This window comes from Oncorhynchus gorbuscha, linkage group LG03 (genome assembly GCF_021184085.1).
Source record: "Oncorhynchus gorbuscha isolate QuinsamMale2020 ecotype Even-year linkage group LG03, OgorEven_v1.0, whole genome shotgun sequence".
Lineage (NCBI taxonomy): Eukaryota > Metazoa > Chordata > Actinopteri > Salmoniformes > Salmonidae > Oncorhynchus > Oncorhynchus gorbuscha.
The window spans coordinates 63,910,073-64,054,251 of NC_060175.1; the positions used below are offsets into that span (position 1 = coordinate 63,910,073).

Below are 144,179 nucleotides of genomic sequence, written 5' to 3' on the forward strand. Positions count from 1 at the left end.
AAACGGAGAGTAAATGGGAGATAAAAAAGATCTAGAGAGTTAAAGAGATATAAAGGGGTGAGATGTGGAGAACAGAAAAAGAAAATGGAATATAACAGGAAGAATAGAGAAGACAAAGGATGAGGGCAGGGAGAGAGGAAAAAGAGGGGGAGCCAGACAGGAGGTGGGGGTGGAAGAGTTTTGTGCATTGTGTGAAATTTGATCATGTCATGGAGTCTTTACAGACAGCTGGGAAGTCCCCCCTCATTCTGTTTCCCAGCTGGGGATCTTCTGAGGGGGAGCCTGCAGCATCAGACTGGCTCCAAAGTTAACTGTTCATTTACTTACAGTGGGAGAGTTTGGGATGAAAATACACACGGGACACTTTGTCTTTTTAGTCACATTTATTGATTTTAACCAGTATGACTACCTTTACACAGCATAACACCTCTCTATGGGAAAACAAAACAACACTTTCATAGGATTAGCTCAGCAGTAATACATTAGACTAAACTCATTTTTTCATCATTTTATTTTTTCACTTTTTCAGCATCTCCAAAGTTATAGGTTTGTTTTCGATTCTGTGTAAAGGTTCCCATGACTGAAAAACATGCATATGACAATAAGTTGTAATCAATATGCCACTAATTATAATGCACATTATTGATAAGAATACAGTACTGCATGACAATCCAAATAAATACCAACATACAGATTAAGTCGTTATTTCATATAAAGGTATCAAACTCAATATGGATCAATACTGAAACACAATATGACAATATAAAGTTTGCACGGCTAGTGTATTATCACAATGCTATCGCTTCCAGCAAACAGAAAACTTTTATTTTCCTTGTAAAACAGCATTTCAATTGCACTTTATTTTCTCCGTATTTTTCGCTTCTCAACCGTATTGATAACTTTTTACGCCTCAACAAACAAGCATTGGCTAGGATGGCACTATTCAAGTTTGTTGATGCAAAATCTGTTTTCTATTTCCTGAAATCACAACACTTTAATATATGATGTAAAAAAAAATATTTAAAAAAAAAAATTAAAAATCAAAGACAAAATGCGCTCTCTGCACATTTGCCAACAATACTGTAGATATTACATTACCTTCACCATACAAAGCTAGAGATCATGTTGATGTTTCCAATAGTACACTGATCTGCCCAAACACATAGTGGTGCATGGAACATTTTGTTCAAAATGAGGCCAAAGGGATTTCTTTTGGTTCCCAAAGTTTGATTTAAAAAAAAACTACATTTTCTCAATACCCCTGAATTTGCTGTTGGGATCACTGACCTGCAGAATTCAATACAATATCAGTTGAATTGAGCTCATTTCAAAACGATCATCTCACTCCTGCAAAAAGGGCTACTCCTCTTTGCATTTATTGCTGCTCACAAAGTCATTCAACCCAAACTCTTCCCCTAAAAAACAAACACAAAGTACTAGTCTACAATTCTCCCTTGAAACAATGAAAGGCACTACTGGTCAGAATGAAGAACAAAACAAACCCAAAGCAAAACCCGGGTAGCACTTCAGCAGAAAGCCACAGCCCCAAACTACACCTTTCTCACTGATGTACGGCTTGTCTTTCTGATTCTTGAATCTTTTCAAACCTAAACGGTGTACCAGGATTTGGCACGATAAACAAAGAGAGAATTAAACAATTCCAATTTGGAATTTAATCGTTGCACTTGCAGAGAATTCTGTGAGCCAGTGATCCCTTATCAGTGTGACACCCCTGGTAAGAAGATGGAAAAAAACAAAATCATTTTGCCACTCCATTTTTCCCCCCAAGAACTTCTTACCATTTTTTTTTGAGTCAGAGCGTCGTCAAGTTTCTGCGCGTTAGCTTTGAACTATTCCTAGGAATAATAAATACATGAAAACCCCAGAATTAGCTCACCCTGGATTTTGTTTAGAACATGGCAGTAGAACATACATATAAAACCAAACACCATAATAAAGCAATATGATGAGACATAACAATAAAAGGATGGTTATTCAGATGGATCAATTCTCAGAAGCACAATAACAATAGATGGACTCTGGTTTGTGGTGAGACTTTAGGAGAGTAAATGGTCTCTGTAGATGGTACAAAGAGACCATAAACAGGAGGAAATATATTCCTATTAATATATGTGTATACTTGACTAAATAAGTCACAAACCATAGCACTACAAACCTTTCCTAGGTTAATAATATAAAGTTATATAATCCTATAATAAAAGTGCACAGGTTAAAGAAAACAAATAAACTAAAACAAAAAAAGATCAAACCAAGACAAAACAGTTGGTTGATTTACATTGAGAAAAGACCATGGTTCCCCTGGCTTCTCATTGGAGGGATAACTCCGCCAATCACAAACTCTGATCATCATTTCACGAGGAGGGCAGAGTTCACTGTACTTGTAAGCATCGGCAGCAGCGAGGGGAAACGTGAAATAGCTTGTTCATTCCCATGCATATGACATAGAGGTCGCGCTATATTGCGAGTTAAAGGGCAACCTGGAGGGATATTGGATTTTCATATCAGAGATTTCATTTGATCTTTTTAGTCTTGAAGTGGGTTTCATAATCTTGGCCTATAGGGCTATCTGTTTTCTGCACAATGAATGTGACATCGGCATTGGGAGAGGATCCTGTGTTGGAGGATCCTCCTCCGGGCAGAATTAAATGACTGAACGGAGAACGGAGAAACAAAGAAAACATAAAAATGTGCATTACTGGTACATTTAGAGAGATGTTAACTTCCTCAGAAATGATTCCAATCCAATCAAAAACATGAAATAAGGAAGAGTAAAAAGATGTACACCGAAGGCCCAGTTAGTTACAGTAGCTACTAACTAGCGGTTGGTGCAAACTGGGTTAGTAGTGCTGAAGCGGACTGTCATATCAACATTGTGTCAATATGTTTCAGAGGAGCTGATATAAAAGCACCACTGCACGAGGAAGACCAGTGAGTGCAAGAAGCTGATGACCTCACAAGTACCATGACCTTTGACACCTCCAAAACACATGATGAGCCCCAAGAGTTTAATCCACACCCCAGAACCAGGTCAGTCATAGGAGGGGCTTTCCTTACTGGCATGCAGGTTAATGAGAACGGGTGTGTTTTTTAGCGTGCAGGCGTTCAACCAATCAGGAATCAGATGAAGAGCGTGTGAGAGAACTCAAAGGTGAAGTGGGCGGAGCCTAAAGGCAGAGGTAGGAGGGAGCTTATTCTGGTGGCATTCTATTGATGACACCAGATAAACAGACATTGATTTCAAACTATACCAAGAGAACTAGGGAGGGTCTCTCTAGCCACAATCACATCCTGGATTATGAAATATATAGATTATTCAGTGAATCTATACTGCCTACACAAGGGAACAGGGATAGAGGGTCAACTCATCTGAATCAATGTCCACTGGTAAAATACCACATTTAGAGACAAAGTAGTCAAACAAAAACCTCATGTAAATACATTTGTCATCTTTGAGCATCTCCCTCAGAAAACCCTGGAACTCATTTCTCCAAACACAGTTTCAAAATCATGTTCAGAATTGGCTGAGAGAGCTCGTCTTTCGGGTGCAGGTGCTTTTAAACACCAGTATTACTTCTCTCTCCTCTCCCACTCTCTACACCCAGAGCAAACTGACACAAACAAAGTGTGATTCTATCACTGTCGCTTAAGTGGAACAAGAACAGAACAGTGATTTCCCCTCCCGTGGAGGTTCTTCTCTGATGTGAGCGATAGCCTCGTCTCCATACTGTGTGGCGTGACTAAAGGCCTCGTAGGGCAGCGCAGCACATACTCAACTCAAGCAGGGTTGAGGACGTCCCTCGTTCGGAGGAACCAAAGCTCTCCCTCTCCATACCCGAGAGGTGGCCTAGGAGTATCCTAGAAGATTAGAACCTGATTACGATCGTATTATTAAGAATATATAGTTTTAAAAAGCATAATTGAATTAATCTTCCAAGAATCTCTTGGCATCAACCCTGCTTTTAGCGCCACAAAGCTAATACCGTGTATGCATTACATGGATCTATCTAACACAAGCCCCACATCAGTTTTTTAAATCTGCCTGGCACTAGATTGCAAGGGTTAAAGCTTTTTGGGGGGGGTGTAATAAAGACAGTACATTGGTTGTCCTCTCACATCCACACAGCATCTCAGAAATGAATCTATTTGCAATATTTGGAGAAAACGACATACACACAAGGGTTTTTCACCTCAGTGTCGGAGCTGAGATGACACACACACACACACACACACAGGCAGGGTTCCAGAACACACGTGCGCAAGGACGTTACCTGACAATATCCAGGGGTTTCCCCCACAATCCCCCTCTCTACTTAAAGGGAGAGTGGTGTTGTAGAGCGAGCAAGGTGCTGACAAAAAAAGAGAGAGGGGTTGTCATGACAACAAAGCGACGAACCACACGTTTGAGACGTGAGGAGGAAAGGGTTTTCAGCCACATAGCCACACATAGTTCATTTGAGAGCTCAAAAGGGCCTCCCAAAAGAGAAAGAGAGAAGCGACAGGGAGAGAGAGAGGAAGAGAGATCAGCATTAGGCTGACAGACACAAAGACAGGGCTTTACATCGATATATAGATGTAGTTGATTTCAAGTGTTTGGGTCGACAGGCACTTTGCCGAGGGATATTGGTCGGTTTTGTTTGTAGAATTACGATCCGGATCTGGGTGCCATTGATTTTTGTGCTCTTATAGGATCTTTTCTGTTATTACAAAAATCACCATCAATCAAAACTATATTGTATCTGTTCACAGTTATTTGATCATTTTCTTTCGTTCTTAAGTAATATGGCTGAGAGAATCCACCAATATGACATATACTGGGTCACATGGAATAGCCCTCTGTTTATTTCTGCAGATGTTAAATAACTCCTCTGGTTCAAATGTAGAGCCCTGTAGCACATCTGCATGTGCTGTGACACACCTGTTTACAGAGAAAAACTGTTATAAAGCTCAGTAGCATTTTCAGCTGCAAAGCCATGCGATTGGACTGCCTGACTCTACCGCGTTGGTGTACAGCTTAAAGGATCTTGAAATGAAACACCTGTGGTCTTCGGTGCTCCTTTACCGCCCACCTCTGACATCATTAATTATCAGCCAACCCGCTTTGAGAATTTTGAATTTCAGTTAGAAAATCCAGCAAATCACACTGGGCTCCCTAGCAACAGCAGGGGGAGTTTGCATATTGTTTTGTTTCATTTGTTTATGTAAACATTAATGAGCAACCTGATTGGTCAGTGGGTTGCTGGGGCTGGCTCAGTCCTGGGGGGCCAGGAGAGAGAGGGGAAGAGGAGCGGGGGCTTTATCGAAGGAGCACCAACGCCAACAGGCAAGCAAAACGAGGAGAGGACGTCAACTTCTGTCACATGATCCTAAAAGTGACACCCTCTTCACAAGTCCCCACCCCCCCAAATGCATTATGGTTACCAGGCAACACACTCAGGGGGGGTCAGAACACACTAAGCACAAAAGCTGCCACCCTTTACATCATCATAAGTACAGCACCATGACGGCGGAAAGAAGTGACACCCCATAATATCCACAGAAGCCCAACGGCGGCCGGTTGAGGCCATATCCACATGCCATACATTATGTCTACTACAATCCCAAACTTCTAGGGCACACTGTACTGTACGGTACAGTACATACACAGCTGCATTCCCCTAAGCGTTTACACTAGCAGGCGTGAGTGGCCATACGTGGCCATAGGCATAAGTATGTACTATAGGTTAGAAACACACCAGGCTCTATGAGGCTGCAGGCTGAGCAGGCAGGGAGCTAAGCGAGCATAGTAGGGCTCTTTAACACTAAGTCAGGGGAGGACCTCGGGCTCCTCCCCTCTGTACACAGCAGTCCCGTGCTGACAATGCAGCCGCTTCAGTCGCAGTAGATCTTGTACTTCTCGCTGCAGAAGACCACTGGGCCTCCCAGGATGCCGTTGGGCATGATGTTGTGCTCACTGGGGCGACCGATGCCGGCGCAGGTGAGCCCGTGACTTACGTGGGGGTTGTTGGCGGTGTTGGTCTGGCCGTTGGTGGTTCTGCCATTGATGGTCCTGCCTTTAGGTTTGCCCCCGCGGCGGGTCTGCTCGGTGTCAAACTCCAGGTCCTCCAAACGCTGGGTCAGGGCTAGCTTCTGCTGGATGGCCATACGGAGGAGGGAGTTCAGGGTCTTCTTCTCATCCTCTGCCGCAGACAGCTGTCTCTGCATCTCATCCAGCTGAGTCACATACTCGTCACAGCTACAGTAGAAGGAGGAGGAGAGAGAGAGAGAGAGAGAGAGAGAGAGAGAGAGAGAGAGAGAGAGAGAGAGAGAGATCACATTAGAATAAGGCATTTGTCACCAACGTTGGTGAGATTTCAGTCCTTAAACATTTACTGCATTTTCACTAGCCATCCAATAGGTGGCAGTAGAAACCTCCAGTGTTAACAGCCAAAGGCACAGTGATCTGACAGTGACTGTGGTCTGTATGGTTCACTACCATTGGTAATGGTCTGGATCTCCAATCTGACTGTTCATATTGTCTGTGGCTATTTCAGATGGATTTCACTGACCTTCAAGCCCACAGAAAGCTTAACCTACATTCGTCTTGACCTTTGACCTACTTCCCCAGTGCCCGTCTCCTCCACCAGATAAAGCCCTTGAGGTGTCTACCAGAGCCTTGCCATCCGGCAGTCTACCATTTCATCAGACTATCTCTCCATCTCCCCCAGCACCACTCTCTTCTCCCTGGAAACCTCTCTGTCCTAAACTTCTTGTGCTGAGCGATAAGTGCTTTTTGAGGTCAGTTCGGTTTCGGTTCGATTATGAAAAAATAATCATGGTTTTCGATTTCGGTTTTGATACTTTTTTTAAACATGAAATGCACTATGTGGGTTGAATGCTGTAACATCACAGAATAAAACAATTAATACAAGTCACATGATGGTTGTGAATGCCCATTATTAACCATCATTTATTCACATTACGTTACATTAATAAAATATTTCAGCTGTTGTGTATATTAAATTTGTTTTATTTTATTTCCAGTCATCACCTCATCTCTATAGGGCTGCTTCCTATGCTGTCTGACAAAATCACTACATTTTTTTGTAGTATTTCAATGAAAATATGGCATACTATTATGACTGCTGAACACTATCAATCACTTAAACCAGTGGTTCCCAAACTGGAAAGGAACTGAGTCCGGCTTTAAATGCACTCTTTGTTGTAATAGTAGAATGCACAAGGTGACATTACTAAATTGGGTAGTGCATCATCAGTTCCTCATCATGAGTCATGTTAGTCATTGCATACCTTAGAGAGCTATTTATAACTTGTCAGAAATGTCCAGATCAACTAGCCCATGTCAGCTAATGTTTTTTAGCAATTTTTTGGGGGCCCATAGACTTTGCCGTAATGTTCGAGTCACTTAAATATGAATAAACATTAGACATGGCAAAATGTATTGAATTGCAAGAACATTTGCTTTAAAACTGCAACATTTCTCTGCACCTTACAACAAAATGTGTAGAATTGCAGGAATTATGTTTTAAATACAAATAATTGAAAAGTGTAGGTGAAAAATAACTGAAAAAAATACTTAATGCTCAGCACTATAGACTTTAAACATCCTATTCAAGTAAGAACAATAGGAACTCATTTCACCCCCACAAGACTCACTTAAGACCTCATCTGTATTGCCCTGGGCCAGTAGAAAATGTAGAGATGTGTTTACTATTCACTAAAAGCCCAGCTACGCATGATTCACTTTGTACTGCTAATATCCAAACACAGTATGCATTATATATGAAGAGTTTAAATGTCTGAACATACATCCCATTTGAATGTATCCCGGGTTGGGGTTCATGTGGGCTGTGTTGATGTTGACTATAACCCCTATTGGTGTAATTAACATTCATGAACAGCGAGGCTGAGGGCTGAGGTTGAAAGCAGCTCTACCCGGACGTCTGTCTGCATGACAATATGAGGAGTCTGAGCACGGAGTAAGTTAATCGTAGATCACACACAAAGGAGGAAAGCTTTAACCCAACTCCAAGATCCCCCTGTGTCCCTTTAGGAGTGGGCTAAGGGAGAGAGAAAACAACAGAGGTGTTGGAAAGTATGGAAGAAATACTTCTAAACTCACCAAACTGAGATGTTCCTTCCTCTCGCTCTCACTCAAACAACTCTCTCCACTCTTTCTCTAGCACCAGTGTAATATAACATCAAATATCAATTCTGCCTCCCATGTTAGTGTGAAATAGCACCAGTGTTAGTGTGAAATAGCACAAGTCTCTCTCTCTCTCTCTCTCTCTCTCTCTCTCTCTCTCTCTCTCTCTCTCTCTCTCTCTCTCTCTCTCTCTCTCTCTCTCTCTCTCTCTCTCTCTCTCTCTCTCTCTCTCTCTCTCTCTCTCTCTCTCTCTCTCTCTCTCTCTCTCTCTCTCTCTCTCTCTCTCTCTCTCTCTCTCTCTCTCTCTCTCTCTCTCTCTCTCTCTCTCTCTCTCTCTCTCTCTCTCTCTCTCTCTCTCTCTCTCTCTCTCTCTCTCTCTCTCTCTCTCTCTCTCTCTCTCTCTCTCTCTCTCTCTCTCTCTCGAGCACTTAAGTGTGTGTTAGGGCCATGCAGGTCCAAAATACTAGGTCATTTGGCCTGGAATGTAGAGGCAGGGGTTCATATCACTTCATCTGCTACACCCTTCCTCTTTCATTATTAATCATTCTGCCCTTCACTCTCTCTACCCCTCTTTCCTTTCTCTGCAACCTCATATTACATCTCTCCTTCATCTCTCTGTCATCCTCCCTCCATCCTTCATATCCTTCATACCTTCATTTATATCTCCATCATCCTTCCTACATCCTCCTCTTAATGTCCTCTTCTCTGTCTGCCTCTGCCTTTCTCTAGCCTTTTTTCAAACTCATCTACTCTCGGTACCTGCAGTCACTCCACCCCCCCAACCTGTCTCCATCCTGCTAACACAACGATCTGAGATAACATTCCCCAGTGATAATGGTAGCCACACCTCTGCAGAGATCTGTGCAGTACACCACCTTCCCTTCCAGCTGTCATTCAGCCTAACCCACATTGGAATGAAATTCCTGGCATCTCAGAACACTCCTTCAGACCTACCTGCAGGACAAGAACAGTCTATATCAGGGGAATTAAAGGTTACTCTGAATCTAAATGTGGGACAAAAACACTCCCTGTTCTATCTGGTGGACTGGAATGTTTCCTCTACACTTCCAAGTGTCAATTACAATCTACAATGAGTGGAAAAGACATTAGGAACACCTTCCTAATATTGAGTCGCACCCCCTTTTGCCCTCAGAACAGCATCAATTCATCAGGGAATGGACTTTACAAGAAGTCGAATGTTGAACTGACGTCTGTGCCCAGTGCGTCTTCTCATTGGTCACATAGGACCTAATGTTGCTATTCAGTCTCTTACTATTGGCTCGTTGAAGTGTTGTGTTATTGCACATGGTCACTCCCCATGATGTATACATCCTCGCCCCCCCACATACACAAACCCAGTCCCCCCTCGTGGGCGTGCAGTCGGACTCCCACTGGGGGACACACCCAGACAAAGGGGATCAGTGCAGCTTCATTTGACCCAGTGTGAGATGGCGAATGGGGGGGGCGAGGGGGTTCCCAGGGGTCACAGTGCCCTTTAAGATGGACCAGCCATGCTGGGTGGAGGGTGTAAGAGGGCGTGGGTTTTCCCGGGAAAAAATACAGGCTTCCATTCTAGGGATGAAGGGATACAATGGGGCCCTTCTTGGTAGAGAGGGACTGGAGGGCCACAATGCCCCTGGGTGGCGGCTGGCCCTTTGTAGAAGAACAGTCTCCACATTCAGAGTAGTGTGGACAGAGGCTCCATGTCTCAGATGATCTACAGTAGCCAGGGGTCACGAACACACACAGGCGTACTGCACACACATGCGCTCAGAGTATAACGTGCACAGCATACACTCATATCCACACCCAAACACATCCACTGCATGAAACACGATGAAACATTCATAGGGAAGGGTATGGACTACACTGACAGGCACATACCACAGGGGGTTGGTGGCATCTTAATTGGGGAGGACGGGCACGTGGTAATGGCTGGAGCGGAAGTGGAAAGGTTATTTTGAGCCGTCCTCCCCTCAGCAGCCTCCACCGGCACATACGCCCTAAATATACTGACAGATGAGTGTAGAAACACAGCACATTTGTTTGTCACATGGAGTGTGAACACAGACACACACTCGCCACAGCTGTTCTCTGGCTATGTTGGAACAGCATTGGTCATTGTGGAGGAGGATGAGTGAGAGGATTTCGGAGGGAGGCGAGGGAAGATAGATAAAGAAGGAATAAAATAACCAACAATGAAAGTAAGAGCAAAATGGGAATCAGAGAAACACAAAGAGATAGAATGAGTGTGTGCCTGTTCGATTTGACTGGGGGAAGGCTGACTGATTATTTGCATGTATAGTGCCTACAGCCTGCTAAGAGCAGGCATGTCCAGGCAGTGCTTCATTGGAGTCCGATCCTGCACCTCTCCAATGGATGGTTTTGGTCCGGAATCTATTTGGCCGGATCCGGTAACTCTCGTGGCATGATTGTTTTTTCCTTCTCACTTTTTTATATGTAAAAACTATCATAAAAGCAATCCAAGTTCATATGAGTTGCATCTTCGATAATTCTTCTGCCCCGGCCATTACCGACGAGTGATCATTGCATTGGGTGAGTCAGTGAAACTGGAAAGCATTTTAAGGACTCCAGCTCAGAACTCCCCCACCCCTTTCTCTCGCTCACCTCCAAATTTTCAAATGAAGCACTGCTCTTAGGAATGTAAGAGACTGGGTCTTACTGTAAACTGATAACACAGTCCACAGCTGGAGTACAACACACATACACAAGTTGGATACATACAAACTGACATAGAATACACATATTAGGATCTTGCATTACACAAAAGAGTCGAACAGAGATTTGCACATTCAATCAGTCCCTCTCCATTCACTCCAACTCTCTCACTCTGAGGCCACACACTCGAAACTAAGGCAGTCCACTGAAAATCTCAGGAATCCCCAAATCTACATTTAAGTCGACAGAGTATGTCAAAGATGGAATAACCATGAGAAAGACTCTCAAATTAGCCCCTGTCGAGAAGCTGAAATGAAAGACTCCCTCTCTCTCTGTAGGGTAGAGGGCCTTGTGTTTTGCTGTGAGGATAAATGAGGGGAGCGAGGGAAGAAACAGGGGGAGTGTGGGAAACGTGGGTCAATCACATCCCTCTGCCTCTTAAAGCCTTTCAAAGAGGCCTCCCCCCTCCTTCCCCACCATCATTCTATAGGCCAAAATTAGCATACCAATACATACAGGCTCCAGAAGGACCTGAATGAGCACTACCACAAATACCCAGGCATGTACACAGCCCAGAACATACTGAGGCCGTGTCCAAAATGGATCCCTATTCCCTATAGTGCAGTATATAGGGTAGGGCTGTCACGATAACAGTATTGCGATACTCAGCGGTATCGTGGCAAGGAAACAAAACAATTTCCAATAGCACAAAATGTTACATACAGTAGGTTATTTTATAGGACCAAAGAGTCTGCTTTGTACTTTTTTTTGCCATCGTAGCATCGCGATACTGGTCTCGTGACAACCTTAATATAGGGGGTAGCAAAAACAGAACATGAATTATATCTAAGGCACATAGAAATCACCATACATGGTAAAGACCGAGGGATTTCCTGCGGACCCCTGAGCAGAGTTGAGTTAGGTTTTGTTTTGTTATGTTGCGTTAGGAGCATCTTCAGTCGCTTACAACAGCCAAAAGGGACAAGGGAAAGACATGCGTGCCTCTCTAGCGCCGCCATTTTCCTCTGTATCATATCTACCACCCTCGTTCTGCTGCTAATAGCCAGTACCTCTTAAAGAACACTTGGTTCGAAACCCTGATTTGGTCAGTGAAAGTCATTCTAAGCAGAATGATAGTTGTTTTCAAAACGGCTTCCTCTGAGGTGCTCAGTGAGAGCTGATTTCCTCTCATGTCTTCAGAGGGATGGCTTAACACCCGCATCAACAGACCATCTGGCCCTGCACTGCAGCAAATCATTATGACAACAGAAACACACCCATATTTGCAGAGGAAGACAGCTTTCTCCGCCATGTTAATCAATAAGCTACTGCAGTTATATAGAATTTCTCAATAAGACCAGCTAATGGACTGGGAGTGCAGATACACCGTGGCATTACTCCACTGTAAATATGAGGGTTGCCGAAGTGCACACTCACTATGGATAGAGCAGCCCTCCCTTCTCGCCTCTCCTTTCTGCACAGCTTGATTTGAGCTTTGCTGTAAGTGGAGGAGTCTTAAAGACAGAGCGAGACTGCCTCAGAGTTGCCATCTGGTTCAGGGAGGGTTTGCAGGAGAAGGGAGGACGCACTGAGCTCCACATCAAAACAACAGAGCAAACAAAGTACCACAAGAATGTGCAGTGGTCTACATGATTGTATACAGCGTACACACATTGCACACACACTCATAAGTCCCCCCCCCCCACAAACACGCACACATTCCTTCAGGAGGAAGACTACAGTACAGTGAGACTATGGTGGAACGAGAGTACATTATATCTGAGGTAGTTATCCAGACCAGGTCGAGGTAGGGATTATAAGGGGAAACCTTTGGCCTGCTTCTTATGGGAATCAGCAGGCTTAGCCAGCGAGGGGTTAACGTAGCCCCTCCATCTGATAAACAGTCACTGGTCATAAAACACTGCTTCTTCAGCATAGTAATCACTACAGATTATAGATGTGTCCGTCGTATGGCCATCCTCCACTGGCCCAGATTCACAAAGAAAAACAACACTCCTATTAAACCCCTGTCGGTTATTAAAAGCAGGCTATGTACACGTCGTTGGCATATGGTGAATATGGCTTACCGTGTGGTATTAAACACAGACTTACCTTGTGGTTGTCGCGAGTGTGGTCTTAGGATGGTGTGTCGGTGGTGTTGCCGCTAGGTTAACATAGCACAAGTGGTCAGATGGACACTGGGACGTCGAGGTGTTTTGGTCAATAAATCTTTCCATTAAAATCTCATGGCGAGACAGCGTTTTAGTAGGCTAAATACGTATGTACGTAAACAATATAACTGTATGTAAAACAGCATATTGTAAATGGTATTGTTTTTGTTCATGCAGTGCTTTCGCTTTCTGGTATGATGGGTTTATTTCTGTAGGTAAGCTAGGAAGGTGTAGTACTTGTCTTGTAGTGTGGCAAACAAAGCATAAAGGAACGAGAGAGCCTAATTTCATATGCCCAGATGAATCTGTTATAGTATATAGACAGAGCACGTGTCAAGGCGTGTTCTTGGATCATGGGTGACTGACTACTCTCTTACTGTGTGGCCAAGGTATGTGATAACATGTTTAAATGTGTGTTCTAAACTAGGAGTGTGTTCCTAATAGGGCTGCGGACCTCACGATACGATACTTAGGTGCCGATGTGGCATGTATTGTGATTCTCGCGAATCTATATGTATTGCGATTCGATACTGCGATTGTGTTGCGATTTGGTGTTCCAAACATATTGCTCACTGTACGGTCTGTTTCAGAGAGACGAGAGGGAGCACGAGGAAATGAGTTTTGATCAGTCAGGGAAATGAAAGTTCTAAAAACATGTTGGCTCACTATTTAAAAAGAAGATGGAGAAGAAGGATGCATTTTGGCGCAGGTACAGTTGATTAGCGCAAGCTTATCCTACTTACAGTGCCAAAAACAACTTATTTTTTAAAATATTTTTTTTAAACAAATCGATTCTTGGGAGTCAAATATTGATATAATATTGCGATGTGTAACTGTTGCGTTTTTTTTATTCTCCCATCACTAGTTCCTAACTTGTTTTAAACGGGGCGCGTGACAATGTACTCCTCTTACCGTGTGGCGAACATCGCTCGGAGTGAGGAGAAGGTAGCGGCATCCTCCTTCAGGGCCTTCAGCTCGTTCCTCAGTTTCATCATGGTCTCCGTCACCATGGCCTTCTCGTTCTCATACTTACTCTTCAGGTTGGCCAGCGCCACCTCAGCTGTCTGTAGGGGGGACACAACAACGGTCAGACCAAATAAAATGGGTCATTTTGAGTCTTTTTCCTGCAGCTTTAATGTCATTAGTCTGTTTTAGTGTGTGACCTTTGAAGGTTTATTTGCACAACAGTTCAGTGGGGAGCTGGCTGGATTGAAAGACTACAGGTGTGTTTCTTTATGAGAGGCTTTTATCTGAGAGTCAGATTCAGGAGCTGAGGAACACACACCCTCTTCAAAGATCTGACAGCAATTGGACACACAAAAATTAGGGTTCTGGGCTGTTAGTTAGTGTCTGCTTTAGTAAGCTTTCATCTTTTTTTTAAACTCTATCACATAGACACACACAGAGACAGACACAGGCACACATACACACATACACACACAAACACTCACTGCCACCAGCTGTCTCTCCCTGTTGTTTTGTTTATGAATCTTGACTGCAGTGCATTTGCTACGACAACTGAAGAGGCTTTAGACAGCCACCTCCCTGATTGATTCTTGGTTGAGGGAAATACAAGCATGGAGGTTCAGTATCTGACCTGCTTGTTGGCTTTGAGCACGGTCCTCAGTGTAGCGATCTGCTCCCTCTTGGTGCTGAGCAGGGACTTGAGTTTGAGGATCTCCTCCATGCAGGCTTCCATGTCCTTGTCAGCCACGGCGCCAAGCTCCAGAGACGCCACCCTCTGACGGGACAGCTCTGTGGTGCGGTCCACCGCCAGCTGCAGGTGCTTGATCTGGTCCCGGATGATGGCCACCAGGTTGTACACGTTCATTGGCTCCCGGGGCGAGGGGGAAGAGGAGACAGGGGACAAGGCGCTGTCGGCAGCATCGGGGACGGGGAACAGGCCCTTGGTGAGCAGGATGGGGGAGCGGCGGCCGCGACCTTCGGGACTCGTGCGCCCGCCCTTGCCCTCCTTGTAGAAGTCGAGCATGACGCGGTTGGGAGTTTCGTTGTTGCACATGCACACGTGGTTGTAGAGGGTGGCCAGCTCCTCGCTGAAGGTGACCAGCTCGTCCTGTGCCACGTTCAGGCTGCCCTGGGACTCGCCCGCCACGTCACTCACCTTTACAGATAGAAAGAGAGAAACTTTGCCAATTAATACAATTTGATTGAAGAGAAAAATCTGGTTTGCAAGTGTGAGGAAAAAGTACAAACAATTCCTACACAGAGAAAAGTGAAAAGAATTGACTACAGATAACCACTCATCAATATCAATATAGCACCTTGCGGAGCTCCTTCGCCAGGACGGCCTTCTCCTCTCTCTCCACGCGGCTGGTCTTCTCCAGGGAGGACAGCTTCTCTCCCAGGGCCGTGACGTCAGTCTCCAGACGGCCTCGCTCCTCCTCGTGGCGTGACTGACAGGACTGGTACTCTGCCTTCAGGGTCTTCAGCTCCTCCTTTAGCTCACCTGCCTCCGACACCGCAACCTGAGACAACCAGAGGCAGAGTTAGGAATATCCAGAGTTTTAGGAATAGCCAGAGTTTTAGGAAGACAGTAGCTTCAACATCTGTGTATATGTGTATACATGTTTCATTACCTTGTACTTGCACTCCAGGATCTCGGGTCCGTTGATGTCCACCTCGTAGTAGTCTCCGTCGTCGTTGCTGTCGCGCTCCTTCTCGTTGTCCAGGGCTGACTGGCGCTCCTTGCTGGCCTGGAGCCTCCGGATGGCATTGAGGTTCTCGCTGAGGCGGCTGACCTTCTCCTGGTGCTCCGCCAGGGCCCCGTGGGCCTGCTCCAGCTGCTTCTGAGAGTCCTGCAGCGTGGACATCAGAGACACCTTCTCACGCTCCATCTAGACAAGGGGAGACGGAGCATAAGACAGATGTATTCATTTGGTAAGTTAAGTAATGTTACAAGTGTCCGGACAGAAAAAAGACTGAGGCAAATTATAGACAGATGACCATTTAGGCATAATTATGCAGGTTTAATTTTCCCATTTCATTGTGTTTGTCTATCCCTCTTCTTCTCTACCTAATGCATATGATTGTCCTAAAGGATGATAAAGGTGGTTGTTTTTCCAAATAACAGATAACATCTCTGGAGGTTTTAGGGGCTAACTCAGGGGGCTGCAGTATAACATCTCTGGAGGTTTTAGGGGCTAACTCAGGGGGCTGCAGTATAACATCTCTGGAGGTTTTAGGGGCTACCTGAAGGGGCTGCAGTATAACATCTCTGGAGGTTTTAGGGGCTAACTGAGGGGGCTGTAGTATAACATCTCTGGAGGTTTTAGGGGCTAACTGAGGGGGCTGCAGTATAACATCTCTGGAGGTTTTAGGGGCTAACTGAGGGGGCTGCAGTATAACATCTCTGGAGGTTTTAGGGGCTAACTCAGGGGCTGCAGTATAACATCTCTGGAGGTTTTAGGGGCTAACTGAGGGGGCTGCAGTATAACATCTCTGGAGGTTTTAGGGGCTAACTGAGGGGCTGCAGTATAACATCTCTGGAGGTTTTAGGGGCTAACTGAGGAGGCTGTAGTATAACATCTCTGGAGGTTTTAGGGGCTAACTGAGGGGCTGCAGTATAACATCTCTGGAGGTTTTAGGGGCTAACTGAGGGGGCTGCAGTATAACATCTCTGGAGGTTTTAGGGGCTAACTGAGGGGGCTGCAGTATAACATCTCTGGAGGTTTTAGGGGCTAACTGAGGGGGCTGCAGTATAACATCTCTGGAGGTTTTAGGGGCTAACTGAGGGGGCTGCAGTATTAACATCTCTGGAGGTTATAGGGGCTAACTGAGGGGGCTGCAGTATTAACATCTCTGGAGGTTATAGAGGCTAACTGAGGGGGCTGCAGTATGTTACCAAAGGCAGTGTTACCAACTACAGCATCAGAGGGCAAGGAGAGCACTGCCAATTCAGAGCCTAGGTGACCTTGGAGAAGTCTGGACTGGTTTCAATTCTTTGTTTGCAGAGGGACCACAGTTCACTTACACAAGTAAGCGCTCACACAGAGCAGTGCAGGCCTCAGCAGCACGGAGCTATTTTCAGAGGCTGGGTGTGTGCCGATAATTAGTATCACATTCCTGTTTACATTAGTCTATTATTCAGCTGTGATGAATACGCCTCAATGACAGGATTTAAAAAATAGAAAATGGTTTAATTAATATCTATTTAGAATACTAGCCAAGAAAAGTATCGGAAGGTACTTTTAGCTCTCAGCACACTGTATCTTTAAGCACAGTATATAAAAACATAATTATGTGATGATATGGACACTAAGAATATCACTTGCCATACCCCCCCCCTTTTCCACCTGATCTGTCCCCCTCCCTAATTCTTGTTGATGACTTGACAAACTTGTTGGTAATGCCAAGCCATTTTGGATCTGATTGCACAGTGGGGACATGGATTCTACTGCAACCGAGGAGTAGGGTGACCTGCTGCGAGCGATTATTCAGTCTGTGATCGAAAGGACGAGGAGAGAGGAGAGCATTGGAGCAGCTGAATTGTTGAGTAAAAAGGTCTGGGTTTCCCTGCTGCGATTCCCGCCAGTAATCTGTGGAATGGACTGCCAGAGGAGAAAAGACCCAGAGGGCTGCTTGACACGATTTTGGCTTAATGCTGTACACTAACACCTACTGCTGCCCATGATATTCAGTACCAAAGGACCAGAACAGGTTAAATGTCATGGTACTTATACTAAAGCAACACTATGGTAACATCTAGGCAACCCTGGGACAACATTAAAACATAATCGTGTTTGGGGTAGGAAGACCAAGGTCCTACAGTCTTCAGTCTTTTCACCCACAGGTATCCAACCAGTACACACACTGTTAACCATGGAGACGGTTGAGGCGTTCTGATGTTCTGACAGATGGCCTAACACTGTGTGTGTGTGTGTGTGTGTGTGTGTGTGTGTGTGTGTGTGTGTGTGTGTGTGTGTGTGTGTGTGTGTGTGTGTGTGTGTGTGTGTGTGTGTGTGTGTGTGTGTGTGTGTGTGTGTGTGTGTGTGTGTGTGTGTGTGTGTGTGTGTGTGTGTGGAGGATTAGCTCCCCCTAACAGGATTCAGAGGCGTGCAGCCTGGCCAAAAGAGCCACTGGATCCACGTGGGTATAAACGTTTGTTTTGAACGTTATCTGACTATCAATGTGTATTGTATAATTAAAACCTTGTTGTCATTCATATCATACACAGTGTAAACAGATTCACTGAGTGAATGACCTACTATGGTTATAGCTGCAGCAGCTGGTTATACCTCACTGTTTACCCTATCATACTCAATGAATTAACGGTTTGTAGAGTGTAGTTACGTACCTGCAGCAGCTGCTGTTTGAGTTTCTGGATCTCAGAGATGTTCAGTTCACTCAGCAGGTCGTCTACCAGGCTGGGGACGGGGCGGAACAGGTCACCTTTCTTGTGCGCAAACGCACGGTTGTCCTCGGCGATGGCGTTGGCCAGCTTGCTGAAGCCGTTCTCGTAACCATGGAGAGCTTCGTCGTTGTTGGGTTCCGCGGCAGCGTCATCGCTGAACTTGAGTCCATCCAGAGAGATGCTGAGGGGGCTGGTGAGAGAGAGAGGACAAGAACATAAAAACACGAAGTTCACTGTTATTCTCATAACAGTTCGTATTATATTATATTGTCTAAGGCTTTGGTGGATGCATGAGGTGTGACTTTGATTGTGTGTGTACCTGTGGTACATAGAGTCTCCTATGCTCATGTAGTGGGAGAGCTCTTTCCTCAGGGCGGCCTTGTGCTCGCGCTCAGTCTTGATGGTCTCCAGCGCTTCCCCTAGCTGTCGCTCTGCAATCTCCTTCAGGCGGATGGCGTCCTCCAATTGGCTGTTCAAGAACTGGGTATCCTCCTCCAGACGACGAATCTCGTGCTTCAGACCCTCAAACTCCACCTGTTAGGGGCGGGACAGACAAGGATGTGTCAAAGCAGAAGGGTGGGGCTTATATGAGAGAAATGTAAATAGGATGCCATACTGGTTTAATCAACACATTTTGTCACCATAAATTGAGGGCTTTTAAAAGTGCAAAATTGTCTTTTCATCTAAATAGGATTTGGTACTGTAATTGGCCAATTAAAACTATATCCTACAGGTCTTTGTTTTAAATTCATGCCTCTAAATTTAGCAAACAAAATCCCTTCATATAGGGCAGATGGAGAGTGTTAGCAGTACCCACATAAAAATCTATTTCAAAAGGAAATCCCCTATTTGTAGATTCTCTTATATTTCGTGGCTGGTTTTACTCTTGCAATCAAAGTGTGAATTAAAATCAGAGTATTTGCTTTGCATCTCTCTCTCTCTCTCTCTCTCTCTCTCTCTCTCTCTCTCTCTCTCTCTCCTCTCTCTCTCTCTCTCTCTCTCTCTCTCTCTCTCTCTCTCTCTCCTCTCTCTCTCTCTCTCTCTCTCCCTCTCTCTCTCTCTCTCTCTCTCTCTCTCTCTCTCTCTCTCTCTCTCTCTCTCTCTCTCTCTCTCTCTCTCTCTCTCTCTCTCTCTCTCTCTCTCTCTCTCTCTCTCTCTCTCTCTCTCTCTCTCTCTCTCTCTCTCTCTCTCTCTCTCTCTCTCTCTCTCTCTCTCTCTCTCTCTGGTTACAATCAGACATGCTCCCCCTCTCTCCGGGCGCAAATAGGTCGCCACATAAAGCCTAATCTCTTTATTACATTTGAGTGTGGTTTCTCTAATCTGAATTAAATCAGTGTATTCCAGGGCTTGTTTGGGCTGTGGTAGCAGAAACTGGATAATACAGGTAGAGGTCTATGGTGTGTGAGCATGGAAAACTGGGGGTTGCACATAGATTGGGAGGTGTAGTAGACAGTAGTGCAATGCCTTGGTTCAGAGAGCCTGCAGCTATTGGGTTAGCTGAGCCTAATGAGCAGATTCAGCTAAATGCAGATAACTGTAGTGAGGAGGGGTTCATTATGAAGTGTGAGTGGAGGAGTAGCCTGCAGAAGCGAGGGAGTACATATAAAAGGTGGGTTGATCTTTTCTCATTTTCCTTCCCATTCCCCATTCCATCTAGTCCCACCCCTAATCCTCTGTTTGAGCAAGGAGACCTGTTTCTGAAGGAATATGTTCCCTTTCCTATTCTCCTACCATCCAGCCATGCTCTACCCCTAGTCCCACTACCTCCCCCCTCTCACAGTGTGGTTGTGTTAATCCTTACCTGGGTCTGTTTGAGCATGGAGACCTGTTTCTGCAGGGAGATGTTCTCCTCCTCCAGCTCTGTGTAGTCCTGCAGTAGACGTGCCTCCCGGAACTTATACTCCTTGATGTCATCACGCAGACTGGTCCGTTGCAGCTCCACCACTTGGCTGTTCTGTAGGAGCGAATTGCAGGGACAGAGGGAGAAGAGGAGAGAGGGATGGAGAGAAAGGGACAAAAAATAACAAATATTGTCAGTGAACCACATTTTTGGCTTTTGTGTGAGTGTTTTAAAACAGCCAATCTACCTGGATAAGTATGTGCACCCATACTTATCCAGGTGCCAGGTTGTGTGTATCCAGGTGCCAGGTTTGGGGTGCCTGTCTGGCCATGGGGTGCCTGTCTGCCAGTTCGGATGGCACCACAGCGAGAGCACCACACTTATCTCCCAGATGGTGACAAAAGCTCTGACACAGGAAGGCACAGTAAACGAGTCAGAGATCTCTCCCTGCCCCCTCCTCCTGCAGTGACAGACTGACAGGCTCAAAGCCAACAGGATCAGATAAGCCCTGCAGAGCGGCAAGCCTGTGTCCTCACCGTCCCTCTCCGTCTCCCTGTCTGTCCTCCTCCATACCCCTTCCTCCCCCTCCGGGAGACTCGATCAACTCCCCAACCACCACCCCTGAACCTCCTCCTGCCGTCCCCCATCATTACCCATCCCAGCCAGTCAGCCCTTATCTGACAAATGCAGGAAACCTGAGACGGTTAGGCTACTTAAAAGCTTTACAGTAAGGAGATACTCAGCAAAGGGGTGTGTGGTGCTTACTCTGAATGTACACTACCTTTCAAAAGTTTGAGGTCACTTAGAAATGTCCTTGTTTTCACACACACACACACACACACACACACACACACACACACACACACACACACACACACACACACACACACACACACACACACACACACACACACACACACACACACACACACACACACACACACACACACACACACACACACACGTCGAGGCCAGTTTTATTTCATCTTTAATCAGAACTCCAGTTTTCAGCTGTGCTAGCATAATTGCAAAAGATAGTCATTTACAACATTAACAATGACTACACTATATTTTTGATCAATTTGATGTTATTTAAATGGACAAAAAATGTGATTTTCTTTCAAAAACAAGGACATTTCTAAGTGACCCCAAACTTTCAAACTGTAGTGTATGCGTGTGTGACTTTGAAAGAGAGCATGTGCAAACTGTTCTCTGTAGTTATCAGTTTTGTGCATGAATGTATTGACTTTGAGAATGAGTGTGAGTTCAGCTGTGCAGTGTGCTCTCTTTGGTTATGTTATTGTGTGTGTGTGTGTGTGTGTGTGTGTGTGTGTGTGTGTGTGTGTGTGTGTGTGTGTGTGTGTGTGTGTGTGTGTGTGTGTGTGTGTGTGTGTGTGTGTGTGTGTGTGTGTGTGTGTGTGTGTGTAGTGTGACACATGGTCTCAAATCCTTTCAGGTGATTGAGATGTGGTGACGAAGGAGAGTCCCTCAACGAACACGTCACTCCAGTCACAGATCAGAGGGTCATTTTGCTTACGAACAGATGCTGTGTGTGTGTGTGTGTGTGTGTGTGTGTGTGTGTGTGTGTGTGTGTGTGTGTGTGTGTGTGTGTGTGTGTGTGTGTGTGTGTGTGTGTGTGTGTGTGTGTGTGTGTGTGTGTGTGTGTGTGTGTGTGTGTGTGTGTGTGTGTGTGAGAGAAGAGTTCGAAATGTAAATTCCGAAAACATCTTAGTAATTTGACTCATCACTTTAACACAATCAATGAATGTTACATTTTCACTCTCTGTTTACCCATGTAATACGACTTCATGCCATTATTAGCTTAGCTTACAGATACCATTACATATTCAGAGCAAATCAAATTCCCTGGTGAAGGAAGAACATGTTCCTCATTAGCGCTGTGTAATAATTAATCACTAAGTGCAGCGCCCGATTGATGCTGATGGTTGGGTGAAGGCTAATGAATATTCATGAGGCAGTGTGCATGTATAATGAGCATGGGTGTAGTGCCTGTGTGAAAACTATGGTGAATTAATGAATAACGCATGATTTACCATACAAGATCAGACCTACTTTACAGCTGTTGCGCCTTCTTCACCACGCTGTCTGTGTGTGTTGACCATTTCGGTTTGTCCAAAGTTAAAACTTTCCACCTTCTCCTCTACTGTCCCATCGATGTGGTTGGGGAGGGGGGGGGGTTACTCACGTTGGCCACGGTGAAGGAGAGCCCACAGGTTTTGGTAGAGGGCCGTGTCAGTGGCACTGTATTGTCCTCAAAGCGATCAATGAAGTTGTTTTATTTGTCGGGGAGCAAGACGTCGGTGTCTGCGACGGGGCTGGTTTTCTTTTTGTAATCCATGATTGACTGTAGACCCTGCCACATACGTCTCGTGTTTTAACCATTGAATTGTGACTCTACTTTGTATCTATACTGACGCTTAGCTTGTTTGATTGCCTTGCGGAGGGAATAGCTACACTGTGTGTGTTCGGTCATGTTTCCGGTCGCCTTGCTTTAATTAAAAGCAGTGGTTCGCGCTTTCAGTTTTGCGCGAATGCTGACATCAATCCACGGTTTCTGGTTAGGGAAGGTTTTAATAGTCACCGTGGGTACAACATCACCGATGCACTTGCTAATAAACTCTCTCACCGAGTCATCGTATACATGAATGTTGTTGCCTAAAGCTATCCGGGACATATCCCAGTAAATATCCCTGTAGCTAAACTATTACCTAGACTCTAGACTTATTGGACAGTGCACTTAAACTTGAGTGTTTTTCGCTTTTCTGGTTTTCAATCCTCCTTTCACTACTCATTAACAAACTTACTGTAGATGGTAGGCTACACTTATAAAGACAGTTTGAGGCTATTAAGTAACTTAAGGGTTAGGCTCTATAATATAATGACCATAATGAGGAAAGTTGAAATGTAGAAGGGCTTTCACCTGCTTATCGGTTAATGTAAATTACATGACCCCTGTGCTCAAATCTGGACTTAAACCCCATCCAAGATATTCGCACATTTAGTTGAACCACATCAACAACATCCAGAAATGTAATTCAGCTTCCCCTATACACCCCCAATTTAGCAGTGACACGTTTCTCAGAAACCTAATTTGGTCAGCCGCAGGAGTGCAGTTTTCTGCACACAGGGTTGAAATAAGGCCATTTTAATGGCAATGGCCTACTTCTGGATTGAAGAGCACTTTCAATGGAGAGTTTTAAGAGTCGAGTCCAGGAGTAGGATACATCTATGTTAACATCATTGAGACTGTGCAACTGCCATGGACTGTTTCAATTTGTCAAGGATAGACAAAATAGCCAGGTGGTCCAGGTCTCTTCAGGCCCCAGGCCCCCTCAAAATGATAGTTTTAACCATGTTTTGAGGCAATATGGTGTTTCTTTACATTCACTTTGTTTACAAATATCTGAGTAAAACAATCTTATATTTTGGGTTCTAATGTACGACAGTTGAAATAAGCTCGCGAGGCATTTAAATACATGTAAACTCAGTTTTTCACAATTCCTGACATTTAATCCCAGTAAAAATTCTTAGGTCAGTTAGGATCACCACTTTATTTTAAGAATGTGAAATGTCAGAATAATAGTAGAGAGAATGATTTATTTCAGCTTTTATTTTTTTTCATAACATTCCCAGTGGGTCAGAGGTTTACATACATACATTCAATTAGTATTTGGTAGCATTGCCTTTAAATTGTTTAACTTGGGTCAAACGTTTCAGGTAGCCTTCCACAAGCTTCCCAAAATAAATTGTGTGAATTTTGGCCCATTCCTCCTGACAGAGCTGGTGTAAGCTCGTCAGGTTTGTAGGCCTCCTTGCTCACACACGCTTTTTCAGTTCTGCCCACAAATGTTCTATGGGGTTGAGGTCAGGGCTTTGTGATGGCCACTCCAATACCTTGACTTTGTTGTCCTTAAGCCATTTTGCCACAACTTTGGAAGTATGCTTGGGGTCATTATCCATTTGGAAGACCCATTTGCGACCAAGCTTTAACTTCCTGACTGATGTCTTGAGATGTTGCTTCAATATATCCACATAATTTTCCTACCTCATGAAGCCATCTATTTTGTTAAGTACACCAGTCCTTCCTGCAGCAAAGCATGCCCACAACATGATGCTGCCACCCCCGTGCTTCACAGTTGGGATGGTGTTCTTCGGCTTACTCCCCCTTTTTCCTCCAAACTTAACGATGGTCATTATGGCCAAATAGTTATATTTTTGTTTCACCAGACCAGGGGGACATTTCTCCAAAAAGTACAATCTTTGTCCCCATGTGCAGATGCAAACCGTAGTCTGGCTTTTTTATGGTGGTTTTGGAGCAGTGGCATCTTCCATGCTGAGCGGCCTTTCAGGTTATGTCGATATAGGACTCGTTTTACTGTGAATATAGATACTTTTGTACCTGTTTCCTCCAGCATCTTCACAAGTTCCTTTACTGTTGTTTTGGGATTGATTTGCACTTTTCGCAACAAAGTACATTCATCTCTAGGAGACAGAACACGTCTCCTTCCTGAGCGGTATGATGGCTGCATGGTCCCATGGTGTTTATACTTGCGTACTATTGTTTGTACAGATGAACATGGTACCTTCAGGCATTTGGAAATTGCTCCCAAGGATGAACCAGACGAGACCAGGTCTACAATGTTTTTTCTGAGGTCTTGACTGATTTATTTTGGATTCTCCCATGATGTCAAGCAAAGAGGCACTGAGTTTGAAGGTAGGAATGAAATACATCCACAGGTACACCTCCAATTTTAATTTGATTTCTTACCTTTATTTTACTCAAATGATGTCAATTAGCCTCTACGAAGCTTCATTTTCTGGAATTTTCCAAGCTGTTTAGAGGCACAGTCAACTTAGTGTATGCAAACTTCTTACCCACTGGAATTGTGATACAGTGAAGTATAAGTGAAATAATCTGTCTGTAAACAATTGGTGGAAAAATGACTTGTGTCATGCACAGAGTAGATGTCCTAACCAACTTGCCAACACTATAGTTTGTTAACAAGACATTTGTGGAGTGTGGAGTAAATTTGGAGTGTGGAGTAAATTTGTGGAGTCGTTTTAATGACTCCAACCTAAGTGTATGTAAACTTCCGACTTAAACTGAATACATTATATTCCTCAAGACTCAATGGGTATATATCATTAATTTATAAGAAAACATGTTCTGTAGCAACTGCTGATTGCTCCTTTAATGAATATCAACCAACATACAAACTGATTAAGAGGCTCCTCAAACTCATTAGGATGCAAACGAGAATTTTGACCTTTGCTTTCCGTAAAAGCCCACTCAACCTCACTGGCCACACAGAGGTCCTCAGAGACTGCCTGACAAAAAAGGTGAGCTGTAGTTGCACAGTGGGGGATAAGGTGGCTGTGTGCATGCATGCCTGCCATAATACGTGAATAACATTTAGTCAGGCGAATGATGGAGCTCTCCCCTGGGGGTGTTAGTGATAGGGGCACAGGGGGTAGGAGATGGGGGGGGTCTGGTTTTATTTATGTTTGACGTGCTACCTTTAAGGACCCTGTCAAGGGGAGGTCTCTGATTAGCATGAACAGATGTATGGTTTATGAAGACCCCCCTGCCTACTGCCACTATAGGGACACACCAGCTGCCTTACTAAACACTCAAACCCACCTGACCAGGGAGTATGTGTGCTTGGCTAATGCTTCAGATCATTAATGTTAATGTGTGTGTAAGTAGGCGCATGTAGCTGTGTGTTAGATTAAGCCTCGTGTGCAGTATACTGTATGTGTGTAGGACATTTGAGTACTATTGAAAAGTCCTTGACTGGTCTAATCCTCTCTCTGTAGGGGATGCAGTGAGTGCCTCTGTAAAAGACATGGAAGCACTAGCTCAGTCGATTCTAGAGGTCAGCTCCTTCCTATGAGCTGATTCAGTCCTACTGGAACTGTACTCAACACTTCACTTTCTCCAGCTCAAATTTCACAACTAAAACTGCCTTTTACAGCATACTGAGTCTTAACCAGCTTAGGGCTCAGCAAAGCTTTAAGTTGACGCCTAAAGTGTTTGAGCTTAACACTGCTGTCGATTAGGTAGGCTTTGAAACTGTGGTTAGACTCTGGGTTGGTCTTAATACTATGGGATATCTGGAGTGTGTTTCTGTGAAATACCACATTTACCTTTTCCCATTTCCCTTCCCCGGAAAGAAAAAAAGGGACGAACCCAGATGGCACGAGACGGGATTACTGATATGACGGCACTGCCTGGCTTAATTTCGCATCCCCCCTCTCCTCTCGGTGTATCGCTTTTAGAGGCTGCGTGTCATATCAAACAGTCACCCTTGAGTTCTCTTTCCAGGTCAAACGTGAACTCTATTAGATCTATCTATCACACGGACAGGAGCAGCCTTGTCCAGCTCCGTTTACAGATAGAGATTGTCTAGCGAGACTGTGTTGCTCAGAGCTGTAGAAAACGTAGAGAAGCCTACAGAGCAAAATAAGGAAAATTGAAATGTCCCTGAGACCTGATTCAGCCCAGTACAGCGGTTCTACCCCCAGGATGAGAGACGAGGACGATGGGAATCAGACATACCATCTCACAACCCCCACCACACACATACTGTACAGAGACAATTCTATGGGAATAGTGTAGGTCTGAAATCTTGCTGTATTGTCAGAATCTGGGTAAAAATAGATATTATTTTATCCCGCTTGTTGCTGGGAGTGATTTTCATTCTATTCAACACCCCAGACACCGTGACTGGGACAAACACACTCAAGGTCACGTTCAAAGCATTGAAAAGAATGCTAAAAGATCAGCTCTCTAGTCTTCCCTTTGTGTGTGGTTGTGTTTGTGTGTAAATCTAGAGGGGTGATATAGTGCATACATGCACATAAATGTGAATGAGTGTTTCTGCGTGTCCAGGGGTCATAAATGTGTGATGTCCAGTATGTGCATTAGTGTGAGTTAGTTTGTGTCTGTCTGTCTGTCTGTCTGTCTGTCTGTCTGTCTGTCTGTCTGTCTGTCTGTCTGTCTGTCTGTCTGTCTGTCTGTCTGTCTGTCTGTCTGTCTGTCTGTCTGTCTGTCTGTCTGTCTGTCTGTCTGTCTGTCTGTCTGTCTGTCTGTCTGTCTGTCTGTCTGTCTGTCTGTCTGTCTGTCTGTCTGTCTGTCTGTCTGTCTGTCTGTCTGCCTGTGCGTGTCTGAGTGTGTGTGAGGGGAGGGGAGGAGGGTCTGTGCGAGTGTGTGTTTGTGTGTGTGCACTGGAGTGTGAACTGTAGTACGTGGGCGCATGCCTGACAGCTGTTGTACAGACTGACTACCAGCCTATCGATCCAACATGAACAACCACTTTGGTGTTACTGGACGTGGGGCCAGTGTGACACTTTCAAAGCCCCCGGCCCTTTAAAACAGATACGAAAAGACAAATATCATTACGAATCAATGGCAGATCTTTTAAAGGTATTTAAGAGAGCCATGCTTTAGTGACTATAAATAGCCATCAATCTGAGAGACATACGGAATCGGGAAGGGTGGGGGATGGGGGCAGGGCGAGGTATCGTTGGGCGGGGTGGGAAGATTACCCAGGGAACATCTGGAGGGCTTATAGTGCCCCTGGTTTCACACCTGCTCTGGGCAGACGGGGTAGGTTGGCTCCCCGTAAACGGATCTAACGCCACAAAGTCAATGTCATCAGATTAGACACACAGCTGTACAGTGTAGAAACTGTACATGTCATTTACCTCAGCCCTCCTTCATTCTAACTCTCTCCCTTCTCCTCCTCCGTCCTTCCCATTCCCCATTTCTCCCCTTCTCTCAAATCTCAATCTCCCCTTCTCTCTCTCGCTCTAATTCTCTATCCCTTCCCACTCTACCCCTATTTTCTTCCCTATTTTTAGTCTCCTTCCCTCCCTCCTGCTGCTCTCCCCATCACAATACAGGAGGAGATCATTCAAGGTAGAATACACCTTTATTATATTGGGCTTATGCCAGCTAATATTTAGAAGAAAGAATCACCGCCCCCATCACCATTCTATAACCATTCACCATCTCCTTCGAAGAGCTACTCCTCTATTATAAAAACCCTACAACCCAACCTCTGACATTCTAGAACATCCATTCTTGCCCTTGAGCATTTTCTAGATCTTTTTTTTTCTCCTTCCCTCGTTCCGTCTGGTCTTTAATCCAGCTAATTCAAGAGTTATAATTGAGCTTGTGAATTTAAAGGGGCAGCTTAACGTCTGAGAAGTCTACCCACAGTGTCAAATGAGGCGGACAAAACTATCATATTTCATGTCTGAATGACCAGCTCATTACTCTGATTGGCTAAGCCAGAGCTCACTAATGTAATGTGTAAGGGGGAGAAAAATGGAATGTTACATGTTACTGGTCAGACAGCTAGACATGGGAGCAGTGCAGGCTACACGACTACACTATCTATCCCTGTCCTCTACTGTGTATCTGCAAGGGGATTTCTGCTACCATGTCTGACTAGACACTAAACAGTGCAGTGATAATGAATCCGTCTTTGTGTGACTGTGAGTGAATTAGTTCATTTCTTGAGCGGCTCACTGTGGGAATTCTGTGAGTGTTGAAAAGAGCACGGGAGGCAGCACAGATTCAGTCTGTGACATGAGCGCTTGAGTCTAATGGAGTCACGGTCATTACCACACCCATTGTATGGCTTTAATCCTGTACTGTAGCTCGCACCGTGGCATAGAAGTGTGGCTTATCACTGCCCAAGGCTCTCAGTCACTGGCTGGGTGTCTATGGGCCTCATAGACGGCAGACACGTTTACATGTGACGTATGAACGCCGTATACAAGTGGTATGTTAAACGGGATCAATTGAAAGAGAGGGGGCGGGAGGAGGCTACAGGATTGAGAATGCATTCATAGGATATCTCAGACAGTCAATCATAGACAGCTGCGATTTTAGATGGTTTATAGGTCTGAGTAGTGTATAGGCTTTTACTAGCAATAGGTCAACTGTGATGGATGATTATTGAGCATGGTAGGTCATTGAGGTGCAGTGGGGTCATTACCTCATGAAAACGAGCTCGCCTTATGAACCTGTCTGGCAATTATTTATCACATAAAAGACCCTCTGCATCCGACGGCAGACGGGTACTGTATCAAGACTTGTTTATGTTGTCGAGACTGACACGTAATAATAATAATAATAATGAATAATTGGCCCATGTAATAATTGGCCCATAGGGAATACAGTTGATTGAAATAAATTGATTTCTGAAAGCTCCCATCGTTCACCTATTTCCAAATCTCTCATAGAGGAAAAAGGTCGACAATCACAAGGTGACCCAACTCTGTCTATGGAGTCACATGACAGACCAACTGACAGAGGTTTGGGAGAAAAACATCCCCTTGACTAAATCAGGGCTGCCAAGCATATGCCAGAAAAAGAAACAAACACATCACATTTCGGAGTCTCTGTTTTCTCCTCCTCCTAACGGATGTTCTTCTCCTCTTTCCACCCGCTCCCTTTCTCCCTCCATCCCTAGCTGCCTAATTTGAAACCCAGCTGACAAAGGGTTCTTTCAGAGTCCTCAGTCCCATCACAATGGCAGCCTCAGTGCCCTCACCCGCTGCCCGCCTTCTGCTGGCTACCTCTGCCCATAAAGTGGCAGTGGATGGGTGTCATTAGCTCCTATACATAGTGAGATATACACTCCAATTTCCTCCATCTAGGTAATTAGCCCTGGCCGCCAACCTTGCCACTGCACCAGTGTGTGTGTGTGTGTGTGTGTGTGTGTCTGCATTCACAATGAGGTTGGCACTTGCAGGCAGACAGAGCCACACACAAGGGAACCAGTCGAGCACCGGTAACTAAACTGAAGACTGGCTCACAGCATTAATATGGTGCTAAAATCCGTATTCACAGAGAAAGAGTTATGTACAGTTGACGTCGGAAGTTTACATACACCTCGGCCAACTACATTTAAACTCAGTTTTTCAGAATTCCTGACATTTAATCACAGTAAAAATTCCCTGTCTTAGGTCAGTTAGGATCACCACTTTATTTTAAGAATGTGAAATGTCAGAATAATAGTAGAGAGAATGATTTATTTCAGCTTTTATTTATTTCATCACATTCCCAGTGGGTCAGAAGTTTACATACACTCAATTAGTATTTGGTAGAATTGCCTTTAAATTGTTTAACTTGGGTCAAACGTTTCAGGTAGCCTTCCACAAGCTTCCCACAATAAGTTGGGTGAATTTTGGCCCATTCCTCCTGACAGACCTGGTGTAACTAGGTCAGGTTTGTAAGGCCTCCTTGCTCACACACGGTTTTTTCAGTTCTACCCACACATTTTCTATAGGATTGAGGTCAGGGCATTGTGATGGCCACTCCAATACCTTTACTTTGTTGTCCTTAAGCCATTTTGCCACAACTTTGGAAGTATGCTTGGGGTCATTGTCCATTTGGAATACCCATTTGCAACCAAGCTTTAACTTCCTGACTGATATCTTGAGATGTTGCTTCAATATATCCACATACTTTTCCTACCTCAAGATGCCATCTATTTTGTGAAGTGCACCAGTCCCTCCTACGGTAAAGCACCCCCACAACATGATTGTAACGGCTGTTGCAAGGGGAGGAAAAGGTGCAGCGTGGTATGTGTCCATATTTATTTAATAAACATAGCAATAACAAAAATAACAAAGAGAACGACCAAAACAGTTCTGGCTGGTGCAGACACACAACAGAAAACAACTACCCACAAATCATAGTGGGAACACAGGCTGCCTAAGTATGGTTCTCAATCAGAGACAAAGATTGCCAGCTGCCTCTGATTTGGAACTGTACCAGGCCAAACACATAGAAATACAAAACCTAGACTACAAAACATAGAATGCCCACCCCAACTCACGCCCTGACCAAACTAAAACAGAGACATAGGCCCCGAATAGGCGGGAGACTCCGGCAGCGCTGGTGTGAAGGGCGACTCTGGCAGCTCCTGACTGACGGGCGGCTCTGGCAGCTCCTGACTGACGGGCAGCTCTGGCAGCTCCTGACTGATGGGCGGCTTTGGATGCGCTGGACAGGAGGGAGACTCTGGAAGCGCTAGACAGGAGCGAGACTCTAGAAGCACTGGACATGAGGGAGCACCTGGAGGGAGGAGACGGAGAGACATCCTGGTGCGTGGGGCTGCCACAGGAGGCCTGGTGCGTGGACGAGGCACCGGATGGACCGGACCGTGGAGGCGCACTGGAGGTCTTAAGCACCAAGCCTGCACAGCCTGTCTTGGCTGGATACTCCCCGTAGCCCGGCAAGTGCGGTGGAACAGACTGCACTGGACTGTGCTGGCGAACCCGGGGACACCGTGCGTAGGGCTGGTGCCATATAACCCGGGCCGAGGAGACGCACTGGAGACCAGATGCGCTGAGCCGGCTTCATTGCTCCTGGCTCGATGCCCACTCTAGCCCTCCCGATATGAGGAGCTGCGATGTAGTGCACTGGGCTATGCCTGCGCACTGGAGACATTGTGCGCCTCACGGCATAACACAGTGCCTGCCCGGTCCACCTCTCGCTACGGTAAGCACGGGGAGTTGGCTCAAGTCTCCTACCTGACTTAGCCACACTCCAAGAAATGTTTGGGGCTGCCTCTCGTCCCTGTTGCGCTGCCGTGCTAACTCCTAATAACGCCGCCGCTCGGCTTTAGCTGCCTACAGCTCTGCCTTGGGGCGGCGATATTCCTCAGCCTGTGCTCAGGGTCCCTTACTGTCCAAAATCTCATCCCATGTCCAGGAGTCCAGAACCCTCTGCTCCTGGTTACCACGCTGCTTGGTCCGGTTTTTCTCTGTAGTTCTGTAACGTCTGTTGGAAGGAGAGGACCAAGGTGCAGCGTGGTATGTGTTCATATTTATTTAATAAACACAGCAATAACAAAAATAACAAAGAGAACGACCAAAACAGTTCTGGCTGGTACAGACACACAACAGAAAACAACTACCAACAAATCATAGTGGGAACACAGGCTGCCTAAGTATGGTTCTCAATCAGAGACAACAATTGCCAGCTGCCTCTGATTGGGAACCATACCAGGCCAAACACATAGAAATACAGAACCTAGACTACAAAACATAGAATGCCCACCCCAACTCACGCCCTGACCAAACTAAAACAGAGACATAAAAAAGGAACTAAGGTCAGGACGTGACAATGATGCTGCCACCACCCGTGCTTCACGGTTGGGATGGTGTTCTTCGGCTTGCAAGCCTCCCCCTTTTTCCTCCAAACATAACGATGGTCATTATGGCCAAATAGTTATAAAAAAGTACAATCTTTGTCCCCATGTGCAGTTGCAAACCGTAGTCTGACTTATTTTTAAAAGAGGTTTTGGAGCAGTGGCTTCTGCTTTGCTGAGCGGCCTTTCAGGTTATGTTAATATAGGACTCGTTTTACTGTGGATATAGATATTTTGTACCTGTTTCCTCCAGCATCTTCACAAGGTCCTTTGCTGTTGTTCTGGAATTGATTTGCACTTTTCGCACCAAAGTACGTTCATCTCTATGAGACAGAACACGTCTCCTTCCTGAGCAGTATGACGGCTGCGTGGTCCGATGGTGTTTATACTTGCGTACTACTGTTTGTATAGATGAATGTGGTCCCTTCAGGAGTTTGGAAATTGCTCCCAAGGATGAACCACACTTGTGGACGTCTACAATTTTTTGGCTGATTTCTTTTGATTTTCCCATGATGTCAAACAAAGAGGCACTGAGTTTGAAGGTTGTGCTTGAAATACATCCACAGGTACACCTCCAATTGACTCAAATGATGTCAATTAGCCTATCAGAAGCTTCTAAAGCCATGACATCATTTTCGGGAATTTTCCAAGCTGTTTAAAGGCACAGTCAACTTATTGTATGTAAACTTCTGACCCACAGGAATTGTGATGCAGTGAATTATAAGTGAAATAATCTGTCTGTAAACAATTGTTGGAAAAAGTGCTTGTGTCATGCACAAAGTAGTTGTCCTAACCGACTTGCCAAAACTCTAGTTTGTTAACAAGAAATTTGTGGAGTGGTTGACAAATTAGTTTTAATGACTCCAAACTAAGTCCATTTAAACTTCCGACGTCAACTGTAAGTGCAAGTATGTAGGTAATAAGTGGATCCATGTGTTCATAAAGAGGGTGCTGATACTCTACTGTTACTCTGCAGACGAGACACAGCCTAAGTCAAACATAAGCTATGTTTGGAGAAAGACATCTGGCTTCCATAAAGCCAATCTTAAGACTTGTTTCCGTCGCCAGAGCCAAGTAGCAACTGGCCTATTTCCTAGAGCCTGACGAAAATTGTTAGTACTTTATTTGTTTTGCCCTAATATCTATAAGAAACGACCAGACTGAAAGCAAAGTGTGAGGATTTGATTACCTTGCCGCAGACGTGTTTCCAAACTGACGGGGTGTCAAACTCCCTTAGAGGAGACCTTCAGACCCTCTCCCCTCCCAGAACCGGAGTAATCACTAACTTGAGCAGCAAAACGCTGTCGCAGAGCTTAACTAAATCTGATGAGTTCCAACATGGAGGGATTTGGGGAGAGGGGTTAAACAAGGAAGGGAGAGAGTAAGGGGGGGAGAGGTTGGGAGAGAAAGAGGGGGAGACAGAGGGAGGGAGAGAGAGAGAGGGCTCACATCATGCTTTAGTGATTTTCTGTTAACAAAGTAAAACCCTGAGAAATTATTTTGTTTTGATTAAATACATTTGACAGGAGAATGAGCCACAGGAACAGTTTTTAGGCTTATGGAGGTGAGGTACCGCTATATATCGTCTTGCCCTTCTTGTAATCTACTGTATATACCTTATCCTCTCCCTGCTCAGCAGCTGGTGTCAGAAATCCCTCCTCATTATTTCACCCTTAATACCTACTACTAAGAGAACACAGCCCTTCAGATCAAACGATCTTAAAGTGAGAGCCCCTCTCTTCCCTCCCTCTCTCTTTCTGTCTCTCCCTCTCCTTCTGTCTCTCCCTCTCTCTTTCTTCCCTCCCTCTCTCTTTCTGTCTCTCCCTCTCTTTCTGTCTCTCCCTCTCTTTCTGTCTCTCCCTCTCTTTCTTCCCTCCCTCTCCTTCTGTCTCTCCCTCTCTTTCTGTCTCTCCCTCTCTTTCTGTCTCTCCCTCTTTCTTTCTTCCCTCCCTCTTTCTTTCTTCCCTCCCTCTTTCTTTCTTCCCTCCCTCTTTCTTTCTTCCCTCCCTCCTTCTTTCTTCCCTCCCTCCTTCTGTCTCTCCCTCTCTTTCTGTCTCTCCCTCTCTTTCTGTCTCCCTCTCTTTCTGTCTCTCTTTCTCCCTCTGTCTCTCCCTCTCCTTCTGTCAGTTCAAAGCTAACCACCTCCCCAAGAGGGGCCTGGCCCCCTTTCAACATGCCGGCCCCTCTCGTTATTTCAATCTCTTCACTGCTGGCTCAGCCCAGACACACACACACAGGCACACATACGCACACACACACACATATACACGCAGTCTCTGCTAATGAGACTAATTAGGCCTGAATGTAAATGACATTTAAAAACAAAAGAGAGCACAGACGATACATGATGCTATTATGATGATTGGGGATGTATGACCTGATGTCTCTGAGACAATGTAGGTGTATGTGTGTTAGTGGGGCAGTGTGTGACGGGATACGAGTGGTGTGTGGCATCTCACCGGCTCTTATCTGGCCCATAGCGGACAAGAGGGCAGGCGGGTGGCACGGCTGGCGCTCTCAAGCCAGGGAAGGATGCCAGATCTGATGGGAGAGGAGAGGCACGCCAGTGTCGCCAGGGCTGGCCGATGGGCACTGCTGATAATCTCAGGACCTAGTGCCTGTACTCTGTGTAATATGCACTAGTGCCACAGCATAAATGCATTACTAATGCAACAATTAACCTGTAACCATAATATATGCATAATGCCTGATATGCCTAGCTTGCCTACAGTAGAAGTTTTACTCAATCAATATGATCTGCCTTTCGCAATAAGCTTTTTTTTTGTGTGTGGGGGGAGGGGTGGTCAGCTTTAATATTACAAATAGATTGTGGCTTCTATCAATGTAATTGTCTGCATCATTTCCAACACCCCATATATTTTTTAAATATTTTTTCCTTGATTATTTTCCCCTAACCCTACCGCCCCTCCCTTAATTGGAGCAAACTGATGGACAACAACACAAGTTTTAATGACTCCAACCTAAGTGTATGTAAACCTCCGACTTCAACTGTTTTTAACATTCAGTTAATTGCAAGAATTCTGTATAATCATTTACATAGAAAAACTCTACGTTTTGAATCGATGTGCCATGGAATCGTTAAAACGAAAATCTCTTCCCACCTATTTTGCCATTTGTATGGCACAGCTGTCAATTCTTTGGTCCTTACATGAAACTGGTATACTTTTAAAAAAATGTATCACAATTTTCTTTAACCAAGCAGTCGTTAACCTTTCCCTTCATCACGCCACAGCAGAGACAGGCCGTTAAGATTCCCCTGCTCTCTCCTTCTGTAATTTTAGCCTCGCCCGGATCCCCAGGGCTGCAGAGACAGGACCACATCAGTACGACAGCCATTATGGTACTCGTTCAATCAGCCTGATCTCTGCCAGTTCACCACAGGGGGTGAAACTATCAGGGTGAGGGTGTGATTAGTCCTGCCTGAACACGCCAAGCAGAGTTCAACCGCTAGCACGGGAGTCGGGCAAGTCTGGAACTGTAGTCTAGTAGCCACGGGCAGGGTATAAATAAACAAGATCTGAATGTACAGCAAATTTGCATGGGTGTGTACATTGCGCAAGTGTCGCCAAGTATAGATATTGGGAAAGCTTCAATGCAAGTGCAGGTACGTGAGCGTACATACGTATCTGTGAAGTCGAAAGTGTGTGTGTGTGGGTGTATCAGCAATTGTGTAGTTGAGCATGTGCAAGTGTCATTTTTTTTACATACATGCACATATAATACTCAACAATAGGATCTGATCTCATTTACCCAGTCTATACCTATTGTCAAATCCAATCACAAATAATCCCAAAATATTTTACATCATTTAGCAGACGCTCTTATCCAGAGCAATTTACAGTAGTGAGTGCATACATTTTCATCATGCTGGTCCCCGTGGGAATTGAACCCACAACCCTGGCAATGCAAGCGCCTTGCCCTACAAATCCAGTAATGGGTAGTCAACTAGAACCTAGATCAAATCAAGATAGGATTACAATGTGTCTTTTGTGAATAGAGTCTACACCTGTCCAGAAAATATAATCTTACATGTTTTAATATCAGGTGGCGTATTAGTCTGTATGCAAACGTGCATCTATAGTAGGATGTGGCAACTGAACCTGTTCTATCTTACCTCTCTCATCTCCTGGGCGATGGAGGCCAGGCGTTCGTTCTCTGACTGGGTGTTGGTGAGGACATTACGGGCCTGGCGGAGCTCCGTCTGCAGCTCCAGGACCCGCTGCTCGTAATAGGCCTCCTTACACACCGCCTCCTGGATCAGAGACTCCTCCCTGCTCTCCCCGTCTGCAGCCACCTTCTTATGGTTGGAGTAGGCTTGTCCGAACGCCTGGAGAGAGAGCGAGACAGGAAGGGAGAGAGGTTAGGGTTTGGTAAATGCAGTGGAAAGGCTACTGTAGGCTTGAGAAGAGCACAAGCATGTGAACACTATTTCAGAGAGTTCCAGCATGTAGGATTTACTCGGCTGATCTCCTGAGCTACTTTTCCCATTTGGAATTTCATCCATTTTGAAATGAGCCCACTTGTTCAGCGGAGGTTCAGCTGGGGACAGAACCAATTAAACAGAACAGAGAGGAGGAGAGTGCTGTCCCAAAAGCTCTCCCTCCTAAAATAGTATATCCTGGAGCAATAACCCCTCAGTCATAACAGTTTCCACCTGGACGCCATCATCCTCCTCTAACACCTCTATTCCTCCCTCCATCATCCTCCTCTAACACCTCTATTCCTCCCTCCATCATCCTCCTCTAAACACCTCTATTCCTCCCTCCATCATCCTCCTCTAACACCTCTATTCCTCCCTCCATCATCCTCCTCTAAACACCTCTATTCCTCCCTCCATCATCCTCCTCTAACACCTCTATTCCTCCCTCCATCATCCTCCTCCTCTAACACCGCTATTCCTCCCTCCATCATCCTCCTCTAACACCTCTATTCCTCCCTCCATCATCCTCCTCTAACACCTCTATTCCTCCCTCCATCATCCTCCTCTAACACCTCTATTCCTCCCTCCATCATCCTCCTCTAACACCTCTATTCCTCCCTCCATCATCCTCCTCTAAACACCTCTATTCCTCCCTCCATCATCCTCCTCTAACACCTCTATTCCTCCCTCCATCATCCTCCTCTAACACCTCTATTCCTCCCTCCATCATCCTCCTCTAAACACCGCTATTCCTCCCTCCATCATCCTCCTCTAACACCTCTATTCCTCCCTCCATCATCCTCCTCTAACACCTCTATTCCTCCCTCCATCATCCTCCTCTAAACACCTCTATTCCTCCCTCCATCATCCTCCTCTCACACCTCTATTCCTCCCTCCATCATCCCCCTCTCTTGTCCATACCGACTCCCTCTTCTCCCCCACCCTCTCCACCCATAGGACGCTAGTCCATACTGCACATGCTCAACCAGAAACCAAGCAGAAGGCAGTTCAAACATTTAGGAACCAATCTGAGTAAAGCAGAAGACAGGCTATAGGAAACCTCCTGGACAAACACTGTCCCTCTCTGATTACAGAATATAGTCCAATGCTCTTAAGATCATTTATGAGTACAGGCAGATAAAATGAGGAAATCATCCAAATTCCCCAGATTGAGAGCAGTTTAGAAAGGGAAGATGTCTCTACTACCACAGGCCAGGGACACACAAGAGTGTGACAGTGAGAGAGGGCTTGTAATTATCTGATCCATTTTTGTCTCTTTGCTGCTATAATGGCCCTTAGTCAATAATGCCGTGTTTCACTTCACTATTAATTGTTCCTCTGTCGGGACTTTGACCCTAATTTCTTAATGGACCATGAGGCAGCCCTATCACTGCCTGTTCAGAAATGTCTGGTCACGCAGAGAGACTCTAGGTTTCTCTCTCTCTCAGAATAATCACCCTCTGATTACAGATTTCATTTACAATCCCCAGTGATCCATTTGATGGAGATTTTAATTTCTCATTTTGTCTCTCAGCTGGACTACAATCCCTACGTCTGGATTTACCTGAGACTATCAGACATCTGACCTTGCTTTTATCTCCTCTCACTCTCTCTCTGATCCTGACACTCTACAGTACACACTATAAAGTACACACTCTACAGTACACGCTCTACAGTACACATGCACGTGACTGTGGCCAGATTAAGTCATTTTTCTGCGTTTCAACAGAATCCCAGTAATTCCTTCCTTTAGAGCAGGGGTATTCAACTCTTACCCTACAAGGTCTGGAGCCCGCTGTCCCTGTTTAGAGGGGAAGAATGAAAAAAAAAGAGTTGAGTTTGAGGGCTTTAGAGAATAAAGGAAATCTGCACTTTAAAATGACATTTGTGAAACTGAACTAGTTACAGACGGAGTTCAAATAAAAAATCCTGTGCAGAACTAGTTCAGTGGGTTACAGCCAGGCATGAAAATGACATGTCTCGTGCATGATGGACATCTCACGTGATGGGGAAAGATATAGAGATTGCAGGAAAGCAGACAGCATAAACATGATCAGATACACATTCCAGCTGAGAACAACAGTTGGCTTTCACTGGAAGACTGGAATGGCTCTAGAATGGTGGAAAGGTTTCTGGCTGTAGCATGGAAAAAGGAGTCAAGGATCTCAGGCCACCTAGAGAACACCAATCTACACACAGGCTAGCACTGTGGAGCATTGGCCTTGGGATACCATAACGGGTGACACATGGCCAAGCCTGTACTACATTGACAAACTGTATCCACCCGCTTTGAGTGCTATCACACACCACATGGGCCTCAAACGAGCCCCCGTCCAACCAAAGCTCAACCCACCAAAACAACCGCATCCCCTCTTTGATTAAATCGTCATTAAGAGCAGGGATTAACCCAATCAGAAAGTAGGGGAATCCTATAAATATAATCTGGATTGTAGGGGGGTTGGACTCTGACCCTATCAATCTAATCTAGGGGGCGCGGGCAGGCAGGCAGGCTTAAAATGGGGGGCACCGAGCCGAAATCCGCTGACCCAAGCCCCTTAATCTCATCCCCTATGCGTGGGGTAACTTTTGGGGGATGGGGAGCGCAAGCAATCCATAAACTTAATGTGGCACCCCTGACACACAGCCCAAAAATTAAATGCAGCACCATATGTTAACTGTAAGAGGATGTGAGTGAGAATTAGCATATTGCGATATGGCTAATATAAGAGGAATTCATGATAACATACATACAGTTGAAGTCGGAAGTTAACATAGACTTAGGTTGGAGTCCTTAAAACTCGTTTTTCAACCACTCCACAAAATTCTTGTCAACAAACTATAATTTTGGTAAATCTACTTTGTTGCATGACACAGATCATTTTTCCAACAATTGTTTACAGACAGATTATTTCACTTATAATTCACTGTATCACAATTCCAGTGGGTCAGAAGTTTACATACACTAAGTTGACTGTGCCTTTAAACAGCTTGTAAAAATCCAGAAAATTATGTCATGGCTTTAGAAGCTTCTGATAGGCTTATTGGCATGGTTTGAGTCAAGTGGAGGTGTACCTGTGGATGTATTTCAATGACTACCTTCAAACTCAGTGCCTCTTTGCTTGACATCATGGGAGAATCCAAAGAAACAAGCGAAGAACTCAGAAAAAGAATTGTAAGACCTCCACAAGTCTGGTTCATCCTTGGGAGCAATTTCCAAACTCCTGAAGGTACCACGTTCATTTGTACAAACAATAGTACGCAAGTATAAACACCATGGGACCACGCAGCCATCATACCGCTCAGGAAGGGGAGGTGTTCTGACTCATAGAGATGAACGTACGTTGGTGCGAAAAGTGCAAATCAGAACAACAGCAAAGGACCGTGTGAAGATGCAGGAGACAGGTACAAAAGTATCTAAATCCACAGTAAAACGAGTCCTATATCAACATAACCTGAAAGGAAAATTATGTACAACATCTCAAGACATCAGGAAGTTAAAGCTTGGTCACAAATGGGTCTTCCAAATGGACAATAACCCCAAGCATACTTCCAAAGTTGTGGCAAAATGGCTTAAGGACAACAAAGTCAAGGTATTGGAGTGGCCATCACAAAGCCCTGACCTCAATTCTATAGAAAATGTGTGGCCAAAACTGAAAAAGCCTGTGCGAGCAAGGAGGCCGTAAAACCTGACTCAATTACACCAGCTCTGTAAGGACATTTCGGACGAAATTCATCCAACTTAAATAATGTGACCCAAGTTAAACAATTTAAAGGCAATGCTACCAAATACTAATTGAGTGTATGTAAACTTCTGACCCACTGGGAAAGTGATGAAAGAAATAAAAGCTGAAATAAATAATTCTCTCTACTATTATTCTGACATTTTCACATTCTTAAAATAAAGTGGTGATTCTAACTGACCTAAGACAGGGATTTCTTCTAGGATTAACTGTCAGGAATTGTGAAAAACTGAGTTTAATGTATTTGGCTAAGGTGTATGTAAACTCCGGACTTCAACTATATGTATGTAAGGAAGGTGACAGCTGACTTTAAGAGAATTAATCAGTCGGATATTTGTGGTAACACAGAAACGAGCTACAAGCTCTAGCATGTTGAAAGGGAATGGGAGAAGACACAACCCACTGGAGATTTGGCCCTATGAAGCCAACAAGGTCTGATTCCAAATGAGCCCATATATTATGGGATGGATCTAACCAGACTTCCTGCTGGGTTCTGATCCCTATAGGCCCCCCAGGCAGACAGCAAAGCACATCATCACAGTTAGCTTCATGATCATGTGATGTTCTGGGGAGGGGGATGATGTGGTGTCATCTCTGATCTTCCTCACTCTCTCTGTCTGTTTCTCTCTCTCGCTCTCTCAATTTTTAAATTCAATTCAATTTAAAGGCTTTATTAGCATGGGAAATGTATGTTTATATTGCCAAAGCAAGTGAAATAAATAATAAACAAAAGTGAAAAACAATAAAATATGAAACATTACACTTCCAAAAATTCCAAAAGAATAAAGATATTTCAAATATCATATTATGTACAGTATATATACAGTGTTGTAATGATGTGCAAATAGTTAAAGTACAAAAGGGAAAATAAATACACATATTTACAATGGTGTTTGTTTTTCACTGGTTGCCATTTTCTTGTGGTAAGAGATCACAAATCTTGCTGCTGTGATGGCACACTGTGGTATTTCACCCAATTGATATGGGAGTTTACCAAAATTCTTTGTGGGTTTGTGTATTTTTTTGTGGTCATTTTAAATTGAACCTATTTAACTAGGCAAGTCAGTTAAGAACAAATTTGTATTTAAAATGACGACAATGACATAATATGGTCATACATTTAGGAGGAGGTTCGGAAGTGCAGTTCAGTTTCCACCTCATTTTGTGTTTTGCCAAATTTAATTACACACTTGTTACTTGTGTACATGGATTTTATAATGTCGTTGCACACTCTTGGCATTCTCTCAACCAGGTACCTCCTGGAATGCTTTTCCAAAAGTCTTGAAGGAGTTCCCACATATGCCAAGAGTTTGCAAAGCTGTCATTAAGGCAAAGGGTGGCTACTTTGAAGAATATCAAATTGAAAATAGATTTTGATTTGTTAAACACTTTTTTGGTTACTACTTGACTCCATATGTGTTATTTCATAGTTGTGATGTCTTCACTATTATTATACAATGTAGAAAATAGTAAAAATTAAGAAAAACCCTTGAATGAGTAGGTGGGTCCACACTTTTGACTGGTACTGTAGTTTTCCCGGTTGCCAAATGCTAAACAAACAACATTTCCTTCACAAAATCATGTGCCCATGAAGTCATTATTGGACAAAAAATGCTCACGTTAGATCCATGTATGATTAACATGAAGCATCAGTTGTGTGTCCCAATTTGTATATTACTTTCGCTCTAGTCTTCCAACAACATGCAGGAGGATGCAGCACAATAGCTGCTCGAACTGCGACGTGAATAGTCTATCCACGGAATAGCCTCAGTCTCCCATAATGTGCATTGGTTGAGCTAATAAATGCTGCTGCTACCCACAGAATGTTTTTTCAGAGATCGCAAGTTATGATGCTGCATGCATTTCATCAAACGTCCAATAATAAGGCATGACTGTGTTTGGTTCGGACTGCGTTCTCACCTGCAGCGGACCGCACCACGGTATGAACTGAACCGGACCAAGACCGCCCGTTCTGAGCGAACCATGGTGCATTGTTTAGTGGGCTTCCAAGTGCAGATAGTGTTCACACCAATCAAAACGAACAGAACTAAGGGACTTAAAAACTTCTTCGGGATCGGTGTCCCTTCCACAGGACGGTTGAGCTAACGTAGGCTAATGTGATTAGCATGAGGTTGTAAGTAACAAGAACATTTCCCAGGACATAGACATATCTGATATTGGCAGAAAGCTTAAATTCACTGTCCAATTTACAGTAGCTATTACAGTGAAATAATACCATGCTATTGTTTGAGGAGAGTGCACAATTTTGAACAAATTAGGCATATTTGGGCAGTCTTGATACAACATTTTGAACAGAAATGCAATGGTTCATTGGATCAGTTTAAAAAGTTGCTCATATACTGCTGCCACCTAGTGGCCCAAATGTATATTGCATCTGGGCTGGAATAATACATAATGGCCTTTCTCTTGCATTTCAAAGAAATTTACAAAAAAATACAAAAGAACGGTTGATTTTTGTCTTTGTATTGTCTTTTACCAGATCTATTGGTATAGATTCCCCTACATGCCTTACACATTTCCATGAACTTCAAAGTGTTTCCTTTCAAATGGTCCCATGAACATGCATATCCTTGCTTCAGGGCCTGAGCCACAGGCAGTTAGATTTGAGTATGTAATTTCAGGCGAAAATATTTAAAAAGGGATGGATCCTGAAGACACCAGAATGTGTATACCCCTCAGTGTCAGTGTTAAGAACGTGTCCTGATAATAGTTATTCCCATGTAATCTGACAATACAGACAGCACAGTGTTAGGGTTCAAAGGTCACTGATTAGAGGACAAGGCCTATCAGGACTGAAAAGGAGCTAGCGTGTGTGTCAGTCAAATCTGTTATATGATCCTAGACAGCTCCTGGTCAAAGACCACCTGCTTACAGCTATACATCAGCTCAGAGAGCAGGTTAGAGTAAGATACAAGGGAGGGTCAGGTCAAAGAGTTCAACCTTGTTCTTCTACTCCAACAACCATCATCCCCCATCCAGCCACACACTCACACACCACATTCCTCCGAACCTGTTATCTTCAACCTTAAGAAGCTGAGCCTGTGATGACAAGCTAAACCCCAGCCGCATGAGATATTCTATATTCCCCCTCATGTTCCAATGCGAGAGAAGCAGGCGTCTTGTTAGAGGGCCAACCCTGTGGGTGAACGAGGGGAGAGATCCTCTAGAGATCTAGCAAGACCTTCCGAAGCAGAAGATCAAACGAGCAGAAGATAAGCCCAACCTTCTCCGTTCTCTGCTTCTTGGTATGTGTGTGTGTGTGTGTGTGTGTGTGTGTGTGTGTGTGTGTGTGTGTGTGTGTGTGTGTGTGTGTGTGTGTGTGTGTGTGTGTGTGTGTGTGTGTGTGTGTGTGTGTGTGTGTGTGTGTGTGTGTACACTACTGCGGTCCACTGAGAAAGGCCTATGGTGAACTAATCGATGCCAGATAGTTTTTTTTAACATACATAGCCTCAGGACCAAACCCTATTAAGAGCCCATTCTATCATCATCAATCCCATTTGGATTTTGATCCGCTTCTTCCAAACTCTGACCTTGTGAAAATCTGACCCCTTAAACTCCATTTTAACCCCACACTGCAATCCCCCCATTTACCATCACAAACAAACACAAAACAAAATGGCCCTGGATGAAAAACAGTGGGAGAGAGAGAGAAGAAAAAGACAGAGAAAATGCCAAAGTCTTTGTTTGGAACCAGACAGTAGAGCGCTAGACTTTTCGTAATGTCATACGACACACAGTGAGGTAGCTAAAGACCAGAGAGAGGAGTTATCTGGACCCTGCATTGCAATCTTGAATTGGAAGGGATGGATGTCAGTAGCATACAGATATAGAGAGTAGCCAGTCAGCACACACAACACAAACACACTGCAGTACTGCAGGAAATAACACAGACATTGCATGGGCGTCACAAGCTCAACAACAAACCAAAGACTGTTCAATGTGATAGTATCTCTGTGCCAGATTCTGATAGCTAAAAGAATGGTACGCACCCTGGCTGTTTCAGATAGGACAGGATTGGGCACGCTCACTGGGCAGTACCACACTGGCAGGGCACACAACACACCCACAAGGGCGCCACCACCACCCGCATTACAGCCCAGAAACGTGAGAGAGAAAGCAGAGACCTTTGGTTCAGCACCACACCATTTTAAAGATCAACATACTATGAACTTAAACTAGGTCTACAATGACTATGGAAACAAAAACACTGACTCACAGTCAAACATTTAACTGAAGGTTAAATACACACACTTTCTTTCAACCACAAGACTCTATGTAGATGATACAGTTACCAACACAGAAACATTCAAACTCACACGACACTCCCAGCTCTGGCATGCAGAAGCAGTCGTGTCATACTATCAGAGAGGCCTGTAATGGTTACTCAGACAGGCAGTCACACAGCTGATGATAACCAGTAACTTAACCCTGCATGCCTCTGCAGTGCCTCAGCTCAGTGACGACTGTTCAGCGTTGAAGGTCGTCCGAGCAGGGGAGGTTAAAAGAACACTCAACGGTTATTCCTGACTTCTGAATCGCACCACACATGGCGCGAGAGAGCCTCCTGCAGTAAACACAACAATTCTCCCTCCCTCTCTCTCCCCCTCTCATTCACGTGCCACTGCACAGACAGTGCAGTTTTATTCTCTACCTCTCACAGTGCAGTTTCTATATTTAGTGGCCATTATCAAATGCTTACAATTATGGATAACTCCCAGTGTGCTCTTCATAACGTGGACACACGGACACGGCCGGACAGACAGACACACACTGACCTAGCACAGGAGGCTCTCTCTCACATCCACTTACTCCCTCTAACCGCATCTGAGGACATTTCGATTTCTAAACAACAAAAACGCTGACCCAGTGTTTTCCCTTATCTACATCTACATAGCCTTGGTGAGGAATGTCAAGCCCTTCACGTGTGTTTGTGTGCCTCTGCTAATAATTTACCTAGAGGACAGTGGCACTGGCGGTTGATGTGCCACAGTGATCTCAAAGCCAATGGCAGAGTGTTAATGAGTGACGGAGAGCTAATTACCATCCCTCACTGAATGAGCCTCTTCACCTCTTCTACACACACACACACACACAGAGAGAGAGAGCGAGAGAGAGAGAGAGATGTGAAAAGTGGATTCCTCACATCAGTTTTCTTTCCCTAGAGTTCAAACCTCATCTCCCTAATCACGGAACACCTACAGTAGGCTCTCATCATGTCACACATGAAAACGTGATCTGGGCTATGTTACCGTGAGAAATGGGTCTTGTTCTACATGCAGAATCATCAGATAGAACCCAAGTAACATACTGTATTTTCCCTCCAACCCTCAGCAGATCCAGGCATGAGTCATCTTACAGGAGATAAAAGGTGACGATCTGATTAACGACTAGGCCCTCCACTACATGGAACTATTTCCGAATGAGAATCATAATTTCAGAGAGCAAGAGGGGAACAGGGTGAGAGAGGGGGGGAAGGAACAGAGAAGCAAAGGGGGATTAAAAAAATAAAGAAAAGAAAGAGGTGGGGCGAGAGGGAAGAGAGGAAGGAAAGAATAAAGTTAGGGAAACGGAGGTAAAGACAGTAGCTTTGGTCTAGCAGAGAGCCATATTGATTCTCTGCACAGAACAGAGCCACTGGACTTTTCTCACACACACACCCCCACACACACCCACACACACCCACACACACACACACACACACACACACACACACACACACACACACACACACACACACACACACACACACACACACACACACACACACACACACACACACACACACACACACACAATTGCGTATTTTCCTTTTTCCTATTTGCCCTCCAGTCAGGTGTACTGCAGCACCTCGTACCCCATGCATCCAGAGAGAGGATAGTGTTCAGACTTCTCACTGCTGCTGAGGTTCAGCACACACACTGAAGGGAAGGAATACTAACACCAAAGAGCCTAGGGAGCAGTGTGTGAGAGGTTAGACAACTCGCAAACACACACAAAATTAAACTCCCAGGCACACAATAGGAAAATAGCTCAGCAGAATAGGTTTTTTTTTCTGGTTGGGGATCAGAGTGTTTTTGTGTTTTCCTCTGCTCAGCATGAGACTAAACTTTTGAAAGCCTTGAGGGCTTGAATCTAAACTTCAACCCCTAAGAAACAACTACTAGGCCCGAGAGAGTGAACAGCTCCAGGGCAGGAGGGTAATGCTAGATGGAGAACGCCAGAGGCAGAGAGAGAGGTTGCAGGAATGAGAACCCCCTAACACACACACCCACACACCTCTCTGCAAAGTCTCCGAGCTAGAATGCCATGCTATTCCGACTTAGGAGGCCCTTTACACGGCTGACAGAAAAACATCAGCCTACAGTGCATATCTATGATGCAAAGGAGGCTGCTGAGGGGAGGACAGCTCATAATAATGGCTGGAACGGAGCGAATGGAATGGTATTAAACACCAGGAAACCATGTGTTGGATGTATTTGATACCATTCCACTCCAACACCATCATTAAGTTTGCCTGATGACACAACAGTGGTAGGCCTGATCACCAACAACGACGAGACAGCCTATAGGGAGGAGGTCAGAGACCTGGCCGTGGGGTGCCAGGACAACAACCTCTCCCTCAACATTCTCAAGACAAAGGAGATGACTGTGGACTACAGGAAAAGGAGGACCGAATGGCGAACGGAGCTGTAGTGGAGCAGGGGCTGTAGTGGAGCAGGTTCAGAGCTTCAAGATCCTTGGTGTCCACATCTCCAACCAACTAACATGTTCCAAGCATACCAAGACAGTCGTGAAGAGGGCACGACAAAAGCTATTCCCCCTCAGAAGACTGAAAGATTTGGCATGGGTCCTCAGATCCTTAAAAAGTTCTACAGCTGCACTATCGAGAGCATCCTAACTGGTTGCATCACTGCCTGGTATGGCAACTGCTCGGCCTCTGACCGCAAGGCATACAGAGGGTAGTGCATACGGCCCAGTACATCACTGGGGCCAAGCTTCTTGCCATCCAGGACCTCTATACCAGGTGGTGTCAGAGGAAGATCCTAAAAATTGCCAAAGACTCCAGCCACCCTAGTCATAGACTGTTCTCTCTGCTACCACACGGCAAGCGGTACCGGAGCGTCTAGGTCCAAGAGGCTTCTAAACAGCTTCTACCCCCAAGCCATAAGACTCCTGAACATCTAATCAAATGGCTACCCAGACTATTTGTTGCTGCTACCCTCTATTTATTATCTATGCATAGTCACTTTAATAACTCTACATACATGTACATATTACCTCAATTACCTCGACTAACCGGTTCCCCTCGCACATTGACTCTGTACCGGTACCCGCTGTATATAGCCTCGCTATTGTTATTTTACTGCTGCTCATTAATTATTTACTTTTATTTCAATTTTTGGGGGGTATTTTTCCTAAAACTGCATTGTTGGTTAATAATGGCTTGTAAGTAAGCATTTCACTGTAAGGTTGTACCTGTACCAGTACCTGTTGTAGAATTTAGGTAGCCTTGTTCTCAAATTTGCTTTGTTAAAATCCCCAGCTACAATAAATTCTGCCTCGGGATATATGGTTTCCAGTTTGCATATAGTCCAGTGATGATTACACCATGAGTCGTTAATCATCAAGCCCTTCCTCTTCGCAGAGTGGTGTTTATCTCGGTCGGTGCGATGCATGGAGAAGCCTGGTGGCTGAACCGATTTCGACAACATATCCCGAGAGAGCCATGTTTCCGTGAAACAGAGAATTTTACAATCTCTGATGTCTCTCTGTAATTTTGTCTACCTTGTTGTCAAGAGACTGGACATTGGCTAGTAGTATACTCGAGATCGGTGGGCAATGTGCACGTCTACCGAGCCTGACCAGGTGGCCGCTTCGTCTGCCCCTTCTGCGGAGCTGTTGTTTTGTGTCGACTACTTGAATTAGATACATTGTCCTGGGTGGTGGTTCGAACAGAGGACCCGCTTTGGGAAAGTCGTATTGGTCGTAATGATGATAAGTTAACGTTGCTCTTATATCCAATAGTTCTTCCCAGCTGTATGTAAAAAGACTTAAGATTTCCTGGAGTAACAATGTAAGAAATAATACATAAAAAAACAGAACTGCATAGTTTCCTAAGAGCTCAAAGCTAGGCAACCCTCTCTGTCGGCGCCATCAAATTACAACCAACTACAACCAACTAAATTGCAGCATTACCGCAAAAAAATGTATAAACACTAATTAGTTGGTTGTAATTTTGGGTAGAGCAAACAATTCCATACATGTTTGTTAGCTGTATGTGTGACATAACTCCACCACTCCTATTTATGATATAATTTACAAATATTATACATTTTTTAAACATTGAATCGAAAAATCATGTTTTTTTATCAATTAGTATATTTGAGTTTAACCACATAAATCTGAAATTGCAACCAACTTTCTATGACTTGTTATAAAAATAGTGATATTTTGGAGATTATTTCAATTTCAAATAACCAAAAGTGAGAGATTAATGTGAATTCATGTGGCATGTAAGGCATTGTTAGTTTGCCGAAGCACATGTGACAAATCAAATTTGATTTGATTTGATTCCACTCCAGCCATTACCACGAGCCAGTCCTCCCAAATTAAGGTGCCATCAACGTGCTGTGATGTCTCCTCTCATCACGGGGAATGGACTACTGTGGCTATCAGACTATCCACTTCAATCTGATTTCTGCCATCGTCAGATGGGTTTGAAGAGAATCATAGGGCTTCATTTTTTATTCCTTGAATATACTCCTAGTAGCTGTGTTAGCTATCACGTCAGCTGTGTTAGCTATCATGTCATCTGTGTTAGCTATCATGTCATCTGTGTTAGCTATCACGTCAGCTGTGTTAGCTATCACGTCAGCTGTGTTAGCTATCATGTCAGCTGTGTTAGCTATCATGTCAGCTGTGTTAGCTATCATGTCAGCTGTGTTAGCTATAATGCAATCTTCATCTTCATTTTGAACCCTTATTTTACCAGGTTAGGAGGCTGAGAACACATTCTATTTTACAAATCTCCAACACAAGAAGAAATGTTGAATGTATCATTTGAAAGTTTACTGAAACACCTGTTGTGGGAGGACCCAAAACCTTGCATAGTTATTAGACTACACAGAAAGAGAGAGACTGTGTCTGTATCTGTCTGGGGCTCAGTGTGTCAGTAGTACTGTGTTATTACAGGGTAAAAGCAGTCATTATCTACCCTTGATGTGGCATTAATCCACCGAGCTCTGCACTGAAACACTTTCTCTTTTTTATATAAAGAGGTGTTATCTGTGGGTGGTTTTTAGCAGTTAGGGCCTATTACATGATATGGAATGTTTTATGTTGGTAGTATAGCCATTTTGATTCCAGGCCAGAGGGAAATGTACACTTGCCCTAAATTAACCAAGTTCCATATTTAACATTTGTACAAAATAACAGAAATATGTGGGGTTACGAGGTAAGGTAGTTTTCTGAACGGTTTGGATCTGAACTGAGTTAGTGGTTTATTTACATAGGAAGAACACTGGAGGTTAAAACTCTGAGGGAGAGAAAAATATTTGTGTTATTTCTTCCTCCCCACAAAAAAAAGCTGTTATTCTGCTCGGGTGCAGTTTCGCAACTGAAAGGAGAGAACCGGATTTCTCAGAGCAATTTTCTTAGTTTATTTCCCCCAGTCTCAACAGACAAATATGGAACGGGCAGGTTAAAATAACAATGCCTTACATGCCACATTCATTCAGATTACAACCAGATTAAAAGTCCCTCGGCCTACACATCACAGACTAACTGAAATGGTCCACCCACACAGACAGTGTGGTGAAGAAGGAGCAACAGCGCCTCTTCAACTTCAGGAGGCTGAAGAAATTTGGCTTGTCACCCAAAACCCTTACAAACTTTTACAGATGCACAATCGAGAGCATCCTATCGGGCTGTATCACCACCTGGTACGGCAACTGCACCGCCCTCAATCGCAAGGCTCTCCAGAGGGTGGTGTGGTCTGCACAACGCATCACCAGTGGAAAACGACCTGCCCTCCATGACACCTACAACACCCGATGTCACAGGAAGGCCAAAAAGATCATCAAGGACATCAACCACCCAAGCCACTGCCTTTTCACACATCTTCCATCCAGAAGGCGAGGTCAGTACAGGTGTATCAAGGCCATCAGACTGCTAAACAGCAATCAATAACACAGAGAGGCTGCTGCCTACATTGAGACCCAATCACTGGCCACTTTAATAAATGGACAAGTCGTCACTTTATACAATGCAACTCTAAATAATGCCACTTTAATAATGTTTACATATCTTACATTTATCATATCGCATGTATATACTGTATTTTATTCATAACGTTTACATATCTTACATTACTCATATCACATGTATATACTGTATTTACACCATCTATTGCACCTTGCCTATGCCGCTCGGCCATCGTTCATCCATATACTTACATGTACATATTCTCATTCACCCCTTTACGTTTTGTGTATTAGGTAGTTGTTGGCGATTGTTAGATTACTTGTTAGATATTACTGCACTGTCGGAACTAGAAGCACAAGCCTTTCGCTACACTCGCATTAACATCTGTTTACCATGTGGATGTGAAAAATTTGATTTGATTTGAAAATGGAAGAGGCAAGTGGAAGGGAGAAAAAGTAAGGTACTTGTCTGTTGGCCCTGCATTAAAAGACCAAAATAGTTTAAAGAAAATTGTGATAAATAAAAAAACAGTTTCCAGGACCAAAAAATGGACAGCTGTGCCATATAGACTGCATAACAGTTGGTAAGAGAATTTGGATGTACTGATTCCATGCACATAGTTCATGAGCTGAAACGCAATATGACGCCAGAACGTTATAAATATGGGGGGGAGTGCAACCTTCCCAGCTCTGCAGATTTTGCTGCGAAGAGACAGAGTCATTATGGTAGTGTTCACATGTAGCTTGTTTTTGGTCACAGGTCGAGGAATGGCTGAAGAATTGCAACATTTACCTGGAGCTAACTCTGCAAATAGGACTACTGGGTGATTTGAAAATTCATAGTCAATCGATCAATAACATAATAATACTTTTAGCAAAAATATTTATCTTTAATTTACAATCTGTAGAAACTATGATAATAGAAAGGTTTAGAACTTTTGTTAAACATCCCAGCACAGTTGAAAAATGTATGGCAAATAGAGATAGATGGGAGGGGTTTAGAGATAGATGGTAGGGGTTTAGAGAAAGATGGGAGGGGTTTAGAGATAGATGGGAGGGGTTTAGAGATAGATGGGAGGGGTTTAGAGATAGATGGGAGGGGTTGAATGGAGCTGACGGGTGGGACTAATAACAACAAGATAACTCATGTAAAATATACTGTGTCCATAAAATGTACATAGGTTCAGCACTTTTGTGAAACAGCACAGTTAAAAAATATATGGCAAATAGAAATCAAACTGAATGGACATCAGAAATAGATGGGAGAGGTTGAGGGTAGAGGAAGGACTAAAAACAATGTTGTAAAATAGATTGTGTCTGTAAAATGTATATAGTATGTATAAGCTGGAAGTAGAAGCCTAAGTGTTGTTAATTAGTTTACTCCAATTAGGGGAGGAGTGGTAGGGTTAGTGGAAAATAATAAAGGAAAATATGTATTTAAAATGTATGTATATATATTTTTATTTGGTCACTACATGTGTTACTTCAGTTTTGATGTCTTCACTATTATTCTACAGTGTAGAAAATGATAAAAATAAAGAAAAACCCTTGAATGAGTAGGTGTGTCCAAACTTTTGACTGGTACTATATATTTACAACAACAAAAAAGATATGGAGGATTGGAAATGATGCAGACAATTACACTGATGGAAGCTACAATCTGCAATATTAAAGCTGATCCACCCCCTAAAATAAAAAATAAATGCCTTACATGCAGTCTATTGAATAGTAAGGGACCATCTGTATATATAGAGGATGTTTATAAGCAGCAGTCTATAGAAAATAAGGAGAGCAGCTGACCTCTAGAGGTTGTTTATGCAGTCTATTGTTTGGCTGCTGAATCTACTATCGACCAAGAGGAAAGGGAAAGGGAACTCTCTAAAGGGAGAGCACTGATTCTAAAGGTCCAATATGGACCATACATCAGGTGCCCCTATCAGTGACTGTGTCTGACGTTGATGTAATTACTCATATCACAGACGCTCAGCGCAGCGCAGGCTTAGTCAGGACTTAGTCTTTCTGTGATTTTCAATGCAGAGACAGCCTTATCTGGTGCCGGGCCGGGCGTCCATAGCTCTAACCGCTCCCCGCTATTCAACAGAGGGAGATTTGTCTGTCTGTCTGGGCCATATTTCGTTGATCCACACGCCCACACCCGAGGGGAACAGCCGTCGTTATGGTTACCATGCCAATTACTGTGACAGAACCGGGGGCGGGAAGAGGAGGTTGGCAGAGGGGACACTCTGGCACAGATGGCTGTTTCAGAGCACTGCTGCCCTATCGTCAGAGAAAGACCGAGTGAGAGAGAGAGAGAGAGAGGAGAGAGACCAATGTGGTGCTCTGATTCCTTACACTCTGTTTCTCCCCAACTCCCCTCACCAAACTGACCAAATCTTCTCACCTCTCCTTGGTGGATTTTAAATGTTTGTTTTGGTCTGTACTGTCTCTGTCACAGTGTCATGATGATTAACAGTTCTACATCCATGAAGTGAATGAACTCTCCTCTGTGTATTAAGTCTTCCGCTCAGACTCATTCTTTCTTATGTCACACACACATACACAAACACAAACAAACGTGATTGCATTCCCTTGCCAAAGCCAAGGTCAGGGAAGGGGGAGTAACTCCCAGACCTTAATCAATTTGTTTTCCTCTTCCATAGTTCCGGTCAGGCTTGTAGAGAAGGGGGTTTAGCTGGTACTTAGCACAGTCTTGGAAAGCAGCATATCACTCATTTTAATATCATTCCAATTCATAAAACCAGCTGTCATTTAATCAGAGTCATTATCTTACACTAGATGAATATTGTATATGAGACCGTAATGCACTCTCCTAAATCAGCACAATCTCATATCACTACTCAGACATGTCTAATCAATCAGGGGGTGAGGGAGGGAGAAGTGATTGTGACCGATATATTGCAGATTTGCCTCCTTCCTGTGGCTCCCCACCTCGTAAAATGACTCCATTCACTCACCCGGTCCATCCCTCATTCCAAACTCCTTCCTAACCTCTCTCTACCCCCTTACACCCCAAAGCCTTTAACTTCCATTCCACACCAATCCACCGCTTACCCCAATTCCCTCTCTGCAAACCCACCCACCCTAACTAACCCAGTCTCTTGGGCTAGCCCCCTACTCCGGATGAAGAATAATGACCCCTTTCCCACTAGCTGTAATTACAGTCTCTCTCTCTGTGCGTGTGTGTGTGTGTGTCTGTCTTTCACTGTGTGTGTGTGTGTCACTGCCCTCTCTCCCAGTGGGGTTAAGTATCAGGTCAGGAGGAACATGGATGCCAAATGAGACCCAATCTGACACAGACAGACAGACAGACAGACAGACAGACAGACAGACAGACAGACAGACAGACAGACAGACAGACAGACAGACAGACAGACAGACAGACAGACAGACAGACAGACAGACAGACAGACAGACAGACAGACAGACAGACAGACAGACAGACAGACAGACAGACAGACAGACAGACAGACAGACAGACAGACAGACAGACAGACAGACAGACAGACAGACAGACAGACAGACAGACAGACAGACAGACAGACAGACAGACAGAGACAGACAGACAGAGACAGACAGACAGACAGACAGACAGAGACAGACAGACAGACAGACAGACAGACAGACAGACAGACAGACAGACAGACAGACAGACAGACAGACAGACAGACAGACAGACAGCATTCTTTTCAAAGCTTTGAATGTGACCTTGTCATATGCATTTCCCATTCTACATTACAATGACAAATGGCTAGGTTCCATATGCACCACACTATTTGGCCTTTCAGACACTTCACTTCCAAGAATTGCATTGACATTTCGACAAACGATCGATATCTCAGCATTAGGCCTCCTCCATTAATATGCTCGAACTCTAACATACACAATGCACTGAAATATTTGGGAGAGACATACAGTGCAAATGCAGGACACATATCCCTTATAACACAGCCTAGCAATGGTTAAGCACTTCCCCTTTGAGTTGTGGCTCTCTAAACTCATTAAGAAGGCTACTGATGGGACCGAGCAGGGTTTTGCTCTCCTCTATTCTCCTCACACCTAAAAGATAGCAGGCTCGTTCCCACAGGAAAGTCTGGCATCGGGCCCTGCCCTCTCTCCATCTCTTAGTCCAATTTCTCAAAGACCCCTGAGAGACTGGCACACAGCCAATTACAATCTCCCCCTACCTTTCATTTCCAAAACACACAACCCTTCCCCCCTCCAACCCCACTGCCATCCCCCTCCACGGTCTACAAGTCCCTTGCTGTGATTGTTCTTTATCTAACCCCCCCAATGCTCCACCCATTTTTTACCACCACCCCACCCTCCTTCTATCCCTCCTGGCCTCCCCCCTCATCCATGTCTGAAATACAATAGCCCATATAGCAGTGGTCCACTGGGGTTCCCTGACTAGGGTCCGCTCTCCCCCACACCCACCCTACTAGTGTGTGAGTCACCAAGGCATGGAAAAGGGGTTACTGTGGGAGAAAGGGGAAGGTATAAGGAGAGTGAGAAGGAGCCCAGACCCACTGGCCTACTTTCACTTAGGGCCTGGGGAGGCAGGGGAGAGGGATGGTGGCGGGGAGTAGGGGACCTCTCATGACGATAATGGTCATGTTAACAGAGGCCCCGGGCGAGAGCCTGGAATGAGAGGGTGGCCCGGAAGAACTGGGTGTGGTAGTGTGGTGTGGACTCCAGAGACAGAGTAGAGAGGGGACCTATTTAATCTAGGCTACTTCATGATGAGAGGCTCTAAATCAACCCATGTGGTAAAATTAATATAGACAAGAGGAGTGGAGAGGAAAGGCCACTTCATGATAATCACAAGTGGAAACGGCTGACAATTATAGCAGAGATGAAGAGGAGGGTGTCAAAACGCATTTTTACAGGGAACAATAATATCTGTTGACTATTTCCTCTAGGCTGTACCATCAGACCTACAAACCAATCCAAAGGCTCCTGAAGGCAGACCTTGGACCTACCTTGATACACTATACTCCCACTGCACCCGATGTCTTCTACATGGCAGAGCAAATAGTCAGCTGCAGACTGCAGTGTAAGATGGATGGATGGGTAGATCACCGAGTCAGACACCTTCCTGTGTCGGAGACCCTCGATTGAAGATAGGGATGAGGCTGGTCATGCCTGTGTGTTCGTGTGTGTGTGTGTGTGTGGGGGGGCATCCACCATCTGTCTACTTATGCCATAAAATCCTTATTCCTGCGCTCTGTATTATGCTAATTTGTGTAGGGTAACTCTACCCCTTCCCGTACCCCAAGGGGTTCTCTCATACACCCTCGGGGCCAATTCTTCCCCAATACGCCCTGGGGGTGTTCTTCTAGGGGAGAGGCTCAGGATGGGAGGCAGATCCCATCTCAAATCAAATCAAATTGTATTTGTCACATGCGCCGAATACAATAGGTAGACCTTACAGTGAAATGCTTACTTGCAAGCCCTTAACCAACAATGCAGTTTTAAGAAAATGTAGCACTGAGCGCAAGTGTAATTGCCAAGTCAGTAGCGTATTCACACGTATTCACTAGAGCGTGCGTACATGTGTGTTAGATTAGAAGAGCTTAGTGAATGCTTATAATGACACTGGTCCACCTCTCAAATCAAATCAAATTTTATTTGTCACATACACATGGTTAGCAGATGTTAATGCGAGTGTAGCGAAATGCTTGTGCTTCTAGTTCCGACAATGCAGTGATAACCAACAAGTAATCTAACTAACAATTCCAAAACTACTGTCTTATACACAGTGTAAGGGGATAAGGAACATGTACATAAGGATATATGAATGAGTGATGGTACAGAGCAGCATACAGTAGATGGTATTGAGTACAGTATATACATATGAGATGAGTGTGTAGACAAAGTAAACAAAGTGGCATAGTTAAAGTGGCTAGTGATACATGTGTTACATAAGGATGCAGTCGATGATGTAGAGTACAGTATATACATATGCATATGAGATTAATAATGTAGGGTAAGTAACATTATAAAAGGTAGCATTGTTTAAAGTGGCTAGTGATATATTTACATCATTTCCCATCAATTCCCATTATTAAAATGGCTGGAGTTGGGTCAGTGTCAATGACAGTGTGTTGGCAGCAGCCACTCAGTGTTAGTGGTGGCTGTTTAACAGTCTGATGGCCTTGAGATAGAAGCTGTTTTTCAGTCTCTCTGTCCCAGCTTTGATGCACCTGTACTGACCTCGCCTTCTGGATGATAGCGGGGTGAACAGGCAGTGGTTCGGGTGGTTGATGTCCTTGATGATCTTTATGGCCTTCCTGTAACAACGGGTGGTGTAGGTGTCCTGGAGGGCAGGTAGTTTGCCCCCGGTGATGCGTTGTGCAGTCCTCACTACCCTCTGGAGAGCCTTACGGTTGAGGGCGGAGCAGTTGCCGTACCAGGCGGTGATACAGCCCGCCAGGATGCTCTCGATTGTGCATCTGTAGAAGTTTGTGAGTGCTTTTGGTGACAAGCCGAATTTCTTCAGCCTCCTGAGGTTGAATAGGCGCTGCTGCGCCTTCTTCACGACGCTGTCAGTGTGAGTGGACCAATTCAGTTTGTCTGTGATGTGTATGCCGAGGAACTTAAAACTAGCTACCCTCTCCACTACTGTTCCATCGATGTGGATAGGGGGTGTTCCCTCTGCTGTTTCCTGAAGTCCACAATCATCTCCTTAGTTTTGTTGACGTTGAGTGTGAGGTTATTTTCCTGACACCACACTCCGAGGGCCCTCACCTCCTCCCTGTAGGCCGTCTCGTCGTTGTTGGTAATCAAGCCTACCACTGTTGTGTCGTCCGCAAACTTGATGATTGAGTTGGAGGCGTGCGTGGCCACGCAGTCGTGGGTGAACAGGGAGTACAGGAGAGGGCTCATAACGCACCCTTGTGGGGCCCCCGTGTTGAGGATCAGCGGGGAGGAGATGTTGTTGCCTACCCTCACCACCTGGGGGCGGCCCGTCAGGAAGTCCAGTACCCAGTTGCACAGGGCGGGGTCGAGACCCAGGGTCTCGAGCTTGATGACGAGCTTGGAGGGTACTATGGTGTTGAATGCCGAGCTGTAGTCGATGAACAGCATTCTCACATAGGTATTCCTCTTGTCCAGGTGGGTTAGGGCAGTGTGCAGTGTGGTTGAGATTGCATCGTCTGTGGACCTATTTGGGCGGTAAGCAAATTGGAGTGGGTCTAGGGTGTCAGGTAGGGTGGAGGTGATATGGTCCTTGACTAGTCTCTCAAAGCACTTCATGATGACGGAAGTGAGTGCTACGGGGCGGTAGTCGTTTAGCTCAGTTACCTTAGCTTTCTTGGGAACAGGAACAATGGTGGCCCTCTTGAAGCATGTGGGAACAGCAGACTGGTATAGGGATTGATTGAATATGTCCGTAAACACACCGGCCAGCTGGTCTGCGCATGCTCTGAGGGCGCGGCTGGGGATGCCGTCTGGGCATGCAGCCTTGCGAGGGTTAACACGTTTAAATGTCTTACTCACCTCGGCTGCAGTGAAGGAGAGACCGCATGTTTCCGTTGCAGGCCGTGTCCATGTCACAGAGTCAGTGTCACAGAGTCAGCTCAGAGGGGTGGGTATCCTCCATTTCCTTGGCAGGACAGGAGACACCCCACTGAGAGGAAACAAACACATTTCTTCCACAAACACCCATCTTCAGTCTTGAAAACACGAAGGTGGTTGGCTTTTAATTGAACTCTTTGCCTCTGCTCCGTCTCTCCTATTCTCTCAAAGACGTCCGGTCCATAGAGTCATATTTCAGCTGCTTCCGGCCTCCTATTAATACCCAGCTGGGGCTGTGAGCGGAAAACAGGATACAATGCTGGACTGTAATTCAATAGAGGGAAGGAGCTGTAGAGAACATTAAGGAGCTTGCTGAGGGAAAGGGGGCGGCCTGGGAGTCAGATTCAAGTTGGCACTGGTTAGGAGTGAGGAGGCCAAGCAGGGGTGAGATGACTATAATACCCTTGTCTAGAGCTGCCCTTGCCGTATGGCCTTACCTTTCTGCCCTTAGCTTCTGAGGAGGGCTGGGGGCAAAAAACATGTCTTGTTGTTTGGCTCTGAAGTAGGGACATGATCCTAAGTCATGTGTTAACCTCTTCAACCTATGGGGGCGCTATGTCATTATTGGATTTTAAAAAAGTGCCCGTTTTAAGCGCAATATTTTGTCACGAAAAGATGCTCGACTATGCATATAATTGCCAGCTTTGGAAAGAAAACACTCTGACGTTTTCAAAACTGCAAAGATATTATCTGTGAGTGCCCCAGAACTGATCTTACAGGCGAAACCAAGATGAAACTTCAAACAGGAAATGAGCAGGATTTTTGACGCTCTGTTTTACTATTGTCTCCTTATATGGCTGTGAATATGCTGTGAATGAGCTTATGCGCTCTGCCATTAGTCCAAGATGTCTGCAGCATTGTGACGTATTTGTAGGCACATCATTGGAAGATTGGCCATAAGAGACTACATTTGCCAGGGGGCCGTCCGGTGTCCTTTGTCTAAATTGGTCCGTAATTCCCAGTGGCAATAATTTTACCATGCGATACAGAAGGAGACGCATACTTCCAGGAACGATACATCATTGAAGAGATATGTGAAAAACACCTTGAGGATTGGTTCTAAACAACGTTTGCCATGTTTCAGTTGATATTATGGAGTTTGGCGTTTGGATAACTGAATTTTCGTTTTCTTTTGGTAGCCAAACGTGACGCACCAAACGGACCGATTTCTCCTGCACAAAAAATCTTTCAGGAAAAACTGAACATTTGCTATCTAACTGAGAGTCTCCTCATTGAAAACATCCAAAGTTCTTCGAAGGTAAATTATTTATTGAATGTTTTTGCTGGTTTTTGTGAAAATGTTGCCTGCTAATGCTAACGCTAAATGCTAATGCTAAATGCTAACGCTAAATGCTAAATGCTAGTTTGCTATGGTAGAGAAGCATATTTTTTTTAAATCTGAGATGACAGTGTTGTTAACAAAAGGCTAAGCATGAGAGCTAGCATATTGATTTCATTTCATTTTGCGATTTTCATGAATAGTTAACGTTGCGTTATGGTAATGGACTTGAGGCTGTAGTCATGATCATGATACCGGATCCGGGTTGGCTCGACGCAAGAACTTTTAAAGGCCTAAAGAAAAATCACAGAACGGGGAGAGGGAAGGTATAGTGTTGCTCACAACAAGAGTGTAGGAGTGTGGTAGGGTGTAAGGCTATCTGTTTCCCTGTATCGGTTAGGGTGTGTGGGTGTAAACTAAACTACTGTATCTCAGGTTGCCTGGAGCACTTGGCAGAGAGCTTAAACAGAGTTTGAGGGGGATCCGATGGTAGAATTAATCCACACACTCTAATAAAAGGAACAATGCAGGCGGGAGTCGGGAAAAGATACACACTTATACAACACACACACACACGTTTATATAACACACGCCTTTGGAGAAACAGTATCACATAACCAGCCTAAGCACTGATAGGCATTTAGTCTTCGCCAGGTGGAGAACAGAATCACTACACTTCTCTCAGTGAGTTAGTACAGTGCAGATCGTATGTATCGGTAAGTGAATCTAAAAGTACCCAGTGGCTCGCCGAACACCAGCGAATGTCATGGGACTAACTCAGTGGAGGCTGTTAAGGTGAGGATGGCTCATAATAATGGCTGGAATGGAGCAAATTGAAAGGCATCAAACACAAGGAAACCCTGTGTTCGATCTATTTGATACCATTCCGCTGATTCCACTCCGGCCTTTACCACGAACCCCTTCTCCCCAATTAAGGGGCCACCAACCTCCTGTGGACTAACTAGCCTTTCTCTCTCAGAATAGGCGTAATAATCATCCTCAGCACAATCATTGTGTTCCAGGACACATTACAGAGAGACAATTAAGAAACACCAGTTGGATACAAAATGTGCTGAAGAATACATTCCGTGGTGAAGACAAAAACGTCTAGCCTAATCAGCTAGTTGAGAAACGGACTGAATGTGATGACAGAGAAATCAAGAATAACAGGATAGGGAGGAGGATAGGAGAGGAGGAGGAGGAGAGGGGAAGGAGTGGACCCAGGAGTCATGTGTGTCTCAGTTGGCAGAGCATGGTGCTTGCAACGCCAGGGTTCCGGTTTCGATTCTGACGGGGAACCAGTACGAAAAAGTATGAAAATGTATGCACTCGCTACTGTATGTCGCTCTGGATAAGAGCGTCTACTAAATCAGGGTTCCCCAAGCTCGGTTCTGGGGTCCCCACCTGGATGCATGTTTTGCTTTTTGCCCCAGCACTAAACAGCTGATTCAAATCAACAACTCACCATCAAGCTTTGATTATTTGAATCAGCCGTATAGTGCTAGCGCAGAAACATCGGGTGATTTGTGTTGAGGAATTAATCAAGGTGATGAGTGGACGAGGCAGGAGAACGTCAGCCGTATACATACGAGACCAGAGCTCTTCTGTTTGGAGTCGTGACAGAGGACCTCAGTCCAACGATGATGACCTCATCCTCTACTTATAGGCTGATCTGGCTATAGTGCTCCACTAGCAGAAGTGGAAAAATGACCCTGCTGGGCCACCGTACTGCTACTCTTAATGCACTGTGACTGGATGAATTAATTCAGAGCTGCCTCAATCTAATGTCCAAACAAGTAATCACTTTTCCACACACAAACACACATTGCCAATAGTAGTAAGATCACACACATTTTGGCAATTTGTGCCCTTCTGAATCCCAATGGTACTCCGGGTGGGTGAGGATGTATTATGTATTTATGTATGTATGTATTATTATGTATTATGTACGATGTACTTTTGTAAATAACAGCTGGTACATGATATCTAAGAAAGTCTCAAGATATTGCTCGTCTGAGGTAGAGTATCTCATGATAAGCTGTCGACCACACTATCTACCTAGAGAGTTTTCATCTGTATTTTTCATAGCTGTTTACATATCACCACAGACTCTGGCTGGCAGTAAGACAGCATTGAATAAACTGTATTCTGCCATAAGCAAACAAGACAACGCTCTCACCCAGAGGCAGCGCTCCTAGTGGCCGGGGACTTCAATGCAGAGCAACTTAAATCCGTATTACCAAATTTCTATCAGCATGTTAAATGTGCAACCAGAGGGAAGAAAAACTCAGGACCACATTTACTTCACACACAGAGACTCATACAAAGCTCTCCCTCGCCCTCCATTTGTCAAATCTGACCATAATTCCATCCTCCTCATTCCTGCTTTCAAGCAAAAACGAAAGCAGGAAGATCATTAAAAAAGTGGTCAGATGAAGCAGATGCTAAGCTACAGGACTGTTTTGCTAGCACAGACTCGAATATGTTCCGGGATTCCTCCGATGGCATTGAGGAGTACACCACATCAGTCATTGACTTCATCAATAAGTGCATCGATGACATCGTCCCCACAGTGACCGTACGTACATACCCAAACCAGAAGCCATGGATTACAGCAAACATCCGCACTGAGCTAAAGGCTAGACCTGCGCTTTCAAGGAGTGGGGCTCTAACCCGGAAGTTTATAAGAAATCCCACTGTGCCCTCCGACAAACCATCAAACAGGCAAAGCATCAATACAGGACTAAGATCGAATCGTACTACATCGAGCTCTGACGCTCATCTGACGTGGCAGGGCTTGAAAACCATAACAGACTATAAAGGGAAGCACGGCTGAGTGACACGTGACGCGAGACTACCAGACGAGCTATACTACTTCTATGCTCGCTTTGAGGCAAATAACACTGAAACATGCATGAGAGCAGCAGCTGTTCCGGAGGACTGTGTGATCACGCTCCCCGCAGCCGATGTGAGTAAGACCATTAAACAGGTTGCAGGGCCAGACGTGTACTCCGAGCATGCGCTGACCAACTGGTAAGTGTCTTCACTGACATTTTCAACCTCTCTCTGTCTGAGTCTGTAATACTAACATGTTTGAAGCAGCCTGTGCTCAAGAACGCTAAGGTAACCTACTTAAATGACTACCGACCCATAGCATGAAGTGCTTTGAAAGGCTGGTCATGGCACACATCAACACCATTATCCCAGAAACCCTAAACCCACTCCAATTTGCATACTGCCCCAACAGATCCACAGATGATGCAATCTCTATTGCACTCCACAGTGCCCTTTCCCACCTGGACAAAAGGAACACCTATGTGAGAACGCTATTTATTCATTGTTTACAGCTCAGCGTTCAACACCATAGTGCCCTCAAAGCTAATCAATAAGCTAAGGACCCTGGGACTAAACACCTCCCTCTGCAACTGGATCCTGGACTTCCTGATGGGCCACCCCTAGGTGGTAAGGGTAGGTAACAACACATCCGCTACACTGATCCTCAACACGGGGGTCCCTCATGGGTGCGTGCTCAGTCCCCTCCTGTACTCCCTGTTCCTTCATGACTGTACGGCCAGGCACGACTCTAACACCATCATTAAGTTAGGCAATGACACAACAGTGGTTGGCCTGATCACCGACAACGACGAGGCAGCCTATTGGGAGGAGGTCAGAGACCTGGCCGTGAGGTGCTAGGACAAAAACCTCTCCCTCAACGTGATCAAGACAAAGGAGGTGATTGTGGACAACAGGAAAAAGAGGACCGAGCACGCCCCCTCAGAACTTATTCCCCCTCAAAAGACTGAAAAGATTTGGCTTGAGTCCTCAGATCCTTAAAAGGTTCTACAGCTGCACCATCGAGAGCATCCTGGCTGGTTGCATCACTGCCTGGTATGGCAACTGCTCGGCCTCCAACTGCAAGGCATACAGAGGGTAGTGTGCGCGGCCCAGTACATCACTGGGGCCAAGCTTCCTGCCATCCAGGACCTCTATACCAGGCGGTGTCAGAGGAAGGCTCTAAAAATTGTCTAAGACTCCAGCCACCCTAGTCATAGACTGTTCTCTCTGCAACCGCACGGCAAGCGGTACCGGAGTGCCAAGTCTAGGTCCAAGAGGCCTCTAGACAGTTTCTACTCCCAAGGCATAAGACTCCTGAACACCTAATCAAATGGCTACCTAGACTATTTGCATTGCCCCCCCCCCTCTCTTTTACACCGCTGCTACTCTCTGTCCTTATCATCTCTGCTTGGTCACTTTAATAGCTCTACCTACATGTACAGTTGAAGTCGGAAGTTTACATACACCTTAGCCAAATACATTTAAACTAATTTTTTCACAATTCCTGACATTTACTCCCACTAAAAATTCCCTGTCTTAGGTCAGTTAGGATCACCACTTTATTTTACTGCTGCTCTTTAATTACTTGTTATTTTTTATTTTTTATTCTTATCCATATTTGTTTTTACTGCATTGTTGGTTAAGGGCTCGTAAGTAAGCATTTCACTGTAAGGTCTACACCTGTTATATTCAGCGCATGTGACTAATAAAATTGTATTTTATTTTATAACTCCAAATTGCTGTTATCCTCAGGCTAATGCCTGAATACAGCTAATATCGCCCAACGCTCTAATCTGCACTAGAGAGGCTAGATGCGGGTCGGGAATTAACCCACTCTAGGGATCCAGAGAAGTAGCAGTCTCAACAAGGCATATGTTTAGAAACAGTGGCTGAAGTGAGTAAAGAAAGAAACAAAACTTCTGCGACACCAAGTCTGACAGGACTGAGGGCAGGGTCAGTGAGAGGATGACTTGCACTTTAGCAGTGATAAATTCATGAACTTCTTTGAGGAAAAGATTATGATTATTAGAAAGCAAATTACGGACTCCTCTTTAAACCTGCGTATTCCTCCAAACCTCAGTTGTCCTGAGTCTGCACAACTCTGCCAGGACCTAGGATCAAGAGAGACGCTCAAGTGTTTTAGTACTATATCTCTTGACACAATGATGAAAATAATCATGGCCTCTAAACCTTCAAGCTGTATACTGGACCCTATTCCAACTAAACTACTGAAAGAGTTGCTTCCTGTGCTTGGCCCTCCTATGTTGAACATAATAAACGGCTCTCTATCCACTGGATGTGTACCAAACTCACTAAAAGTGGCAGTAATAAAGCCTCTCTTGAAAAAGCCAAACCTTGACCCAGAAAATATAAAAAACTATCGGCCTATATCGAATCTTCCATTCCTCTCAAAGATTTTAGAGAAGGCTGTTGCGCAGCAACTCACTGCCTTCCTGAAGACAAACAATGTATACGAAATGCTTCAGTCTGGTTTTAGACCCCATCATAGCACTGAGACGGCACTTGTGAAGGTGGTAAATGACATTTTGATGGCATCGGACCGAGGCTCTGCATCTGTCCTCGTGCTCCTAGACCTTAGTGCTGCTTTTGATACCATCGATCACCACATTCTTTTGGAGAGATTGGAAACCCAAATTGGTCTACACGGACATGTTCTGGCCTGGTTTAGGTCTTATCTGTCGGAAAGATATCAGTTTGTCTCTGTGAATGGTTTGTCCTCTGACAAATCAACTGTACATTTCGGTGTTCCTCAAGGTTCTGTTTTAGGACCACTATTGTTTTCACTATATATTTTACCTCTTGGGGATGTTATTCGAAAACATAATGTAAACTTTCACTGCTATGCGGATGACACACAGCTGTACATTTCAATGAAACATGGTGAAGCACCAAAATTGCCCTCGCTAGAAGCATGTGTTTCAGACATAAGGAAGTGGATGGCTGCAAACTTTCTACTATTAAACTCGGACAAAACAGAGATGCTTGTTCTAGGTCCCAAGAAACAAAGAGATCTTCTGTTGAATCTGACAATTAATCTTAATGGTTGTACAGTCGTCTCAAATAAAACTGTGAAGGACCTCGGCGTTACTCTGGACCCTGATCTCTCTTTTGAAGAACATATCAAGACCATTTCGAGGACAGCTTTTTTCCATCTACGTAACATTGCAAAAATCAGAAACTTTCTGTCCAAAAATGATGCAGAAAAATTAATCCATGCTTTTGTCACTTCTAGGTTAGACTACTGCAATGCTCTATTTTCCGGCTACCCGGATAAAGCACTAAATAAACTTCAGTTAGTGCTAAATACGGCTGCTAGAATCCTGACTAGAACCAAAAAATTTGATCATATTACTCCAGTGCTAGCCTCTCTACACTGGCTTCCTGTCAAAGCAAGGGCTGATTTCAAGGTTTTACTGCTAACCTACAAAGCATTACATGGGCTTGCTCCTACCTACCTCTCTGATTTGGTCCTGCCGTACATACCTATACGTACGCTACGGTCACAAGACGCAGGCCTCCTAATTGTCCCTAGAATTTCTAAGCAAACAGCTGGAGGCAGGGCTTTCTCCTATAGAGCTCCATTTTTATGGAACGGTCTGCCTACCCATGTCAGAGACGCAAACTCGGTCTCAACCTTTAAGTCTTTACTGAAGACTCATCTCTTCAGTGGGTCATATGATTGAGTGTAGTCTGGCCCAGGAGTGGGAAGGTGAACGGAAAGGCTCTGGAGCAACGAACCGCCCTTGCTGTCTCTGCCTGGCCGGTTCCCCTTTTTCCACTGGGATTCTCTGCCTCTAACCCTGTTACGGGGCTGAGTCACTGGCTTGCTGGGGCTCTCTCGTGCCGTCCCTGGGGGGATGCGTCACCTGGGTGGGTTACATTTACATTTAAGTCATTTAGCAGACGCTCTTATCCAGAGCGACTTACAAATTGGTGATTCACTGTTGTGGTCGGCCTGTCTGGGTTCCCCCCCCCACCCCTTGGGTTGTACCGTGTCGGAGATCTTTGTGGGCTATACTCGGCCTTGTCTCAGGATGGTAAGTTGGTGGTTGAAGATTTCCCTCTAGTGGTGTGGGGGCTGTGCTTTGGCAAAGTGGGTGGGGTTATATCCTTCCTGTTTGGCCCTGTCCGGGGGTGTCCTCGGATGGGGCCACAGTGTCTCCTGACCCCTCCTGTCTCAGCCTCCAGTATTTATGCTGTAGTAGTTTATGTGTCGGGGGGCTAGGGTCAGTTTGTTTATCTGGAGTACTTCTCCTGTCCTATTCGGTGTCCTGTGTAAATCTAAGTGTGCGTTCTCTAATTCTCTCCTTCTCTCTTTCTTTCTCTCTCTCGGAGGACCTGCCCTAGAACCATGCCCCAGGACTACCTGACATGATGACTCCTTGCTGTCCCCAGAACCATGCCCCAGGACTGGGCCCTGACCATGTCCCAGGACTACCTGACATGAGGACTCCTTGCTGTCCCCAGTCCACCTGGCCATGCTCCTGCTCCAGTTTCAACTGTTCTGCCTTACTATTATTCAACCATGCTGGTCATTTATGAACATTTGAACATCTTGGCCACGTTCTGTTATAATCTCCATGTCAGCCAGAAGAGGACTACCATATGCTCTCTCTAATTCTCTCTTTCTTTCTCTCTCTCGGAGGACCTGAGCCCTTGCCCCAGGTCCCCATGATGGCTCCTTGCTGTCCCCAGTCCATCTGACTGTCTGCTGCTCCAGTTTCAACTGTTCTGCCTTATTATTATTTGACCATGCTGGTCATTTATGAACATTTGAACATCTTGGTCATGTTCTGTTATAATCTCTACCCGGCACAGCCAGAAGAGGACTGGCCACCCCACATAGCCCGGTTCCTCTCTAGGTTTCTTCCTAGGTTTTGGCCTTTCTAGGGAGTTTTTCCTAGCCACCGTGCTTTTACACCTGCATTGTTTGCTGTTTGGGGTTTTAGGCTGGGTTTCTGTACAGCACTTTGAGATATCAGCTGATGTACGAAGGGCTATATAAATAAATTTGATTTGATTTGATTTGATTTGATTTGAGAGTTGGCCAGTGAGAGGGATCGTGACGAGACACAGGTAAGACGCTTGATCTCTGATCTGAACATGGCGAGAAACCTCCCCATTGCAGTCAATGATGACATCATCCTGCATACAATGGTAAAAGGGCAGTCCATCTCCACATGGTGTCCAGCATGTGTGTTGCACTATTGGCCAGGGAGGTTATCGAACAGACAGCTACCCTGGAAAGCTATGAGAGACATACCAAGCACCCGAAATGCAAAACCTTTGCCCTTGCTGATGTCATGCCTGCTGTCTCCCAAAGTCACAACAGTTCAACAGTTCAACAGCTTCCTTGTCTAACCCTCTCCCAACCAGAGACCCATCCACACCAAACCTCATAACTGAAGGGAAACAAACACAGCTGTTCCCCCATCCTACATCACCTTGGCCCTGTGGACTGCTTCACTAACCCGCAGCTCATTTCAATACAGCCAACAAACAACCCAAAGCCTTCACTGTACAGTACCTCAGACATAAACACCCAAATATATGCGTGATCTGTGATGAATACAGCCTGCTGATCCTTCATCCATCATTGAGGGAAGAAACAAAAGCCCTTAAAGTTATTAAGCTTTAACAGAAGTTGGTCATATTCAAATTTGGGTGAGATGGGGATCATTTTGTTTGTACAAGCCAAGCCACCATATGGTCACTCGGTCCAAATGATTGTAGTTACACCAGATTCACAAGGGCCGCCCTTGACATGAACCTCTGACTCAAGTTACACAAACCTAGAGAATGACTCCTTCCGGAAGTACACTATATATACGAAAGTATGTGGACAGCTCTTCAAATTAGTGGATTCGGCAATTTCAGCCACATCCGTTGCTGAAAGTTGTATAAAATCAAGCACACTGCCATGCAATCTCCATAGACAAACATTAACAGTAGAATGGCCTTACCGAAGAGCTCAGAGACTATCAACATGGCACCGTCATAGGATGCCACATTTCCAACAAGTCAATTCATCAAATGTCTGCCCTGCTAGAGCTGCCCCGGTCAACTGTAAGTGCTGTTATTGTGAAGTGGAATCGTCTAGGAGCAACAATGGCTCAGCCGCGAAGTGGTAGGCCACACAAGCTCACAGAATGGGACCACTGAGTGCTGAAGCATGTAACACTCACTACCGAGTTCCAAAATGGCTCTGGAAGCAACATCAGCACAAGAACTGTTCGTCTGGAGCTTTGGCCATGGGTTTCCATGGCCGAGCAGCCGCACACAAGCCTAAGATCACCATGCGCAATGCCATGATTTGGGGAAGGTCCTTTTCAATGCCATAGTTTGGGGAAGGCCTTTTTCTGTTTCAGCATTACAATGCCTTACGGAGCGAGGTCCATACAGAAATGATTTATAGAGATCATTGTGGAAGAACTTGACTGGTGTGCACATAGCTCTGACCTCAACCCCATCGGACACCTTTGGGATGAATTGGAACGTCGACTGCGAGCCAGGCCTAATCGCTCAAAATCAGTGCCCAACCTCACTAATGCTCTTGTGGCTGAATGGAAGCAAGTCCCCGCAGCAATGTTTCAACATCTAGAGGAAGGCTCTCCCAGAAGAGGGGAGGCTGTAGTAGCAAAAGGGGGCCAACTCCATATCAATGCCCATGATTTTGGAATGAGAGGTTCGATGAGCAGGTGTCCACATTAGAGGTTGACCGATTAATCGGAATGGCCGATTAATTGGGGCCGATTTCAAGTTTCCATTACCAATCGGAAATCGGTATTTTTGGGCGCCGATTATGCCAATTATTATTTTTTTATACCTTGTTTTAACTAGGCAAGTCAGTTAATAACACATTCTTATTTTCAAAGATGACCTAGGAACGGTGGGTTAACTGCCTTGTTCAGGAGAAGAACGATAGATTTTCACCTTGTCAGCTCGAGGGATTCAATCTTGCAACCCTACAGTAAACTAGTCCAACGCTCTAACCACCGACCTCTCATTGCACTCCACCAGGAGCCTGCCTGTTACTCGAATGCAGTAGAAGCCAAGGTAAGTTGCTAGCTAGCATTATACTTATCTTATAAAAAACAATCAATCATAATCACTAGTTAACTACACATGGTTGATGATATTACTAGTTTATCTAGCATGTCCTGCGTTGCACATAATCGATGCAACACTGGGGGATGATTTAACAAAAGCGCATTTGCGTAAAAAGCACAATCGTTGGACGACTGTGCCTAACCATAAACACCAATGCCTTTCTTAAAATCAATAGACAGAAGTATATATTTTTAAACCTGCATATTTAGCTAAAAGAAATCCAGGTTAGCAGGCAATATTAACCAGGTGAAATTGTGTCACTTCTCTTGCGTTCATTGTGCGCAGAGTCAGGGTATATGCAACAGTTTGGGCAGCCTGGCTCATTGCAAAATAATTTGCCAGAATTTTACATAATTATGACATAACATTGAAGGTTCTGCAATGTAACAAGAATATTTAGACTTAGGGTTGCCACCCATTAGATAAAATCCTGAACGGTTTTGGTATTTCACTGAAATAATAAACGTTTTGTTTTCGAAATGATAGTTTCCGGATTCGAACATATTAATGACCAAAGGCTCATATTTCTGTTTGTTATGTTATAATTAAGTCTATGATTTGAGCGATGGTAGGCAGCAACAGGCTCGTAAACATTCATTCAATCTGCACTTTCGTGCGTTTTGCCAGCAGCTCTACACAAGCACAGTGCTGTTTATTACTTCAAGCCTATCAGCCTAATGGCTGGTGTAACCGATGTGAAATGGCTAGCTAGTTAGCGGGGTGCTCGCTAACTTGCTCTGAGACTTGGAGTAATTAGCCGCGGCTTTTGTGGAGTGATGGGTAACGCTGCTTCAAGTGTGGCTGTTGTCGTTGTGATCCTGGTTCGAGCCCAGATAGGGGCGAGGAGAGGGACGGAAGCTATACTGTTACACTGGCAATACTAAAGTGCCTATAAGAACATCCAATAGTCAAAGGTATATGAAATACAAATGGTATAGAGAGAAATAGTCCTATAAACACTATATTAATTACAACCTAAAAACCTCTTACCTTGGAATATTGAAGTCTCATGTTAAAAGGAACCACCAACTTTCATATGTTCTCATGTTCTGAGCAAGGAACTCAAACGTTATCTTTTTTACATGGCACATATTGCACTTTTACTTCTCCAACACTTTGTTTTTGCATTATTTAAACCAAATTGAACAATGTTTCATTAATTATTTGAGGCTAAAGTGATTTTTCTTGATGTATTATATTAAGTTCAAATAAGTGTCCATTCAGTATTGTTGTAATTGTTATTATTACAAATACATTGTTAAAAATCGTCCGATTAATCGGTATCGGGTTTTCTTGGTCCTCCAATAATCGGCATCGAAAAATCATAATCGGTCGACCTCTCGCCCACATACTTTTTTGTCATGTAGTGTATGTATTTTTGAGACATTGCAGAAAATGCCTTCTGCTCTACTGCCTTATGGACCCACACATCGTCTTTCTGCATTTATCCCAGCTGGCCCATTCCATGGGACACCAGAGCAGCAGGACAGACCCAGTGGAGACATACAGACAGTGGAGTAGGCTAGCAGGGAACAAGGGCCGGTAGAGCACCAGTGCGGGGGTGGGCAGGGGAGCGGCAGGGCAGGGCAGCAGCACCCAGACAGGCTCTCTTTTCCCTGGGCTGAGCGTCGCCAGGCCCTGGCCTTGCTCCCAGATATCCATAAGCCCTGAGCACAGCGGCTGGGATTCATCCTCTTAGACCAAGAAGGGGGGGGGGGATTTGGGACTTTATTTAGTGCCATTTAGAAAAGATTACCCCTTAATTGCGGAGCGGGTGTCCGGCACAGGGCCGCCAGAGATGAAAGGAACGGTTAAAATACCCTCTAAAACAATAGGGGGAGGGGGTGTTGGGATCCCAAAGTACATAGTTTAGAGAAGCATCCATATCAACCATGGTCTGGTGGCTCCAGGGAGGGAGGCCCTGCCAATCACTGACCAACCCCACTATCAGAGCTCCATATTGGGGCAAACACTCCAGACAAACACCCCCTTAATAGAGACCAATCCAACCGTGGGACTACAACAATCAAGCTGAGGATGACTTTAGGACATCTTTTCCCTTACAAGGGAGCCAATGGACTGTGTTATCCTATTTTTAAAAGGCATCCAATAGGTAGGGCTGTGGTGTTCACGGAATTCTGTCAGCCTGTGATTGTCAAGCAAATAACTGGCGGTTTCACGGTAATTGACCGGTAATTAACATAAACACATTTAGCATCTCCTGGCTTCCACACAAGCCACTGATGCAGACCTTTGGAACATCTACATTTTAAAAGTCTAATAAATCCATGTAATATAGTCTACACCTTCACAACAAATCCATTACTTATTTTAGACAGGTCTAAAGAAACATGATATGAAGAAAATGTATTCTATTTCAGAAGAACAGAACAGCATACTCTGAGTTGTCCTTATGTTAGGTCCTGATCTGGCTGTTGGGTACACTAATTCATTTAGAAGACAGGATTTGCTTAGAATTCCGTGGCATTATTTTACAGTATGAAGAATTCAATTGAACAAAGCTGAATAAAATAGAAAGGATATTTTCTCCAAATGATTTCTGATGGAGTGTGCACATGCGGCTATTCTGTGTTGAGCGTCCACAAAGAAACAGGTCCTTCTATATTCTTAATTTATAGTTATTTATGTAACTTTAGTTGTTCTACAAACATCGGGTATATGTTTTGATTTTGAATACATTGTAAGGCTGTATGATGTGTTATTTTCTTTTTGCTGACCTGTACACACTTTGTCAGTCTCTCATTCACAATTTGAGAAGTACTTGATTACAATGTGCACGCGGCAGTAGATTATAAGCACAAATGTTCCATTAGTGGGAAATAATACTATCAAAAGTGAACGCAAATGCCATAATGCATGTAATGCTTTTATTATAAAGGTGCATTCTTATGGTGAATAGTATCTTCCCCAAACTTTAAATTCACACGCTGCTTATGTATCCCAGATAGACGCTACACCCCTTGTAAAGCAGAGTAATGTGCTTAATTTTAAGAAGTTATTTGGCCACTTTCGTTGTGATACAAACCTTATCGCAACATAAAGGCCTATGGGCTAGGCTACATGAGGTGTGCAACTATGATTTGAAAAAATCATTTGACTATTCTTGATTTAATCTTGTCCTTAAATATACAGTTGAAGTCAGAAGTTTACATACACCTTAGCCAAATACATTTAAACTCCTGACATTTAATACTAGTAAAAATTCAAAGTCTTACGTCAGTTAGGAGCACCACTTCATTTTAAGAATGTGAAATGTCAGAATAATAGAAGAGAGAATTATTTATTTCAGCTTTTATTTCTTTCATCACATTCCCAGTGGGTCAGAAGTTTACATACACCCAATAAGTATTTGGTAGCATTGCCTTTAAATTGTTTAACTTGGGTCAAACGCTTCGGGTAGTCTACCACAAGCTTCCCACAATAAATTGGGTGAATTTTGGCCCATTCCTCCTAACAGAGCTGGAGTAACTGAGACAGGTTTCTAGGCCTCCTTGATGGCACACGCTTTTTCAGTTCTGCCCACAAATGTTCTATAGGATTGAGGTCAGGGCTTTGTGATGGCCACTCCAATACCTTGACTTTGTTGTCCTTAAGCCATTTTGCCACAACTTTGGAAGCATGCTTGGGGTCATTGTCCATTTGGAAGACCCATTTGCGACCAAGATTTAACTTCCTGACTGATGTCTTGAGATGTTGCTTCAATATATCCACATAATTTTCCTACCTCATGATGCCATCTATTTTGTGAAGTGCACCAGTCCCTCCTGCAGCAAAGCACCCCCACAACATGATGCTGCCACCCCGTGCGTCACGGTTGGGATGGTGTTCTTCGGCTTGCAAGCCTCCCCCTTTTTTCTCCAAAATAACGATGGTCATTATAGCCAAACAGTTCTATTTTTGTTTCATCAGACCAGAGGATAGTTTTCCAAAAAGTACAATCTTTGTCCCCATGTGCAGTTAACTGCCTTGTTCAGGGGCAGAACGACATATTTTTTACTTGTCACCTCAGGGATTCAATCTGGCAACCTTTCGGTTACTGCCCCAACCCTCAAACCACTAGGATACCTGCACTTAAATAGCAAATGGAGGACGCGTTTTCTGTGGTTCATCTTCATGCCAGCCAGGTAGGCTATACTCCTATTGTAAAGATAATCAATGTGCTAAATATATTTTTAATATTATGAAAGTTGAGAAATAAATATAGTAGGCCTAGCCTATAGAAAGCTGATGGGATCCTCCTCTTTTTAATAGAGGCCATCACTCTGTTTTCTTGCGCAATTGCATAGCCTATAGAAATGTTGTGCAACATGAGCTCATGGGATCTCATGAAGTGTTTGATTAGATTTTCGATTACATTTGCATTGATGTCAGAGTGATTCGAGGGATAATAGAGTCCTGAGTACCAGGCAGTTAGCAAGTTGGTAGTCTACTAATGACTCTGCAGCATCAGAGCTTGGAGAAGCCTAATTACCGTGACTAAACGGTCACATGGAATTTGACTGCCTTCACGACTCATGACTGCCGGTGTGGCGGTAATACAGTCACCACAACAGCCCTAATCCTAGGGGTTTGACACAACGAACACAGTGGAGGGGTTTAAAGTCACACCAAACATCTTTGTTAAAGGACATATAGATCGGTGCTTTAGCAATCTGGCATTTAAAAAGGGACAAAAGTGACCCGTCCTTACAAATACTGCCACAATGGGACCACTCTCAATCTCTCCTGAAGTCATTCCTCTGTGTTCTGAGAGCGTTTAACGCTCCCTTCATCTTTGACACCAAAGACCTGTTAACCCTTTCGGGCTTAGGCACTCAAAGGCCAGCGAGCCGAGCACAGAGTGCCCAGTTCTTCTGAGCTTAACTGTGTTTTAGCCTCCGATTGTCAGGGAGAATTCCACAGCCTGATGCACAGCTGCTGGAGAGAGAGGGAGAGAGAAAAAGAGGGAGAGAGGGAGGGGGCGTGACTGAATGGCTATAGTGTGTTCTCTGACACTCTCCACAATGTCACAAGAACTCAGAGAATACTGACCTTTGTCATGACAACAGTAGTGTGTGTGTGTGTTGACTAACAGCATTGGTCCAGCATTGGAGAGAAACAAAGAAAAAGATGTGGAAAGAGAAGGCTATGGAATGTTCTATGGGCCCGTTGTCTGCTCCCACAATAATTTTAGAATGCTGTCATCTTTATGGCCACCCGGGTCAACCTCGTGACAATCGGTTCCACAGGCCTGAGAGAGGCCCAGAGCTTTAGATTTGCTACATGTAACAGCAACAGTTGCTTGAGATGATGTCACATGCAACATTGCGTCCTAGTTGTGTAACACCAGTCTTAACATTCACAACAAGACAGATATTCCACAGTCTCATTGAAGTTACCCCTAACCACTGTTTTATTTCCCTGTAATAGTTAAAATAGGTTTCGAGGAAACCACAATTTCCAGCCCAGTGATAAACGATAGCTGGAAGGATGGCATCACGAGACTATGGGGTTAAAGTAATCTAATCCTGGATCTGTGGTTGGGGACTCCCACGAGTCACAAAAACAGTTAAAGAAAGGTGTGGCACATGATGTCTTTGCTGAGTGGTTTAAATTAAGAATATAAACAACAGCTGTGGGGGCTCCAGTCTGTGAACCTGGAATATCATCAACTGGTAAGGTGAAGGTGTAGTATAATATCATTAACTTGTCATTTGAAGTTGTACTCTAAATGGTAAAGAGGCTAAAGTCCACAGTCGTATCATCAATAAGGTGGAGAGTATAGCAGCCTAATCACATTATAGGACTAAGGAGGATTGTGCTAAACCTGCTCTTATAAACCTACGCTTTGACAGCAGGTTTACCTTGTGTTTTGATAGGATCTTATCATTGGAGACGAAGGAGAGGAAGAAAAAGGAAACGAGGAGAGGAATCCATCTTAAATTATTGAGAAGCACCCTAGGACACCCCAGAGGAGCCGGGGGCCAAGTGACCCAGGATGTAGGTCTAACAGGCCAACAGATGGACACTATAATCCAAGATAGCCGTAGCAGCTATTTTGGCTATAAATGGGCTATCAATGGGTAGCAACAGTCAACAAACAGAAGGCACCCTCTACCCCTGAAAGGTGTGGTAAGATTGGGGGTGGAGAAAGTTGGCTTGCCAACGGTCCACTCAGAGTCAAAGCAAAGCCAAACACAGAGGTTGTGACCTTATGTTACAGTAACATGTAAGGGGAGGGTGAGAGACCCAAGAAATGACAATATACCAACAGTAGGAATCTAAAGCCTGGGCAGTATGTTATTATGGGAGCAGCATGTCAGGGTGACTAGCAAGTAGCAGGGCAGGATTCCTAGAATACTGGCTACTAGAAAATCTGGAACAACGAGAGGGAAATAACATGTAAGGAATCAGTGGATGGACATATAGAAAGACAAAAAAAAATATCCTCAGAATATACCATATCAAATCTATCCATAGAATAGCCTCCATCCATGGACGCTCTGTATGTGTGCCATTCTGCAACAGCAGGTAGCTGTAAAGCCTTCATTTGCAGAGCAGCAGCCTCAGTCACACACTCACAGTCACACTGGTCGTAACACCTGCTGGGAAGGCAGCATGCCGGATTCTCAAATTAAGGCAAAGATCTGTGCTGTTCCTAGGCAACAGACTAGGCAACATCACAGAGATGAATTCTTCCAATTTATTGTGCGTGTGTGTGTCCTCTTCTGCAGTTTGCCCTTCTCTGCCCCCGGGGTTAGACCTACTCCAGTTTCAAGGGCAACTGGACTTTGCTCAATGCCAACAATGATTTCTGACCGGCTTTTTCCCACCCAGATTGGGACAAAAGAGTAACATCTGTCCTTTTAACACACAACAAATATGAATTGTGTGCACACACAGAGACGAACACAGGGTCCAGTGTTGGACAGACAGTGATGTGTAAATCTCCCAGGTTGTCCTCGGAGAGGACAGAGAGGACAACCAAAGAGTAATGATAACCAAATATGGTATTCACCATTGTAAATAGTAGCCAGGTACAGCTATGTAATAACCATCTCCAGAGACAATGGTCATCCAACATTTACCTGACTAGACAGTAGTCCAACAGTCCTAGCAACCCCTAGAGACAAAGGACCCGGCAACATTCTGTTTGTATAAGTCAGCTAGACCATCTTACCAGTCGCCAAAGTTGCTGCTAATAGTGCTCCCTTAATTAACTCAGCACACAGTGGCAGGCCAATAGAAATTAGCCATTTGAATTCAGACAACCCATTGTGACTGAAGTACTATAATGACACGAGTGCACTGCACCATAAGCCATCTGAGTTAACAGTGCGTTTCAGCAGAATAACATCTCACCCTCCTCTATTACAGATTATTCTATTCAGGCATCCTGTATAAAATGAAATATGAAGAAATGTTTTGTTATTATTGTATTGTATTATTGTATTTTCTGTGGATATCATCCACTGAGATAAGGTGTATTTTTAGAAGAAGAAGAACATTCTGGGGGTGCTGGAGCACCCTCAGCACCCATACCCACACTTCCTACGGCTATGCATTGAGGGCAGTCATTAACATTAATTAAAATATAAATTCAACTTGGCACACAGCAAACGGATCCAGGTATAACTCTATGGAAATCTCAATATCCACGATACTCTCACAAATGGCAACCCCACAAACAATTAACTGATTTCCTGGTGGACAAGTCTTCATGATCATCAAACCAGAATTGCTCAAACAAACGGTGGATATTAGACATTTGTTCATTCAAAACACAATTTTCCGTGACTAACCAACGAGTCATCGCCAACTTGGTAAATCAGACAAAAATGCAAAGATTCAGGCTGTTTAAAAAAAAAAACAGTCTGCCTCGAAAAGTGGAAGAAAAACAAAAGCACAACCTATAATGTTCTTGAAGCAATCAGTTTACCCTATTCTTGCTCCATCTCTGTCAGTTTGTTTCCTCTATTCAGGAGTTTTCCATGTTATTCTGAGATAGTGGCCAAAAGAAAGCATGGGAACACAGAGCAGAGGCTGCTGAGAAAGCACTCTAAAAACCCAGCCACTAACCACAGAGAGAGAGCGAGAGAGAGAGAGAGAGAGAGAGAGAGAGAGAGAGAGAGAGAGAGAGAGAGAGAGATGCAATAGTGAGGGGGAGAAAGAGGGCGAAGAGACAGAGGAAAAGGGACGACAGAGAGAAACAATGTGTTTATTGCCTTAAGCTTTTACTGTGTTATATCTGTTCAGCCAAGTGTTCCTCTCCCTTTTTCTCTGCCTCCCTCCTCTCTCTCTCTCTGCCTCATTCCACTCACATATTTACAGACCCAAGGGAGCTGTCATCATAGGGTACCCGGCCCACTGTGCCATGATGATTGGTTTGTTCTAGTCATGTGGGAGGCAATAAGGAAGTAACATCTCAGAGATAGGTTCCACATAGCAGGAAGTGACTCATCCAGGCCATGCAGTGAATCTCTGGGGAGAAATCTCAGTGCAAAAAAAGGACATGCCCCTTTTCTACCAAATGTGTGTCTGCTCTGGGACACATAAGCTGTTCAGCAGCTGCAGCAGTTCACTCTGACTCCCTACCCTACTTCTTACCCCACTCTCCTTCTGTCCTAATCAAAATCACAAGGCTGCTGAAATCTCTGCCAGGAAAAGGAAGGTAGAACTAGGATTGGCGTGTTACATTTAAGTGAGAAAGGGGTTTTCACAGTTTGGAAAGACAGGCCAGTGCTTTATCCTGTCTCCCTGCCCTAACTAACAGTCAACATTCCTCCCATTCCTGAATGGTCAAAACTCATTTAGTTTCCTCTGTGAGTAGGTTACTCATCCTTCCTATTTTTCAGGCGGGAACTTTCAAAATTCAAAAACCACATGTCCGCCTCTTTTTCAAACCAGACTGGAAATACCAGATAATTAAGGTCCTCTGGTTTGAGAGACTGCTTCACGAAGAGTATTGTCAAAATTGGCATTAGAGAGGACTTATGTGTGTTTAAATGAGGGATTAAACGATATCAACCAATTCTTTCTTTGGCCGCCTCTCCTTCCAGTTCTCTGCTGCCAATGACTGGAACGAACTACAAAAATCTCTGAAACTGGAAACACTGTCAGGATTTGGCCAGGGTTGTTCCAGTTTTTGGTCACTAGATGCCCCCATTGTGCCTTTTGACCTTTTGTTTTCCCTTGATCCCCATTATTATTTACACCTGTGCCTCGTTTCCCCTGATTGTATTTAAACCCTTTGTTTTCCTCTGTTCTTTGCTCTGTGTTTGTATGTTAGCACCCAGCCCTAGTACTCTGAGAACTCTTGTTGATCCTGATGGACTCGCTTGTGGAATTCTGTTTTTTGTTCTTGTTTGTTTGTTTTTTGAGTATCTTTTGAGGCTTTTTGTGCTTTACCTTCCACCTTGTGGATTTACCTTTTTTGTCTTGGAGGATTTCCTTTGTTCTTGTAGGATTCCTTTTGAGGTTGTGGAGTTACATGTTTTCCTGAAGAACTTCACTTTTTACTTCATTAAATACACCGTCTCAAGTACTGCTGTGTCTGCCTCATCTTCTGGGTTCTGCCGACTATTCGTGGCTCAGTTGGTTAAGTGACTGTTTCTCACTCCGGAGACCCGGGTTTGTAACCGGGTCCTGACACACTTATCTCCCTCACTAGCTTTAAGCACCAACTGTCAGAGCATCTTACAGATTACTGCACCTGTACATAGCCCACCTATAATTTAGCCCAAACAACTACCTCTTTCCCAACTGTATTTAATTAATTAATTTATTTTGCTCCTTTGCACCCATTTACATTACATTTTACATTTAAGTCATTTAGCAGACGCTCTTATCCAGAGCGACTTACAAATTGGTGCATTCACCTTATGACATCCAGTGGAACAGTCACTTTACAATAGTGCATCTAAATCTTAAAGGGGGGGGTGAGAGGGATTACTTATCCTATCCTAGGTATTCCTTAAAGAGGTGGGGTTTCAGGTGTCTCCGGAAGGTGGTGATTGACTCCGCTGTCCTGGCGTCGTGAGGGAGTTTGTTCCACCATTGGGGGGCCAGAGCAGCGAACAGTTTTGACTGGGCTGAGCGGGAACTGTACTTCCTCAGTGGTAGGGAGGCGAGCAGGCCAGAGGTGGATGAACGCAGTGCCCTTGTTTGGGTGTAGGGCCTGATCAGAGCCTGGAGGTACTGAGGTGCCGTTCCCCTCACAGCTCCGTAGGCAAGCACCACCCCATTATTTTTATTTCTACTTTGCACATTCTTCCATTGCAAAACTACCATTCCAGTGTTTTACTTGCTATATTGTATTTACTTTGCCACCATGGCCTTTTTGCCTGTATTATTGACTGTATGTTTGTTTTACTCCATGTGTAACTCTGTGTCGTTGTATCTGTCATACTGCTTTTCTTTATCTTGGCCAGGTCGCAATTGTAAATGAGAACTTGTTCTCAACTTGCCTACCTGGTTAAATAAAGGCGAAAAAATAAATAAATAAATAAAAATTGAGTGAATGTCCACTTTTTTATCAGTTGCACATGAATAAACAGGGTGGCAGTGGATAACCATTACTCTGATACATTAGTGAAGATAGAATGTTCAGCAAGTCAGATAACTCATCTTCATCCTCATTGGAGTAAGCCTATAATATTTCAGCGGTGCAATATACACTGAACAAAAATATAAACACAACATGTAAAGTGTTGGTCCCATGTTTCATGAGCTGAAATAAAAGATTCCAGAAATTTTTCATGTGCACAAAAAGCTTATTTCTCTCAAATTATGTCCACAAATATGTTTACAGCCCTGTTAGTCAGCATTTCTCCTTTGCCAAGATAATCCATTCCCCTGAAAGGTGTGGTATATCAAGAAGCTGATTAAACAGCATGGCCATTACACAGGTGCACCTTGTGCAGAGGACAATAAAAAGCCACTCTAAAATGTGCAGTTTTGTCACACAAGTTTTCACACAAGTTTTGATGGAGCATGGAATCGGCATGCTGGCTGCAGGAATGTCCACCAGAGCTGTTGCCTGATAATTGAATGTTAATTTCTCTTCCATAAGCACCTCCAATGTTGTTTTAGAGAATTTGGCAGCAAGTCCAACCTGCCACTCAACCACAGACCACGTGTATGGCGTCGTGTGGGTGACGGGTTTGCTGATGTCAACGTTGTCAACAGAGTGTCCCATGGTGGCGGTGGTGTTATGGTATTGGGCAGGCATAAACTACGAACAATGACCACACTTGCAATTTATCGATGGCAATTTGAACGCACAGATAGCGTGACGAGATTCTGAGGTCCATTGTGGTGCTATTCATTCACCGACATCACCTTGTGTTTTAGTATGATAATGCACAGCTCCATGTCGCAAAGATCTGTACGTAATTCCTGGAAGCTGAAAATTACAACATTCCACAGGCCACAATTAACAGTCTGATAAACTCTATGCAAAGGATATGTGTCGCGCTGCATGATGCAAATGGTGGTCACACCAGATACTGACTGGTTATCTGATCCACGGTCCTACCTTTTTTTGTAAGGTATCTGTGACCAACATATGCAAATCTGTATTCCCAGTCATGTGAAATCCATAGAATAGGGCCTAATGAATTTATTCAATTGACTGATTTTATTTAAACTGTAACTCAGTAAAATCTTTGAAATTGTTAGATGTTACGTTTATATTTTTGTTTAGTATATTGGAGTTTACATTTCAAATCCCACAGCAAATGACAATACACAACCAACGCTAGATGGGCATGGAAAAACAGAACGCATGTCTCTAACCCCAATATCTTAAATTAGAAAAAGCTAATTATACACGGATGTTTAGAAAGATATTACGAAGCCTATAGCTAGTAGGGGCAGTATGGCAATAATATAAATCCCCCCTGAGAGGGGAATCATTGATAGAACATAAGGCAAAGTTACACGTACTTCATCACCCCCCCCCCCCCGCCACCCCTACACACGCACACAAATATAAAATGCCGGGCATTTTATAGCAGTTCAAATGTATATTTCAATTTCATACAGAAAATGCACACCGGTAAAAGACTTCAACATACCTCTTTGAGCACGTCCAGTTCCTGGCGCACGGTCTCGTATTCGATCTCCAGGTCGTCATACTGATGTTTAAGCTGCTGCTTCTCCTCCAGCACTGCCAGCCCGTACTCCGCCGCCTGGATCTTCTCATGGGTGGTCTCACTCAGCTCCCGGGAAAGGCGCTCTATCTCGGCTCGCAGACACTCCGGTTCGGCCTCCAGCACGAGCATCGTTTCAGAATAGCGCTGCTCCTCCACGGACATACTATGGATGTTGGTGATGGATCAACCTTGGCCGATGCGCCAGCCAATCCTAAAACGAACGACGAGGGGATGAGACGGCTTCAAGCGGGTCCAATCTTGAAGGATCGCGGAGAACCCTTTCGTTTGAATAGATTATTAGATTCTTCTGTATTTGAACTGCATGATCGGTACTTTTGCGTTTCTCGTTGCCACTTTGGGTATTGCGTTTTCGGTCATGAAGCTGTGGTGTCCTTTATTTCTTCCGGCAGGAGAGGCTTGTCTGTTATCCCTACAACTGCTCCATGACTGCAGTTCCTTTGCCCTTCGCCTCTCCCCGGCTGCTCAGAGCGATTGGGGGGAGAAGCTGTCTAGCGCTGTCAGATCACTCAGCTGAGAACGAGAATATAAGAATGGTGGTTGATGGGAAATGTAGTACCACAAACGCCAGTGCATAGACGTCAGGCAAATGCACTCATATCCCATCAGGCATTGTGTGCAGGCTAGTCTAAGGTGAAACGTGTGGAACACGGAAGCGGCATTTTATTTTCAAAGGAATTGGTCTAGAAAAGATTTGGTGACTGTGCATGTCGTGCCATCTGTCGTTTGTTTCTGTAGATTCACGATGCTGTAGTCATAGCTATAGCCTATAATAAAAGTGTTTCCAGCGGCTTTTGATAAGAGCATCACTCTGAGCGATCAACTTGATCAAATGACTAAAGCAGATAATATGTTATGAACTAAATAGCCTATTGTCATTGATATTGTCATGCATTTATTGAGGCTAGCAGCTACTGGATGCATAGTTTTTTTTGCCGGTGTGGTGGTATAACTGAGCTGTTGGAATATGACAATATGAGCGTTTATTGTAAAGAGCGATCCGTAAGCCTTCCCCAGTGGGCAGAGCTAGGCATGTTGCACTGGACACGTTTTAATACGATGATTTTTGTTTATACAATGGGTCCCGTGTGGGTCTGTATGGCCTAGTTATGCTAATAGACCATATTTGAGGACAGTGTATTGCAGTTAATTTCGTCTTTGACTTAAGAAGTAAAATATATTTGAATAGTAGGCCTAAACAGGGAAACAACAAGTCCCAGATCAAATGTATTTATTAAGCCCTTCTTACATCAGCCGATGTCACAAAGTGCTGGACAGAAACCCAGCCTAAAACCCCAAACAGCAAACAATGCAAGTGTAGAAGCACCAGGCAGTTCTCAATAGAACATACCAAAGGGGGGCATAGTTTTCTATTTTAATTATTGGGGGTCATCTGAAATCAGTGGCATTATTTTGACATTAATACGTTTTGCATATCAGTTTTCAAACAATGTAAAAAAAAAAAGAATTTAATTAATAAAGCTGCATACAAACATGGTCTCTTTTTTGCTTTCTTGAGCAGATGCAAAATGGAGGTGTTTTAGCCTAGGTCAGTGCTTTCGGCAGCCAATTGAAAATACAGAGAGTAAGGGTTGGTAATGTTCTCTAGTTGCACCATGATTGGGTCAGTGTTCTGTCACTCATCGGGATACTACATCACCGAAAAATCGACAGGGAGAGCTATTGATTTACATTAGACGTGCCCATCCAAGAAGGCTCAAGGTCATTGGCCACAGACAAAATTACATCAAATCACGTTATATCTACCGTAGGTTTGATTGGGCTGATCATGTCAACATCATGCTTTCAAAATCATACCTAGCTAGTTAAACAAGCAGTCATCATCATGAATCAAGTCGATAATCTACTGACAAATCCTTATGTAGCCAAATCCACATGTAGCCTATAGTCTGTTTTAGAGAAATGTAATCATCAAATATAGTAAGAGCTTTCATTGTCTGCTTATATGCCCCCTTTATTTATCCTACGGTTCTGACTTGGTGTACAGGAAGAATACTGTAAGAACGGCCCATGTTCTGCATTCTGTCGCTGTACATTTCAAAAGTGCTGAACAAATAGTTATATTGAATACGTTAGCTCGCTCATTGTTTTAATCAAAATTACGGACTGCCTCTTTTCCGCTCATCATTCCTTTATGCCATAGTTTGTACATCTAAATTGTCTGTAGAAACCACATTTGTTTAAGCAAGTCAGCCATATCAGCTATGTTTTTTTTAAAGGCAGTAAATGAGGCTGAATGAACTGTTTCGCTGCCAGACAAGACTTCGCTGATAGCCAGGTGTAGTGTTACGTTGTGTTGTGTAGTGGCTTTGCTGGCATGTGTAACAGTATAGCTTCCGTCACTCTCCTCGCCCCAACCTGGTCTCTGCACACATCAACCACGGTCACTCACGAAGCATCGTTACCCATCGCGCCACAAAAGCTGTGGCCCTTGCAGAGCAAGGGGAACAACTACTTCTAGGTCTCAGAGCGAGTGACTGTTATGGGTGTAAGATGGCACAGTGATGCCATCTGTTGGTAAATGTTCATTACTGCAACTCTTGTGTTTCACCGGAGTGCTTGAGATACCCTGCTGTATTGTGATGTACTGAACAAGACTGGTTACTCGCATCAATGCCTCTGTCTCGTCATTTAACATTCAAACAGTGACGTCACCGACTGAAACACTATTAGCACGCACCACCGTTAACTAGCTAGCCATTTCACATCGGCCACACATGCATCTAAAATATTTTGGGGGAGTTTGCTCCACCAAGATGTACATGCTAAAATCGCCACTGTCTGAAATATCAATATAGAGATATAATTCAATTGTGTTTTTGAAATGATGGTCCCGGCTGAGAATAGAACATTTCGTTTTCTACTTTGGGTTGGTACTGTTTACCACAATTTTCTGGAAAAGTCCATAATGAACCTATACAGCTCTGGATCCAATGTCGCGAACAATTGATATGCAGACATTGATTTCAGCTGGCTTCATCAACAGAGGGTCTGTGTTCCAAATGGCACCCTGTTCCCTTTACACAGTGCAGTAATTTTGACCAGGGCCCATAGGTGGTCAAAAGTAGTCCATTATACAGGGAAATGTTATTGGGAATAGGGTCCCCTTTTGGATGCATTCAGCCTGATGAGCCCCACACTGCTAATTGTAAACCATTCCTCCATCCCATTCGCCCAGTCAAGCAAATGAAGGAGTGAGACTGTGATTTTTTCCACCTTTGTTTAACCAGGTAGGCCAGATGAGAACAAGTTCTCATTTACAACTGCGACCTGGCAAAGATAAAGCAAAGCAGTGCGGCAAAAACAACAACACAGAGTTACACATGGGATAAACAAATGTACAGTCAATAACACAAAATTTAAAAAACACAATCGAATACGATATACACTGTGTGAAAATGTAGTAAGACTAGGGAGGTAAGGCAACAAATAGGCCATAGTGGCGAAGTAATTATAATTTAGCTTTAACATTGGAGTGATAGATGTGCAGATGATTATGTGCAAGTAGAGATACTGGGGTGCAAAAAGATAAAAAATAAATAACAATTTGGGGAATGAGATAGTTGGGTGGGCTATTTACAGATGGGCTGTGTACAGGTGCAGTGATTGGTAAGCTTAAAGTTAATACAGTTGATGTCGGAAGTTTACATACACTTTAGCCAAGTACATTTAAACTCAATTTTTCACAATTTGACATTTAATCCTAGTAAAGAATTCCCTGTTTTAGGTCAGTCACAAACTTGTCCTTTGTCTCTGGGATACTGTAATTCTTGATCTTTGTTGATATGAACCTGCAACCAGTCAAAATCTATTGAGCAGTCAGTACTGTTAATAAATGTAAAGCACAATGTTCAAGGCCATACAATTTGTCCATTGTACAGTATACAGCCTACAATGCACTGTACTACAGTATCCATTCTCAGACTTTCTCCTTCCCACCTTCAACAACCTGTTTGCTCTCTGAACTGGCTTACATTGGTTGTGTCGCATCATTTGAAACAGGTTAAATCAATTTCGAGTGGTTGTGTTCAATCAATGACATATGTTCTCTATTTGTATTTGATTGTTGCCACTTGTGTTTACCAGTATGGATGACATGTGCATTAGAGTGTGGAATGTGTTTTGAGAATGAGAATGTGTTTAGAGTTTTGCTGAAAAGTCTAAGTGAGATCTGCAAATTGTGTTTTACCATGTGAAATGGTTTAAGGTATTGACAACAGACTGCATAATTAGCTAAATGAGTCCAGGCAACTGAGAACTTTGTTCAGCCAATGGGTTTTAGTGTTTTAGCAATTGAGAAAAACTGTAAGATCACCACTTCATTTTAAGAATGTGAAATGTCAGAATAATAGTAGAGAGAACGATTTATTTCAGATTTGATTTCTTTCATCACATTCCCAGTGGGTCAGAAGTTTACATCCACTCAATTAGTATTTGGTAGCATTGCCTTTAAATTGTTTAACTTGGGTCAAACATTTTGGGTAGCCTTCCACAAGCGTCCCACAATAAGTTGGGTGAGTTTTGGCCCATTTCTCCGGACAGAGCTGGTGTAACTGAGTCAGGTTTGTAGGCCTCCTTGCTCACACACACTTTTTCAGTTCTGCCCACAAATTGAGGTCAGGGCTTTGTGATGGCCACTCCAATACCTTGACTTTGTTGTCCTTAAGCCATAACTTTGGAAGTATGCCTGGGGTCATTGTCCATTTGGAAGATCCATTTGCAACCAAGCTTTAACTTCCTGACTGATGTCTTGAGATGTTGCTTCAATATATCCACAGAATTTTCATGATGCCATCTATTTTGTTAAGTACACCAGTCCCTCCTGCAGCACAGCACCCCCACAACATGATGCTGCCACCCCCATGCTTCACAGTTGGGATGGTGTTCTTCGGCTTGCAAGCCTCCCCCTTTTTCCTCCAAATATAACGATGATCATTATGGCCAAACAGTTCTATTTTTGTTTCATCAGACCAGAGGACATTTCTCCAAAGGGTACAATCTTTGTCCCTATGTGCAGTTGCAAACCGTAGTCTGGCTTTTTTATGACGGTTTTGGAGCAATGGCTTCTTCCTTGCTGAGCACCATTTCAGGTTGTCAATATAGTACTTCTTTTACTGTGAATATATATATACTTTTGTACCTGTCTCCTCCAGCATCTTTACAAGGTCCTTTGCTGTTGTTCTGGGATTGATTTGCACTTTTCGCACCAAAGTACATTCATTTCTTGGAGACAGAATGCATCTCCTTCCTGAGCGGTATGACGGCTGCGTGGTCCCATGGTGTTTATACTTGCGTACTATTGTTTGTACAGATGAACGTGATTCCTTCAGGCGTTTGGAAAATGCTCCCAAGGATGATCCAGACTTGTGGAGGTCTACAATGTATTTTTTGAGGTCTTGGCTGATTTCTTTTTATTTTCCCATGGTGTCAAGCAAAGAGGCACTGAGTTTGAAGGTAAGCCTTGAAATACATCCACAGGTACACCTCCAATTGACTAAAATAATGTCAACTAGCCTATCAGAAGCTTCTAAAGCCATGACATCATTTTCTGGACTTTTTCAAAGCTGTTTAAAGGCACAGTCAATTTAGTGTATGTAAACTTCTGACCCACTGGATTTGTGATACAGTGACCTATAATAAATTAAATAATCTATCTGTAAACAATTGTTGGAAAAATTACTTGTGTCGTGCACAAAGTAAATGTCCTAACCGACTTGCCAAAACTATAGTTTGTTAACAATACATTTGTGGAGTGGTTGAAAAACTAGTTTTAATGACTACAACCTAAGTGTATGACGCGTAATTCTGAATTACCTGTATCTGGGAATTCTCAAAAGTTTCTCCCTTCACGGCCGGTGTAGTAGGAACTGGTGCAGCGGGTAAATTAAATACCACAGCAGAAGACTACCTTGACTGCAGCTGAACTGCTGGGGTTTTCAGATCTAATAGAGAGAAACACAATTTTCTTAAATGACAATAATCATAGAAGTAAGCAGACTGAATGAGTGCAAGGCCTAGATTCAATCAGATCAAGCATTTACCGCCGATAGCCGACACTCACATAGCTGATGTTTAGGCCATGTCTGAGGTGTAAACTGCATTGGATCTGTCAAATCAGTAAGCAGCTGCTGGGAGGAACTCCCAAAATACAGCTATGCCAAGCTTGAAGCGTCATACCCAAGAAGTCTCAAGACTGTAATCACTGCCAAAGGTGCTTCAATAAAGTACTGAGTAAAGGGTCTGAATACTTATGTAAATGTCATATTTCAGTTTTCAATTATTATTATTTTTAAATACATTTGCAAAAATGTCTAAAAACCTTTTTTTCTTTGTCATTATGGGGTATTGTGTGTAGATTGATGAGAGGGAAAAGAGAAATGTAATCAATTTCAGAATGAGGCTGTAACATAACAAAATGTGGGGAAAGTAAAGGGGTCTGAATACTTTCCGACTGCACTGTATACTATTCTATCCTACGTATTCTACATATATACTAAACATTCTATCGACATACTAATGTCTATACATCCCATCATATATATATATATATACAGATTTAAAAGTAAAATAATGGACCATTCACAGACTCTGACATTGCTCATCCTAATATTTCTTAATTCCATCATTTGACTTTAAGATCTGTGTGTATTGTTGTGAATTGTTAGATATTACTGCACTGCTGGAGCCAGGAACACAAGCATTTCGCTACATCCGTAATAACATCTGCTAAATATGTGTATGGACCAATACAATTTGATTTGAAAAAATGTAATTTGTTTTGATTACTTTTCGTATGGTTTCAGCTAGGGGGCAGCGTCATTTAGTTACTTATGGTGCGTGCAAGACAACTGGGAACTCGGAAAATACGAGATCAAATCGCCCGTGATCATAAGGTCGGAAATTCGGAGGTTTAAAAAGAGGCACGAATTCCTGACTTGGAATTCGGATTTGGATGACCGTTCAAACTAACTTTCCCAGTCGGAGCTCGTTTTTGTTCGAGTTCACAGTCATCTTGAACGCATTGAAGTCGGCGATTTCCGAGCTCCAGTTGGAGCACTTCTGTTGGGATGACGTTTGTTGTCTCCTCTTCAAAAAGCGTGTGCACACCTACAACCCGTCCTAGTATGCCATACTCCGACACTGATAATGTATTAGTCTAGTAATTCGTTCTGCGTTTGAGAGGAGAAAGAATGATTAAGTCTGGCTCGGAGGCTCCCATTCAGTCAGAGGAGAGCGAGACGCAGAAGCATGGATTTGGGAAATGGCTTCCAGAAACGCACAGACCATGCAGCATACACAGAAAACCATGGGGGCTACATTTCAACAGGTAGACCTAATGTCTTAAATTAGTACAGTGATATTTTTTCACCAAGCGCAACATAGCTTCAGTGTGTAAATCAGCTAGAAAGATGTGTCGGCATCGAGTAATTGTCTCTGGCCCCCCTCCTAGTTAGGGGACTGATGAGCTCTTCAGCAGTCTCACAACTCATTCGCTGGTTGAAAACTGTTTTCTGCCCCTCCCAAAAGATATAATTTGTAGATAATTGGCCCTCTTTCTGGGACTCACCCATGAACAGGACCAAGCCTGACCCGTTTGAGGAGTGACGGACTGTCATGTTTTGTCATTTATTATCATGTCTTGTCCCTGTGCTTCCCCTTCTATTCGTTTCCCTCTGCTGGTCTTATTAGGTTCTTTCCCTCTTTCTATCCCTTTCTCTCCCCCTCCCTCTCTCCCTCTCTCGCTCTCTCTCTCTATCGTTCCGTTCCTGCTCCCAGCTGTTCCTCATTCTCCTAACTACCTCATTTACTCTTTCACACCTGTCTCCTATTTTGCCCTCTGATTTGAGTCCCTATTTCTCCCTCTGTTTTCCGCTTCTGTCCTTGTCGGATCCTTGTTTGATGTTTGCTGTTCTATGTCCTCGTTCCGTCCTGTCATGTTTTTTGCCTTCTTCAGATGCTGCGTGTGAGCAGGTGTCTAGATCAGCTACGGCCTGCGCCTTCCCGAAGCGACCTGCAGTCTGTGGTCGCATCTTCAGTTGTTCCCCTCTACTGACTAGAGGGTTTCAGTATTCCTGTTTTGACTTGGAATAAACTCTGTTTCTGTAAAGTCGCTTTTGGGTCCTCATTCACCTGCACAACAGAAGGATCCGACCAAGAATGGACCCAGCAACTACGGATTCTCGCAACACTGCCGTCGAGATCCAGGGAGCTATGCTCGGCAGACACGAGCAGGAATTGTCTGCTGCTCGTCATGCCGTTGAGACCCTGTCCGCTCAGGTCTCCGACCTCTCAGGACAGTTTCAGAGTCTTCGTCTCGTGCCACCTGCTACTTCCTGGTCTTCCGAGTCTCCGGAACCTAGGGTTAATAACCCACCATGTTACTCTGGGCAGCCCACTGAGTGCCGCTCCTTTCTCACCCAGTGTGATATTGTGTTCTCTCTCCAGCCCAACACATACTCTAGAGAGAGAGCTCGGATCGCCTACGTCATATCACTCCTTACTGGTCGGGCTCGGGAGTGGGGCACAGCTATCTGGGAGGCAAGGGCTGAGTGTACTAACGATTATCAGAACTTTAAAGAGGAGATGATACGGGTTTTTGATCGTTCAGTTTTTGGGAAGGAGGCTTCCAGGGCCCTGGCTTCCCTATGTCAAGGTGATCGATCCATAACGGATTACTCTATAGAGTTTCGCACTCTTGCTGCCTCCAGTGACTGGAACGAGCCGGCGTTGCTCGCTCGTTTTCTGGAGGGACTCCACGCTGAGGTTAAAGATGAGATTCTCTCCCGGGAGGTTCCTTCCAGCGTGGACTCTTTGATTGCACTCGCCATCCGCATAGAACGACGGGTAGATCTTCGTCACTGAGCTCGTGGAAGAGAGCTCGCGTTAACGGTGTTCCCCCTCTCCGCATCTCAACCATCTCCTCCCACCGGCTCAGAGACTGAGCCCGTGCAGCTGGGAGGTATTCTCATCTCGACTAAGGAGAGGGAACGGAGAATCACCAACCGCCTTTGCCTCTATTGCGGTTCTGCTGGACATTTTGTCATTTCATGTCCAGTAAAAGGCCAGAGCTCATCAGTAAGCGGAGGGCTACTGGTGAGCGCTACTACTCAGGTCTCTCCATCAAGATCCTGTACTACCTTGTCGGTCCATCTACGCTGGACCGGTTCGGCAGCTTCCTGCAGTGCCTTGATAGACTCTGGGGCTGAGGGTTGTTTTATGGACGAAGCATGGGCTCGGAAACATGACATTCCTCTCAGACAGTTAGGGGAGCCCACGCCCATGTTCGCCTTAGATGGTAGTCTTCTCCCCAGTATCAGATGTGAGACACTACCTTTAACCCTCACAGTATCTGGTAACCACAGTGAGACCATTTCCTTTTTGATTTTTCGTTCACCTTTTACACCTGTTGTTTTGGGTCATCCCTGGCTAGTATGTCATAATCCTTCTATTAATTGGTCTAGTAATTCTATCCTATCCTGGAACGTTTCTTGTCATGTGAAGTGTTTAATGTCTGCTATCCCTCCTGTTTCTTCTGTCCCCTCTTCTCAGGAGGAACCTGGTGATTTGACAGGAGTGCCGGAGGAATATCATGATCTGCGCACGGTCTTCAGTAGGTCCAGAGCCAACTCCCTTCCTCCTCACCGGTCGTATGATTGTTGTATTGATCTCCTTCCGGGGACCACTCCCCCTCGGGGTAGACTATACTCTCTGTCGGTTCCCGAACGTAAGGCTCTCGAGGATTATCTGTCTGTTTCTCTTGACGCCGGTACCGTGGTGCCTTCTTCCTCTCCCGCCGGAGCGGGGTTTTTTTTTGTTAAGAAGAAGGACGTTACTCTGCGCCCCTGCGTGGATTATCGAGGGCTGAATGACATAACGGTTAAGAATCGTTATCCGCTTCCCCTTATGTCGTCAGCCTTCGAGATTCTGCAGGGAGCCAGGTTCTTTACTAAGTTGGACCTTCGTAACGCTTACCATCTCGTGCGCATCAGAGAGGGAGACGAGTGGAAAACGGCGTTTAACACTCCGTTAGGGCATTTTGAATACCGGGTTCTGCCGTTCGGTCTCGCTAATGCTCCAGCTGTCTTTCAGGCATTAGTTAATGATGTACTGAGAGACATGCTGAACATCTTTGTTTTCGTTTACCTTGACGATATCCTGATTTTTCTCCGTCACTCGAGATTCATGTTCAGCACGTTCGACGTGTACTCCAGCGCCTTTTAGAGAATTGTCTCTACGTGAAGGCTGAGAAGTGCGCCTTTCATGTCTCCTCTGTCACATTTCTCGGTTCTGTTATTTCCGCTGAAGGCATTCAGATGGATCCCGCTAAGGTCCAGGCTGTCAGCGATTGGCCCGTTCTAAGTCACGTGTCGAGTTGCAGCGCTTTCTCGGTTTCGCTAATTTCTATCGGCGTTTCATTCGTAATTTCGGTCAAGTGGCTGCCCCTCTCACAGCTCTTACTTCTGTCAAGACGTGCTTTAAGTGGTCCGGTTCCGCCCAGGGAGCTTTTGATCTCCTCAAGAAGCGTTTTACATCCGCTCCTATCCTTGTTACTCCTGACGTCACTAAACAATTCATTGTCGAGGTTGATGCTTCAGAGGTGGGCGTGGGAGCCATTCTGTCCCAGCGCTTCCATTCTGACGATAAGGTCCATCCTTGCGCTTATTTTTCTCATCACCTGTCGCCATCGGAACGCAACTATGATGTGGGTAACCGCGAACTGCTCGCCATCCGCTTAGCCCTAGGCGAATGGCGACAGTGGTTGGAGGGGGGCGACCGTCCCTTTTGTCTTTTGGGCTGACCATAAGAACCTTGAGTACATCCGTTCTGCCAAACGACTCAATGCACGTCAAGCTCGTTGGGCGTTGTTTTTTGCTCGTTTCGAGTTCGTTATTTCTTATCGCCCGGGAAATAAGAACACCAAGCCTGATGCCTTATCCCGTCTCTTTAGTTCTTCTGTGGCTTCTACCGACCCCGAGGGGATTCTCCCTGAAGGGCGTGTTGTCGGGTTGACTGTCTGGGGAATTGAGAGACAGGTAAAGCAAGCACTCTCTCACACTGCGTCGCCGCGCGCTTGTCCTAGTAACCTTCTTTTCATTCCTGTCTCTACTCGTCTGGCTGTTCTTCAGTGGGCTCACTCTGCCAAGTTAGCTGGCCACCCCGGCGTTCGGGGCACGCTTGCTTCTATTCGCCAGCGGTTTTGGTGGCCTACTCAGGAGCGTGACACGCGCCGTTTCGTGGCTGCTTGTTCGGACTGCGCGCAGACTAAGTCAGGTAACTCTCCTCCTGCCGGTCGTCTCAGACCGCTTCCCATTCCTTCTCGACCATGGTCTCACATCGCCTTAGACTTTATTACCGGTCTGCCTTCGTCTGCGGGGAAGACTGTGATTCATACGGTTGTCGATAGGTTCTCTAAGGCGGCACATTTCATTCCCCTCGCTAAGCTTCCTTCCGCTAAGGAGACGGCACAAATCATCATTGAGAATGTGTTCAGAATTCATGGCCTCCCGTTAGACGCCGTTTCAGACAGAGGCCCGCAATTCACGTCACAGTTTTGGAGGGAGTTCTGTCGTTTGATTGGTGCTTCCGTCAGTCTCTCTTCCGGTTTTCATCCCCAGTCTAACGGTCAAGCAGAAAGGGCCAATCAGACGATTGGTCGCATATTACGCAGCCTTTCTTTTCGAAACCCTGCGTCTTGGGCAGAACAGCTCCCCTGGGCAGAATACGCTCACAACTCGCTTCCTTCGTCTGCTACCGGGCTATCTCCGTTTCAGAGTAGTCTTGGGTACCAGCCTCCTCTGTTCTCGTCCCAGCTCGCCGAGTCCAGCGTTCCCTCCGCTCAGGCTTTTGTCCAACGTTGTGAGCGCACCTGGAGAAGGGTCAGGTCTGCAGTTTGCCGTTACAGGGCGCAGACTGTGAGAGCCGCCAATAAACGTAGGATTAAGAGTCCTAGGTATTGTCGCGGTCAGAGAGTGTGGCTTTCCACTCTCAGGTCGTCAATCCTGTCGCTGTGCGACTGCTTCTTCCGCGACATCTTCGTCGCGTCCACCCTGTCTTCCATGTCTCCTGTGTCAAGCCTTTTCTTCGCGCCCCCGTTCGTCTTCCCTCCCCCCGTCCTTGTCGAGGGCGCACCTATTTACAAGGTACGGAAGATCATGGACATGCGTTCTCGGGGACGTGGTCACCAGTACTTAGTGGATTGGGAGGGTTACGGTCCTGAGGAGAGGAGTTGGGTTCCATCTCGGGACGTGCTGGACCGTTCGTTGATTGATGATTTCCTCCGTTGCCGCCAGGGTTCCTCCTCGAGTGCGCCAGGAGGCGCTCGGTGAGTGGGGGGGTACTGTCATGTTTTGTCATTTATTATCATGTCTTGTCCCTGTGCTTCCCCTTCTATTCGTTTCCCTCTGCTGGTCTTATTAGGTTCTTTCCCTCTTTCTATCCCTTTCTCTCCCCCTCCCTCTCTCCCTCTCTCGCTCTCTCTCTCTATCGTTCCGTTCCTGCTCCCAGCTGTTCCTCATTCTCCTAACTACCTCATTTACTCTTTCACACCTGTCTCCTATTTTGCCCTCTGATTTGAGTCCCTATTTCTCCCTCTGTTTTCCGCTTCTGTCCTTGTCGGATCCTTGTTTGATGTTTGCTGTTCTATGTCCTCGTTCCGTCCTGTCATGTTTTTTGCCTTCTTCAGATGCTGCGTGTGAGCAGGTGTCTAGATCAGCTACGGCCTGCGCCTTCCCGAAGCGACCTGCAGTCTGTGGTCGCATCTTCAGTTGTTCCCCTCTACTGACTAGAGGGTTTCAGTATTCCTGTTTTGACAAGTCGCTTTTGGGTCCTCATTCACCTGCACAACACGGACTCCATCCTAGCTGGAGGGGTGCTCTCATTTTATCTACCAACATAGACAGGGCTCTAACTCCTCTAGCTCCACAATGAGATAGGGTGCAGGCCAGGCAGCAGGCTGTTAGCCAGCCTGTCAGTGTAGTCAGCTCAGCTATCCCCATTGAGACCGTGTCTGTGCCTCGACCTCAGTTGGGCAAAACTAAACATGGCGGTGTTCGCCTTAGCAATCTCACTAGGATAAAGACCTCCTCCATTCCTGTCATTATTGAAAGAGATCGTGATATCTCACATCTCAAAATAGGGCTACTTAATCCCTCACTTCCAAGGCAGTTATAGTCAATGAAATAATCACTGATCATAATCTTGATGTGATTGGCCTGACTGAAACATGGCTTAAGCCTGATGAATTTACTGTGTTAAATGAGGCCTCACCTCCTGGTTACACTAGTGACCATATCCCCCGCGCATACCGCAAAGGCAGAGGTGTTGCCAACATTTAAGATAGCAAATTTCAATTTACAAAAAAAACTATGTTTTCATCTTTTGAGCTTCTAGTCATGAAATCTATGCAGCCTTCTCAAATAACTTTTTATAGCTACTGTTTACAGGACTCCTGGGCCATATACAGCGTTCCTCACTGAGTTCCCTGAATTTCTATCGGACCTTGTAGTCATAGCAGATAATATTTTAATTTTTGGTGACTTTAATATTCACATCGGTAAGTCCACAGACCCACTCCAAAAGGCTTTCGGAGCCATCATCGACTCAGTGGGTTTTGTCCAACATGTCTCTGGACCCACTCACTGTCACAGTCATACTCTGGACCAAGTTTTGTCCCATGGAATAAATGTTGTGGATCTTAATGTTTTTCCTCATAATCCTGGACTATCGTACCACCATTTTATTACATTTGCAATCCCAACAAATAGTCTGCTCAGACCCCAACAAAGGAGGTAAATTGGTAAATGTACATTTTATGTTGCATTGGTTTAAACCGGAGTGAAATAGAAGTCGGTCTCTGTCTTTCTCTGATCAATCTAACCTAGTGGTTAGAGCAGTGGGCCAGTAACCAAAAGGTTGCTAGATCAAATCCCTGAGCTGACAAGGTAAAAATCTATTGTTCTGCACCGGAACAAGGCAAGTAACCTAGTTCCTAGGCCATCATTGTAAATAAGAATGTGTTCTTAACTGACTTGCCGAGTTAAATAAAGGTAAAATTAAAACATCTATCACAATATGATTTGTTTGAATGCATTTTACACACACAGATCCTGTCACGGTATCTCCATAGCAACTCAACATAGACATGAAGCTCCATCCTGAGTCTCCACCCTACCGCCACAGACCTCCTGTGACCAGCAAGACTCTTTCATAAACCTGGGTCGTAATTCACTAGACACCAAACAGAAGAAAGCAGACAAAAACGTGTGCACTAATAAATATGACCCTGGATACTGTGTAGCATCAGTAAACTCACGTTCTCCTTCACTTAACAACTATGAACAACAAGGTACTTCTGACAGTCGTCCAGTAAGAAGGAAGATTGGATCTCCATTCATTGCCAAACCACCGACCAACTGGACTCAGCATCTCTCTCTCTCTCGGTTGAATGTTAAGCACAGACAGACTGGTACCCAGTGCCCAGGCTACTCACACCCTCAAAGCACTTTATTCTTTCATTTATGCACATTTTTGTGGCATTGTATTGTCTATGCTGGCTCTATTCATTTCTGTGTCTTGTCAAATCTCCAGCGATAAAAGTATGCTAATTAGTCATGTGGAATTTATACTGTGGAATGCACAAGTGGAAACGGGATCAACTTAAGGCTTTGATGCCATCATGCAAGAATGTTTTTAAACTGAACTGTTCTATTGGTCTAGCAATTTTGTTTTTTTAATGAGACTTGTTTTAAAATTATTTCACTCTGTGGCTTCAGTAATTCTAATCTCTCTCTCTCTACATTAAAAGCTCAAAACCATTTAGTGGCGCTGTTAAACGGACAATAGATGAGGTAGATGTTTCTATTTTTAATCATGTCCATGTTCTTATGTAACCTGCAATTCAGTTTTCTTTATTGTAAACTGCTTAAGTGCACCATTGTAGCACATGCATTTGTGTAAATTAAACCCTGTCTATATATCTGACCATTGTCTTGTAGACATTATACATCCATTTGTAATACACTGTACAAAGATATTAACTACATATATATCAACTGTACATAGTCACTTTCACTCCTGCTCTTATCCCTTATTGATCCCTCTCTATTCTCTCTCTTTCTCCTGCTGCAACAGAATACAGCACTTTCTCTTCTCATGTTTATGCACCTTGGTAGCATTGTGTTGTTTAATGTGCTCAGCTGGTAATAACAGCAATCTCCCCTTGTATCAAAGTGACATCGAACACCTCACTGCACCACGTTATGCAAGTATGATCAGTAGAGAGACAGACGGAGAGAGAAATGAGAGGGGGGGTCAATGAGGGGTAAGGGGGGGAGCGAAAGTGACTCAAGTTATCTATTAATCCATTGCCCCTGGGCAGTCAGACAGAGCAGAAGTCCAGCTAGAGTACTAGAGGTGGTAGCTGGTGATAGAGGGAGTCCTAGACATGAGAGGTGCCAGTGTTCCGTCGCAGAGATTCAGGAGGACATTAACCAAGCCTGATCAACTTATCCCCCAGCCATCACAAGCTGGACTCGGTAGACATATGTTTGCTATCAATGTGGGGTAAGGAGCTGAAACCTGACATCCCTCCCCACCCAACTTGTTGCTGGAAACCCTGAAACCAAACCCTCTCCTGCCATCTACTGGCCAGACACCAAAACAGCAGCTACAATGTTCCCCATGTTGCTGTAGAGCTGGTGTTCCCTAACCTTTTCACTCAGGTCCCCCTTCCAGCATTGGGGAACGTCCCGCACAACATCTCTTTCTATGGGCACAAGCACTGTTCATGATATAAACTGTTCAGACCCCTCTTGTTGGTGGATATTTTTTTTCTTCTTGCAATTCTATACATGTTGCCATGTCTAATGTGTATTGATGTGATATTTCAGTCAAACATTACACAGGTGATCAAATATTCAAAGCTTGGTGATGAGTTGGTTGTTTGAATCAGCTGTGTAGTGCTAGGGCAAGCAAAACAATGTGCACCCAGGAGGAGCCCCAGGGCAGAGTTTGGGAAACCCTAAGCTAGTTGACTGCTGTGGCTAGCCAAAAATGACTTGTTTTGAAAGTTGGATCATCTTATTTAAGTGTTCTTACACTATGATTTGTAACATTCAAAGCAACTGGTAATCGTCCATGGCAGGCATTGTTGTCACCTTCGCTTGCTACATAACGTCTGAGTGATAGGAAGCATGAGCACCAACACCAATCAGCCTACACCACTGCACACACATCCGTTGTTACTATGACAGCTAGTGTAGCCATGTCAGCAAATGACTGCTGTCTGAGCACACACATCTGATTTGGTCACTTGTAACTTTAAAAAACAAAACTGATTTGAGCATTAAGTTCTGCAGTGTGAAGAAGGCTTTAGAGATGGGCCCGATCCAGGAACAACCCCTAGTCCAGCTATTCAATCTGCCTCGATGTACATTTACATTACATTTAAGTCATTTAGCAGACGCTCTTATCCAGAGCGACTTACAAATTGGTGCATTCACCTTATGACATCCAGTGGAACAACCACTTTACAATAGTGCATCTAAATATTTTAAGGGGGGGATGGGGGGGTGAGAAGGATTACTTTATCCTATCCTAGGTATTCCTTAAAGAGGTGGGGTTTCAGGTGTCTCCGGAAGGTGGTGATTGACTCCGCTGTCCTGGCGTCGTGAGGGAGTTTGTTCCACCATTGGGGAGCCAGAGCAGCGAACAGTTTTGACTGGGCTGAGCGGGAACTGTACTTCCTCAGTGGTAGGGAGGCGAGCAGGCCAGAGGTGGATGAACGCAGTGCCCTTATTTGGGTGTAGGGCCTGATCAGAGCCTGGAGGTACTGAGGTGCCGTTCCCCTCACAGCTCCGTAGGCAAGCACCATGATCTTGTAGCGGATGCGAGCTTCAACTGGAAGCCAGTGGAGAGAGCGGAGGAGCGGGGTGACGTGAGAGAACTTGGGAAGGTTGAACACTAGACGGGCTGCGGCGTTCTGGATGAGTTGTAGGGGTTTAATGGCACAGGCAGGGAGCCCAGCCAACAGCGAGTTGCAGTAATCCAGACGGGAGATGACAAGTGCCTGGATTAGGACCTGCGCCGCTTCCTGTGTGAGGCAGGGTCGTACTCTGCGGATGTTGTAGAGCATGAACCTACAGGAACGGGCCACCGCCTTGATGTTAGTTGAGAACGACAGGGTGTTGTCCAGGATCACGCCAAGGTTCTTAGCGCTCTGGGAGGAGGACACAATGGAGTTGTCAACCGTGATGGCGAGATCATGGAACGGGCAGTCCTTCCCCGGGAGGAAGAGCAGCTCCGTCTTGCCGAAGTTCAGCTTGAGGTGGTGATCCGTCATCCACACTGATATGTCTGCCAGACATGCAGAGATGCAATTCGCCACCTGGTCATCAGAAGTGGGAAAGGAGAAGATTAATTGTGTGTCGTCTGCATAGCAATGATAGGAGAGACCAATGTAAAGCTCACTAATTGTCCAGTCCACATACCCGGTGTCCCATTTTCCTGATTAGACGGAGACCATGAGAGCCAGCAGTACTTTGACCCTCAAGTGTACAGTACATTTGAACAGACTCACTTTCAGCCAATTACGATGCAATCTGGATGCACACTAGTAAAGAAAATACATTTTTACTTTCTGACATCTAACTTTTTGTCTTGTTTTATTTACAGATCCTTGCAATACCACCAAGTGGACCAATGTTCCCAAGGCAGTTGGTATGTATACTGAACAAGAATATAAACGCAACATGTGAAGTGTTGGTCCCATGTTTCTTCTGCTGAAATAAAATATTTCAGAAACTGCAGGAATGCCCACCAGAGCTGTTGCCAGAGAATGTAATGTTCATTTCTCTACCATAAGCCACCTCCAACGTCGTTTTAGAGAATTTGGCAGTACGTCCAACCGGCCTCACATCCGCAGCCAACGTTTTTGGTGTCGTGTGGGTGAGCGGTTTGCTGATGTCAATGTTGTGAACAGAGTGCCCAATGGTGGCTATGGGGTTTTGGTAAGGGTAAGCATAAGCTACGGACAACAAACATAATTGCATTTTATTGATCGCAATTTGAATGCACAGAAATACTGTAACGAGATCATGAGGCCCATTGTGAGGCTCTTTTAAAGGTATCTGTGACCAACACATGCATATCTGCATTTGCATTCATGCGAAATCCATAGATTAGGGCCTAATGAATTTATTTCAATTGACTGCTTTTTCTCATATGAACTGTAACTCCGTAAAATGTTAGACATTCTTGCATGTTGCGTTCATATTTTTGTTCATGTCACGCCCTGGTCAAAGTATTTTGTGTTTTTCATCATGTATTTGGTCAGGGCAGGGTGTGACATGGGTTTTTATATGTGGTGTGTAGCTTAGTGGGGTTGTAGCTTAGTGGGGTGTTCTAGGAAAGTCTATGGCTGTCTGAAGTGGTTCTCAATCAGAGGCAGGTGTTTATCGTTGTCTCTGATTGGGAACCATATTCTTTGGTTGTATTGTGGGTGATTGTCCTGAGTGTCCTGATGGCCTTGTTTGATGTTAGTTGACACATGTATAGGCTGTTTTCGGTTATTGTTTTTGTAGTGTTCGTGTTTAGTCGTGTTTACGTTTGTCTAAATAAACATGGATCGCAATCGACACGCTGCAGGTTGGTCCGACTCTTCTTCACCATATGAAAACCGTGACAGTTCAGTATACCATATAAATTGTACTATATTTACAAATTGTTTTGACAAACTTAGATTCTAATAGTTGGTTAGGGTGTGCATACACACTGATTTGTGAGATCATCAGCAGTCTGGAACAACTCATGATCATTTACTATCACCAGTCACTTTTCTCCCAGTGCTGTCCATAGCCTATACTGTATACTGTGCATATGGGCCTACATTCTTTTTTTGACTGAGGATGTAATAATGCTACCATGCACTTTCATATGATTTTTTTGTAGTGTTTCTCCAATATCAACAGTTGTCTGATGCCACTTTTTGTTCTTATTTCTCAGAGTAAATAACTCACGGACACTGGAGAAGCTTTAACCAAGTTGAATTCTGCCCGAAGGTTCTGTACAGCTGTAATTCAGACAGCCAAACATTTCTCACCATCACAGTTATATACATCCAACTTAAGACACTCCTTCTCTCCAATTCTTACATCTTATGGTTCTACGGGAAGGGGGTAACCAGATACTAAACCCTGATTATTCCCTTAAGGGGATCTGACCTCATCACCTCAACCCATCCTTCCCCTAATCCACAGGTACCCATCTGTCTCCCCTATCTCAACACTTTGCTCTCCTCCCTTCCACCCAACACATTCCAAAGCTATTTGTCTTCCTACAGAGAACCATTAACTTCTGACATTAAAACCCAGTATCTTTCACCCCTTCTATTCTAGGCTTCTTCTCTATCATTTATTTAATATCTCAATGTTCAAAGTTTAGCCGATTCCAACAGTAGTTACAATAGACTTAATTTGTAGTGCATAAAACATTTTCTTTCATTTGTTTGAATAGCAGCTGTGTGGTAGATGCAAAGATGGATGTTTATTTTGTGTTTGCTTTTAATTAGTTGCGTCATTATTCAAGTGCATAATACCTAAATCTGGCACTTTTAAATGCTTTCTTAATCTTGCGGCTATTTTCTGGACAGATGCCCTACTCCAGGAGCTCTTTGAGACTTCCGATGTCCACGATGAGGTCTCGCCACCATCGCTCACAGCCTCATCAGACGGGGCTAGCAGACAACAAATGACTTCAGAAAGGCTGAGGGAGGCGAGACCTTATCTCATTGACAACTGGCAACAGTGTGGTACCAACCCAGCTGTCTTGCACTGTAGCGACCGCCTTCCGTGTCCCTTCTTCTTCTGATTTTGACAGAGCCAGGCATTCTCTTTTTGTGTTCCACAATCGGGATGCCATGATGAAAGGCTTCCTACAGTCACTGCCTCCTACTGCAGGAATCAGCCATTGACAGCAGCCCTGAACTGCATTGCTGGTTAAGGACTTGTAAGCATTTCACATGCTCCTAATACACCTGTTGTATTAGGAGCATGTGCCAATTAAACTTTGATTTGATTTTGATTTGATCCAAACCAACTTGGTAACTTTTTAGTGTTTTAAAGATCACTAATTCTATTTACCTTCATTTGGATGTCATTTGGAGTTGAATATTGTTAAAGGAATTTTTATTAATGATGACTAATTATGTATACATTTCAATCAGGACTGACTAGTCCAAATGCTATTATGTACTGTACATATATGAATTTTCTCTCTTGCTCCCATTCCCAATTGTATATAATATAGTCAGGAGTTTAGAACAATGCCTTGGTACAAATGAATGAACTCCAGACTGTCTAGAATGCTTATCTACACTGACTGACCTTGGCTTTAGGCGAGGAGGGAAGGCTCGAGAACTATAGGGCCTCTCTACCAGTATCAAGAAGAGATAGAACATTTAGAAAACGCTGACGTCATTTTCAGTTTATAACCTGTGGTAAAATGTGTATGAAGGCAGTACTCTCTTGAATTAAATGCTGTTACCTGACTTTTAAGACCGGGGCTCTGTCCATTCTTGTAAATTAAGGGTCTTACAAACCTCTTAATGCATTGACAGAGTGTTTAATTTTGATTGGGAAATAAAACAGAGGAATTTAGAATTCATTCAACAATAGCCTTTGTCATTAATTGTATTTGGATATCTGATGTCTTCTGCCTGTAGAGATCCTGCAACGTTTTTGTCTGTGTCCACAACCAGCAATTAGGGTTTGCCCTGGCAGATCTGTTGTACTTGTAACCATGGATACTAAGGATGCAGTATACCTTTATTTAGTTTGTCTTATTCCAATATGTTTGAATTTTAAACCAATCAACTTTACTGACCCATTCCTCCCTTTTAGGTTGTTATAATCTGGCATTGCCAGAGCTCCATTGTGAGACCTGCAAGGAGACCGGTACAGCAGGCATGAAATACCTGCAAAGGAGTGGCAACTGGCCTGTCACCATTTTAACTTTTGCCTCATTATTCTTTTTTGATAGATATACTTTTTACCCCAATTTTGCGATATCCAATTGGTAGTTACAGTCTTGCCCCATCGCTGCAACTCCGGTACAGACTCGAAGGTCGAGAGCCATGTGTCCTCTGAAACATGACCCGCCAAGCCGCACTGCTTATTGACACACTACTTTTTGTCTTTGCAACCCTGCCTAGAAGGCCAGCATCCCATCTCTTCACTGTTGATGTTGAGACAGGTGGTGTTTTGCGGGTACTATTTAATGAAGCTGCCAGTTGAGGACTTGTGAGGCGTCGGTTTCTCAAACTAGACACCCTAATGTACTTGTCCTCTTGCTTAGTTGTGCACCGGGGCCTCCCACTGCTGTTTTTATTCTGGTTAGGGCCAGTTTGCGCTGTTCTTTGTAGGGAGTAGTACACAGCGTTGTACAAGATCTTCAGGTTCTTGGCAATTTCTTGCATGGAATAGCCTTCATTTCTCAGACCAAAAATAGACTGTCTTACTTTCCCCTCTCCCCTAACCTCTCATCCCAGCTCTTCATTCCTTTAAATTTCAATAAAGTTCAAGCATTCCTGAAGAAGAAAAAAAAGAATAGACTGACGAATTTCAGAAGAAAGTTCTTTGTTTCTGGCCATTTTGAGCCTGTAATCGAACCCACAAATGCTGATGCTCCAGATACTCAACTAGTCTAAAGAAGGCCTGTTTTATTGCTTCTTTAATCAGTACACAGTTTTCAGCTGTGCTAACATACAGTTGAAGTACACATAGGTTGGAGTTATTAACTCGTTTTTCAACCACTCCACAAATGTCTTGTTAATAAACCGGTTAGGACATCTACTGTGTGCATGAACTTTTTCAACAATTCTTTATAGACATTATTTGACTTACAATCACTGTATCACAATTCCAGTGGGTCAGAAGTTTACATACACTAAGTTGACTGTGCCTTTAAACAGCTTCGAAAATTCCAGAAAATGTCACGGCTTTAGAAGCTTCTGATAGGATAATTGACATCATTTGAGTCAATTGGGGGTGTATGTGTGGATGTATTTCAAGGCCTACCTTCAAACTCAGTGCATCGTTGCTTGACATCATGGGAAAATCTCAAGAAATCAGCCAAGACCTCAGATGTTTTTTTTAGGCCTCCACAAGTCTGGTTCATCCTTGGGGCCAATTTCCAAATGCCTGGAGGTACCATGTTCATCTGTACAAACAATAGTACGCAAGTATAAACACCATGGGACCACACAGCCGTCATACCACATAGGAAGGAAACGCGTTCTGTCTCCTGGAGATGAATGTACTTTGGTGCGAAAAGTGCAAATCCATCCCAGAACAACAGCAAAGGACCTTGTGAAGATGCTGGAGGAAACATGTTCAAAAGTATCTATATCCACAGTAAAACGAGTCCTATATCGAAATAACCTGAAAGCCCAGCATGGAAGAAGCCACTGCTCCAAAGCCGCCATAAAAAAGCCAGACTACGGTTTGCAACTGCACATGGGGACAAAGATCGTACTTTTTGGAGAAATGTCCTCTGGTTTGATGAAACAAAAATAGAACTGTTTGGCCATATAATTACCATCGTTATGTTTGGAGGAAAAAGGGGGAGGCTTGCAAGCCGAAGAACACTATCCCAACTGTGAAGCATGGGGGTGGCAGCATCATGTTGTGGGGATGCTTTGTGGCAGGAGGGACTGGTGCACTTCACAAAATAGATGGCATCATGAAGACGTAGAATTATGTGGATATATTGAAGCAACATCTCAAGACATCAGTCAGGAAGTTAAAGCTTGGTCGCAAATGGGTCTTCCAAATGGACAATGACCCCAAGCATACTTTCAAAGTTGTGGCAAAATGGCTTAAGGACAACAAAGTCAAGGTATCGAGTGACTGTCACAAAGCCCTGACCTCAATCCTATAGAATATTTGTGGGTAGAATCTGAAAAAGCGTGTGCGAGCAAGGAGGCCTACAGACCTGACTCAGTTACACCAGCTCTGTCAGAAGGAATGGGCCAAAATTCACCCAACTTATTGTGGATAGCTTGTGGAAGGTTACCCAAAACATTTGACCCAAGTTAAACAATTTTAAGGCAATGCTACCAAACCTACTCGGAATGTGATGAAAGAAATAAAAGCTGAAATAAATCATTCTCTCTACTACTATTCTGACATTTCACATTCTTAAAATAAAGTGGTGATCCTAACTGACCTAAGACAGGGAATTCTTACTAGGATCAAATATCAGGAATTGTGAAACTGAGTTTTATTTGGCTAAGGTGTATGTAAACTCCCGACTTCAACTGTATATATACGAAAATGGTTTCGGCTATTTCATACACACCTATTGCTGACAGGTGTATAAAATCAAGCCCACCGCCATGCAATCTCCATGGACAAACATTGGGAGAAGAATGGCCTTACTGAAGAGCTGTGACTTTCAACGTGGCATCGTCATATGATGTTATCTTTCCACAAGTCAGTTTGTCAAAGTTCTGCCCTTCTAAAGATGTCCCAGTCAACTGTAAGTGCTGTTACTGTGAAGTGGAAACAGTGTTCAGCTGTGCTAACATAATTGCAAAAGGGTTTTCTCATGATCAATTAGCCTTTTAAAATGATAAACTTGGATTAGCTAACACAACGTGCCATTGGAACACAGGAGTGATGGTCGCTGATAATGGGCCTCTGTACACCTATGCAGATATTCCATTACAAATCTGCAGTTTCCAGCTACAATAGTAATTTACAACATTAACAATGTCTGCACCGTATTTCTGATCATTTTAATGGACAAAAAAAATATGCTTTTCTTTCAAAAACAATGATATTTCTAAGTGACCCTAAACGTTTGAATGGTAGTGTATATCAAGCAACTATTTTTATATTCCACAACTATTATCAGATTAACTGTTTTTGTACAGATAATTATCAGACTACTTTCACAAAAGTAGTGTACTGGGCCTTTACTGGTGCTGTAGTCGCAGATGTCTTTAGGTCTTTAGACCAGGCATTTTTTTCCTACTGCACCCCACAAAAAAATGTTTTTAACGAATTGCAGCACCCCACCCCAAACTACTTCCCGCGGCTATGCGTGCTGGACGGTGCCTGAACCTGCCTTGTTGGTTCTTGACTGGGGTTAGCTAACTAGAATTAGAGCCTTCTGGCTAGCCTGTAATTTATGGTTGTAATTACGTTGCGTAACAGCAAAATGTCTATGTACTTGTCATTTGGTTGTAACTAACATTTGTTTAAATTGGCTAGCTAATGTTTTGAAGAGAACAGGCTAGCTCCCTGTAGAATCTAGACCAGAGTGGATGCCCAGGTGTGAGGCTGATGCAGTGCCCAGACGAGATGAGAGCAATCTTCTACAGAGTTAAGGTCAAATATCTCGGATTATATCTTGATTTCAATGTTAAACAAATTTGAAGATTTACATTTTTTGGCTTACTAATTGAGCTGCTTTTCTTGGGCTCTCGAGTAGCGCAGCAGTCTAAGGCGTCACTACAGACCCTGGTTTGATTCCACGAGCAGCCGTGATTTTATTTTACTAGGCAAGTCAGTTAAGAAAGTCTTATTTCCAATGACGGCCTAAGAAGAGTGGGTTAACTGCTTTGTTCAGGGGCAGAACGAGAGATGTTTACCTTGTCAGCTCGGAGATTCGATCCTGCAACCTTTCGGTTACTAGTCCACTAGGCTGCCTGCCTCCCCGGAGTCTCATATGGCAGCGCACAATTGGCCCAACGTCGTCCGGGTTGGCCGTCATTGTAAATAAGAATTTTAACTGACTTGCCTAGTAAAATAAAAAAAATCCTGAAATTGTCTATCAGATGAAGCTAGGTAGTTGTTGCTCTAATTCAATGTTCATGAAATGAAACAGCCACATCATAATCAAGTAGTCAAGCATCTGCAGACCAGCCTATAGAACAATAACAACGGGCTCGCTAGTTATTGTTTTACATTGACATTTTAGTCATTTAGTAAAGTGCCTTGCTAAAGGGCACATCATATTTTTCCCCTAGTCAGCTCAGGGATGAACTAGATCTGTATTATATTCCATAGTTTTTAATCTAATTGCACTGTGTTGCTATCTGTCTCATGCTATACAGTTAATTCGCATGACGATTGAATTCTGTTGAATTGTCAAGTGGACTAAACTCGTTAAAATAACTGTGCCTCTTTCAGATCTGCCAAACACAACTCTGTCTCTGACAGATTCTCCCTGTGCTGACCACCGATGGATGTTACACATGAGAGCTGCCGTTGATGGACTCCTGGTCAAGCAACACAGGGAGAAAGACATCCTGAAGCAGGTGGATGGGACATACAGCTCTACCACCAGTGTCATGACTGTGTCATTAGCTGCCACAACTAAACTAATTTACTCATGTTTATTGCGCCATATAGTATGTTTTTTAAAATCCATACAAGATCTAGGGCAACTGTGCCTCAGAGTGGTTGGCTAAGCTAACCTTCCTGGTTGGCCCTGTCAGTTGAACAGCACCACTGTCTCACAACCCCTCTGTCTCAGTCACCAGTAATTATGCTGCAATAGTTTGTGCCGTGGGCTAGGGTCATCTTTTCTTATCTGGTGTACTGTGTGTTTTTAGGCATACTCTCACTAATCCCCCTTCAACACATCATAGCAACATGCTTGACTGAAAATCTTTAAACATGTATATAGACTTCAGTGGAGGCTGCTGAGGGGAAGACGGCTCATAATAATGGCTGGAATGGAGTCAATTGAATGGTATCAAACGTGATTTCCATGTGGTTGATACCATTCCATTGAATCCATTACTGTGAGCCATCCTCCCCTCAGCAGCCTCCACTGATAGACTTTATGGAGGTGATGCTGTTGCACATCAAATTTCATATGTTATGCCAATATGTCAAAGTTCTCAATGAGGAAGATGATGTTCAGAATGACATGTTCATGACTGTTGATGTTCACAGGACTCTCCAATGCTATGTTGAACGAGCACCGCAGATGAAAACAGATAGCTTCTCTCTACCACACCTTCACCAAGTCATCCAATTTTTTGCTTCATTTTCTAAAATAAATACAGAATTAATTTTGTTTCTAATAGTTTTTTATGCTAGATGTGAGTTAATTTAGCAGGTCTATAATGTATTGTTTTGGAATGTTCTTAAATATATACTCAGTCACAAGTCATTGCCTTTTTAAATATTTGCTACTTTGTAGATGCTGAAACAGTCATTAGTTTTGGGCTAAGACTATGATCTGTAAATTGTCTACAACCCTTTTTAAAAAGTTGAGTGAAATGATTTGTTTTGCTACTGTCTGGTAAGGAAGTGGGCAATATGTAATCAGTTTATGGATGTATAAATGGAGGGCATCTGTAAAAGACATGGACAACGCCAGGGAATAAGCAGGTACAGTGCCTTGCGAAAGTATTCGGCCCCCTTGAACTTTGCGACCTTTTGCCACATTTCAGGCTTCAAACATAAAGATATAAAACTGTATTTTTTTGTGAAGAATCAACAACAAGTGGGACACAATCATGAAGTGGAACAACATTTATTGGATATTTCAAACTTTTTTAACAAATCAAAAACTGAAAAATTGGGCGTGCAAAATTATTCTCTGGCTCCCCAATGGTGGAACAACCTCCCTCACGACGCCAGGACAGCAGAGTCAATCACCACCTTCCGGAGACACCTGAAACCCCACCTCTTTAAGGAATACCTAGGATAGGATAAAGTAATCCTTCTCACCCCCCCTTAAAATATTTAGATGCACTATTGTAAAGTGGTTGTTCCACTGGATGTCATAAGGTGAATGCACCAATTTGTAAGTCGCTCTGGATAAGAGCGTCTGCTAAATGACGTAAATGTAAGTGGAAACGTCTAGGATCAACAACAGCTTAGTCATGAAGTGGTAGGACACAAGCTCACATAACGGGACTGCCGAGTGCTGAAGCGAGAAAAAAATTGTTTGTCCTCGGTTGCAACATTTACTACCAAGTTCCAAACTGCCTCTGGAAGCAATGTCAGCACATGAACTGTTCGTCGGGAGCTTCATGAAATGGGCTTCCATGGCTGAGCAGCCGCACACAAGCTCTAGATCGCCGCCATTGGATTCTGGAGCAATGTGAATTAATTCTCTGGAGTGATGAATCACTCTTCACCATCTGGCAGTCGGATGAATGTGGGTTTGGCAGATACCAGGAGAACGCTACCTGGCAGAATGCACAGTTCCAACTGTAAAGTTAGGTGGAGGAGGAATAATGGTCTGGGGCTGTTTATCATGGTTCATGCTAGGTCCCTTAGTTCCAGTGATCGGAAATCTTAATGCTACAGCATAAAATGACATTCAAGACGATTCTGTGCTTCCAACTTTGTGGCTCCTGTTTCAACATGACAATGCCCACGTGTACAAGCCAGGTCCATACAGAAATGGTTTGTCGAGATCGGTGTAGAACTTTACTGGCCTGCACAGAGCCCTGACCTCAACCCTATCGAACAACATCGGTATGAATTGGAATGCCAACTGCGAGCCGAGGCTAATCGCCCAACATCAGTGCCCGGCCTAACTGGCTGAATTGAAGCAAGTCCCCGCAGCAATGTTGGTTATAGCAGCACAGTCCGTGACTTTGGAATGAGAAATTCGACGAGCAGGAGTCCACATACTCTTGGTCATGTAGCGTATATGTTAGCTGGGCGTGGCTAGCTATTTTCAAAACAATGGACCAATTTGAGCAATGAGATCCCAGCTTGCTACTATAGATAGCATAGTCTAACCAAATATAAACCTTTTAGAAAACTATTTTGTAAAATACTGTTAGCTTCAACTAACATAAGTACATAGACCTATTTCCCTGTAAAACAACGTTAGATTCAGTCTATGATATTAGCCAGAAGGCTCTGATGCAACTATGTTCTTTTAAAAAATGGCTAAAATGTTTTCCAGAAGCGTATTGCTGTAGGTTTTAAATCATGTGAATGTAATTTAGCAATTTTAACGAAATCTCCTGTTGGCTACCTGACATCGCACCCGAAACGCCTTCCCCTGTATGAAGAGCGGTTGGAGCGTGGAATGTGCATTGAGGGTCGTGCGTCCTTCTCTTTAGTCCTTATAATTCGAACGATTGCTCAGAAAACAAGGTGTTTTAATCGGCGTATGCCTTGCGATTACTAAAATAAGCAGAACGATTGCTCAGAAAACCAGGTATTTTAATCGGCGTATGCCTTGCGATTACTAAAATAAGCAGAGTAAGGTGTTTACATGGCTGATTACATACTCGGCCTTCTGCCGTAATCAGTTTAATATCGAGTGTTTTGTGAATCGTTTCATGAACATTGTGCAGTACTGTACTCGGCCTCTAGGATGTGCCATTGATTCACATTAGGTCCGTAGGCGCACACTGCGTCCATACGGAGACTCAGGAGCTGTCAAAATGGCTACGACTATGTCATGGGCATCATATCTCCTTATTCATTTAGTAATATTTTCATGGTATGTCTTTACGTTATCGGCGAATTGCTCATTGAAAAGCACAGAGATACATCCAGGAGCCAAAACATTTGGAGGCCGCTGGAAATATCTGACTTTCCTCAATCTGGTAAATGTGCTTGGTTGTTGACATCGAGGGCGACGCAAACGAAATGTCATTGGAATGAATGGGACATGTACAGTAGTAGGCAAAAAACGACAGCTTATGTTAGAAATCGGTTCCACATCCTCGTCTGCATTTACATCCCTTTTGATCTTCCTGTGGCTTCAAGACATGTTAGACAATGATTAATTCACTGCTTTATTTGTATAGCTAGCTATAGTGTTCAGAGTGGCCTAACCATCACTGAATCATTATTCCACAGGTTTTGCAGACCGTATTCTTCGGACTCGTTGTTTTGATTGACATCATCCACCTGATATTGCCATCCAAAAGTTTGAAGTGTGGTGTACCGCTCCTCCTAGTGAAATTAAGAGATACCATTTTCACTATTTTGGCGTTTCCTATTGGGACAGTAAGTGCCTTTTTCCCCCCTTTTTTCAACATGTTATGTATTTATATTTTCTGTTCGCGCATAAACTACCTTTATTACTGATAACTTGCTTTGTATTAGACAAAATATAACCCCTTTCCTCTTCTGTTCTCCCCAGTTTGTGTTCTTGTCCTTCTGGTCGATATATCACTATGACAGAGAGATGGTCTATCCTAAGTTTCTAGATGACATTATTCCTAGCTGGCTGAACCATGCTCTGGTAAGCACACAATCATTTGCACGTGCTGGACTTTGTACTAAAGTGATCCCAATGTATTCATTTAAAGATGGGGCTTCATCCAATTGGCAGTGCTGCTCAGCCTGGCTTTGTATCACATTGCTCCTGCTAGAAATGTCTTGCTAGAAATTCAAGGGAAGAGATTTTTTTTATAGGATCATACTCAGATTCACATTGCTTTGTCTCCTATGATCATTATATTATGGTTGCATTGTAAATTAATTTATGTAGCTAGTCACACAGCAATTTGGTGTTCCCAATGTTTTAACCAACTGAGCCCAATTTAGTTACATTAGTAATCTGTCAGTGCATAATGGACACTCTTCTCACACTTTCTGGCCTCTTTCTCCACTACACCTATACAGTACATACTTAGCCAGTTTTACAAGTTGACAGTAGAATACTTTGTCAGAACTGGTTTTAACCAGTTGCGAGCTGTAAAACAGTCTAGCAGACACTCTCTGTAGATGTTTCACAACAACGATTACACAATAGCCGGACCTATTTACCAATTTCTCCAGTCTATCTCATTGTTTCTCAATCTGTTCCAGGAGGTGCATTGGTTTTGTTCTGGCCCAACACTAACATGTCATACCCTTGTTTATGTGGCCACAATGCATTAACACGTGCAATGGTCTACACATTTGTTACACATGGGGCTACGATGATAGGGTTGTTTTATGTCATTCTTTAATTGTCATGTCTTTTCCCTCTGTTTGCAGCACACTATCATCCTGCCCCTGGCTCTGCTGCAGATGTATATTCAGCCTCATCGATATGGCAGCAAGATGAGAGGCATCCTAGGTCTGGCCTTCTTTTCTGCTGTATATCTGGGATGGTAAGCAGAATTCAATCAATCATATTGTTAAGTTGTTGTGGCTTGATTAAACATTTTCCGTTTCTTCAAGTCTTCTTTGTCTCGCTCGCTCACTCCTCCCCTCTCCTTTCCTTGACTGAATGTTATGATACTTTGACAACATTTAGAAAATCTCCTAGAACAATCCTCCATCCCCATCATAGGGTTCTGTGGGTGCACCATGCGGCTGGTATCTGGGTCTACCCCATCATGGAGCGCCTGAGTCCCGTGGGCCTGGTTATATTCCTGGGGGTGGCTTGCATCACCCTGGCCCCCCTCTACCTGCTGGGGGAGAAACTCAACCACAAAATCTGGAGGAGCACTGCGGGATCTGCAGGTGGGACCGCTCTCATACTTTATGACAGGGAATAACCGCACACCGTTTAGATGCCCCCACCATTTTAAAGTAGCAGTGTCTCTCTTCTAGAGTGCCACAAGGCTTATGAATTTGATTTGGCAGTTTGTCAGAGAAGTTTACCATTGGTGTTAAGACATGGTTATGGGTGTGTTATTACCTTTATAAAATGGGTTACTAGCATTAAAAAGCAATATTCTTTCCCAAACCATACATTTTTCAACTAAACGTGATGCTACATTCACTAACACTGGTTGTCAAGTGCAATTTTAGGCGTTCTCTAGTCGTTAGTTATTCGTATTGACTGACATGTCAAGGAAAACCACCCAGAACTTTTCAGGTTGCTATGGCAAAAAAAAATGTTGCTCTGTCTTTCCCCCTTGCTAGCTAGCCATCTACACAGTTAACACCATCACTTTAGGCTGAAGTTGTAAAGATGGGCAAACTAGCTGCGTTTTGTTTGACCTGTTTTTTGATTGACATTACTTTGTATCTATAAAAATCATGCTGATTCATGATTTTGACTGGTTGAGAAAAGCTGCCTGTCTGACTTGTCCCGACTCGTCCTTTATTATGGGATACAATGGAGATCGACTTTTAATATTGCAACAATGCTACAAATGTTGGTGATAATGTCTAGATGCTTTTTACAGTGGAGATCAAGTTTATGAATTGCATGGGAGGGCAGATGACGATGGATCTGTCAAAGTAGTAGCAGTGCGTTGCTAAGTAACGACAAACAATGGCACTTTTTATGAATGTACTGGGCATGTGTATGTTTTCTATATCATGGGCAGGATAGACTCTAACACTGAGAATTCCAAACCAACCTTTGAATAATTGTTAATGAACTACTACTACTCTCTTTCGCTCTCTTTAAAAGGACCTCAGAAGAAAAAGAAGAAGTAAGCATGTGCTGGCATGAGTGCCACAGAGGGGACCAGAGAGGCCTATATGATGATATCACACGAGGACAGACAGACAGAACACAGCACCCCCAGCACTGATTACCTCAACCAGAAGAGACTGGTGGATCTCTTGTTGGAGGTAGAAGTTGCCCCAAACCACAGATCTAGAATCAGATTACCTTATCCTAATAATAATAATAATAATATATGCCATTTAGCAGACGCTTTTATCCAAAGCGACTTACAGTCATGTGTGCATACATTCTACGTATGGGTGGTCCCGGGGATCGAACCCACTACCCTGGCGTTACAAGCGCCATGCTCTACCAACTGAGCTACAGAAGGACCACTATCCTCAGTCCTCATTTTAACCATTAAGATGAAAAAATATATATTATTCTGATCCTATATCAGCAGTTAGAGGCAACCTGTGCCTGCTCTGTATCGCTCAGGCAGATCTCAGGCAGTGGGCATAATGTGCTTCTGTGGTCAAGCCAAATAATTTAAAGATTAAATTCAATACTTAGACTTAATTTACTCCACAAGGGGATATTGTGCTACTTGTCACAGTGAGATAACAGCTCAATATAAAACTTAATATTAAGTTGATCCTTATTGGTTGTGTTAACCCAATTGTTCTCTCACCATCCGTAAAGTAGACTTGCACTGACAGTAGAATAAAACTTTAGTATATGCAACTCTAGTGATCTCTCTCATTTTGTGATGCTATTTCCTTTATTATGATACTGTTTCACTTGATACTGTACTGTTGGTTGTGAAAGGGACAGTCCCTTATGTGCACTTGCTAGCTTACCCTTTGAATTCATGCGTATATATGCTCACTTTTAGAACACAAGGTCCTTATGTAATTTGGAGAGAAATAAGATGAAGACAATTAAAAGATTTGAAATATACACATTGATGTCACTCCCTTTTTATTAGGTGAAATATTCAACACATTGCAATCTGAGCTGCTTAATGACCAAGGTGAGGATTCATTATATTATACCGCGCTGGAATCTTTGCCCATCACTGCCATTTGTAGCCAGGTGATGGAGCCATCAGGTCAACATTTTCTCCTCTACATGCAACAAGTGTAAACCTTGTCTATGGCAAATATCCCCTCTCCTAGGGTATCGGAGGGTAGAATGGAGCTACTACCATTTTGTTTTAAGTAAGTACAGCCTTGTTCACACTGCAGGCCTTAATGCTCATCAGTTTTGTTTTTCAAATCTGTTTTGGACTACTGACTGTCCAAACAGCAAGTTGCAAGTGACCAAATCATATTTCTGTGTTCAGATAGCAGTCATTTGCTGACATGGCTACGCTAGTTGTAACGACAGGTGTGTGCGCAGTGTTGTAGGCTGATTGGTGGTGGCGAAGGAGACAACAATGCCTGACGTTTTCCAGTTGCATAGAATTTTCTAAATCATAGTGTAAGAACACTTTTAAAGGATAAGATGATCCCAATGTCCAAATAAATCCTGTTTGGCTAGCCACAGCAGTCAACTAGTGAGCTACGTAGCTGTTTTAGCTTTTCTAGCACATTCACTCATTTGTTTGCAAACAAATAACAAGCTAGTTAGCTACCACAGGTTATTGTAAAACTGTGAACCGTGTAGCTAGCAAGATACACCAAATAACAGTCTAAAAACCACTTGAGGGCAAATAAATCAGATTTGACCCTTCAGACAAGTCACATGACCAGGAATCTGATTTCAAACCACCTACGAAGGTGGTTTGAAATGTGGCTTGAAATATCAGAGTCCATGTGATTTTTAGCTGTTCAGACTGCAGGAAAAAGAACAGATTCAAATCGGATATACAAATAAATAGGATAAGTCACTTCAAACTGCCAATGTGAACATGGCTTTTCGTAGTCTTCTCTGAGCCAGACTGGACCATAGGAAAGGATCCTGTTTATGTAACGCTAGGCAGCTTGATGTACAAGTTTACCACCTGGACATGGCGCTAGTGTGTCGCAGGGCCTTAATGGGGCATCATTTTGATAATCTTTGGTATGACTCAACCGGGGATTGATTCCCCATCCATCTAAGGGTGGACACTAACCATGAGGTGACTAAACTGGTATTACCATTTTGTTTACCTATCAAAACAGGTCTATATGAAGTGTCTAGCGGTGGGGACTATAAGTTGTTTATAGATGTTAATTTAGTTAGTGTCTATCCCTGGGCAGCTGTGATCTCACTCAATCAGGCCAGGGTAATCTTCTCAACAGCATTCTCTCACCCAGAGGTCATGTATCACCCTCTTTATGTAAGACTGTAAGACTCCTACACAATTAGATATCTGTACAAAAGAGTGTACAACTAAGCAGAAAAGTAGTGGTATTTGGTCACACTTTAAATGAGGTGATGTGTAATGGCACAGACCTGCACAATGGTGCATTGTGTCCCCAGAGGATCCAACAAGACTGAAATACTAAGCTTAGATATTAACTTAGATCCTTCTCATCAATTGAGCCCCCTGATCCTGTCACACATTCATGAATCATCTGTTGTGAAAGCCATTTGGCAACACGTTCTACCATACCAGAAGGTTCTACTTTACCAGAGGGACCTCAAGGAAACCTGAGGTAACACTTTCTCTTCCAATTAAGGAGACCCAATTACCATTAATTGTGGAGTCGTTAAAGAGTGGCCAAAGATAAATCAGCGTCATATCTTTTACTTCTTTCCTTCTTAGTGGATGTATACATAATCAGCTTTCACGTACCTCAGGTAATCCAATCAGGAGCTAACTTGACAGTGCTTCCTATGTCATTCAGGCTACTCTGCAGTATCTGAGACTGGATGTCACAGTTAATGATAGCTGCTTCAGTTAGGTTGTTATTCAGATCAACAAACAAACAAATGTATTGTAACTTGAACATATATATATATATATACAGTACAGCATAGCACCCTGAATGATTCCATGAGATTACAATTAATATTTTGGTATTGTAGTGGGGAGCATTTTACATACAACCTTTTCCATATAGTGGACAAGAGCAAAAAGAGACAGAACAATGGTCAATCAGTACTTTTATATCATGTGACCTGTTTGTATTTGAAATCAGTTGTTGATCAACCACAGACCAAATCAGAAGTAATACAACTATGATAGCCAATCAGATCAAACCAGCTAACATTCCTAGGAAGGGGGTCACACCTTAGCGTGATGGCCTGAGAGGGAAATCTGAGTACAATACAGGTTTACTCTGAACAGAATACAGATGGCCACAGACATACAGCATATTAAACCTTACATATCCATATAGATGACATCCAAGTTCTCAGAATAACACTATTGCACCCATGTTTGGTATCTAACACACATTGCAGTAGTCAGTCCTCTGGATACTGTAAGGCAGAGAGGGATTTTGTCCTCTCAATGGGGAAAGGGATGACTGGCCCCTATAAAATAATTATTTGTATTGTTTGGGGAATTTATCCATTTGGACCGAGGTGAAATTGAATGTATTGATTTCTGATCACATGATATCCCTAGCTGATTGATCCGGAGCCAGTAATGAAATTTCAAACAAATAGTATCTCGTTGTGGTTATCAACTGAAGGGAGTTCAAACAGATGGTCAGAGATGATCAGTAATTTTTGCTCTACTGTGAGGTGAAGTGGCCACGGGGGCCTTTGCCTCTTGAGCCTACTTTCTACAGCAATGAGATTAGTGGGTTAATCCGGAGGGAGGAGTCAGGAATGGATCTAGGTGCAGTGCATGTCTAATGAATAAGGAGTGAGAAGGAGCATCCAATGAGGTGTGTTACCATTCAGAGCCATGCTACAGATGAACCTACACCTCTGATGGTCCTCCTTTCTCTGACACCTCACAGTGGAGGCCAGGCCAGGGTTCTGTATTCCTATGGCTGAAGCAAAATGCCTGTTCCTGGTGAACATAAAGGATGAAGTGGATGATGTTGTTGCCACACCCCTAATTTACAAAAATAATCTGGACTGAATTAACTGAAGACCCGAGGTGGTGCAGGACTACCAAAACTGAGAAAGAAAGCATTTGAGGACATTGCTGTGTCAAGTGGTCCAAAGTGGGAAAGTGGAGTAGTTTTATGTTGATGTCTGAAGATGCTGACGATCACTAGCTCCACAATCTTTCTGCTTCAGGTAAACGTGCTGAGGATACCTTATTGGGAGGTTGCTGTGTTCCAATTCCTAAATGGATTATTACATTATGGATTTTAATGGTTGATGTCACCTAGGTCATCATGGATTTTCATCTTTGACAGCTGACACTGCTCTCTGGTTATGTTTGTACACTGTAAAAACACACACACATGTTTTTACAGTAAGTTACTGGCAGACAGTTCTGTAAATTACTGTAAAAAAAAGTACAGTATGTTACCGTAAATTACAAATAAACCTTGGTTTAAAAGTACATTACTGTAAAGAAGTGCTTTCTTTGGAATTTACAGTAACATACTGTACTTGTTTTTACAGTAACTTACAGGTAGGTAACTGCTTCCAGTATGTTTTTTACAATGTAGCCTCGTACACTGATCAATATAAGGACCTACCACACTATTATGAAATGTAAATGAGGTTTTATCTTAGACTAACGTGAGTGTGTGTCCCAAGGCACTGCCATGGCAGTGGAGGTCTGCTTGAGTATTCAGTCACACAACACTCCACCCTCAGACAAGCAGTGGAGTCCCCTACCCCCTCATGGAGTCAGGTATTAATATACTACATCATTACTCACATTTCTAACATAAAGGATCATATAGTACCGTTAACTAATATGATTTATCAATCTATTTGAAGAAAGGTTCAACAGGGTGTTGCGTTGCTATTTTTATTGTAATACTGTTAAGCCTGGTGGTGTGTGCCAGATGACAGATTAGCTTGCTGCTGAACACCTCAAAGTTAAGCTTGACACTACTTCTTTACAATGTGAACAGCTCAGTTAAACTTAACACTACTTCTTTACATTAGGAACATCTCATAGTTAAGCTTGACACTACTTCTTTACATCAGGAACATCTCATAGTTAAGCTTGACACTACTTCTTTACATCAGGAACATCTCTTAGTTAAGCTTGACACCACTTCTTTACAATGTGCTAATCACAGATATTGTCACTCCAGTTTGTTTCTGTAAGAAGACACACTAGTGTACGCTTTATTACATTGATTGGGCTCCACTAGTCAAACTTACATGTATGGTAGTCCATTGAAGTATCAGTTCTTTCCAGACTGCAACATAAAATATAATTCTGAATGTAAACTGCTGAGGTCAGCTGGTTGAAATGACAGAGGACATTGTTTCACAACACCCCTCCTGTCTCCTTTTAAACCCTCCAACCCTCCATGCGTACCCCCAGTCAGGACACCCCAGTCGAAGTACACGTTGGTGGGGGAGGTGATACGTCACGTCATCCCTGGAGCCACACAATGCTCCATAGGGTGTGGAGGTCAGAACTGCAAGTATGAGAACCCTGACCGCTGGAGCAAGGACAAGCAAGCCATCAAAGGCCTTTACTCCTCCTGGTAGGAATCAGAAAGGCTCTATAAAAATGTGTATGTTGAATGTAAGTGGATTATACCCGTAAGTTTAATGCAGAAACATGTCTTTCCTTTCAGGGTCACGGAAAACCTACTTGCCATGGCCAGACCATCTACTGTATTAATAGAAAAGTACAACATTATTGACCAATTTAAAAGGTAACACTATATTTTATTTCAGGGTTTGCTGTCACCATAAGTCAATTCAATGCTCCTAGTATAGATCAAATAAATGAATTGATGTGTTATTAATTGTGTGTAGATGTGGCCTGAAGACAGTGATAAACCTGCAGAGACCTGGGGAACACGCCAGCTGTGGTCCCAATGGACTGGAATCAGAGAGTGGATTCTCCTACCAACCTGAGGTCTTCATGGAGAACAACAGTAAGTCTATGACCATTCCTCTACAATGAGAAAAACTGAAGGGGGCCAATGCAAATTTACTGTGTGAATGGTTGAATAATGACTGTCCTTATATTCCAGTATATTTCTACAACTTTGGTTGGAATGACTATGGGGTGGCCTCCCTCGCATCCATCCTGGACATGGTGAAGGTCATGTCCTTTGCGATGCAGGAGGGGAAGATGGCTGTCCACTGTCATGCTGGTCTGGGAAGAACAGGTATAGGACAAAAAAGTTGTATTATTAATCAATTGATTATGCTTTGTGGTCACATGACTGACCCTCTCGCTAATGGTTTTGCCACTGTCTTCCATCAGGTGTGTTGTTAGCGTGTTACCTGGTCTTCGCCACCAGGATGACCGCTGACCAGGCCATCGTGTTCGTACGTTCCAAACGACCTAACTCCATCCAGACCAGAGGTCAGCTGTATTGCGTGCGGGAGTTTGCCCAGTTCCTGGTCCCTGTCAGGAGTATTTTCCACTGCGCTGAGCCCAGGACTAACCCCATCACCCTGTCCCAGTTCCTGACCCGCCAGGGACACATGCTGCATGGCTATGAGCGCCGGGAGCTCAGGCACCTGCCCAAGATCATCCAGGTGATCTGCAAGCTGCTGCTGGACATCGCTGAGAACCGGCAGGTCATCGAGGAGGACATGCTGGACATCCATGACATGACGGCCGAGGAGGAGATTGAGTTTGAGCGCTATCGTGACTTTGGATTCACCAAGGGAAGCTTCGGGGGAGGCGGCCTCGGAGGGCAGCCCCGCTTACCGGGACCCCCAACCAAACCCCGGCATGCCAACGAACCGCCCCTGTTCTACCACCGCAAGAGCCTGAGCTACAGCGAGTCGGACCTGCGAAGGCTGGGCTCTGAGCTGAACCTGCCGACCCTACCTCTCTCCAACTCGCTGTCCGCTTGCAACATGTCTGTGGCCTGTTCTCCCTCCCTGAACTCCCTGCCTAGGACCCCGGCCACAGGCAGCCCCATGGGGCCCAGGCAAATAACCACCACCTACGGCACCCAAGATGGATCCCTCTGGGAGCAGAAGAGCCTCGCGGAGGGATCACCGCTCCTAAAGAAGACACAGAAAGCCTGCCAGCGCAGCGAGTCTGAGTGCAACCCCGAGAAGAAAGGGTATAGCAGCATGTTGTTTAGGTGGAAGGAGGAGCAGAGGGACAAGTTAGCGAACAATGGTGATGTGTCTCAGATAGAGGAGTCAGAGGTGCCCTTCATCACCATCCAGACAGAGTTGTCCAAGGAGGCCAGGCGGCTGCTGGTGGCCCAGGCCCTGGCTGTGGATCTGGAGCAGGATGGAGAGGAGGAGCACAGGGAGAGACTACAAGCTTGGCAGGTACGAACTTCATGTTCTACACTATTGTTATTAAAATGCTGTATCTACCTTTTGGAATACTGTACATACAATATTATATATTGAAATAGTCTAGTGAGACGGTAGTAATAGAGTAGCATAGCACAATTGACAAATCCTGTTTACCTGAACAGTATCTGACAACTTTGTTTGTACATAAAGGAAACTTTCCATTTTTAATACTGGAGTGGCATTAGATTGTTAGCTCCTCTACACCTGATGTGGGTTTTGGTGACACTGATTGTGTATTCTGTGCATTTTTGCAGTCAGAGTTGAACATGGGAGGGGCATGGGAGAGGCTGTGTACATTGGAGAAGGACCCGTTTGTGCTCTCTGGGCTGATGTGGACCTGGCTGGAGCAGCTGAAGGAGCCAGTCATCTCCATCAAGGATATACAGAATCTGGACCGTAACAACAGTGACCCTGCAAACCCAGAGGCTGTCTTCAAACCACTGGACCAGGTCAGCATCACTTACTGTAGGCCATTACATTTACAGTACCAGTCAAAAGTTTGGACACATACTCATTAAAGGGTTTTTCTTTATTTATCTTTTCTACATTGTAGAATAATAGTAAATACATCAAAACTATGAAATAATACATATTGAATCATGTAGTAACCAAAAAAATGTGTTAAACAAATCAAAATATATTTTAAATTTGAGATTAAAAAAAAAAAAAACCCTTTGCCTTGATGACAGCTTTGCACACTTTTGGCATTCTCTCAACCAGCTTCATGAGGTAGTCACCTGGAATGCATTTCAATTAACATGTGTGCCTTGTTAAAAGTTAATTTGTGGAATTTCTGGAATTTCTTTCCTTCCTAATGCATTTATGCCAATCAGTTGTGTTGTGACAAGGTAGGAGTGGTATATAGAAGATAGCCCTATTTGATTAAAGACCAAGTCCATATTATGGCAAGAACAGCTCAAATAAGGAAAGAGAAATGACAGTCCATCATTACTTTAAGACATAAAGGTCAGTCAATACGGAACATTTCAAAAACTTTGAATGTTTCTTCAAGTGCTGTCGCAAAAACCATCAAGCTCTATGATGAAACTGGCTCTCATGAGGACCACCACAGGAAAGGAAGACCCAGAGTTATCTTTGCTGCAGAGGATACGTTCATTAGAGTTAACTGCACCTGAGATTGCAGCCCAAATAAATGCTACAGAGTTCAAGTAACAGATACATCTCAACATCAACTGTTCAGAGTAGACTGTGTGAATCAGGCCTTCATGGTCGAATTGCTGCAAAGAAACCACTACTAAAGGACACCAATTAGAAGAAGAGACTTGCTTAGGCCAAGAAACACGAGCAATGGACATTTGACCAGTGGGAATCTGTCCTTTGTTCTGAGGAGTCCAAATTTGAGATTTTTGGTTCCAACCGCTGTGTCTTTGTGAGATGCACAGTAGGTGAACGGATGATCTCTGCATGTGTGGTTCCCACCCTGAAGCATGGAGGAGGTGTGATAGTGTGGGGATGCTTTGCTGGTGACACTGTCAATTATTTATTTAGAATTCAGGGCACAGTTAACCAGCATGGCTACCACAGCATTCTGCAGCGATACGCCATCCCATCTGGTTTGCGCTTTGTGGGACAATCATTTGTTTTTCAACAGGACAATGACCCAAAACACCTCCAGGCTGTATAAGGGCTATTTGACCAAGGAGGAGAGTGATGGAGTGCTGCATCAGAAGACCTGGACTCCACAGTCATACGACCTCAACCCAATTGAGATGGTATGGGAAGTGTTGGACCGCAGAGTGAAGGAAAAGCAGCCAACAAGTGCTCAGCATATGTGGGAACTCCTTCAAGACTCTTGGAAAAGCATTCCTCATGACGCTGGTTGAGAGAATGCCAAGAGTGTGCAAAGCTGTCATCAAGGCAAAGGGAGGCTACTTTGAAGAATCTAAAATATGAACTATTTTCATTTGTTTAACACTTTTTTGGTTACTACATGATTTCATACGGGTTATTTCATAGTTTGATGTCTTCACTATTATTATACAGTACATTGTAGAAAGTAGTACAAATAAAGAAAAAACCCTAGAATGAGTAGGGGTGTCCAAACTTTGACTGGCACTGTACATTTGTCATTTAGCAGACACTTATCTAGTGACTTACAGTAGAGTTCATACATTTTCATATTTGTTCGTAATGGTCCCCCGTGAGAATCGAACCCACAACCCTGGTGTTGCAAGTGCCATGCTCTACCAACTGAGCCACACCAGGGCTTCTCACTCTGGACCCAATCATACTGTACATGACAGATTTACTACAGAAAACTTGGAATAGCGCCATACTGTATGAAATTAATTTCTACTGACGACTTCTGTTCAGTTAACCAACTCATTTGGGGTGGCAGTAGCCTAGAGGTTAGAGAGGCCGACCAGCAGCTGGAAGGTTGCTGGTACAAGCCTTGGGCCAGGCAACACAAAATGGGAATGGAACTGGCAGCCAAAAGGCACTTAATGCACACAGTTGCTCTTCATCCATGGATGTGTGTATCTGGGTGTGTTGTGAAAGGCAGAAGACACATTTTAGTTCTAACCAATGGACAATTAAAGTTGTATTCTATTCAACCACATCCCCTCCAGGCTCCCAGGGAGATGTTAGTGTGCATTCTGGACTGTATGGCTCATGTTCTCACAATTCCAGAGGAGGTGGAGGCTGCTTTCCTGGAGCGCACCATCAAGGCTTTCACAAAGGTAGAACACTAGATGATGTAGGGTTCTCCTTTTTAACCGCGGCAGTTATTAAAAAAATAAATATTCAATGGGTATCTCAACCGGTCTGACTCTCCACAGATGGGAAAAGGCTCAGCGGTGTATCCGGACATGACAGAGATCCTTAGGCTGGTCCTACACGACATGAGGTTTATAGCCATAGCGGAGGATGAGGTACTAGATATGGCGCCCATTCCTACTGTACTGATCCCATAAACCTTCTGTATTCTGTTCCAGACCATTCCTTGCTATACTAAAACATATTTTGTGCCTTCCTGCGCAGTTTGGATAGTATGTCACATACAATATTTTGTCATTAAGTATTGTAAGTAAGTGTATTGTATATGAAATATGAAATATCACTTTCCAATGTTTACCTCTGTATTGTACAGTTAAAATGCAGACCCAAGAAAATGCAGTTTATTTGAGAGTTAAAAATAAATTGTCAGTTTGGTTTTGATAAGAAGATCAAGGGGCAGTATTTGTTACAGTATATGCCCTAAAGATTTAGGTTATATTGAAGATCCAACACAGGGATTTAAATACCTAAGCTCCACATAAAGCCAGCTAAGTGATTATAACCATTCATTCCTGTACAGAAATGTGTTATTGCACAAAAATAAAGTATCATGGCACGGCAAACTGCAATGTTTTTCCCCTTCATTACTTGCATGTTTTGCATAACATATAAACACATCTGCGATAACTCTTGATTACAATGTATATTCCATAAGCAGAGGGTTTGTAAAGGCAAGGCACAACATCAGTGATTAAACTACTCAGAAACATGCACAATTAATTGTTAGTGACTGATGCTAACTACTGTAGTACCTGCGAAGTCCTCCTAGAGGACAGTGTTGCTCAGGAGTTGAAAGAGTAGGCCTTCAGGACATCCTTCCCATCCACTGCTTCCACTGAAGCCACAATGGTTGAGTAGTCACAAACCACATAACTGAACCCTCTGACAACACAAGACATGAAATGTACATCAGTTCATTACTACATCATAACAATCCAACTTTAAATACAGAGACAGAATGTACCATTTGTTTCCTTGACAGACAGAAATGTCTTTCTGTACCTGGACATGGAGTGAGAGCCTCCCAATAAGTGGTATCGACTTTCCAGTGTGAGCCCTTTGTCTCTGTCAGTTTTCCACGTCAGCACTCTTAAGGACAGGTCCCGAGAAGCAGTGACTACACGGAAACTATCCTGAGAGAAAAGCCTCACTTTTAGGATACATTTCATGGACAGCCTTCCCCCGAGCACCATATAACCATAAACGTCAATTCCCACACACTCTTACCACAAGGTCTATATCCCAAGGGATATTCTGCTAGGTAAGAGCCAAACTATTTAAAAAATAAATCAAGGGGAATATATTATCTAGAACACTGCAGTTTTCCCCATACTATGTATAGCGCTTTGAACTCCAATATATAAATTCCAATGCGTAATTACTATTATCAGTAGTCCATACGCACAATAAGAGTGAAAAGCATACCACACAAATAGAGCAGATAGGTTCAGTATGGTCCTTGAAGCTACAGATGAGTTCTCCTTTCACAGTGTAGACCTTCAGCTCTCTGTGAGCAGCTACAACCAGAGTGCTGCTTCCCTTGCCTTCCAGAAGGATGTCCGAAGTCCTGCCCTCAAATACCAACTCAAATTTCTCCATCTGCTCAACTGAAATAGTAGAACATCTGTGAAAGTTAGGCCAAAGCTCCATTTCTAGCATAACCACAAAAATGAGTACAAATGGCACAAAATGGCACATGGGGACAAGCTTGCTAACGTAACAGGTAATGATAATCTAAATAGATGAAGATATTAAACGTCTCAACTTGACACTTTACCCTGGATCTTTGTCTTGAATCTGGTCTTTTTTATGATGACGTCGAACACAGAGAGGACCTTGTTGTGATGCGAGTTTGAGTGCGAGTTTTCCTTGCAGTGGACCGTGGCCAGTCTGGCTGGCTGTGAGGGCAGGAAGGCAGCAGCACTACAGCCTGAGACAGGCAGACACTGGCACAGAGGATCCTCCTCCTCAGAGGGACACGTCACACTCTGACTGGACAACACCTGCCATTCAAACAACACAATACACATTTGAACAACGATGAAACATTACTACTTTTCAGGACTTCTGGGATCCACAATAATTATTATAGACAAACATGTCAATTGTTACAATTACCTTTGGACTCATATCCATATTCCCTGTAGTTCCAGCTAGGATCCATTTCTTGTCTGGCGATGCCAGGAGTAGGTTTACTTTGAATGTGTCACACACCACCAGAGTGGACAGCTTTGACAGTGAGGGGCTAGTCAGAGTATGGACAGAGCCTTGACTGGTCCCCACCTGGTGAAAAGGACATTTTTTATGTATTATGCGTAAGTCAGATATTGATCTGGCAACCAACCAGACATGGTTGGCTGTTTGGGTACTCACTGAGAGAAAAGAGCTGCCTTCCATACTGTAGGGCAGTAAGGTGCACTGTGGGGATGCTGAGGAGTAGAAGGACATCTCCTGTCCACTCTGACCATCCCAGGCTTTGAGCAGCCCTGTGGAATCTGACGTGATGACCCCACCATGCCCACCGTCAGCTACCATCCCAGTCAGAGGACTCTGAACAGGGCTGCACCACAGCTGTACCCCCTGGTTAAAAGGGGAAAAGGAAACACCATTTCCTAAGTGCTAACTGCAAATCCTTCTTTGTGTAGACCAGTAGACCATATAATATGGCTACTGAAGTGCGGGTGCTCCACCTTGGTGGTGGGTAGGATGAGTAACCTACATACAATGTAAAGCGCTCTGAAGCCTGGTAAATAAAGCATCATAATAAGTATAAAAGGGTAGTATTGTTTTCACCTGCTGGACATCCCAGGCACGGACTGTACCATCTGAGGATGAACTGCAGACAGTAGGGGTGGAGCTCCAGAAGTCAGGGAGCTGGGGAGAGTTCCCTGACAGGTACACACACCCAACCACCCTGCCTGGAAGATATAGATGTTGTAGACCATACAGCTATCTAAATACTGTTTCCATAGACAGTTCCATCCTTTCTAAAGAAAGAAAGAGGCTGTATGCTCACCTGTGTGTCCCCTCAAGCTTTTACAGGTGTAGTCCCCTCCGGACCTGCCCTTGGTCATCTTCAGCTCCAGGTGAGAGCGACGCAGGAAGTAGCTCTTCCAAGCCTGCTTCCCATGTTCAGAGCCCAGCACCGCAATGTTACAGAAACCCCAACGCTGCAGACACATTTCTCTGCGGGATAGATTACTAGGCATTAATATACAGTTATTATTATTATTATTATTATTTATATACATGTTATATAGAATATACAGTGCCTTTGGAAAGTATTCAGAGCCCTTGACTTTTTGTTTCGTAACAGCCTTAGTCTAAAATGGATCAAATAAAATCTACAATCTACTAACAATACCCCATAATGACAAAGTAAAAACGTATTAGAATAATAAAAAAACTGAAATACATTATTTACATAAGTATTCAGACCCTTAGCTATGAGACTTGAAATTGAGCTCAGGTGCATCCTGTTTCTATTGATCATCCTTGAGATGTTTCTACAACCTGTGGTAAATTCAATTGATTGGACATGATTTGGAAAGGCATACACCTGTCTATATAACACAGTTAACAGTGCATCTCAGAGCAAGAACGAAGCCATGAGGTCGAAGGAATTGTCCGTAGACCTCCGAGATAGGATTGTGATGAGGCACAGATCTGGGGAAGGGTACCAAAACATTTCTGCAGCATTGAAGGTTCCCAAGAACACAATGGCCTCCATCATTCTTAAATGGGTGGCCTTTATGGTAGAGTGCCAGACAAAAGCAATTCCTCACTAAAAAGGCACATGACAGCACGCTTGGAGTTTGCCAGAAGTCACCTAAAGACTCTCAGACCATGAGAAACAAGATTCTCTGGTCTGATGAAACCAAGATTAAACTTTTTGGCCTGAATGCCAAGCATCACATCTAGAGGAAACCTGGCACCATCCCTACAGTGAAGCATGGTGGTGACAGCATCATGCTGTGTGGATGTTTTTTAGCAGCAGGGACTGTGAGACTAGTCAGGATTGAGGCACAGATTAATGGAGAAAAGTACAGAGAGACCCTTGATTGAAAACCTGTTACATCGCATTCCGGACCTCAGACTGGGGCAAATGTTCACCTTCCAACAGGAAAACGAGCTGTTGGAAGCACACCGCCAAGTCAATGCAGGAGTGGCTTCGATACACATCTCTGAATGTCCTTGAGTGGTACAGCCAGAGCCTGGAATTGAACCCAATCGAGAGACACTTATGTAAATGTGATATTCCCGTTATAATAATAAAAAAACATTTGAAAACATTTCTAATAACCTGTTTTTGCTTTGTCATTATGGGATATTGTGTTTATATTGACGGGGAAAAAACTATTTAATTAATTTTAAAATACGGCTGTAACCTAACAAAATGTGTAAAAGGTAAAGGGGTATTTTTACTTTGAATACTTTCCCGAAAGCACTGTACTTCAAATATGATGCAGCTGACCACATTGTCAAAAACATGCCAAGAGACAATGATGAATAATCTATGCAAATGTATAGTGAATAAAGGATGCAAATGCCCACCCACACTCTCGCCCTCACCCATATCTAAACCAACCTCATACCCACCCAGTATATTATTCATTCTGACATGGGTAAGTAAAACTGATCAGTGGGTAAAACCCTCAAACTCACCGCCACAACCAAGGTGTTTCTGCTGCTTCTTGCCATTCCTAGATAAAAAGCCACAAGGTATCGGGTTGTTAATATAGGCTGTCACACCAGTCCAGTTATTAAAATAAATCTATCAACATATATATTGCAAACTAATAATAACATGTTTCAAAGTAAAGCAACCGCTTGACAAAATAACAATATGTGGAACACTATAACAGAAAATAGAGAATATATTCAGAACTGTTTAACATAACCAGATTTTATACCTCTACTTCCGCAAGTTTTTGTGACTCTCTTACCTTACAGACACTTGATGCTCGAATTAAGTCATCTTCTTTAAAAAAAGAGAAAATGTGAATTAGGCAATCATTAGTTAGGTAAGGATGATAATCCATTTCGACGTTTTACAGCTATCCTGTATTGCTGGCTGTGAGGTAAGACTATCAGCGAAATAAAAATATTTTGTCCGCAATTTCTACATAGGCTACGGGGAGGCTGAAAGGACTAAATTCATTTCCGTTCTTTTTATTTTTTCAATACTACCAATACTTATTTGTCTGCAGATGGCGCTATTATAAAGCGTACAAACATCTCCAAAGCAGTAATGCAGAGGAGACACACTGGACACTTGATGAACTAGCTTTCACAGCTAAGCAAATCGTGTAGAAATGTTGTGCCAACATACTATATATAAAGGTGGCCATTTGTTGGCATTGTTTAATGCCCAGTAGGTTATGTGAACAATTTATCAAGTGAGTGCAATGAAATGTGATGCTTGCAATTCAATTTGAGTTTTAGCACGGCAGTTCGAGTTACATGCGTGCATCGAGTACAATATATTGCCTAGGCCTAGATTCGTTTTAAACCCATAAAATGCATGTTTGAAGTAGGTATATAAAGGAAACAAAACATATACGAAATAGACAGAAAATGTCAAATAGTTTTTTTAGTTACATATTTGAAAGTATTATTCAATGATAATCATACGACTTCAGTGAAAGTCATTAATCTCATTATAGTCACACCTTTATTTTGGCGCCGGAAAAGATGGCTGACGTTTCACGTGCTCCTAACCGAATGTGTTTTTTCGTTCGTTTTTTTTCGTTGTTTGTAACTTTTTTACTTATTCTATACATAATGCTGCTGCTACAGTCTCTTATGCTCGCTATTGTTATTTTACCGCTACTCTTTAATTACGTGTTCCTTTTATTTCTTATTCTTATTAATATATATTTTTTTAAATTGCATTATTGGTTAGGGGCTTGTAAGTAAACATTTCACTGTAAGGTCTGTTGTACTCGGCGCATGTGACAAATACGATTTGATTTGATATTGACAACCATCACTATCCACTGCTTGTGTTGTTTTTATTAGAACGCTAATTAATGAGCAATTAATGAGCAGGTGAATTGACACAACTGGAATAGTTGGGGAGAGATTCAGCCCAGGCGGGATTCCAGAGTAGGGCTCCATGCCATGGCTTCTCTGAACACGCCCCAGATAGATACACCAGATAGCCTATATAGATCCTGCTGGTAGCAAAAAACACAGTGAGAAGGAGATAATCGCACTACAGCACTTGCTCATCCTCCGTTTTACCTGTGACACCCTCGCAATGATAAAACGGCACAGTAAAGGGGCCACGTAGGGGAGTTTACGGATATCATTAGCCTACAGCTAAAACTAGCCTAGTATATAAAATAATTGGCCTATCTGTTGGGGATATTCGTTTCTACCGACTTTAAGTAATTTTGGATAACTTGGACAGTGACTATCGGGAGAATATATACTCATCGCTTTATTTTACACACTGCATGAAGCTGAGAGTGGAAGCACCATGAGTCGAAAAACTAGACGCTGGATTTTTCGGGTTTTGCTTTGCCTTGGGATTGTATATTTGAAAATCGGGTGAGTTTGTCATTGGCATGTTCATTAGGTAGCCCGTGTTCCTAAAAAGAAAAATATAAAATATAAGAGTAGCCTATGACAGAAAGTTTCGGTGTGAAGTTTGTTTGAATAGACATAGCCTACATTTCTATAAATTAAACTGTATATAAATTATTATAATTATTCATCTAACTAAACTATGTCCATTGCTTATTTGACATTGACCCGTCATCATGTCTGAGAGTTTCATTAATCTGTTCTAAAAAGCATATAGAGTATGAGTTTTTAGAGTTAGAAAATACCTAACAAAGGTTTATTCTGAATTATTTGCCTATCTATAGGCTACACATCAAATAAATGGTTTCTGGGTTCATTTATAAATTAGAGATGGCTTCAGATGTGTCCTTCATATTTTGTTACACACTTGTATTTCACTCAAAGACAGAATAATTGAGTTTAAGATAAACCGTGTTCTCACCACTTATCTCTCGTATTTCTACAGCCCATATGTTTTTATAACCTGCTCTAGACAAGAAAAACAATAAGTGCGCGTTTAAATTGTATGAATGTTAATCCCTTTTTCACGTTATAAACATGTAGGTTATAAAGCTTTAATAAACACCGTTGTATAGCCTATAGGACATTGAAAGCCTATACTACATTTATCATGGTTATCTGGCAGTCAGTAATGTCTCTTTAAATAGCCACTAAACTACAATATACCATTGTTATATGTTTTTTTTAAAGTCATTCAATGTCTAACTATTATACCTTTACAGTGGCTTTTCATCGGTGGTCGCGCTAGGTGCGAGTATAATCTGTAACAAGATTCCCGGTTTGGCTCCCCGACAGCGGATAATCTGTCAGAGTCGCCCGGATGCCATTATCGTCATCGGAGAGGGAGCACAAATGGGGATCAACGAGTGTCAGTTTCAGTTCAAAAATGGGCGCTGGAACTGCTCTGCGCTTGGAGAACGGACGGTCTTCGGAAAAGAGTTGAAAGTGGGTATGTTGCAAATCAATTCAAGTTTGGTTAGAACATTTTGAAATGTCATTTCGTCACTGAAAATGTCCCCATGTTTATATAAGCCTGAAGGTTCATTGTGCGTCAATAGCGCACTGTGGCCCATGTAGCCAAATGGCCCGTATCTTTTTGAGTGCCTGCATATCTGCTCCAATGAGAGTTGACACAAATAGTTCCTAGCTTTTCTGAATGTCATTTGCGGATGACACATTATGTGTGCCTTGACAACATGGACAGACTTTGGAGGAAGGTTATTGTGTGTCATTTGAGAACAACATGTGGTGGCAATTACAATAGTTCAATTTGAGCAGTTTCCCATAGGCTATACACTAGAAGTATCGACAGGGAACTTTTCCTCAAAACTTAAACGCCCATAATTGGTGATCAGATTGAAGCTATGTCATACACTGGTCTTTCAAGATAGAGACAGAGTGCGAGAGAAAGGATGGGAACTTAACAAGTCCAAAAGCTATCAGAAGCCAGCACTGTAACAAAACTCTTGTGAACATTGACAGCCTGTCTTTTCAGGTCAGCGTAGTCTCCCGAGGCATATATTCACTGGTCTTTATCCTTCTCTCTCACTGGGTGCTGTGGCTCTCACTGTAAAGACGGTGATCTTACCACGGGTATAAGTTACAGTAGATAGAAAGTACAGAGGAATAAAAGCTTTAAATACTGAGCTGAACATACAAAGGGGAGTAATGGAAGAAAGGAAAAGTTCAAATGAAGTACTGTAGCTACCTGGTTAGGCAATAGGTTTCACAGCATTGATGGATGTCTTGGATGTCTTTGGGGACTCAGGGATGGCCTACAGTAGGTGCAGGTTCATGGCTGGTCCACTGGAAGCTGAACTTTCCAAAGAAACATGTTCAGTTTTATTTTTCTGCTTCAAAACGTTTCCATGTCGTGCCTATCACACATGCCCTGAAGTTGTCTGAAGGACTTCTTGGGCTATTCTCCTGTGCATAATATTACATAATATTATCACTATACTGACAGTACAGTTACAGTTACTCTGAATATCACAACAGTAGATGGCTAATCTGTGCAGATTCTGTGGTACTCACCAGATTGTTGCATATTCAGAGAGCAACTAGAACGTAATCTAGGATTGTATCCTATCCCAACCTGGATTTGGGCTGTTCAGTAGAGTCACACACAACAAATAGCTAGTAGCATTGTAATAGAACACGTGTTCTAACCATCAAGCAGCTAGACTAGAGAGACCTTCATACAATGTATTACTATAAATCCACAACTAGTGCATTCAATGGTGATTCATAATATTGCTGGTTGGCACTATGAAAAGCTCTTTACAGCTGTTGGTGTGAAGGGCATAATCCTTTTCTGTTGTTCAAGTGAAAGCTGTGGTCTTTCACAATATGTTTTCTTCTTGAATGAGTGTTTTAAGTCACTGAAGAGTCTGGCATAGACAACCATGCAAAATAGATTGGTTTCACTGATCAGATTAGAGGTTAGAAATGAATGCCATTGTTGATGTCTAGCGTGAGTTGGGTGGAGCTTGCACACTCTCGCTTGTGGCAGCCAAAGAAAGGCAGCCTGTATAGGGTTTCTGTTTGCTGGGGTGCAAGGTGCATCTAATGTTTTTCGTGTTTCTGTAGTATTTTGTGCATTGCAGATCAACCAACACGCACATGTAAAGTTAAAACTAAAATAACATTTGATGTGACTTATTTAAAAGAAACTATTCTACACTTGGTGCAATGAGAGTATTCAATTTGCATATGGCTCTTACTACTTACTCACTTAAAACAGGATAAAGCTTTGCTTCCGTTGCTTTTAGGTCTTTCCACTCAGGTCTCATGACAAAGTACTGAAGAATTCCTGCCATCCTTTGTTTTTAACCAATGCACCAGGGACTCCTGGGGAAAAATTAACAACGGAGCAGTTAGAACTGACTGCCCGGCACACCTTCTTTTTTGGCTCGGGGCCCATAGAATCTATAAAAACGTCCACATAATTGATGCTTCAATATGAGGTTTTCTTTCAATGGCAAGGGCGCAGATCATAGATGTTTATCAAAAACAGGGCAGCAGCACCTAGTGAATCTGGGTTCACCAGGAAGTACAGGGGAAGGTATCATGTTTGTTTTGAAGAAATGTGGAGTAGTTTGTTTACATAGATATGATGGATATTGCCATCAGTAGCTGGTTGTTTGTATATACCGAACTGCAGATGCAGGTATTTCACTCCACATGCATGCAGACACAGAATTACAATTTGGTTAATAATATGATTAATATTGATAACTGAAACCCATTTGTTTGCATCAGGAGATAACATTAAACTTAACAAACATATTGGAAAATGGCACATGGATGCACTTGTACAGTAAAAATTGGTATTGGTTTAAGCCATTTTCCCAGTTCTCTATTTGCATAGCGTGTTGGACTTTAAAATAGATGCTATGACTAAGAACTAGCTCACTCTTTCAATTATGACAGGTTAACCTTTAATTATATGCTGATAATTCAAACATCCCAGTGTGCGTAAATGATTTGTTCAGTGGACATGGGAGAGATAACCTCTGAATCAAGATCCTCCCTGCAAGAATACACAGAGCGTACCGAGCTCTAAGCTGATCAATAGCTCATCCTTCTCCACAGCCATCTCATTCATACTACTTTATTGACTAGGAAGTTTACAGACATTCTGATTCTAAGGCAGGCCAGTTTCAAGGTCAGTTTTCAGATGACTGTAGTCCTTGAGTGGTTTGTTTGACAAATATGTTGACATGAGCACTGACACTTAATGGTTAAACTGCTCTCAAGTTGCTATTTTTTTAACATACAGTATACAGTTAATTTGATATACACCATATAGACGGAAGTATGTCATGGAAATCCAGATCCCCCCCCCCCATCCCTGTGCCATTTATCAAGCTGTGAAACAAACAGCTGTAGCACCATACAAAAAATATGAATTCTCCCAGACATCTGATATCTCCCAGATATCACACCAGTTTACACATTCAAATGATTAAGCATACTAAATACTAAGTCCCAACTGTGTTCCCTCCTAGGCAGTAAAGAGGCTGCGTTCACCTACGCCATCATAGCGGCCGGCGTTGCCCACGCCATTACTGCAGCCTGTACTCAGGGGAACCTGAGTGACTGCAGCTGTGACACGGAGAAGCAGGGTTTCTACAGTAAAGGCCAGGGCTGGAAGTGGGGCGGCTGTTCAGCAGACATCAGCTACGGCCTGGGCTTTCCAAGGTGTTCGTGGACGCCAGAGAGGTCAAACAGAATGCCAGGTCTCTCATGAACCTGCACAACAACGAAGTGGGACGCAAGGTACGTGACCACGCCACTCCTCTTCCCTATTCTCTCTCCATAGGGAAGGATTTTAGATGGAAGGCTGCATGCATTTTGATGGTAAAAATGTAATCCCAGCAAACCTAAACTGGATCCCGGAATATTTCATTAGGTTGTGGGAAAGTAGCAGGACCATTCCAAAAAAAGGTTAAATACAGCTAAATCTGGGGGTAGTTCACTCAACAACAACAAAAATACAACTTTTTTGTGGTAAGAAAACTAAAATAGATTATTTTGGATGAATTGCTTTATTCTCTTATATGTCTTTACTGTAATCGGGAGATAGTTTCTTGAAGATTAACATGTGCTGTAGTTTACTTAAACGGTTAGGCTGCTGTTACACACCACAGCTTGCATGCAATTGTACTTACTTGCAACTGAGTTGCTTCTTGATTGCTTTATTAAACACCACGTTGCAACTAAGCAACTTGGTTGCATCCAGTTAAAACCTTGTGCGAATAGTTTCAAGCAACAGCCAATCAAAACAAACACTTTTGTCACATGATCCATTCGATGGTTCAGGAATTACAACCCTGTTGTCATGTCAACATTCTGCACAGCAGAATCCACAATCAGGGCTTTTAGTGAACCTAAACCTCTCAACTGAAATTGTCCCCCATGAACTGTGCTATTGTAGCTAGCTTAGTTCATTGCTAGCTTGGTTATTTATTATTTTTATTTTACCAGGCAAGTCAGTTAAGAACAAATTCTTATTTTCAATGACAGCCTAGGAACACTTGGTTAACTGCCTGTTCAGGGGCAGAACGACAGATTTGTACCTTGTCAGCTCGGGGATTTGAACTTGCAACCTTCCGGTTACTAGTCCAACGCTCTAACCACTAGGCTACCCTACCTTGTTTCTAGCTAGCTGTGTTTGTGGGAGGGAGGTAGCCTAGTGGTTGAAAGGTAACTGAAAGGTTGTTGGATCGAATCCCTGAGCTGACAAGGTAAAAGAAAATCTGTCGTTCTGCCCCTGAACAAGGCAGTTCCCAGGAAGGCTGTCATTGTAAATAAGAATTTGTTCTTAACTGACTTGCCTAGTAAAATAAAGGTTCCGTTTAAAAAGTTAGCTAAATTATACAGGCTGCATTTCTTCTACGTCCTTGCTGTTACAATAAATGTTGGATGAACAAATTATTTGTGAAACCAAGGTGTAATGCAGCAGATGACATCGGGTGAAATTAGAATTCTCAAACAAGCAGCTTCAATTTGATTGGCTGTTGCATGCAATTTTTAGCGCATTTGAGTTGCTTCATGTAACAGTGAAGTTGCTTGAGATTATGTCACTTGCAACTGCAACTAAAATTGTGTGAAAGTTGTTTCGTGTAACCCCAGCCTTACAGAGAAGAGACCGAATCTAAATCTGAGACCAAAGTGTTGGTTAACTACACGGCCTACCGAATATAGGCTAGGCCTCAGTAACCATGGTTGTTGTGATTTAGTAGTCTCCACCATGCTTGGGAGTGGCTGGACCTTGCCAAGGATCTGGGTATTGGGGCCAAGATTAAACAGGCAGTGAAATAAAGGGAAGCTTTTTTAGAGGTGAAGAGCAGTTTAAGTGGCAGGATTTTATTACGACCCAGATCTCTGGGCTGAAAACAGATTGACACTGTACAAAAAGGCATTAGCCTGCTCCCCTATGATCTGCACTGTTGAGAGAGGATACAGTTACTGTTTATCGTAATTCCTAAATTCCTTAGTTTGTCTGATATCCTAGAGCCAAGCGCTTATCGTGTGTAATAGTCTTGTGTCATGGGTTGCTGTGTGGTACTTAGTATTTGTCTAATAATATCTACTGTATCACTATGTCTCTTGGAAGTCATTACCCGCCTAACAGAGATGTTACGTTAACTTGTGTGATACACCTAGTGTTTTGTAGGATTTGTAGTCTGTCAATGACTCACATTGTGGCAAATCCCTTGAAACAACCAAGACGGATCAGGGACTAGGTAATGTTCACATTCTCAGATCAAGGCTCCTGTGCATCCATGGCTGCAGCAAATACTAGATCAGCTCTGAGACTCCAGCAAGTCTGGAGGTCAAAGAATGAGCAGAATAATTGTGCCAAACAACTTGGGCGAGGCTCCTTAGCAGTACACTGGAGTTAGTGAAGAGGAAAGAAGCACCTCTCCCTCCAGAGTCAAGCCTTTACCCCTCTCGTCTCTCTCTGTGCCACAGAGGCCTGATTCAAACCACCAACACGTACCCAGACAGACTGAAAAGCCTCCACTCACACATTGTGCTCAACAGCTCACTGTTGCCTTTCTGTGTGGGGCCTGAATTCAGCCCTGCTTATCTAGACAGCTAAATTGCCTCTCACAGTGAAACAGGCTACACTCGTGGATTCCGATTATCAGTTGTTTTTTTTCTCTTTTCCGTATCCTTGGTAATAAATGGCCTCTCTGTTTTGATAGTTGTCCACCCCCTCTTTATTTATGCTAATCAACGCAGTGACACTGAGAAGGAGCGCAGTTCACAGCCCCCAGGTCCAATACGACCAGACAAAGCCTGTCACAAGTGTTGGTCACAGGGCTGCTGAGGGATTAGTAGCTGGGAAGCCAAGTGTTGTCTGGTATACCACAGAAAGCTAACTGCATTTGTATGCATTTTCAGTAAAAGGCACTAAAATTCATTTGTTTTATTGATTCTAGAATCAAATTGCATTTGTGGAAAAGGAAAATCCATATATATTTTTCTTATACAACATTTCACTATTTCGTTTTTTTTTCTTCACTTTTCACTCATTGATTGCGGGAACTCACAAAATATCCACCTATCCTAGTATGAAGATAGCAGAATGCCAAACAAGCTCCTCATACATTTTAGTTCAAGGAAATGGAACAAGTAGTGTAGCTATAGTGTTGGCTGTGCCTTTTCAGGTATGAGACACTTGTAATAGTCATCGGAGCAGGCTTTAACAGTTATATCCACATCATTCAGCAGCTTGTGCAGTCAATCCTGACCTTACCGTGTTGTGTTGTGACTACACACGAGGAGACGTAACCTGATCCAGCATTATGGCTTCTGTGTACAGTCTGTACAAAGCTACTGTTTTGTAAAGGGCTGTTGTATTCTACCTCACAAGTAGCTTGTTGCTGATCTAATGCTGCACTGTGCGTACAATGTTACCCACCTCCTAGACTTTAACATACCTGAGTGTCAGTGTGTGTCACCGTGCTATGTTGCTGTTTTCAATGGGATTTCAACAAACAAATTATGTAGGCCTATCATTTACTTCAACCTCCACTGACCCTTGGGCCCATACAGAATGTTTAGATTTTAGAGGGATCATTTTCAGGTTATTATGACAATAAACATATAAGTTCATTATATACATAATAGTATGGTATGTTTGCAGAGGCTTTTCTTTTTCAGTGACTTACTCATGTATAGTAATATAACCTTCAGCAGATGGTTTGCCAGGTCTGTAAAGGTAACCTCTCTCTCGGTTGTTTGTGTGTCTAGATCCTGGAGAAGAACATGCATTTGGAATGCAAGTGTCATGGTGTTTCGGGCTCCTGCACCACCAAAACCTGCTGGACGACACTTCCCAAGTTCCGCGAGCTCGGCTACATTCTCAAAGAGAAGTACGCCCATGCTGTGCACGTGGAACCGGTCAAAGCCAGCCGCAACAAGCGGCCCAAATTCCTCAAGATCAAGAAGCTCTACTCCTACCGGAAGCCCATGGACACAGACCTGGTGTACATGGAGAAGTCCCCTAATTACTGCGAAGCGGACCCGATGACGGGCAGTGTTGGAACGCAAGGTCGGCTGTGTAATAAGACTGTTATGCAGCAGATCAGTGGCTGTGACCTGATGTGCTGCGGACGGGGGTACAACACACACCAGTACTCCCGCGTGTGGCAGTGCAACTGCAAGTTCTTGTGGTGCTGCTACGTCAAGTGCAACACCTGCAGCGAGAGGACAGAGGTGTACACCTGCAAATGACAATATTTATTGGACCGTCAGATGTGTGTGTTTGTGTGTCTGTGCATAGTGGATTTTTTAAAACTAATGGATAGAGGCTGTCTTTGCAGAAATAGATATTGAGGAACTAAGAAGATGGAACAACAGCGATTTTGTTTGCACACAACGCTCCTCCTCCCCTCTCAATATACATGTACTGGGATGCTTGCATTCGCTGGTGACATAAGGAGCTGTGTGCGATGGTGCAACACATCAACATAAAGGGAAACACTGTGTCTTGGAAGCAAGGATGGGACAGCCTCAGGTCATGAACTATAAGACACTGAGCTGCCTACCTGCCTGCCTACCTGGATTTATGTGTACTAGCTACCTACTGTTGACTGTAGAGCTAATGGATTCTCCAACGCTCACCATGACTCAATGCTGGATATAATGCTGGACTGTGCTACTACTGTAGTTCTCTGTACCTGTAGCTCAATAGGACACGCTATGCACAAATGAAATGAAAGAGCCATCTGGAATATTTAACATACTGTATTTAGAGACAAAATAATAATATTAATTTATTTTATAAAGAAACTACTGATTTTGTCCGTTATGGAGCAAGTCTTAATTGTGTAGATGATGGGTGGTTCCCCCAATTAGAGTTTGTTATTGGTTTGTTTGTTGCAATCAAACATAGAACATACAGTCATACACTGGAATGAGTCAGCCTGGAATTTTCCTCTGTGGAATATTATGTCCCTCATATTGTTCCAGGTTAGGCTGGTAATAGACTACTGACATTTACTTTCTCATGAGTTTGGGCTAATCTGAAATCATATTCCCTTTATAGAGTCTCTGACCAAAAGTAGTGCACTATATGGGGACTATGGTGCCATTTCGGATGTGGCTTTAGTCTTCCTTCTGTTTGCTGCTAGTCTGGAGAGTTACTCACTGTGGTCTAAGGGCATCAACACTACTGTCTGTGTTAAATGACAATGCTCACCTCAAGCTGACTAAATTTAACAAGACATATTCAACCAGACAGACACTCTTTTTTGGTAAATACTGGTAAAGAGAGTATATTTTGTTAAAGCCTATTTTTATATGAATTTCTTATTTATACTATTTCTTCTGGCATAATTCAATTTCAAGCTCTTCCCTCTTTATCCCTCTGTAAAATCCTTGTGGGAAAATGTGTGATCTTGTTTTCGCCACTGGTGTCACTTCACTGCCATTGTTGTCTACTGTATGTGATTGGAACCCTGAGTTTATCCCTGTGAGTATATGGCTGTGTTCAAACTGCTCTGTTTACTGCATTTCATGACTGGTATGGTTGGAATACAGGAACAGAATATGACTAACAAACCATGACTCTGAGGGTTTCATTTCACTACCAACCCTACCTTGCATGATAAAATAGGCAGCTGAAATTGGCTCCGATTTGCAGCCTGAATCTAGCCTGGTCCCTAAAACACACTGCTATTACATATTAATTACATGTTAACTACACATTCATTAACTATGGGGTTTATTACTTGGACTTTAAGTTGATTGTATTGTATGACAGTTTAATGCTGCCATTAGGCTACAACACGCCACATTGGGCAAGCTATTATCTACTAAAGACAATGAAGTTAAAAGAACATAGATTTCATATGGTGATCATGGCTAGGCCTACATGCCTTGAGTTAAATCAATCACTGAAATGGTTCACTTTATGATTGCAATCCGTGAAGTAAGTAGCGGAAAAGAAAGAAAGACATTCTTGGATAGGGGGCAAAGTTATTCAGGCTTAATTGAGGCCCCATCTTGGCCCTGCAGACTGGGAAGGAAGTGGATGAATGTAGCGGAGGAGAAAAGCGTTTGTGCACTAATGGTAGGGTGTTGGTGTAATTGATGAGGCTGGTCGGGCTGGCTGTCATGGCGGTGATGACTTGCTCGGGCAGGGAGGAGTTGGAGCTGTCTGTTGATAGATGACTAGCACATCTGCTTCATTCACTCTTAAAGCCGCTAGTTGCTACAGCAACTCCCTCTGCGCCCCAGAAAATGTGAGGCAGTCTCCAGGAGATGCCGGCCGACACGTCAAGGAAATGTTAACGATGCTCAAGCCCACAATCGCCCGCTTCCACTCCCCATATATAACTAGAACACGGAGAGAAAGGTGGTAACGCAAAAGTTGGTCCCAATGAATTTGGCACCTAGCTAAATATTTCACCAATGTTGAGTATACCACTGACATTCCTATGGTGAGGGCCCTACTTTCTCTCCCAAATAAAATCTTCTGATGTAATATTCTGTATCATGGCCGCATTCGTAAAGCATATCAGAGTAGGACTTCTGATTTAGGATCAGTTTTGTATTTTAGATAATAATGAATTGATAATGGGACCTGATCCTAGATCAGTACTACAGACCTAAGGATATAAGGGTCCGGCTAACTAAAAGGACCCTGGAATATATTGCTTTTGATGACCGCTGAAGAGGAACATGGGAGTGAAGGAGGGTAGTAACTGTGACATCTTTTTGATTGACAGAAAACCTCCCAGCGTTCATAATAATGCTTCAACAGAGTCCCGCATAAGAAAGGCAGCTGCCTAAACACTCTGGTTAAAGTTAAACCAGGGTTTGTGTTGAAGACCTCCCTCTCTTTACATATCTGAGGATCTAATATGGGTAATCTATTTAGACCTATTCACACTCACTTAGTCATGTCTTCAGCTAATCTTTAAATGACTGTGGAGAATCTCAGGCTTGGCTAGACTGTGAATGATTGTGTCCTTATGTTAGAGCTGACTAAATGAGGTGCTGTTAAAGTCATATCGTCACCTATCCACTAGTCAGATCCAGTGACCCAAAGAAACCCTACACATGTATGTGTCTGTGTGTATGTGTGATCCACCTGCAGTGTGACCCCAGTCAGATCTACACCACAACAGAAGACACAGTCACCCCCCCCCCCCCTGACACACACACACACCGTTTCATAAACCCAAATCCCATGTTCTTTGATATCACGGCATACAGTAAGCCAGAAACCCTACATCAAGTTATAAGATCACAGCATTACTAATTATACGCTAAGCTGTGTTTCTCCATAAACACGAATATGTCACTGCCAAAACATTCAGGTGTAATATCCATGTCACTCTGTAGTGGAGGGTTTGGACCCATTTGATGAATGTTTACAAACACACAAACACAAGCATACAGACATACTCACGCACGCACACACACACACACACACACACACACACACACACACACACACACACACACACACACACACACACACACACACACACACACACACACACACACACACACACACACACACACACACACACACACACACACACACACACACACACACACACACACACACACACACACTTATGCCAGGGGTAGTACCTGTGTTACCTGGAGATTGGCTGGAGAGTATCACCGTCCAAAGGAGGAGATAGAAGCAGCTAGAGCGGAACGGCGAGGATACGAGGAATTAGAGGAACGGCAACTATACAAGAGGTCAAGGCTGGCAAGGAAGACCGGGAAGCCCACACGGGGCACACGGGGAGGTTGGCGTAGCTAACTCCCCTTGCTCACGGCAAGGAGAGTGGTACTGGTCAGGTACCGTGTCATGTGGTAAAGCGCACAGTGTCTCCAGTGCGCGTACACAGCCCGGTGCGCTACATTCCAGATCCCCGCATTGGATGGGCTAGAGTGGGCATCCAGCCAGGATGGAAGGTGCCGGCTCAGCCCGCCTGGCCTCCAGTGCGTCTCTTCGGCCCAGGACATCCTGTGCCGGCTCTGCGCACTGTGTCTCCGCACCAGGCTTCCAGTGTATCTCCCCAGTCCGGTGAGACCTGTTCCAATTCCACGTACCAGGCCTCCAGTATGTCTCCCCAGCCTGGTAAGCCCTGTGACAGCTCCACGCACCAGGCTTCCAGTACGTCTCCTCAGTCTGGTGAGACAGTTCCGGCTCTACGTAGGAAGCCTCCAGTGATGATCCATGGCACAAAGCCTCCAGTGTTGATCCATGGCACGAAGCCTCCAGTGATGATCCATGGCACGGAGCATCCAGTGATGATCCATGGCACGGAGCCTCCAGTGATGATCCATGGCACGAAGCCTCCAGTGATGATCCATGGCACGAAGCCTCCAGTGATGATCCATGGCACGAAGCCTCCAGTGATGATCCATGGCACGGAGCCTCCAGTGATGATCCATGGCACGAAGCCTCCAGTGATGATCCATGGCACGGAACCTCCAGTGATGATCCATGGCACGAAGCCTGCAGTGATGATCCATGGCACGGAGCCTGCAGTGATGATCCATGGCACGGAGCCTGCAGTGAGGATCTATGGCACGGAGCCTCCAGGATGGTCTCCAGTCCGGAGCCTCCAGCGACGGTCCCCAGTCCGGAGACTCCAGCGAGGGTCCCCAATCTGGGGCCTGCAGCGAGGGTCCCCAGTCCGGGGCCTGCAGCGAGTGTCCCCAGTCCGGGACCTGCGGAGAGGGTCCCCAGTCCAGTGCCTGCGGCGAGGTTCCCCAGTCCGGGGCCTGCGGAGAGGGCCCCCAGTCCGGGGTCAGCGACGAGGGTCCCTGCACCAGAGGCACCACCAAAATGGGGGGAGTCAGAGGTGGAGCAGGGGGGGGACTGTCATGCCCTGACCTTAGAGAGCCGTTTTATTTCTCTATTCGTTGAGGTCAGGGTGTGATGTGGGGTGGGCATTCTATGTTTTGTATTTCTTTGTGTTTGGCCGAGTGTGGTTCCCAATCAGAGGCAGCTGTCTATCGTTGTCTCTGATTGGGAATTATACTTAGGTAGCCTTTTCCCCCACCTATGTTGTGGGATCTTGTTTTTGTACAGCTCTTGTAGCCTACGGAATGGTACATTCATTTGGTTTCACTTTGTTTTTTTGTTGCTGGTTCTCATTTAATAAATATGGTGACCACAAATTACGCTGCGCCTTGGTCTCCTACAAACAATGCACGTTACAAAAGATCCAACCACAAAAAGACCAAGCAGCGTTTTCTGGAGGAGTGGAGATGGGAGGAGATACTGGAAGGCAAGGGTCCCTGGGTGCAGGCTGGAGAGTATCACCGTCTAAGGGAGGAGATAGAAGCAGCTAGAGCGGAATGGCGAGGATACGAGCAATTAGAGGAACGGCAACTATACAAGAGGTCAAGCCTGCCAAGGAAGACTGGGAAGCCCACACGGGGCACACGGGGAGGTCGGCGTAGCTAACTCCCCTTGCTCACGGCAAGGAGAGTGGTACTGGCCAGGCACCGTGTTATGTGGTAAAGCGCACGTTACACCTTTGATGAAAATACACATGTTGTAATGTGATCATGTGGAGTGTTTCAAAAACACATGTTTTCAAATGATTGCACATGAAATTTAATGTGAAATCATGTGTTTTTTCTGTTAGGGTCACTTGTACGGTTTATCACTACATACTTGATGTATAAAAATACATCTGTGGTAAAGGGAGGTGACACAACTTCACAGCATAAAAGTTTAAAGGAATTGGATATAAGCTTAATTCAAAACAAACCAGACTTTGTAAGAACAATAATTAGCTGGTTTCAAGCACTTCACTCATAGGACACCAGTAAAGACAGTAATTTGGGAGAGGGGAGGAGATAGAACATTTGCTTCTCTCTCTCTCTCTCTCTCTCTCTCTCTCTCTCTCTCTCTCTCTCTCTCTCTCTCTCTCTCTCTCTCTCTCTCTCGCTCTCTCACTTTGTCCATAAATCTTCTGACACAAGATTCTGTCAGTCATACTTTTGTTGTTCCTCTGGTTGGGACATGCACAAGCACCTGAGCTCCGCAGCAGTAAATTGCAGAGCACAAGGCTCTCTTTATGCGATCTCTCTGAGATATGGGCACATAGCTCATTGTGCAGTCTCTTAACAGTGTGTGCGTGGTGTTGGAGGCCCTGCGATCGAAGCGGGAGATAGCCGACAATATCCACTCCCAACAAGAGAGATCCTCCACTGTTTGTCTCAAAGCAACCCTCACAGGG

General features: G+C 43.9%; 5 protein-coding genes and 1 long non-coding RNA gene across 9 annotated transcripts; 4 read left to right on the forward strand and 2 right to left on the reverse strand.

Annotated features, from left to right (window-relative positions):
* Positions 1–368: 368 nt before the first annotated feature.
* On the reverse strand, positions 369–82,326 carry LOC124031687 (protein bicaudal D homolog 2-like). The gene is made up of 10 exons (XM_046343248.1): positions 81,742–82,326; positions 36,555–36,767; positions 20,187–20,339; positions 18,705–18,919; positions 18,329–18,575; positions 15,612–15,869; positions 15,297–15,500; positions 14,612–15,136; positions 13,927–14,078; positions 369–6,253 (listed from the first exon to the last, which is right to left on the reverse strand). Exons 1-10 carry the CDS (start codon positions 81,979–81,981, stop codon positions 5,890–5,892), a joined length of 2,571 nt encoding a protein of 856 aa, XP_046199204.1. The 5' UTR covers positions 81,982–82,326; the 3' UTR covers positions 369–5,889.
* Positions 82,327–105,942: 23,616 nt separating this feature from the next.
* On the forward strand, positions 105,943–107,955 carry LOC124021300. The gene is made up of 3 exons (XR_006836230.1): positions 105,943–106,244; positions 107,049–107,176; positions 107,820–107,955. It is a non-coding gene; the product is annotated as an uncharacterized LOC124021300 (long non-coding RNA).
* Positions 107,956–109,821: 1,866 nt separating this feature from the next.
* Positions 109,822–114,144, forward strand: adtrp1 (androgen dependent TFPI regulating protein 1). The gene is made up of 6 exons (XM_046336594.1): positions 109,822–110,449; positions 110,706–110,855; positions 110,992–111,093; positions 111,834–111,949; positions 112,132–112,304; positions 113,206–114,144. The coding sequence occupies exons 1-6, from the start codon at positions 110,285–110,287 to the stop codon at positions 113,229–113,231; spliced, it is 732 nt and encodes a 243-aa protein (XP_046192550.1). The 5' UTR covers positions 109,822–110,284; the 3' UTR covers positions 113,232–114,144.
* A 71-nt stretch (positions 114,145–114,215) lies between these two features.
* Positions 114,216–128,485, reverse strand: fbxw12 (F-box and WD repeat domain containing 12). Of its 3 annotated transcripts, XM_046343253.1 has the most exons (11): positions 128,295–128,485; positions 128,014–128,051; positions 126,365–126,534; positions 126,142–126,266; positions 125,722–125,928; positions 125,467–125,631; positions 125,126–125,351; positions 124,774–124,955; positions 124,351–124,481; positions 124,101–124,230; positions 114,216–119,374 (listed from the first exon to the last, which is right to left on the reverse strand). In XM_046343253.1, exons 1-10 carry the CDS (start codon positions 128,388–128,390, stop codon positions 124,131–124,133), a joined length of 1,440 nt encoding a protein of 479 aa, XP_046199209.1. In that variant the 5' UTR covers positions 128,391–128,485; the 3' UTR covers positions 114,216–119,374; positions 124,101–124,130. The 3 variants fall into 3 exon arrangements, with proteins under 3 accessions (XP_046199209.1, XP_046199207.1, XP_046199210.1); XM_046343251.1 differs by lacking the exon at positions 114,216–119,374 and having other exon boundaries at positions 123,675–124,230; XM_046343254.1 differs by lacking the exons at positions 114,216–119,374; positions 128,014–128,051; positions 128,295–128,485 and adding an exon at positions 127,462–127,539 and having other exon boundaries at positions 123,675–124,230.
* ptpdc1b (protein tyrosine phosphatase domain containing 1b) lies at positions 116,997–123,666 on the forward strand. Of its 2 annotated transcripts, XM_046343249.1 has the most exons (10): positions 116,997–117,369; positions 117,841–117,937; positions 118,586–118,751; positions 118,845–118,925; positions 119,029–119,150; positions 119,250–119,387; positions 119,486–120,519; positions 120,804–120,998; positions 123,141–123,251; positions 123,351–123,666. In XM_046343249.1, the coding sequence occupies exons 2-10, from the start codon at positions 117,928–117,930 to the stop codon at positions 123,483–123,485; spliced, it is 1,992 nt and encodes a 663-aa protein (XP_046199205.1). In that variant the 5' UTR covers positions 116,997–117,369; positions 117,841–117,927; the 3' UTR covers positions 123,486–123,666. The 2 variants fall into 2 exon arrangements, with proteins under 2 accessions (XP_046199205.1, XP_046199206.1); XM_046343250.1 differs by having other exon boundaries at positions 116,997–117,937.
* Positions 128,486–129,558: 1,073 nt separating the features above from the next.
* Positions 129,559–139,568, forward strand: LOC124021327 (protein Wnt-7a). Its single transcript, XM_046336595.1, is given in 5 exon segments — positions 129,559–129,903; positions 130,662–130,888; positions 133,950–134,135; positions 134,138–134,220; positions 137,707–139,568. Coding segments are annotated over 5 exon segments (1,050 nt in total). The 5' UTR covers positions 129,559–129,832; the 3' UTR covers positions 138,190–139,568.
* The last annotated feature ends 4,611 nt before the right edge of the window (positions 139,569–144,179 follow it).

Coding starts and splice junctions, on each gene's coding strand:
- ptpdc1b (XM_046343250.1), top strand. Junction 119,151..119,249: donor GGTCTTCATGGAGAACAACA/GTAAGTCTATGA, acceptor CTTATATTCCAG/TATATTTCTACAACTTTGGT. Junction 120,999..123,140: donor TCTTCAAACCACTGGACCAG/GTCAGCATCACT, acceptor CATCCCCTCCAG/GCTCCCAGGGAGATGTTAGT.
- LOC124031687 (XM_046343248.1), bottom strand. CDS start 81,981: ATGTCCGTGGAGGAGCAGCGCTATTCTGAAACGATGCTCGTGCTGGAG. Junction 36,768..81,741: donor AACTGGACGTGCTCAAAGAG/GTATGTTGAAGT, acceptor CTCTCTCTCCAG/GCGTTCGGACAAGCCTACTC. Junction 15,870..18,328: donor TCAAACAGCAGCTGCTGCAG/GTACGTAACTAC, acceptor CCCCTTGTCTAG/ATGGAGCGTGAGAAGGTGTC.
- fbxw12 (XM_046343253.1), bottom strand. CDS start 128,390: ATGGATTATCATCCTTACCTAACTAATGATTGCCTAATTCACATTTTC. Junction 126,267..126,364: donor AAGCTTGAGGGGACACACAG/GTGAGCATACAG, acceptor TATATCTTCCAG/GCAGGGTGGTTGGGTGTGTG. Junction 125,352..125,466: donor ATATGGATATGAGTCCAAAG/GTAATTGTAACA, acceptor TTTGAATGGCAG/GTGTTGTCCAGTCAGAGTGT.
- adtrp1 (XM_046336594.1), top strand. CDS start 110,285: ATGGCTACGACTATGTCATGGGCATCATATCTCCTTATTCATTTAGTA. Junction 111,950..112,131: donor TCTGCTGTATATCTGGGATG/GTAAGCAGAATT, acceptor TCCCCATCATAG/GGTTCTGTGGGTGCACCATG. Junction 112,305..113,205: donor GAGCACTGCGGGATCTGCAG/GTGGGACCGCTC, acceptor TCTCTTTAAAAG/GACCTCAGAAGAAAAAGAAG.